This window comes from Notolepis coatsorum (genome assembly GCF_963971535.1).
Source record: "Notolepis coatsorum genome assembly, chromosome: 4".
NCBI lineage: Eukaryota > Metazoa > Chordata > Actinopteri > Aulopiformes > Paralepididae > Notolepis > Notolepis coatsorum.
Window position 1 is genome coordinate 69,373,599 of NC_140168.1, and position 116,245 is coordinate 69,489,843.

At 44.1% G+C, this 116,245-nt stretch overlaps 1 protein-coding gene across 1 annotated transcript; it reads left to right on the top strand.

Annotated features, from left to right (window-relative positions):
* The first annotated feature begins 32,689 nt into the window (after positions 1-32,689).
* LOC311227219 (sentrin-specific protease 6-like) lies at positions 32,690-100,514 on the top strand. The gene is made up of 9 exons (XM_084312785.1): positions 32,690-32,797; positions 62,382-62,834; positions 64,538-64,752; positions 65,118-65,255; positions 73,979-74,012; positions 74,361-74,549; positions 77,077-77,267; positions 93,891-93,941; positions 99,954-100,514. The coding sequence occupies exons 2-9, from the start codon at positions 62,666-62,668 to the stop codon at positions 100,149-100,151; spliced, it is 1,185 nt and encodes a 394-aa protein (XP_084168911.1). The 5' UTR covers positions 32,690-32,797; positions 62,382-62,665; the 3' UTR covers positions 100,152-100,514.
* Positions 100,515-116,245: the final 15,731 nt, after the last annotated feature.

Genomic DNA, 116,245 nt, shown 5'->3' on the forward strand with positions numbered 1-116,245 from the left:
TCTTCCATTCTCCCCTCTGCCTGTACGTTAATGCCAAGCAAGCAGTGCAAAAATGCTTCCGCATTCGTCACCGCACGCTAGTGCGGTAAAGCGCCCTTCTTTTCAGACAAATGCTACCGTGCGTGCACCGGCGGCGGCGTGCTCGCTCAGGTGCGTGCGTGCGCCGGCGTGCTCGCGCGAGGTGCCCGCGCATGCGACACGAGCGGAGCTCAATATATATAAGTCACCGCCCCTTATTCAGTATCCAACAAATAGCTCAATTGGCAAGGACACATGGCTGTGGATCCTATGGCTTGTTTGCTGGCGAGTTCGAATCCCATCGAAAATATTTTTTAACGTGATTTTTTTTTAACGTGTATTCTTTCGCCGATTAAGGTTAGGCATTGTTTCGGAGTTGGTTAAGGTTAGAACGGTTAAGTTTAGGCGCTGTTAAGGAGCTGGTTAAGGTTAGAGTTTGTCAAAGAGAATGGCAATATAATTTCTATGGTTAAGGTAAGGTTAAGGTTAGGCATTGTTTCGGAGTTGGTTAAGGTTAGAACGGTTAAGTTTAGGCGTTGTTAAGGAGCTGGTTAAGGTTAGAGTTTGTCAAAGAGAATGGCAATAGACAGCCTATTTCCGCGAAAATGAAAGGCGCATTACTGCATGCCACTACGGTAAATTTTTGCACTGCTTGCTTGGCATAAAGCTACACGCCTCCCCTCTTCTTTCTTCTTCAATGGTTTAACAAAAACAAAAACAAAACCCATCCCTAACATCACCACCATATCCAAACCTAATCTATGAGTCCCTCACTCTAACCACTATTCTACCTAACTACCTAACCTACAAACACCTTCCTACAACCACACTGTTCACTATCCCTATCAACCTCCATCTACATTATACTACATATCCCACTCTCTGACTCACGTAAATTTCAACTTTCTATCTACCTTCCAACTCTAACTCTTCCCTCAAACCCTATCATACACCCCCACATCTCTCAAAAACCCCAACACCACCCTCGCCTTATCTCCCCCTCCCCCACTCAGTATTTCCGATATCCCTAGCTCCCTAACCCCCATCTCCCTCAATTTTCCCTTCATCTCTCTCCTCTGCACTGTATAAGCCCTACACTCCAACAATACATGCCCCACTGATTCCTCCTCCTCCTCACACCCCTCACAGAGCCCACTCTGATGCTTCCCCACCAGCTTCAGGTTTTTATTAAACCCACAGTGCCCCAGCCTCAACCTCATCCACACTACTTCCTCCCTCCTATCTCTCAAACTACCCCCCTCCCGACCCCTAACACTGCGCTGGACCTGATAGAAATGACGCCCTTTTACCCCCCCCTCCCACCTCTCCTGCCACATCTGAACTGCCCTCTCCCAAATCATCCCCTTCGCCTCAGCCTTACTGACCCTAACCTGCATATCCACCGCCCCCTTCCTCAAGGCCCCCTTAGCCAACTTGTCCGCCTCCTCATTTCCCCTCACTCCTACATGCGCCGGGACCCACAAAAATCTCACCTCTTTCCCTTGTCTCACACACCTAGTCATACTCATCAACACCTCATACAGCATATCCTGCCGGCTGCTGGATCTAAAAGACCTCAAGCTAGCCAACACTGATGCTGAATCACTGCAAACCACCAGCTTCCCCACCCGAGCCTGCTCCACCCACCTCAGTGCCACCAGCACAGCCACCATCTCAACTGTGTACACACCCAGACCGTTCGTAGTCCTCCGGCTTACCGCCACTCCCCTCCCTGGGACCACCACTCCAAACCCTGACACCCCAGACTCCGGATCCTTCGACCCGTCTGTATACACAGCTGTAAAGTCCCCATACGAATCACGCAACAGTCCCTCACAAGCACTAACCACCTCCACCCTCTCCCCTGACCTCTTCACTTCCATCATCCTCCAATCCACCTCAGGCCACTCTAACAACCACGGAGCCACGGCTGGATATACCACCGAGGGGCTTATATTAAGACCCCCCACTCCAAACTCCACCGCCACTCCCTGCCCTACCCGGCCAAAATTCTCCTTCTTACCCTTCCCATTCTCCCAGCAATCCCTCAGAACCCCCTTAGTCGGGTGAGAGTCCCCATGTCCCCGCAGATTCACCCAATAATTCGCCATTAACTGTCTACGCCTAATCTCCAAGGGCATCTCCCCCATCGCCACCTGAAGAGCCGGAACTGAAGTGGTCTTAAAAGCCCCACTACAGATCCTCAATGCCCGCGCCTGAAGCACATCCAACTTCCTCAAATGCACCTGTGCCGCTGACCCATACGCTATACACCCATAATCTATCATTGCCCTAACTAACCCTACATATACTGACCTCAACGCCTCACTACTACTTCCCCAGTCCCTACCAGCCAAACACTTCATTACATTCAACACCTTATTCCCCCTTTCCCCTATCCTCCTAACATGGCCCTCCCACGTAAGATGAGAGTCAAAAACCACCCCTAGGTACTTAAATGTTGCTACCCTCTCTAGCTCCTGACCATATAACCTAAGCTTTATCCCTTCCTGCACCCTCTTCCTAGTAAAAACCATAAACTTCGTCTTTTCCATTGAAAACCTACACCCCCAATCTAACCCCCACTGCTCTACACTATCTATTGCTTCCTGAACCTTGCGTACCCCATACTCTACACTCCTCCCCCTCTTCCATAAAGCGCCATCATCCGCAAACAAAGACCTTCCAATCCCCCCCCCTACCCCCCCAAATACATCATTTATCATAACTACGTAGAGGAGTGGGCTAATCACACTCCCCTGCGGGGTTCCATTACTCACCTGGACCTGACTTGACAGCACCCCCCCCACTTTAACCTGAATCTTCCTACCCGACAAAAAACTCCTCACCCAATTAAAAACCCTCCCTCCTATCCCCAAAGAATGCAGTTTAATTAATAAGCCCTCCCTCCACATCATATCATATGCTTTCTCTATGTCAAAATATACACCTACCACTGCCTCCCTATTACACTGAGCCCTCCTAACCTCATCTTCCATCCTCAGCACAGCATCCATAGTATTTCTCCCTCTCCTAAACCCACTCTGATATCCCTCCAACACCCCTCTCCTCTCAAGCACATGCGTCAGCCTATCCGCCACCATCCTCTCCATTACCTTGCAAATATTAGATGTTAATGCAATAGGCCTATAACTTGTTGGCTGCGTCGGGTCCTTCCCTGGCTTTCTAATTGGCACCACCACAGCTTCCTTCCAAGCCCCCGGCAACTCCCCCTCCTCCCATACCCTATTGTACATACTCAACAACTCCCTCATAGCTCCCCACCCCAAATTCTGCAACATTCTATAACATACTCTATCCTTACCTGGAGTGGTAGGCTTAGCCCTTTTTATAGCCCTCACCACCTCCCCCAAGGAGAACGGCTCGTCTAACTCACCATTCCCCCCCTCCTTCCTACCCACCACCCCCGGGTGAAGACTCAACGTTCCCTCCCGCCTCCTTATCCCCTCTTCCGACAGATTTTCAAGCCCATGCACTCTAGCAAATGTCCTAACTAGCAACTCCGCCTTCTCCCCATCCAACACTGCAAACTCTTCCCCACTAACTAAAACCGGGAGTCCCCACTCTCTCCTATCACCTCCCATCTTCCTAATCATCCCCCACACTTCCCCCAACGGAGTCATCCGCCCTATCCTGCTACAGAATCCCCTCCACGCTGCCCTCTTTGCCACCTTCACCGTCCTCCTCACTATCGCCTGAGCTCTCCTATACTCATTTACATACTCCTCAGTAAGATTCCTCTTTAATACTTTGAACGCCCTATTCCTTTCCCTCACCGCCCTCTGACACTCCTCTGACCACCACGGGACCAACTTCCTCTCCCTCACTCCCCTGCTCTGGGGAATAGCTTCCTCCGCTGCCCCTATAACCACCGCAGTGATCCTTTCATTAATTGCATCAACTCCCCCCCTCAGATCAGCACACGCCATCTTCTCTTCACTACTTTTCTGAAAAATATCCCAATCTGCCTTTCCCATCACCCATCGCGGATTCCCACGTCCTGAAGCCCTCCCCACCCTACCTCCCACCACGCACCTCACAGGGTAGTGGTCACTGCCCACTGTTGAATCTGACAGTACCTCCCACTCACACCTCCCCGTCATATGGGCCGACACCAACGTCAGGTCCAGCACTGACTCATTACCTGCCACCACATTCACCCTGGTTCCCCTCCCATCATTAACACACACCAATCCCCTTTCATCCATCAACTCTTCAACCGCTTCTCCATTTGCGTCCGTATGGGACCCCCCCCATAACGTACTATGGGCATTAAAATCCCCGCACCAAATCTCCCTCCTACTGTGCTGCCCCCCGACCCCCACTAGGACCCCAGCCTCAAGCCTCTTACACGGATTATAAAAATTTACCACCACTACTCTCTCTCTCTTTTCCCACACCTCCACAACAATATACTCCAGCTCCTCCCCCACTTTCACAACCCTAAATGGAACACCTTGCCTAACGAACGTAGCACACCCCCCACCCCTACCACTACCCTCCCTATCTCTCCGCACCCCCGAATACCCACACAGCACAAAATCCAAACATGTCTTCAACCAGGTCTCCTGTATACAAATGACATCTGGCTTACCTTCCATCTCCCTCAAAAAATTTTTAAACTCCTGCCCATTGGCCAGCAAACTTCGCGCGTTCCATTGCAGCAAAACAACCATTCATCCCTTACACATTCTGAGATTCCCCCCCATAAAGCACTCTATGCACCTCCTCCCACCTCAGCCCCTCTACTCCCAAATGGCTCACTGCTGCGTTCACTACCACCTGGACCTTTGCAGTCCTAGATGTAACCCCAAAAGCCCTGTTAATCACCTCAGCTATAAAAAACACAAGCGCCTTCTTCTCCACTAATACCCTACCAACCAACTGCCTATCCACCTCTCCGACCACTACCTCCCTCGCCTCCCGCCCTCTGGCCTCTCCACCTTGTCCCCCCTCCGCCCTCACTGCCTGAGCATATGAGAGCCGACCTTCCACTCTCACCTTCTGGACATTAGTCTCCCTCCTCATGACCTCACACTCCCCAGAAGCCACATTATGCTCCCCACCACAGCTACAACACCTAGGCTTCACCTCCCTGCAATCCCCATACTCATGGTCCCCCCCACACCTCGCACACCTCCTACTTTCCCTACATCCCCGGGCCATATGGCCAAACCGCTGGCAATTAAAGCACCTCATCGCCCTCGGCACATAAGCCCTCACCGAGTAGCTCACATACCCCAAATTCACTCTTCCAGGCAGCCCCTCCCCCTCAAACTCCAGTAATACTGCCTCACTAGGCTCCTTCTTCCCATCTCTAGTCATTTGCAACCTCCTTACTCTAACTAGCGTACCTCCCTTAAGGTTCTCCTTTAATTCTTCCTCACTCAAGCCCTTCGGCACCCCGGCTATCACCCCCTTACTGCCTGCCCCTCTCCGCTCCCCCACCCTACCCACCTCCTCCACTGCACAATTCACTACCATCTTCAACTTTTTAGCCTTCTCAGCCTGCCCCTCACTTTTACACGAAACCAGCAGGTTCCCATCAGGAAGGACCCTCGCATACCCTATACTCCCCAACTGCTCTTTTAGATTATCAGACAGCACCATCGGATTCAAATCTCTCATCATTTTCTGCTCTGCATCCCCAAACCGAACTACCACCACAATTTTCCTCTCACTCCTCCCTTCACCTTCCCCCACTCTCCCTGCACTATTATTATTATTATTGCTATCTTCACTCTCCTGTACCCTAGCTCTTTTCAACCCAGCCCCTTCCTCCTCCACTAATCGGCTCGGATCATTCCTCTTCTTACTTACTCGATTTCCCCCCCCTGGCTCTATCTGCATCTCATCCCCCCATCCAACCTCACTACCTGATCCTCTCCTCCCTATACCTGCCCTATTCTGGGCAAACTCTCTGTTCATACTATTTCTCGACGGAGCCGAATTCGACTCACATCCCGCACCACGGTTCGGAGGATCTCCGCGACCTGGTATCGACATTCACCTAATTCCACTCTCAACTGGACACCTAACACAGATCAACTTAACCAAAAGAAAAGAAAAGAAAAGAAAAACCCCCAGCTCTAATACTGCAAACTTTATACTCAATTTACACTCTAGTGCTCCTGTGTAACTCAAACTAGCCGAACCCGCGAATCTCAGATTTCCCGGGGAAATTTCCAAACCCGCTCCTCTCTCTCAGTCACTGACAGCTGTCAGACTCTCCTTCCCGCTCCGGATGTGACGTCCGCCCGGATGCTCCTACTCCGCCAACTGACTGTCGGGACCCCTTGTCCGGTATACATAATAGGAAGGTGCGCCTGGCGCGCCTGTCGTAAATGATATATTCAAAGCATGAATATTACATCCTCCTTCTTTTAAAGAAAGCTTTATAAGCTATGAACAAAATTGAAATAAAGAAAGGTAGTGCAATACTCTGTAATAGTTTCTTTGTAACTGAGGGGTACAATTCCCTGACTGTATTGTTAGATATGATACTTACTACCACTACCTCTTGTACTTTAGACTCTGGCCACCCAGTACTAGGCATAAATAATTATGGTAAACACTCCCACGTAGATGAAACGATCCAACACAAATGTACCAAGTCGAAAGTCTGCGTTTAATAATAATTAATACATAGCAAAAGGTATGTAGAGCAATCACTTAATTACATTTATGATTTGAAATAGGATGCACTTTTATGGCAAATGAGTATTCGTTGGTATATCAATAGAGAACGTCCAATCTCTGGTGGCGCAGGCGGTAAATATACAACCTGGAATATTTAAGGAATAATAGCAATGATACTTTAATGATTATAGAACTGGATACACTAGGGGGGAATTCCGGTCGCTTGTAAGACAACTGGAGAAGGGGGGGGGGGTAGAGTCTGGCTGTATCCGTCTGGCCGAGGGTATCCTGGGAGAACCCACGGTTGTGAGGCTCGGTGCCTCAGCGATCCTCGATCCACAGATGAAAGCAGTTGGACTCTCTGTGGGCCGGCTTCCTCCGGTCCACAATGGAGAGACGTGAAGCGACCTCGTCGTGTAGAGCGTCTCCTCACCTGTCGTCCTCTCCGGGGGGGGGGTTTCCAACACACGGCAGTGTTGGTCTTTATCCATAGAATAATCACTGTATACAAAGCATAATCCGTGCCTGGGAAGGCGGGCTGTCGTCGGTAGAATAATCCGGTATGCAGGTCCACTCGCTCGTCGGCTCTGGGGCTCCTCGGGTGCAGCCTCACATGGGGTCGGCCACCCTGGATAAGCAGCCAGTTCTACCCGAAACGATGGGGGTACTGACTACGATAGTATTCTCACCGCACGAAGCACTACATATGAATAGACTATTATTAGCTTAATAGACTACGTCCAACTCGACGATATAGTGCCAAATATGACTATTCAAATATTAATATACACGATGTCTCAATACCGATGGTAGGCCGAACTTGGCCTTACTCCCACACGTGGCGTCGCGGGGAGGCTTTACGTCTGTCACTCTCTTGGAGGGTAAGAAACTGGACTAAAAGAAAGTCCTACTTTAGTAGCGCAGTATATATACGCACTATGAACAAATAGTACCATTAGTGGTGCGGTAGCCAGATTCCTACGCGGAACTAGGACTTGTTCGTACATGTTGAGCGGTACGTTTGAACTGGGTCTGGGGGGTATGGCAGCCTGGCACCAAGGTCTCGACCAATAGTAGAATGGAGACTATTATGGGATGTTCAGTAGGCTAGAATGGATATTCAATGCATATTGTACAAGGAATATACAAGGGATATCAGGGAATATTAGAGAATATACAAATACAATTAAATATATATATATAAATAAATATATATATTCGGTTTAATCTGGCCCTTCACAACAGCCACCCCCTGATTGGTCCCAGACCTAATCAGTTAAGCAGAGACAGATTAATCGCGTTGTCTATTTACACATAAGGGTTTGCTGTAGGGGTCAGTCAACTTCACAAAGTCATAGGGTTATAGGGTCATGGTCATCATCGATTGTGTCTGGGAGTCGGGGCAGTTCTATGAGCCTCGCCACGGGACGGGTGTAAGTGCGACCCTGGACAAGCACTTCAGCTGCTCGGACCTTGCCGTCGGCACCGGTGATCACTTTGCTTACGCGGCCGGCCGGCCACATAGCTCTGGGCAGTGATTGATCAATAATCATGACGACTGTTCCTTCTGTCAAATTGTCTCTCTCCTTTACCCACTTCTGGCGGGTCTGTAGAGACGGTAGGTAGTGCAGTAGGAAACTGCTCCAAAACTTGTCGGCTAATACTTGGCTGTACCTCCACATTCGTCGGCCGTTCGCTTCTTCAGGCCGGTACATTGTCTGGGGTAACGCGGGATCTAGCCGCCCCATCAGGAGTGTGTTGGGGGTAACTGGGTCGATATCCGCCACATCGCTGGAGACGTAGCCGAGGGGCTTAGAGTTCAATACTCCCTCAATCTCCGTGAGGACTGTCATTAGGACTTCTTCCGCCACAGTCTGGGCCCCAAGTACTGCGTACAGGGCTGTCTTTATGGAACGCACTTCCCGTTCCCAAGTACCACCGAAGTGGGGTGCGTTTGGGGGGTTGAATTGGAAGTCAATCTGTGCTGGAGCGAGGTGGGTCTTAAGTTCTGGGCCCATAGCTTGGAAGCTCTCTCTCAGCTCTCTTTCGCCGCCTTTGAAGTTTGTCCCATGATCGGACAATAGTGTAGACGGTCTTCCTTTCCGTGATGTGAATCTACGGAAGGCCATAAGGAATTAGTCTGTGCTCATGGTCGGGAGAAGCTCGATGTGTATCGCTCTGGTGGTCATGCATTTGAATACAATACCCCACCGCTTCTCGGTTCCTCTTCCTTTCTTTATGTGCAGCGGGCCAAAGCAGTCCATACCCATTGAGTGGAATGGCTTGTCACCGATTCGGAGGCGACATGGAGGAAGGTCAGCCATCCTTGGTATGCTGGGCTGCGCGCGCCACTTGCGGCAGTCTAGACATGTTCGCTGGAAGCGTCGTACCGCCTCTCTTCCTTGTAGGATCCAGTAACGACGTCTGATCTCCGCGAAGACTCTTTCTGCTCCTGCGTGATGTACATCCTCATCGTATTTCTTTATAATCAGCTCTGTGACCTTGTGTCGGCTGTTCAATACGATCGGGTATTTAATGTCATCCGGTAGATTGGGGGCTCTGCGTAGGCGACCACCCACTCTGATGAGGGTATGAGCGTCGCTCTCGGGGGCCAGATGAATTAATCTGCTGTCGGATGGGACGGGCTTTCCTCCCTGTAGACAGGCCAATTCATCGGGGAACGAGTCTCTCTGGGCTCGCTGCAGTAGAAGCAATTCTGCTTCCTCGTAGTTAGCTGCTGACATTTCAGCGGGGGACTTACACTCCGGGTGGTGCCGCAGGAATGTCCTTTGTTGTGCACTCTCTATGGTAGTGCAATCATCTATGTTGGGGTCTGCGGAGATAACAGTGCTCAATCCACAGAACATAGGTTTCTTATTCTCAGCCTCCTCTTGACTTGCTTCCCTCGGGATAGGCGTGGGCCACTCTCCTTCCGGGAGCTTTAGGAATGCTGGGCCGTCACTGTAGACATTGCGACGGGTGAGGTCATCTAGGGGCATTCCCCGGGTGATGACGTCAGCTGGGTTCTGTTTTGTATCAACGTAGCGCCACTCTGTTTCTCCGGTTAACTCTTCGGTTAAGTCTTGAATCTCGGTGACTCTGACTCCCACGAAGACTTTGTACTTGCATGAGTCCGATTTGATCCAGGCGAGTACTGTCGTGGAATCTGACCACAGGATTGTTCTAGACACCGGTATGGTGAGCTCACGTTGGATGAGCGTGGCTAGGTGCGCTCCGGCTAGGGCTGCGCAGAGCTCTAGACGTGGGATAGATTGTTGCTTGCGTGGGGCTATTCTCGAGCGGGCGAGGACAAATGCTGTGTAGATCTCTCCCCCCTCTTCTTGGGCCCGCAAGTAGGCTACTGATCCGTATGCGACCTCTGAGGCGTCACTGAAGACGTGTAAGTCCATTTTACATGTCTCTGGCCTCACCGTGGGTGGGAAGTAGCTTCGGCGCATATTAACGCCTGGGAGTGAGTGGAGCTCCATCTCCCACTCTCTCCAGGTGGATGTAAGGTGTGCGGGAATGGGGTCGTCCCAGCCCTGGTCCTTGTCCCACAATGCTCGTACAATCATTTTTGCCCTGGTGGTGTACGGTAGAATACATCCTAGCGGGTCATATTGTCGGGCGAGTGTTGTGTACACACTCCGTCTGGTGGTCGGCGCCGCCGCCGGCCTTCCCTGCTCCGTAGTCAGGGGCTTGTGTCTGTAGTGAAGCGAATCTGTTTTGAATCGCCACACCAATCCCAGGGTCATCTCCTGGGCTTCTCCCGGGATTGTAGCCATCCAGGTCTCGCTGTCCTCGGAGGAGAGGCTGCGCAGTACTTGCGGATCGCTGCTGGCCCACTGCCTGAGATCAAAGCCGCCTTTGATCAATGAGGCGCGGAGTTTAATCAGGAGAGCCTCGGCTTCTTCCTGGGTTGAAAGGCTTTGTAGACAGTTGTCTACGTAGAAGCTGTTCTTTACGCTGTGTCGGACCTCTTCGTCCGCTGCTGGGTCCTCTGCTACATGTTTCTGTAGTGCAAATGTAGCACAGCAGGGGCTGCACGTCGTTCCGAAGGGGAGGACTTCCCATTGGTAGATGGCTGGGTGCTCATCTCCTGGCTTCTCTCTCCATAGGAACCGTAACAGGGGCTTGTCCTCCTCTACTAATCTCACCTGCAGGAACATTCCTTTAATGTCCCCGCTGATGGCCACCTTTTCCTGGCGGAAGCGGAGTAGAACGCCGAGTAGGGAGGGGCCGAGTGTGGGACCGGGCAGTAACTCTGTATTCAGATTTTGGGATCCGATCTGGTAGCTGCAGTTAAATACTATGCGGTCTTTACCGTTGTGATGGACCTTGTGGTGAGGCACGTACCACGATTCAGTGGTCTGGTCAGCCTCTTTAATGTCCATCTTTGTGACGTGTCCCGCTGTGATGAGCTTCTCAATCTCAGCGCGGTATACACTCTCTTGGGCGGGGTTCTTGGCTAAGCGCCGCTCCGTGTTCAGCAGGTACCGTTCTGTGGCGTCTGTCTTGGCGTGGAAAGTAGGCATTCCTTCTCGCCGCAGGAGTGGCGTGGCGTATCTCAACACGCCGTTGACCGGGACTCTCTTGGTCCCTGTCTCGAGGAGGTGAATGGCGTAAATGTCATCTTTAGAGCGAATGTCTTTCTTTCCGTTCTTAAAGGGCATTTGTTCCAAGGTCCATAACCGCTCTACGTGTTGCAGGAGTGCGGTTTCTCCCTCTGTGACTCGGGAGTGGAGACATCTAGTGGCTGTACTTCGGTTGAGAGATTTGGCGAGCGGGCCTTGGAGAGTCCATCCCAAACGGGTCTCGACTGCTGCAGGACAGCCTCGGGGTCCGGTATGAACCCGGTCTATCGGGACAATGAGGTCTGCATGGTCGGAGCCTATCAACAGGGTCGGCATAGCATTGTCTATGAGCGGGATCGGTAACTTGCGCAGATGTGCATATTTCTCCATCAGCTTGGCGACGGGGTGTGTGTACCGCGACAGTCCTATTTCTTGGCTGGTGAAAGCGTCTGTAATCTGGTACCGTCGCTCAGGCTGGCCGCTTGCTGCGATAGAGAATGAGACATTCTCGCCCTTTATCGTCTTCAAATCTCGTCTTATTGTCCGAATTGTCATTTGGGTTTCGCTTCCCCGCAGCCCTAGCTGGGCCGCAGCGGAGGCGAGCAGAAGGGTCTTCTCTGACCCGTCATCGAGGACGGCGTAAGTGTCCAGGACTTTATTCTGGTAGCTTAGTGTCACACGCACTACTTTTAGGAGTACTCGGGCTCCACTGCTGCTGGCGGGATCGATGTACATGACGCTCGCTTTGCTGCTGGATGGTGCGGGTGAAGGGCGCCGTCTGTTACTGTCGTGAAGTATGTCCAGATGGGCTCCATCGCACTTGGTGCACCTTTTCTTTAAGCGGCATTCGGCTGCCATGTGTGAGCGCGCACAGCGAAAACAGCGCTTGTTGGACTTTATCCATTGACTTGCTTCCTCCGCGTTCAGCTTGGGGAAGGAGTCACATTGCGCTAGCCAGTGTTCTTTCTCACAGTAGGGGCACACTATCTTCCACTTCTCCGTTCTGGAGGGGGTACTGTGGCTCCTGCTGCTCGGTACTGACTCCGATTGGTGCATCACAGTCACCGATCTTCTTCCATCATTTAGTCGTCTGGTTCCTTCTCTGGAGCCAGGGGTGCTCCGTCCGAATGTATCTAGCCGTAGGCTGCTGACTTCTCTCGCCAGGAAGTCCGCCAGATCGAGGAGGTTCGGCTCGGGGCCATTCGGGTCTCGGTGGTCTCTCTGCCGCCTAAAACGCTCCTGTCGAGCGGGCGGCAGCTTCTCCAAGATCCTTTCCACATTTGAGTTGGCGTAAAGTTCATGCCTCCCCTTCTCTCTCTGCGCTCCCAACATCCCTACCAGGGACTGCACTCTGATGGACAGGTCGTCCAGTGCTCGATTGTCTATTGCTGGGGGTAAGCGGTCGATGTGTCGGATCTCCTGGATCACGTAATCCCATATGCGCCCATACCTCTGGTCCAATGCTACCAGCGCTGCTGTGTATGGGGTGGTGGAAGTCGCGTAGGCGAGCGCTATATTATGTGCGCGGGGTACCTTTAAGTGCTTCAGTAGGATGGCGTATTTATGTCGTTCATCCAATACATCCACCAACATGGTCTCCAGACACATGCGGAGTTCTGTATACTGGGCCCGGTTCTCTTGGGTGAAGTCGGGTACCATAGGCGTGCCAATGTATGACGCTGACTGTGGATACATCGGCGAGCGTTGGGGGAGAGGCCTCCTAGGCGAGTCTCCTCCCGCTCCTTGGTATGGGCTGGTACCGGCAGTGTACCATGGCCCGCTTGTCCAGGTGCTGTTCCTCGGTGCGGGTCGTGCGTCGTGCTCACCCGTGTATAGAGTCGGGGGTCTGTAGCGCAGCTCCGCGGGAGTATAGCCTGGGCTGTACCGGACCTCCTGGTCCGGTAGAGTACTGTGCTGTCGTCGGGCGTGGTTCTCCTCCTCTTCCTCTTCGTCTTCAGTTAGGTCATCCAGTGCTTGTAGTCTCTGGTTTAGCCTCTCCACAGGATATGCTGCTCCTTCCCGGTTGCTAGGTCTCGCTTGGACCGGTGGGGGGAGGTGGTCTGTGGGGGGTATAGACCTCGTCTGTTGGTCAAGTTCAGGGTTGTTTACTCGGCTAGGGGATGCCGCCCTGGAGGTGTGTCTAGACGAGTTCCTGGAGCCTCTGGCGGAGGGAGAGGGTGTTGTCCGTCTGATCAGCTGTTCTATTAGTTGCGCTTGCTGTCTGTCGCGCTCTGCGTCCCGTAGAGCACCAGCAGCTGCTCGCTGGCTGTCTGCTCGGTCTCGGGCCACATTCTCTTCCATCTGAATGCGTCTTATTTCTAGACGTATATGCTCTTCTTCGCTCCGCTGCTGGATCTGCAGTCGGTCGCGTTCAGCAGCGGCGTTCAGGCTGATGAGGAAGGCCTGCTGTAGGGTCCTCTCTGCCTCGCTGGGAGAAGGCGGGTGTATAGGGGAGCCTTCCCTCGGGGTACTCCTTGCGGAGCCTTGGAGCTCTATCTCCACGGTGCTCTCCCCGTCTTCTTCCGTGCCGAGTTCTCTCTCGGTAGCGTTGTATTCCTCCCGGGACTCGTCGGGGACTACTTCTTCAGTACTGGCGGGGTGTGAAGTCATGTCTGGTTCCCACTGGTCCCCACCGTGAGCTTGGTCAGTTACATTAGAACCCGTAGGGGCCTCTATGGTCGGGGTAGTCTGGGCGTTGGGGTTAGACATACTTTTACTTTCTAGTTTTACCGCGTTTACTGTTAGTAGAAGACTAGGTTGTTGACTGACAGCGTAAGCCTCTAAGTACTGAGGGAGCCGTCGTTCGCGCTGCGGGCGTTGGTTAGGAGGATCGTTTCGTGGAGTGTTCATCATAGGCCATATCAATATTAATAACACTATATTAATATTACACTAATTACCATCCGGCTCGAAGGACCAATTGTAACTGAGGGGTACAATTCCCTGACTGTATTGTTAGATATGATACTTACTACCACTACCTCTTGTACTTTAGACTCTGGCCACCCAGTACTAGGCATAAATAATTATGGTAAACACTCCCACGTAGATGAAACGATCCAACACAAATGTACCAAGTCGAAAGTCTGCGTTTAATAATAATTAATACATAGCAAAAGGTATGTAGAGCAATCACTTAATTACATTTATGATTTGAAATAGGATGCACTTTTATGGCAAATGAGTATTCGTTGGTATATCAATAGAGAACGTCCAATCTCTGGTGGCGCAGGCGGTAAATATACAACCTGGAATATTTAAGGAATAATAGCAATGATACTTTAATGATTATAGAACTGGATACACTAGGGGGGAATTCCGGTCGCTTGTAAGACAACTGGAGAAGCGGGGGGGGGGTAGAGTCTGGCTGTATCCGTCTGGCCGAGGGTATCCTGGGAGAACCCACGGTTGTGCGGCTCGGTGCCTCAGCGATCCTCGATCCACAGATGAAAGCAGTTGGACTCTCTGTGGGCCGGCTTCCTCCGGTCCACGATGGAGAGACGTGAAGCGACCTCGTCGTGTAGAGCGTCTCCTCACCTGTCGTCCTCTCCGGGGGGGGGGTTTCCAACACACGGCAGTGTTGGTCTTTATCCATAGAATAATCACTGTATACAAAGCATAATCCGTGCCTGGGAAGGCGGGCTGTCGTCGGTAGAATAATCCGGTATGCAGGTCCACTCGCTCGTCGGCTCTGGGGCTCCTCGGGTGCAGCCTCACATGGGGTCGGCCACCCTGGATAAGCAGCCAGTTCTACCCGAAACGATGGGGGTACTGACTACGATAGTATTCTCACCGCACGAAGCACTACATATGAATAGACTATTATTAGCTTAATAGACTACGTCCAACTCGACGATATAGTGCCAAATATGACTATTCAAATATTAATATACACGATGTCTCAATACCGATGGTAGGCCGAACTTGGCCTTACTCCCACACGTGGCGTCGCGGGGAGGCTTTACGTCTGTCACTCTCTTGGAGGGTAAGAAACTGGACTAAAAGAAAGTCCTACTTTAGTAGCGCAGTATATATACGCACTATGAACAAATAGTACCATTAGTGGTGCGGTAGCCAGATTCCTACGCGGAACTAGGACTTGTTCGTACATGTTGAGCGGTACGTTTGAACTGGGTCTGGGGGGTATGGCAGCCTGGCACCAAGGTCTCGACCAATAGTAGAATGGAGACTATTATGGGATGTTCAGTAGGCTAGAATGGATATTCAATGCATATTGTACAAGGAATATACAAGGGATATCAGGGAATATTAGAGAATATACAAATACAATTAAATATATATATATAAATAAATATATATATTCGGTTTAATCTGGCCCTTCACAACATTCTTTGTAAACAATAACAAGTGCGTTACCTGTGTCAGGACCAGGCAATGTAAACAGGTAGGATTAATATGTTAAACATAAAAGATTCATGTATCAAGGTATTACAGTTCGTATTGTGTGCCCTCTTATTCTGGAAAGTCTGCTTTAATATTTGAATACTTCAGCTGTGAAAAGGTATGTATTCATGGCTTATTTGGTCGTGTGTCTCAACACTCTTACCATATGCAGTTCTTATTTGTAGAATTAGCTTGCTAACAAAATGGGAAAATATCGACAATTAAGCAAGGTAAGTAGGTCATAGATTCAACACATATAGTAAGTCATCATTTCAGCATACATTAATATTTTGTTACATTTCACCACCCCTTTTTTTTGCTTTTTTTTTTTATTGGGGTAAATGGTGTTATAATAGGGCAGCGATCCGCCTGCACCCTGTACATTTATAGGTCTAAAATGTCCCGAGGCTTCACTGCTCGGCCGGATCTGGTGTAGTATGAAGCTGAGTTCTCTTCTGAGTCCTCTGACAGTTCAGGGTCGTTGGTCTCCGGCGGTTGATCGACGCTCTCTGGACTTGGCATACCGTCGCTGTCCTGGAAGTGTTCCTCTTTTGTGTCCCTCAGGTGCCTGCGGTTGCGGCGGTATTCGCGTCCATCTTGGGTGCGAACGTGGTATAACCGCGCAGTGTCGGCTGGTTGTATGACTACTGCTGGCCTCCAGCGTCCATGTTCTTGTAGCCTGACAGATTCACCACAATGTAGTGGGGGCAGCGGTCTAGCTGACCTGTCATAGTATTTCTTCTGGTGCTGTTGTCTCTGCACTCGCTTGTCATGTCCATCTTTGGGTCTTACTACCCCTGGCCGCAGCTGTTGGTTGGTGCTCGGGAGGGTTGAGCGTAGCCTGCGGCTCATCAACAGCTGTGCCGGCGATTTGAAGTTGTCGACTGGGGTGTTACGATATTCCAGGAGGCTTAGGTACGGGTCTCTTCCGTCTGCCTTAGCCTTGTCCATGAGTGATTTTGCCGTCTTCACAGTTCTCTCCGCTAGTCCGTTGCTTTGCGGATAGTGTGGGCTTGACGTGACGTGTGTAAACTCCCACGACTTGGCGAATGCCTCGAACTCTTTAGACTTGTATTGTGGTCCGTTGTCTGAGACTATGGTCTCTGGGACGCCATGCCTGGCACAGGCTGCCTTTAGCTTGTGGACAACAGCTGCCGATGTGGTGCTGTGAAGTCTGTCTAGTTCGAAGAATCTGCTGTAGTAGTCGACGGTCACAACATAGTCCTGGTTGTTCCAGTTAAAGAGATCTGTCCCTACAACCTGCCAGGGGCGGTCTGGGATACGATGAGGCATCATGGGCTCCTTGGTGTTTGATGGGCGGCGCTCTTGGCATATTGAGCACTTCTCCACGACTTGCTCTATATGTCTACCCATTCCAGGCCAGAACATGATGTCTCGTGCTCTCAGTTTGCATTTTTCCATTCCCATGTGGCCTGCATGGATCTTGATCAGCATCTCTCCTCTGAGGCTGGTAGGGATGACTATTTTCTCCCCTTTGAAAATTATTCCATTCGTTTTGGATAGTTCATCTCGGTGATTCCAGTATTCGGTGATGTTCTGGGGGCATTGTTTTCTTTCCTCAGGCCATCCCTCCAGGATAGCCTGGCTGAGCAGCTTTAGCTGTGTGTCATTGTCTGTTGTTTCTCTGATCTCCTGTAGCCTGTCGTCGTGTACAGGTAAGCTGTTGTATACCATGTGTACCTGAAGGTCCATCCCTTCACTGAGACCGTCGTCGTGAGAGGTGAGTGATTTCCTGGACAGCGTGTCGGCTACTGGGATGTCTTTCCCAGGGCGGTGCATGATCGTGAAGTTGTACTTGTGTAGTTGCAGTATCATCCTCTGTAACCGCGGTGGGGCTGCGGCGATCGGCTTCTTCATGATCGACTCCAGGGGCTTGTGGTCAGATTGCACCATAACATGGCGACCGTAGGCATATTGGTGGAAGCGTTTGAATCCATAAAGGACTGCGTACATCTCCTTTTCGATTTGTGCGTAGTTGACCTCGCTGTCCGTGAGTGATCTGGATGCGTAGCTAATGGGCCTTCCTTCCTGCATCAGCACAGCACCCAGACCATACTTTGATGCGTCCACTTGTAAGCTGAGCTCCTTATCTGGGTCAAAGTAGATGAGGACTGGCCCAGGTTCACTGGTAAGTATGTCTTTCATCTTTTGGAATGCAGCGTCGTGCTGCGCGTCCCACAGGAACTCGTTCAATTGTTTAAGCAGCTGTCTCATGGGTGCGTTGATCTCGGAGAGGCTCGGGGCGAACTTCGCCAGATAGTTGACCATACCTAGCACGGTCTCCAGTTCTGCACGGCTCTTTGGCGCCTCCATCTCCTTGATGGCAGCTATCTTGCCTGGGTCAGGCTTCATGCCGTCAGCTGAAAGGATGTGCCCGAAGTAGCTCACTTCGGTGGCTCCGATGGTGCACTTGTCTGCGTTGAGCCGAACGCCTCTCTCCCGTGATCTCACCAACATTGCATGTAGGTTCTTATCGTGTTCTTCTCTGGTCGCGCCATATACAAGGATGTCGTCTACTATAGCTGCTACTCCGTTCAGTCCCTCGTATGTCTCGTCGATTTTTCGTTGGAACTCGTCCTGGGCAGAAGCGAGCCCAAATGGTAATCGTAGGAATCTGTATCGTCCAAACGGTGTGTTGAACGTCGTCAGCTTCGATGATTCTGTGGAGAGCTTGATGGACCAGTATCCCGACCTTGCATCCAGTACGCTGAAATAGCGTGCGCCTGTTAGTCTGGGTGTGATGTCCTCTAGTGTCGGCAGAGGGTAGTGCGGGCGCTTGATAGCCTTGTTTAGCTCCTTAGGATCCAAACATAGTCTGAGCTTGCCTGTGCGCGGTTTCTCAACAATGACCAGTGCACTGACCCACTCCGTTGGTTCGATGACTCTAGCGATGATCTGTGTGTCTTCCATACTCTGTAGCTCCTTCTTTAGTCGGCCACGCAGGGCGATCGGTGTCCTTCTCAGTGGGCAGACTACTGGCGTGGCGTCTGGGTGACGTCTATATGGATGTGACACTCTCCTGGGAATAGTCCTATCCCTTTAAACACGTCGTGGTATTCTTCCATGATGGTCTGTTTATCTGTGTGTGCATTTACTGACAACACTAGTTTAATGAGGTCCATATTCAGGCATGCCTGTAAACCTAGAACTGGGGGTGCCTGAGTGTCTACTATGTAAAAGTCTAACAACATGCCACGCTCTTTGTATTTACACTTTAATGTGCATGTGCCCTTTACCACTAGCTTCTCTCCACCATATCCTGTCAGTCTGCATGAAGTAGGCTGTATTTTGCGTTTATCTTGTAAACTGTGATACTCTCTCAAAGGAATTACATTTACTTGTGCACCTGTGTCTAGCTTAAATTTAAGCTCTGTGCCCTGTTTTCCTACTTGTATGTCTGCGAACGCTTGTTCTGTTGCATCAAATCGTCTGTCTGTCACGGTGTCTACATACAGTTCGTCTGACTCTTCTCCTGACTCAGAGCGCATGCTAATCTCGTGTACTGACTTTTTCTGGAAACTACCGGCCCTGCAGACTTTGGCAAAGTGGTTCCATTTTCCACACTTTGTGCACTGTTTCCCCCTAGCTACACAGTTATCCCCTTCCTTGTGAGCTCTACCCCCACAGTATCCACAGTTCTTACGTGTGTCTGTGTCGCTCGCTCTGTTCGCTCTCTCTGTCCACTCTGCTCTGGGGCGATATCTCTGTGCGCTATACTTCTGTTCATGTCTGTGTACCTCGTGCACGAGCTGCTCCTGCGCGCTGCTCGTGGTGCCAGTAAAGCTCTTTATCTGTGATTGTGCTAGCTCGTGGGCTCTAGCTATATCTACCGCTTTGTCTAACGACAAGTCTGATCCAACGTTTAATAGTTTCTCTCTTACTTTTGCTGAGTGTATGCCAAACACAATGCGGTCTCTAACCATCTCATCATTGTTCACATATGCACAGTCCTTCACGAGTAGTTTCAATGCAGTGACAAATTGTTCAAATGACTCGCTAGGTTGCTGGGTTTTCTCATGGAATTTGTACCTAGCGAAAATCGTGTTCCTCCTTGGAAGTACATATGCTTCGAAATTGTCATAGTAGCTCTTCAATACCTTTGCTTCATCTGCACTGAGAGTCCATGTGTCGTGAATGTCTCTCCCTCTTTCTCCGCTCCACAGTAGCAGGTAGCTACATTTCTCGTCCTCTCCTTTCTTCTTGAGTGGGCCCGAAAACATTAGCTCTGCATGCTGCCTGAACTTCTTCCATTCTCCCGGTAAATCAGAGAATCCCAATTCATCCGTGGCGACGGGACTCTGTTGATATCCATGTTCATCCCGCTTCTGACACCATGTCGTATTCGATTTATATAGAATAATCTTCAGGACGAGGAGATTGCATTTAGATATTTATTCAAAGGTAAGTAGTCGTTAAGCATGAGTGTAACTCCATCCACGGCTGGCAGCCAACTGACTGTCAGGACCCCTTGTCCGGTATACATAATAGGAAGGTGCGCCTGGCGCGCCTGTCGTAAATGATATATTCAAAGCATGAATATTACATATATCACATTATGGGGGGTGGGGGTGGACGAGACGAGACGCGTCCACGCTTTCCGGTCCGGACCCTCACTCCCAATGGCTGATTTGGGTCACGTGACCGTCCCACCCAATGGCTGAATTGGTGTATTGCACCGTGTGGGATTGATTGATTGAAAACTTTATTAACAGATTGCAGAATGAGTACACGTGACCGTCACGCGTCTATACTTTCCGCAACGGAGTTCGGTTTCCGGGTCCACGTGACCCGTCCACCGCTGCCGCTGCCGCTCTGCTGAGTGTAGCAGGCGAACCGGACGAGACAAGTTGTTCGTGCATAGGATAATCACACACACTACTTCCGGTCCGGTCGGTTGGGCTTCAAAATAAAAGTCTAGAACTCGGGAAGAGACGGAGCGGTGGGCTTCAAAATAAAAGTCTAAAACACAGCGTTGTCCTCCACGAGTACTCTAGTACATCATGTGATCAGTCGATCTGGATTATTTTGCCTAGTTTATCCTGTGCTGGGGTCTCCGTTCCAATGGGGATAGTGTATGTTTTGGTCTTTATTTTGATTATGATTTCACTGCATTTTTTTATTTATTAGGTTTCCGGTTTATTTTCCTCACACTTTATTAACATTTTGTACTTGGTACGGCGGGGCAAGGTACATTAATAATACATGTAGGGCCTACATGTTAAAAGGATGACAAAGAGCCAGACAGAGGGCATGTGTCCAGTTTCATTTTGCTCAAACTCATTCAATCATGGATAGAAGGTCCGTTTGCTATACAGTGGTCATTGAGACAGGTTTGATGGGAGCAAGAGGAGGGGGCCTATTAAGAAACCAAATATGATTTATGATTCTGGGGTTATTAGAATCATAGGGGGGGAAACAGAGTTTTTCAATGTATATTTGGTTTATGAACATAACAACATGAGATTATGACAATCACAATGATAATCTAAAAACAGTAAACATTGTAGACATCATTATCAACATCAGAATATTGTGCACACATATTTAAGTAGTGCATTCTCAGGTGGTATGTGAAGGAAGCAGTCTAGTGGTGGGCAGCTCACTGCCAGCGAGAGAATGTTTACATTCTTAGCTAGAACATCATTCGATATAAACAAACGGGGCAGGCTGCATGGTTTCTGGTGTTGGGAGTGTAAATGCAGGAGAGAGCAGGAGGATGAGACACGGAGAAAATTAGAAAAGGGGTTTAAATTCATAATTCTTCATTTAAGTTCAAGTTTTATTAAGGTACATACAGGTACATTACAGTGAAATGCTTGGTTCTGTGTGAGCCTTCTGAGGGTGTGCTTCATGCCGTAAAAGGAAGTCCAAACACTGCGGTGCTACTGGGGGCTTGGTGCCTCTGGACAGACACACTGGGCAGTTTGACCTAGACCTAGGCGACACTAGGTCTAAAGGGACCTACTGGAATTATGTGCGCTATCATACAATAAGTAAATCGATTAATTACATATAGAAAGACAATTATTTAGTTCAAAGTTCCAAAGTTCACAATGACCTCAGCCCTTACCTAACATAATATGTACTGTGTTTTGCATTTACACGGGTCAAAGGTTTTTGGCATGGCATTCCCTAGACACGTCAGACCAATGGAGAGCTAGTTTGCATTAAGGCCAAGAGTTCCCAGAAGTTGCCAGATTTACTCGCATTCAAAGCGTGCACATGGTTGCGTTTTGGCTTGCGAGCCGCACCGAGCTGGTAAAACAACCGGTGATGCTTTTCTCTTTGTATAGTGAAGACATGCTTGTAGCGCAGAATAATGATCTCTTACTCACATTTCTTCTGAAACAGGAACACGGCGCTGCCTTCTTTAATCCATGTATAGGCTAGATGTCTTAATCCTTCAATACATTTTTGCTGTCATTTATGACATCAGCCAGCTGCCTAAAATAAAGTCCCCTCAACAGAAATGAAAAACATAAAGATGTCCTCAAGTCTAACATAATTTTGACTGCACAATGCACCCGTGTTGAGAGGGGGGGGAAACAGAGTTTTTCAATGTATATTTTGGTTCATAAACTAATATAAAGCAATATGCTCTAAAGTTTACTAAAACAGAAAGTAGCAAATTAATGGTCACATGTGAGGCAGAGACTAGGGATGAAAATGAACTGGCAAACTCCAGTACATTTATGTGGAAACTGAAAATGTTGATTAATGTGCATTGTCCCTGGTAAATTAATAGTGTCTTTTATGTTCCTGTTTATATATTAGATTGGATTCAAATGCATTGTCATTATACAGCACAAGTACAATACAGTAGGGCTCAATACACACGATGATCGAAATGTGTTTGCCTTAGCAAAGGGTGATAGAAAGAGCGGTTCAGAGGCAGTAGCCAGCAGAATGTTTAGCACACTGCCAGCGAGAGAATGTTTTGGAATTCCTTCGAAGACAAAACAAAGATAAGGGGCCACAGAGGCAGAGCGCGATGGCGGTTTTGACAGAGAGAAACGTTTTAATGGTGTGAAAGGTTATAAACAGTTGTCATGGCAGCGGCACCTAGTAACCAGAAGAGGGGAAGCCAGCTGTAATGTGTTTTGAAGACGCAGAGGTCACAGTGTAGGAGTGGTGTTTTACACTACAGAGTCTTGAAGACACGTCACCACACTGTTCCGTCCTGTTTTTGTTTTCCATGTAATAGCTGTTCCAATAGATTGTAATTATTTTTTTATAAACTCCTGTTTTGTTCTGTGTCCACCATTTTGCATTCAAGGCCTACACGAGCCATACTTTAGGCTTGAATGTAACATGGGGGCTCTAGCGTTTGAGTTTGTTTATTAGATGTTGCTTGATTTTTTGGTCCACTATGTGTTATGATTTGTTTGAGTTTGGTTATTGGTAAAACATCTAAGTACACAATACAATACACACATGTACAGATACGGTTACTGTAGCCTGCTCACTCTCTCTGTGCCACCCACACCCCCATTCACCAACTTATTTTCCCTATGTATGGGAGGGGCTGTCATCATATATCAATGTAATGTGTGCGTCTCTCTATAAGAGAAGCACTTATTTAGTCAGCCACAACAATATTAAATCTATCCTTGTACTGTATTAAACCCTGAATGGTATAAGGCTGTAGGTCACATTGTTGTGGAAACTGCTTTGTTTTCCTTAAGGGTCAGTCATAACAAGGCATTTCAGCTTTCTCTCCGGGTAGTTTTCCAGTCCCTTCCACGTCATATGCATTCCTTATCAATTGATCAATGTGAGGAATTAAATATATCTTCTATTTCTTATTTCAACTTTGGACTCAGAACAGTTATTGGCTCATATTATATTATAAATCTCCCACAACAGATTTTACCCTCTGTAATACCCTCTGTAATAGCCTTTGGCTCTAATATGTCAACAAAATGAAACTATAATTTTGAAAATGGCTTTATCCAATGTTCAGATTTCTGTCCTGGAATTATATGCAAATTAGTGCATATTTAGGTAGATCAGGCCTCATTTGCATATTTGAACATACAATTGTAATACAAAAAAAGTATTGTCTTAATATAAGTAATCAACTGGGGAAGTTTCATTGTGTTATATATTAGTTAATTTTTTACCCTGTTCACCTGCAGTATCTCCCCTTAAGTTCAATTCAGTCTGTTTTGACCTGTTCAGTACTTGCATGTTTAGTAGCTGCTAGCAACGGCGATCATCTAATTTCATGTGACCTGCAGAAATCATTATGACCTGTTTGCAGACGAGACTCTTAGAGACGTTGTTTTTTGTTGTCATGACTTAGGGAATCTGCCTGCTCGTTGGAGTTGATCGAGGTACTATAGAATGTCCTAACTTCAAGCCTGGAGTGGACCCTTTCTACCGTTTTAGTGTGTAACTGTCTATAATGTGTGGTAACGGGCAAATATTTTTTAAGCGTGGCTGAGAAAGAAAAAAAAGGAAAGAAAAGGAGATTACAGCCAGCCACTCATATCTCTCTTTTGTCTCTTCTCTCCCACGTACACCTATGTATGTACCCCTCTCCTTTGTAGTTTCTCAGGGGGGGGTCCTCCATCTCTGTGCCAAACAAATGACCGCCGGGCCCTACTGACCACTGCCCCAGTGAGAGGAAGCTGTTCCCGGAGAAGCATATACCTACCAGCCTGCTCTAGCCTGCAGCTGGCCTACTGTTCTAGCCTGCAGCTGGCCTACTGCTCTGGCCTGCAGCTGGACACGACGACGCAGCTATGAGCTACATCAGACACTGCCCAACAGCTGACCACAGCTGGGCCATCACTGGCCGAATCATTGGCCGAAGATAAAGAACTAAAGAGACAGTTCAATCCTAACTGCGATTCATCAACAGGCTTTTAACGTCGGAGGATAAGACAGTTAGCCTGTTTTCAGTTGTGAAAACGAACCAAGGACAGTGCGAGAGAACAGACCATCTGCAACGACGAGGGAACCATCGGACTGGATCGGCCCGGGGGGGTGTTTGGTGGCGGAGAGGGGGGGACCTGCCTGAGATTCAACAACTGATTAAGAGGCAAGTCTGACTCACATCACATTACATTATCTCGGAAATATTAAGTAACAATGTACTGAACTTTGTTAAAGAATGGAGATGTTTGTTTGCAAATTGTAGTTTTGTTTTGTTTTGGCTATCTCCCGGCCTCTGAGGGAATGCAGTCACGTGTTGCTGTTATTCTGTTTTCGCTAAGAGTTTTGTGAGAAGTTTTTTTGTTTTCTAATATGCTCCACGGGATTTCAGCACCCAGTGTTATATTTTGTGAGCGCAGTCTATCTTGACTTAATGTTTTGTATAAGGGAAATTATTCTTCTGCAAGATACTCTCCTGTTTTCTTTTGTGATTTCTATTTTCCAGCTTGGTGGTTAGGGGAATATGGTGCAGCTACTCCGGCCTGGACAAAACCAGAGACTGGACACTGTACCCTTGAGTCCTCCGACCACCGTCTGGGCATTTGCAAAGAGACGCTAATGATGGTTGACTGTTATGGCAACTTCTCTTTTGCACGTGAAACGGGGTCTGTGCAGAGGGCCTTTTGGTTTTTTAGATAATAAAAATAGTTTTTGCTGTGTTTAATGATGATAATATGTTTGTTGTCTTTATGAAGTGATAATTGTGATTAATAATTATCAAGAGGAGGGAACTGTCGTGGAATATATTATCATGTCATTATGGATCTGTGTTGTTTTATCATGTCATACAGCTTGACTCTCAGTATGACCAGGTTGACTGGTTAATGTGTGTATGTCTCTTTAAGAAGACTCCAAGGGACTGACATCTCCCCAGTCATAACAAAGTTGTTGTTTGCTTCCAGTTACTGAGAAACCATTTTGTTTACCTTCGTCATCATATCTGATATAATATGTTACGTCTGACAACTGTGACAACTGTGTATTTAACATATGTCTGAACAGAACTCTTGGTTATGGCCAGAGGCTACTGTGTGAACATGTGTCTTTGACTGTAAACTGAACTTTCATTGTGGCCACGGTGAAATAATAATAATAATAATAAATTCTTCTTATTGTTAAATAAACTCTTATTATTGTTAAATAAACTCTTATTATTGTTAATAAACCTTTCTATTATTAATAATGACTCAGAATGATTTGTAAACGGCTCATCGTTTATCCTTAGATATTTCCTATTACACATATTTAGACAGTAATATATTTCTCTGATGGGAAAACAGAACAGAGGTCAGATGGTCTGTTTAAGACAACCCATTTTTACTTTACAACTGAAAGTCAGTGATTGGTGGAAAAACGTCTAGGGGACGGCCTATGATGACGTCACACAGAGGTGTCTCTCTCATTGATAAAATTGGAGTGCTGAGAACACACGACACACAGAACACCCCCGACCCCAGCGGCAGGACGGCAGAACGAGAACAGACAAAGAAACTCATCGCCATAGCAACGAAGCAAAACGACAACAAAGGACATTAAAGCGGGAACTTCCTGGTTTTCAGCAGACAAAGAACTTGAGTCAGCTAGATAGATTCAACGCTGTTCTGAACATCATTGATTTGAATATAGACTCTTTTCAACAAAGACTCATGCTTGAGTTTTGTTGGATTTCAACCTTTTAGTATAGAATTACCTTGTATTTTATATGCAATAAAATGCAACCCTTCTGAAGAGAGCACCGCATCCTGCTTGATGATTCTTCCACCTCACTATTCTCCTATGGGTAACGTAACCAGCAACTTAGATCAAAACAACAGCAGAGTACTGTACTGTTAAGATAATACTATACTTCACGAGACAAGTCCATTAGATAAGACGACACTCGCGCGTCCAGGCAGTTCTGATATTACGACTGCACCCCTGCCCCTACCCACTTTGACAACCTAGGATGGCTTAGAGTAGACGACAGAGTACAGCAACTTGCAATGGGCCTGGTCTACAAGATACACTACACGACCAAGGTACCCATGTAGAGAGTGGCCCTACAGAGAGTGGTGCGCTCAGCCGAGCGTACCACGGGTATTGCACTACCTCCCCTGCAGGTTCTATACAACAAGAGGTGCAAATCCAGAGCCTGCAGAATAATGAAAGACCCTCACCACCCCAACAACAGCCTGTTCCAGCTGCTGAGGTCAGGCAGACGCCTGCGAACCCCAGCTACTAGGACAGAGAGGCTTCGGCTCAGCTTCTTCCCCCAGGCCATCAGAGCCTTGAACACTGAACACTGAGTGCCACAAAACACTGAACTCTCCACACACAAGCACACATGAGCACACACACGACACGCACGCTGTACACGCTCGCACACTAGCAGCCACTTTAACATGAGCAAGCACTTACGTTCGTCACCAACACCGGGAGACACTGGATTCGCCTGTTCGAATCCAGCTCCCGGCGTTGCTATCAGCTTGGCTGGCCTCTCACACTGATACAATTGGCTGTATCAGGGGGTGGGAAAGCTGAAGGGTGGGTCCTGGGCGTTGTGGACAGCGACCCCTACAGTTCGGTCGGGGCGCCTGCTCAGCAAGGGTTGGAACTAAGGAGAGATAGTGTGGCCTCCCACACGCTACACTCTCCCCGGTGAGAACCTGCGCGGCCAGGTTGGTCTGCCCCAGGCTGCACATGCGTCGGAGGAAAGCATGTGACAGTCTCCGGTCTCCCGGACCAACAGTAGGGGAAAGTACGCAACAACCAGGAAGGGTGGGATGGGAGAAAAATCGGGGAAAAAGGAGGGGAAGAAAGAAAAAAAAAGAAAAAAACATGAGCAAGCACACACTCATGCTGCACACGCCCACACTTATGGCCACAAAGGAAAGGTCACTTTAAAAATAGTATAGCAACAGTAACAGTGTATTGCACTACCAAAGGACCTAGCATGTCCTCCATGCTCTGTAAATAACTTATGTACAAATACTGAGATGCCCCACTATGTTACCTGTTTATTGCACAATGTTGTTTTATTGGATTCTATTATATGTTGTACTACTGTATTGCACATCGTTGCGGGCAAGACCACCCGCATTTCATTGTATACTTGTATGCCGTGACAAGACTTGACTTGTCTTGACTTGACTTGACATGTCAAAATACTTCCCAAAGGTCAGTGAATACCACGATCACAATTGATTGAATTGATTGAAAAGTTTATTAACAGATTGCAGAATGGGTACAGTACAGCTCAATACATACAATTGTTAAGGGGATGCAGACCAGAGAAAGACTTTCGTCTTGTTTACATCAGGGTCCCCCATTTTCAATTCATCATAAACTACATAAACACCAGAGGGAGCTCCACAAATCATGTTAACCCAGATTCGGCTCAAACAAGGGACTAAACACGTTTAGCAATTATGCCACATCAATGTGGAATGCCCTACCCAAAGCTGTAAAGGAATGTGAATCACTACCCACTTTCAAAAACACTCTCAATGAACACCTACGGGAGACTGCAAATCGAAACTGGCCCCTACAAATGTCCTAACCCAGTTGTACAGTAAATGACCAAGTATGGCTTTGTCAGTATTCCAATGTATGCGGGCAAATACTGCGGCATGGTCATGCTGGACCTACAAAAGGCCTTCGACACTGTCAATCACACCATTCTGATTGACAAGCTAAAAGCAATTGGTTTTGATAGTTTATCAGTGAGCTGGATACAATCCTACCTGGAGGGGAGGGAACAGATGGTGGAAGTAAACGGTACCCTATCCCCCCCCCCTCACAGTGAGCTGTGGTGTTCCACAAGGAAGCATACTAGGACCGCTACTATTCCTAATTTATGCAAATGACATGTCGTCAGCTTGTGACTGCAACTTGTTCCTGTTTGCGGACGACTCAGCCCTGCTGGTCTCTGACAAGAACAAGTTACAGGTTGAAAAGGCCCTCAGCTCGGAACTAGGCAAAATCTGCATATGGCTCGCCGACAACAAACTATCATTACACATGGGCAAAACAGAGTCCATTCTCTTCGGTTCAAATAACAAACTCAGCAAGACCGACGGCTTCTCGGTTACAGTGGGTGACAATATTATCACAAGGAAAGATGAAATTACCTACCTGGGTTCCATCCTAGAGGCTAATCTTTCCTGTGACAAAATGGCATCCAATGTAATAAAAAAAGTCAACCAACGAATGCGATTCTTGTACCGGATCTCCTCTCTGGTAAACAAGAATACCCTGAAGACTCTAGCAGGAGCACTCATTCAAGGGTACTACGACTATGCTTGCACCTCATGGTACCAAAGCACCTCAAAGGCACTAAAAACAAATTACAAACATCTCAAAACAAGCTAGTCAGACTACTACTTGACCTGACTCCTAGAACCCACCTCACCCCTGCCCACTTTGACAACCTAGGATGGCTTAGAGTAGACGACAGAGTACAGCAACTTGCAATGGGCCTGGTCTACAAGATACACTACGCGACCAAGGTACCCATGTACATGGCAAAATACTTCCCAAAGGTCAGTGAATACCACGATCACAACACCAGAGGGAGCTCCACAAATCATGTAAAACCCAGATTCGGCTCAAACAAGGGACTAAACACGTTTCGCAATTATGCCACATCAATGTGGAACGCCCTACCTAAAGCTGTAAAGGAATGTGAATCACTACCCACTTTCAAAAACACTCTCAAAAAACACCTACGTGAGACTGCAATTCGAAACTGGCCCCTACAAATGTCCTAACCTAGTTGTACAGTAAATGACCAAGTAAGGCTTTGTCAGTATTCCAATGTACAGTGTAAAATGTGTGTGTGTCCCCTACCCAACCCCCCCCCCCCCCACCTCCAATGTACAGCCCTCATCCAACCCACCCAACCCCACCCCACCCATCCAACCTCCTCCAATGTACAGTTTCTACGCCAAATGTATATACTGTAGTGATTGTTAATGGTACATAATTCACCCACGGAACTATTGTTAGGAACAAGAGTTCCGCCCGAACATTATATGAGGTGGCACTGCCTGCCACCACACACGAGTCGTTCTGCACGCAACGGAGCAGTAGCTTGTTGTATTTTGTGTATTGAATAAAAGCTGTTCGCTCTACCGAGCTACCGTCTCCGACTCCCATCTCTCGGCACTACACTGGTGACCCCGACGTTGGTCTCGCTGAAGTATCAGGGACCGAACCGAACATGGCAAACGATGCCGTTATTATTCGATTGCCGGAGTTTTGGGAGCATTCGGCGGCGGCGTGGTTCGCGCAAGCGGAGGCGCAGTTCGCCCTACGAGGGGTTGACGACGACGCCGCGCGATATTACCACGTCGTCTCGAGCCTCGGGAGCACTACAGCGGCGAGGACGGTAGGCTTCATAACAGCTCCGCCTGCGCGGAATAAATATGGGGCGTTTAAGACGCACCTACTCAGAATATTCGAGTTGTCGCCGTCTGAGCGGGCCCGACGCTTGTTGGATATACGTGGCTTGGGGGACAGCAAGCCGTCGGCGCATATGGAGATGATGCTGAACCTGCTGGGCGCCGAGCAGCCGAACTTTTTATTTAAAGAGCTGTTCCTCAGACACATGCCGCCACGGGTACAGACGGCACTAGCCAATACAAACATTGTGGATCCCCGTGCTCTGGCAGAGGAGGCAGATCGGTTCTACCTGGCCACTCGACACTTTACCCCAGGGCTAATAGCCTCGACTCGCGGTTACACGCCGCAGGGGGGAGGGGCGAGGAAGAACAGGAGCAGCGCTGCCGCAGGCCTGTGTTTTTACCACGCACGTTTCGGCGCCAGGGCGACAAGATGCCGTTCCCCTTGCACTTTCGGCATAACGCAGAAACGCAGACACCTGCGCCCAGTAGCAGCGGTGAGCGCAGGTATGTCGGACCGGCTGCTTTTCATTAGAGACACACTCTCCGGTTGCAAATTCCTCTGCGACACCGGAGCTCAGAGGAGCGTCCTGCCAGCTACGAAAGAGGACACCGCCGGCGATAATAGAGGTCCACGCCTGACGACCGCCAACGATACCCCTATCCGCACCTACGGTACAAGGACCGTGGAACTGTGTTTTGGGGGCCAGCGGTTCACGTGGGACTGCATCACGGCCGACATTTCGTTCCCACTACTGGGGGCAGATTTCCTGGGTGCACACGGTCTCCTCGTGGACATTAGACATGGCCGCCTAATAAACGCACAGACACGGGCTTCGTTGGCATGTGTCCGCGATGAGGCGACATACGGCGGCCTTCTTACAGCTTTCACCGACCACGAACCCCTCACGACGTCTGAGTCAAAGGTAGCGGAGCCATGGTCGGCACGACAACAGCTCACGTACGATTCCGAGTGCGCCGCGAGACACGTCGCCGAGAAGCCCAACGTCGTCGTCGGAGCTGTACAGCCGGACCTCGACTACGTCAACAGGGGCTCGGAACAGGCCTCCGACCACGACATCCAGGCCCTCGGGACTGCAGATTCCAGTCTACGCCGGGAGGACGTCGCGATTGGTCACTCGGGTCCGACGCTGCTGAATGACCTATCCACCGGACACCCTAGCCCACAGGCCCCTGAGGACTGGCGAAGGCTCGCCTTTGAGGTGGGGTACAACCACCACAAGGTTGAACCCGCCCACGTAGACATTTCCCAGCCCTTAGAGCTGGCCCTCTCCCCCCGCCGAGGCCGTCCGCCGCTACCCCGGGACCCGCCAACGACGGAGCCGCCGTTGGCCTCGTCGACGTCTGTGCCCCCGGGTGTCGGGGAGGACACGGGCGCTTGCGCCGCCCCTACCTCCCCGACCCTGGCTTTCCGCACTCACCGTGGCCGGTTCATGCCCCCGGGCGCCGTGGAGGGCGCAATCGCTTGCACCGCGCCCCGGGTTGTCCGCTCACGCCGCGGCCGGGTCGTGGTCTCTCCCCGCCGTGGAGATTTTGACCATGGTTGAATTCTGGGGGGGCTTGTGTAGTGATTGTTAATGGTACATAATTCACCCACGGAACTATTGTTAGGAACAAGAGTTCCGCCCGAACATTATATGAGGTGGCACTGCCTGCCACCACACACGAGTCGTTCTGCACGCAACGGAGCAGTAGCTTGTTGTATTTTGTGTATTGAATAAAAGCTGTTCGCTCTACCGAGCTACCGTCTCCGACTCCCATCTCTCGGCACTACAATACACTCCTTTTCTGGACACTTTTGTATCACAAACAGTACTGTATTTGCAAATCTGATATGTCATAAATGTATAGATGTAGCAGTACTGTCTATCTGTATGTCATGTATGTCATAATATGTTATGATGAATTGAAAATGGGGGACCCTGATGTAAACAAGACGAAAGTCTTTCTCTGGTCTGCATCCCCTTAACAATTGTATGTTTTGAGCTGTACTGTACCCATTCTGCAATCTGTTAATAAACTTTTCAATCAATCAATCAATACAGTGTCTCCCCCCCACCCACCCCCCCCCCCCCCCCCCCCCCCCCCACCTCCAATGTACAGTTCCCCCCCCCACCCACCCAACCCCACCCCACCTACCCAACCTCCTCCAATGTACAGTTTCTACGTCAAATGTATATACACTCTTTTCTGGACACTTTGTGTATCACAAACAGTACTGTATTTGCAAATCTGGTATGTCATAAATGTATAGATGTAGCAGTACTCTCTATCTGTATGTTGTGTGTATGTTATGATGAATTGAAAATGGGGGACCCTGATGTAAACAAGACGAAAGTCTTTCTCTGGTCTGCATCCCCTTAACAATTGTATGTATTGAGCTGTACTGTACTGTACCCATTCTGCAATCTGTTAATAAAAATGTCAATCAATCAATCAATCAATCAATTTTCAATAACTTAGTAGGTTTTAAGACTTTTATTTTTAAGACGCCGGACCGGAAGTGTTATTGTTGCTGCTGCTAGCGGAACACAGGCCGGACTCAACTCCACTGTGATATCTCAACAATAAGGAACATGTCTGAAACATCACTACAGTCTATACTCAGGTCGTTGGTGAACGAGCGACTATCAGCGGCTGCAGAAGACATTTTGAGTGTGTTTGGAAGAACTGTAGCAAATTACGAAGAGGAGGTTTTCAATTGTAAGAATGAAATCAACAGACAGAAGCAGTTGCTGGACACCGTTTTGCTACAAGGAACCAGGCTGCACAGATTAGGTTTGTAAACTTAACGGTTCTCTGCTATCTTCAATTTGTCTTTGTCGTCAATAACAATACTTTGTGATAAAGTCTTTATCTATTAATATAGCATAGACTGGTAGCCTACTGCGTCGTTAATGGTAAGGTTATGCATGCTTAATGTTTATACGATGTGACTGCCATGTTGAAATGACGCTTTGATCAGGGGTGCAGTGGTAATATGGGAACTGGTAACACGCCGCGCACGCGCACGTGCATGTGTACAGAACAGATTTTTTTTTTAAATAGCGAAGCTGAAAAAGGTAGCAGGATGTAGCCTTCAATATATAAAGAAATTATATTGTCAACAGATATGGTTAAAAAACAAACAATGTTTTAAATGTAATAGTAGTTACAATTTCTTTAATTGAATCAACTTAAACTAGAAAAGTAAATACAAACTAAATTAACAATGTAAGTTACATTGTTAATTTAGTTTGTATTTACTTTTAGTTTAAGTTAATTCAATTAAAGAACTTGTTTTACACACAAACACAAAAGCAAACTTAAAATAATCAGACAACTTGTGTTTACTTGAAGTTCTTTATTTTGAGAAGGGGAAAAAGTACACATCACTTAAATTTTTTCAATGTAATTTGTTTCACAACAGTGGTTTCAAAACAGTCGAGCAATGTTGTGTATGTTATGATGAATAAAAAATGGGGGACCCTGATGTAAACAAGACGAAAGTCTCTCTGGGCCCTATTCCCCGTACCTGGTTCAACTAAGTCGATCAAGAGTCCCATTATCCAGATTCAGTTAACCCGATGTTTGAAGCCGGGATTTTCCTGTTCCTCGAAGGTGGATTCAGTCTCGTTAACTCGAACCAGACTTGAGACCCAGGATAAGTGCGCGCGGCCGCTTCAGTTGAAAAGCCAGCACGTATCGATAGCAGAGATCCTGATTTTCTAACGGCATTGATTGATTAATTGATTTAAAACTTTATTAACAGATTGCAGTACGGCTCAATTGCCTCGCCGACAAGTTAAATGCGTTATCTATAGGCTAATTTTAAGTCCCTCATTACCTCAATCAATCAGATTATATTTCTTTAAACTTGCCTGCTGGCAGTAGGTTTATGGATTGAATAATCAAATGAAATCTTGCTAGCGAAAATAATTAGTTAAACTGTTATACAGAATAAGGATACGGCTCTCTTACCCATTGATTGATGTATGGTGGATCTTTTACTTATCTGCACTGTGGTGTAACGGTTTCTGCTTTTGACTTTCACGCAGACGGCCCGGGTTCGAATCCTAGTCTTTTCCTTCTTTTTGCAATGTAGGAATAATTCAATTTGGTGCACGTTGAGAGCTATATAAAGAATGACATCCTCAATGCATGTAGATTTATAATATTTTAACTTAAAACTAGGCTACTTTTGCGTATAATCATTAATATTATATTCCAAAAAATTATATTGGAAACGCGGGGTTTCGAACACCGGTCATCCGGTTGACAGGATTGAGCACTACCGCTGCGCCACTGTGCCAGGCGGGATAAATTCATTGTTTATTTAAGCATTACATCACGCGCAGGAGTGGTTTGTGACCAATAAACCATGCCTAGGGGTGGTCGTTAGGCCCGAGGCGCAGCCGAGGGTCGTTAGACCCCCCTAGGCATGGTTTATTGGTCACAAATCACGACTACAAGTGGTGTAAAGCTTTTATACAACTGCCAGATTCATCCAACCTTATTTCTATACAATAAACACACATTAATCGAAGATTTATTGAAAAAACCATCCGCCAGAAAAAGTAGTTCCCACAACTACAAAAAAGACAAGTTGCCTCCATGTGGAAGCAGCTTGAAGTGCATCCAACCAAACTAACACATCCAACTGTGTATTATTGGAATGATTGAGAGAAGTTGCCTCATGTGGAAGCAGCTTGAAGTGCATCCAACCAACTAACACATCCAACTGTGTATTATTGGAATGATTGATTGAAAATTTTATTACCAGATGCAGAATGGGTACAATACAGTACGGCTCAATACACACAATTGCTAAGGGAATGCAGACCTACTTTCCATAGAACTTCATTCTTAGATGCTTCTATATAAAGTAGGTAAAACAAATTAAAACGTTTTCTTTGCCCAATAGGAAAAAAACGTTTTCTTCGCCCTATTTTTTTATTTATTTCTTTTAGCCTAAACTTAACCAGTTGGAAACCAGGGGTACAGTAATAAAATTAGCAATCAACCAATCAATCAATTCAATAGACCATGCTCACTTAAAACAGCGCTGCTTCTCTCTCAGTCTGACTCCCCCGCTGTTGCAGACAGGAGTGTGTGTGTGTGTGTGTGTGTGTGTGTGCGTGTGTGTGTGTGTGTGTGTGTGTGTCACAGTGTGTGTGCGTGTGTGTGTGTGTGTGTGTGTGTGTGTGTGTGTGTGTGTGTGTGTTTGTGGGTACGCCAGCGTCGGACAGTGTGAGAGAGAACGCTGCAGTCAGTAGAAAGTAGGAAGGAAGAAATTTAAATCAATCAATTAATCAATCAATCAATCCGCGATTTTTCTTTTGTTCTAGATTGACTCAAGACCCATCAATTACATCATCCAACATTGTTTAAAGGACTAACACATTCCCCTTGACGGAATCGCTTCATATTTAGTCGTTATGGTGCTTTCAACATAACCATTTGTTGTCCGCGATCTTGTTTTCTCCCGGAGTGAGCCGGGGAGTGATATGTGATTCGGTTGTGGGCGGGTCCTGAGCCCAGGACCGTGGATTGTTGCCAATAAAGACGTGTAAATGGCCAATCAGAATCGAGAAATTTGCATGCCGTTGTATAACCATTAATAGACGAGAGACCCGTGCTTAGAATATCTTTTCTTTTGAATGAAGTTTTATCTCTTTATTCTCAAATGCATTAATGTGACGTCAACGGCTCATTCAATTTCTCAAATCCGTCAAACAGCGCATCTCATCAGACATTTTAATCCCAGTTACAATATCACACAAAAACCACAATCCCCGCATAGACACTTCAATTTTATGCTTGAATGAAACACAATCCCGGGCGCTCCGTTAAGCAAATCTACAGCGGAGAATATATGAAACTAATCAGAGCCAAACGGCCGATAGGTTTCATTCATTAAAAATATCCCCGCGGGATTCACATTTGCAATGCGCCGTTATTAAAATAACCACATGCAGCGTGTATCGCGACTCCGAGCGCCGTATATGACGTGCATTATTTTATTTAGGACAAAGTAAATCTATAGGCTCAATATGATTTATTATCAGCATTTAGTTCTATTATTATACATTTCAAAAGCCCCCTCTAGGAAAACGAAGCACAGAAACGTAATTCAGAATGGTATAATGCAGATCCTAGACTGTGAGAATCATTTCAGGAAGCGAGCTGTCATTTCTTTGCGGGGGCGTGGCCATGGTTCATCCGGCTAACTGAAGTTAACCCTGCTCCCGACCAGGCTCAAACTTTTTGATCTGTTGTCATGGTGATTTAGACAATCGCGCGTCGGGGAATGGGAAGGTCCGGCTTAAGTCAGACTTGACTGGAAATTATCCGGCTAACTCAGTTATCCAGGTACGGGGAACGGGGCCCTGGTCTGCAGAGAACATCAAAACACATTCCCAGCATATGAAAGACAATGACACTGTCACTAATGGCCTCTATGGATGGAATGGCATTCCATGGCAATCACAGACACAGCCCATCGTTCACACCAAACTTGAGGGGGCAGGGAATCAGGGATTCAATGTGGAACGCTCTACCCAAAGCTGTAAAGGAATGTGAATCACTATCCACTTTCAAAAACACTCAAAAAACAACTACGGGAGACTGCAATTCTAAACTGGCCCCTACAAATGTCCTAACCCAGTTGTACAGTAAATTACCAAGTATGGCTTTGTCAGTATTCCAATGTACAGTGTCCCCCCCCCCCCACCTCCAATGTACAGCCCCCCATCCATCCACCCACCCACCCAACCTCCTCCAATGTACAGTTTCTACGTCAAATGTATATACACTCTTTTTCTGGACACTTTTTGTATCACAAACAGTACTGTATTTGCAAATCTGGTACGTCATAAATGTATAGATGTAGCAGTACTGTCTATCTGTATGTTGTGTATTAGGGCTGCAACGATTAGTCGACATAATCGACGACGTCGATTATAAAAAAATCGTCGACGAGATATTGTTGCGTCGATTAGTCATTAAAAAAAAAAATTATTTCATTTTTTTTTTTTTTTTTTGTGCACTACCTATCTTTGTGAGAGTGGCTTCTCAGGTTTCCAGACAACATCATAACATGCTGATCCCATAGCAAATTTTGGACATTGAAAACATTGTTCCCCTGCAGGAGATGATGATCAGACTAGACACACAATACATTACACACGCACTCCTCTCACTCACACACAGCGATCAGAGTAAGACACACACATACACACTCCTCTCACTCACACACAGCGATCAGAGTAAGACACACACACATACACACTCCTCTCACTCACACACAGCGATCAGAGTAAGACACACACACATACACACTCCTCTCACTCACACACAGCGATCAGAGTAAGACACACACACATTCACACTCCTCTCTCTCACACACAGCGATCAGAGTAAGACACACACACATTCACACTCCTCTCACTCACACACAGCGATCAGAGTAAGACACACACACATACACAAATTACACAGTACACACCTCTCACTCACACAGCGATCAGAGTAAGACACACACACAAATTACACAGTACACACACTCCTCTCACTCACACAGCGATCAGAGTAAGACACACACACATACACACACACACGGACTCCTCTCACACACAGCAAACACAAGTTATTTAAAGTACACTTCCACTTTAATTTGTATTATTTAATTTATTTATCTTGTTATGAGTGATTGCTGTATTGTTCTTCAAATACATTTTCATTTAAAGTGGCTTAAAGATCCAAATTCAAATGTTTCATGAGTCATTATTTTAATTTGCTATGGGATCATCATGTTATGATGTTGTTGTTTGGTCCTGACAAGAGTCTCAAAGTCTGGGGTGATGGTAGACAAGCAACTCTGAGGTCATGCTCAATGTCCAATCTGTTCCTCTGCTCTGTCTTCAGCTGGACCAGAGCTGAGAAGCCACTTTCACAAAGATAGGTAATTAAAAAAAAAAAAAAAAAAAAAAATTTGTTTACATTGGTTTTCGATTAGTCGACTAATCGAAAAAATAATCGGCAGATTAGTCGACTACCAAATTAGTCATTAGTTGCAGCCCTATTGTGTATGTCATATGATGAATTGAAAATGGGGGACCCTGATGTAAACAAGACGAAAGTCTTTCTCTGGTCTGCATCCCCTTAACAATTGTATGCATGTATTGAGCTGTACTGTACTGTACCATTCTGAAATCTGTTAATAAACGTTTCAATCAATCACTTACATTATTTGTTTCATTCAGTGATGGTGGCAGGGTACTTTTTGTACAAGTGGTGGGCACCGTTTCATGGTCCTGTTGATGAATAAACAAAACAGAAACATTAGAACATATACAATTAGTCAACTGAATGCTTTGTATCTTGTTTGCTAATTCAGGTTAAAGACAGCCGATTTAACCAGCATATTAAGAGAGCAAGACTGTCTATCTGGTGTATGTTATGATGAATTAAACATGGGGGACCCTGATGTAAACAAGACGAAAGTCTTTCTCTGGTCTGCATCCCCTTAACAATTGTATGCATGTATTGAGCTGTACTGTAGGCTACTGTACCATTCTGCAATCTGTTAATAAACGTTTCAATCAATCACTTACATTATTTGTTTCATTCAGTAATGGTGGCAGCCGGCAGGGTACTTTTTGTACAAGTGGTGGGCACCGTTTCATGGTCCTGTTGATGAATAAACAAAACGGAGAACATTAGAACATATACAATTAGTCAACTGAATGCTTTGTATCTTGTTGTATGTACCCATTCTGCAATCTGTTAATACATTTTTCAATCAATAGCAAGGCAAATCATTACTGAATGATTGTATTATTATTCTTCCAATGTGATTGCGTGGCAAATACATTTCTTTGTAAGAATATATCTGCATTTTGTCAGTACAAGATTAATCAGTGATCACATTGAATTAAAACATGATTATTTCCAGTGCCACGATTATTTATTTCAAGAGAAACAAAGAGGCAAATAGCCTACCTTAGTCAATCTGGACAAATACATTAGGGCCTATAGACTAGAAAAAAAGAAAAGCTGTTTTAAATGCGGTTACTTGCCTTGTTGTGGAGTGGCAGGACAGCTGTCTCTGTCGTGGGGGGCACGGGCGTTGGAGGTCGTGCAGACGGTGCAGGTATAGCGAAACTAAGTTTGCTTTGGATAAGCTGATTCTTCTGAAGCTTTCTTCTCTTGGGGAGCGGCGGTGGCATCGTTGGTTCAGGTAACAGGTTGCGTTGCAGGTAGGAACAGAACATGATACTGTTGTCAAATGATCTGTTTATATCTGTTTGTATTTGCGGGCGGGGGCGTGGTTGAAGACGCGCTTTTGTTATGGGTGGCCGGGTACAACAAATGGATAGAGCGCATTTTTGTGTGCGTGTCTGCGCGTACACGCGAGTACACATCCGTGCGTGGTCGCGCGTACTTCTGCCTCAGTGATCATCTAGTAACACGGCGTGTAACCGCGTGTGACCACGACTGCACCACTGGCTTTGATTGATTGAAAACTTTATTAACAGATTGCAGAATGGGTACAGTACAGTACAGCTCAATACACACAATTGTTAAGGGGATGCAGACCAGAGAAAGACTTTCGTCTTGTTTACATCAGGGTCCCCCATTTTCAATTCATCATAAATGTGGCTGAGGTTGGGGGTTCATTAGCCCCTTTCGTGACTTTCGGTTTGCAAGCCTGGGGCTTTTGTGACCGCAGTCACTTGCTTTTACGCCGCGATTAGCCAGTAAAGAAACGACCAAGCGTCATCGAGGGGCGGAAGAACCAGCTTCCGACTGGGAAAAACCATTCACGTCAGCCTCCTAGTGGTAATTCCTACTAGGACATATGGGATTTTTTTATAGACCCCGATATCTCCCACTTCGCGTCACGAATTGCGGAAGTATGGATGTGGGCGTTTCATCCATAGATATATATAGAGTCAAAGCGTGAAGGCTTCCTAGTTGTAGCAACGAGATGTCCTCTGGTTCTTCCGCTTCTTCCCACGTAACGTGAACGCGGCATTAGCTGCCTGGTGCGCATGCGCTGTGCCACCAACGGCGGAGATGGACGTTTTGTGACTGCGGTCACAAAAGCCCCAGGCTTGCAAACCGAAAGTCACGAAAAGGGGCTAGGGGTTCATTACATTAGATTCAAATGTATTGTCATTATACAGCACAAGTACAGTACAACGAAACGTTTTTTTTTGTGTGTATTGTTTTTATTGACCTATAGTCCATTCATGCTGAGTGAATTTTTGGGGGAATTAACTGATGGAGAATTAATAGAAAATTAATCGAATCGAATCGTGGTCAAATGAAGAGATTTCATGATGCATTGAATCGTTGCCTGAATAATCATAATCGAAATTAATCGTTGTGAGGTCGCATTGTTACACCTCTAAACGGTACACAAAAACCATAGTTCGGTACCTCGGCTTTGAAGTCACGGTTCGGTACAGGTTTTCGGTACAGTGGGGGAAAGTTTGGCTTTCCATGTTCCACTCAGGGGTGGTGTAGTGTGCAGTAACTAATTGTAATTGTAGGGCTGTCGACGAATATTCTATATTGAAATTAAGAATCGAAAAAAATTACAGGTTATCTCTCTGTGTTGTGTGTGGGTTTAACGAACACCCGGCCCTTTGCGCAAATTATATTTTGGGAATGGGTGAACTTGGAGTTTTGAATACAATTCTGCATGCAAAAAAAAGTTCTGCACGTTTCAAGTTTCTTTAATAGTTGTCATACAGAAGTACAGAATACTTTCATACAAAATGCTTCTTACTGTTACGCTCCAGAGACTGTGCTAGACAAGATAGTATCAAATAACATAGTATAGCATGTAATTTAGAAGAAGAAAATGAGGTCACAGTGTTCGGTATAGACATATGTACAATGTTCGATGCAGAATAGACGTAACTGAGTTACCATATAATATACAATACTATGCAGTGTACTAATGTACAGTACTATATAGTGCAAAGCAGAAATGGGATGAGGTACAATTTAGGTACAATTTACAGTAAGGTGTACGAGTTGTAGTGCAATCCTTCATCAATAAATATAAAGTGTGGGGAGTGGGTGCTACAGTGTGTTTGTTTAAAGTGGGTGTGTGCTATAAAGTGTGTGGAGTGGGTGCTACAGTGTGTTTGTTTAAAGTGAGTGTGTGCGTGTGGATGTGTGTGCTATGTGCATTTGGTGGTTGTTGTTGTGTAGTGTTCATTGTTCGTTTAGCAGCCTGATGGCCTGGGGATAGAAGCTTCTTCTGAGTCTTTCTGTGCTCGCCTTGAGACTCCGGTATCGCTTGCCTGACCGCAGCAGTTCAAAGAGGCAGTTGTTCGGGTGACTGGAGTCTTTAATGATTCTCTTAGCCTTGCCCTTGCAACGCTTGTTGTAAATGTTCTGGAGGGTGGGGAGCCCCCCTCCAATTGTGCGTTCGGCTGAACGTGTCACTCTTTGTAGTCTGCTTCGGTCTTGTGCAGTGCTATTCCCAAACCAGGAGGTGATGTTGCCAGTCAAGATGCTCTCTATTGTACATGAGTAGAAGTTCTTAAGGATCTTCTGACTGACTTGGAACTTCCTTAGGCGCCTGAGGAAGTAGAGGCGTTGTTGTGCCTTCTTCACAACACTGTCAATGTGTGTGGTCCATGTCAAGTCCTCGGATATGTAGGCTCCGAGGTACTTAAAGCTGTTGACTCTCTCAACCGGTGCCCCGTCGATGCTGAGGGGGCTGTAGTCCTTGACCCCCGACCTCCTGAAGTCCACAATCATCTCCTTTGTTTTGCTGACGTTCAGGGAGAGGCTGTTTTCCTGGCACCATCCCGCCAGGACCTTGACCTCTTCCAGGTAGGCCCTCTCGTCGTTGGCAGAGATCAGGCCCACCACCACTGTGTCGTCAGCAAATTTGATGATTGTATTGCTACTCCGCTGAGCCACACAGTCGTGTGTGTACAGGGAGTAGAGGAGGGGACTCAGAACACAGCCCTGGGGGGCCCCTATGTTGAGGGTGATGGATGAGGAGGTGCAGTTGCCTGCTCTCACCACCTGGGGTCTGCCAGTCAGGAAGTCCAAGACCCACTGGCAGAGGTCATAGTTCAAGCCCAGGTCCCTGAGCTTGGCTATGAGTATGGAGGGGACTATGGTATTGAATGCCGAGCTGTAGTCGATGAATAGCATTCTCACATAGTTCCCCTGCCTCTTGTCCAGGTGTGATGCTGCTGTGTGCAGCACATGGGCTATGGCGTCCTCCGTGGACCTGTTGGGGCGGTATGCAAATTGCAGGGGGTCCATGTTGATGGGGAGGGAGGAGCAGATGTAGCCCTTTACTAGCTTCTCAAAGCACTTCATGGCTATGGAGGTGAGAGCTACAGGGCGGTAGTCGTTGAGGCAAGCAGGCTTGGATTTTTTGGGTACAGGGATAATAGTGGACTTCTTCAGGCAGGTGGGGATGACAGCCTGTTCTAAGGACAGGTTAAATATGTCAGTGAATACTGGGGCCAGTTGGTTGGCACAGACTTTTAGGACGCGGCCGGGGATGCCGTCCGGACCTGCTGCCTTCCTGATATTCACTTTTTTAAAGGTCCGCCTCACCTCATGCTCTGTTACCCTGAACACTGCGTCTCCATCAGCAGCCGACCCCCCCCCCCCCCCATTGCCGTGGCTTGTGGGCTGGTGTTGTTATTACCAGCATCAAACCTCGCATAGAAGGTATTGAGGTCATTTGCTAAGGAGATGTCACTGTTCAGTTTGAGGGAGGCGCCTTTGTAGTCTGTCATCGTTTTGAGCCCCTGCCACATAGCTCTAGAGTCAGCCTGTTCAAACTGGAGTTAAATTTTATCCTTGTAGCGTCGTTTGGCCTCTGTCACTGTCCTCCTTACGTTGTATCGCGCCACCTTGTGGTCATTCATGTTGCCTGCCACTAGGCCGTCGTTGTATGCTTTGGTGCGCGCTCTCAGAGCTTCACGGACGGATTTGTCTACCCAGGGTTTTTGATTTGGGTAAACTCTCATTTTGGTAGTGGGGATTGTTTCTTCCACCATAGTACGAACATAGTCCAGCACTGTCTCCGTGTAGACATGAATGTTATCTGTGTCGCGGAACACGCTCCAGTCTGTGCAGTCAAACGCAGCCTGTAGCGTCTCCTCTGACGTCAAATCCCATTTCTGCACCTCTCGCGAGACTACGGGAGTGCTTTTGATTCTTTGTTTGTACTTTGGTGAAAGGAAAATGGACGCGTGATCTGATTTACCAAAGCCACTAGCAGAATGAGCCTTGTATCCACCTTTGAATTGCGTGTAACAGTGATCTAGGATGTTACCGCCTCTGGTGTTACAAGTCACATGCTGATAGAAGTCAGGTAATACCTTTCTCAGATTGGCGCTATTGAAATCACCCACCACTATGATGGCGGCATTAACGTTCGCTGCCTGGAGTTTGTTTACCTCGTCGTGAAGCCTGGAGAACGCGGCACTATTGCTGGCTTGCGGTGGAATATACACTCCTACAAGGATGATCGCCGTTAACTCCCTCGGGAGGAAGAAAGGACGACACTTGATGGTTATATATTCCAGGTCTGGGCAGCAGTGGTTCGATAATTCCTTCACGTTAGCTGGATCGCTCCAATTGTTGTTAAACATGAAGGCAATACCTCCTCCACGTTGTTTGCCGGACAATGCTGATCTGTCCTTGCGGTGGATGAAGAAGTGTTCGGCCGGTTGTATGGCGTGGTCTGGGACGTCCGGCGTCAACCACGTCTCGGTGAAGCAGAGAACGTTACAGTCTCTAACGTCTCTTTGGTATTGAATCCTTGCTCGGATGTCATCCAGTTTATTGTCAATTGATTGTACATTGGCTAGCAATATACTGGGTAGTGGTGTTCGGTGTCGTCTGGATCTCAGCCTGTTACGGATCCCAGCTCTCTTCCCTCGCCGCCTGGTGATTCCTTTGTTCCTGGGATCAGGATCTGGTCCCATTGTTTTGAGAATCTCCAAAGGCCATTGCTGCGGTTCGGAAAGCTGATTCAGGGAGTAATCCAATCGGTAAGTTTCCCGTAATCCGATGTCTATAAGTGACTGACGGTCATACACATTAAATGCACCTACTGTTGGTACAGACAAAACTCTTAAAACTATAAATATTAACAAAAGTAAGCACAATCTCGACGGAGCGAACAGACAGGCGACCGGGCATAGCGGCGCCACCACTAACGTGCAGCCGTTAGTGGTTAACATACCGTTGTATAACTTGTATTTGTTCTGTACACAGCCGTACTGAACCTAAGGTCCAGTACTGAAACGGTTCGGTACGGATAAGTGTACCTTTACACCCCTAATTTTTATTGATACAATTTGTGAGACTGCTTAACGACCTGAGTGTTTATCAATACGACTATCGGTACTTTTCTATTATTTGGAGGAAAGACAGTGATTGATTCTTAACACATTGAGTGCCATGCCCCTTCCGGGAAGTGCATCTGGCCTTGCCGTCCATTAACCGCATGTAAACGCGCACCTTGTTTGTAGAGCTAAACCTATATTTTATATTATAGCTATGGGTCTAATAACGCTGTCGATTGTCAGTGAGTTGCTTCCAGTCAATGTGCAAAAAACAGATTATTTGAATGAATATAGTTTGGGTGCTTCTGAGTAATTCCAGGAAAAAGACGCGAAAACAGCTTTTTTGTGTAATTCAATAAACACGTTGTCATTTTTCGCCTGATTATCGAATCTTCCTGAAATCAACGCTAGATTATCATTATTATCCTTCCTCGTGCATACATGAAATGTGCCCTGGAGCGCGGTGCTCCCCCCCCCTCCCCTCCTGCACCCAACAGTAAAAAGCCACACACATAAAACACAGATAGCTTCAATCACGGTAGAAAAAATATCAGATCAATGCAAGATTTTATATATAGAGTCCTTACCTAGTCTCTGATGTAATGCAAAAAAGATAATCCAATTATCTGATCACCATTCCAGACAGTTATCCACAGCGATCCTGTCTCCAACGTTATTGGGCATTGCACATGAACGGGCGGGCGGGGTCAGTTGTCCAAGCCATCCCGACAAGCGCGTGTTTTGCCAGAGTGTTTAGGACCCACGCCGCAGCTTGGTAGAGAAAAGAAACACCGTTTCTAATGGAGTGCAATAGCCCTGCTGAATTATGAATGGCAATAGCGATTAAAAGAAATACTGTGAGAAAAACGTAGTTCTACGTTTCCGGCACTCAACCGTCGGGCGACAGAAACGTAGTTCTACGTGAACGGCACCCATTGTGTTAACAGAACTGCCATTGATGCTATTGCCCAATGGTGGCCAGAGTTGGTGGGGTTCTGACTCAAAGACAGTAGCTCAAGAGTGGTCGTCTGGTAATCTGAAGGTTCCCGGTTTGATTCCAGCAAATCCCGGTAGCATGTCAAAGTGTCCTTGAGCAAGACACTTAACCCCTAACTGCTCCGTCGGTGTGCGGATGTGTGCATGAATGGGTGAATGTGAGGCATAAGTTGTAAAGAGCTTTGGATAAAAGCTCTATATAAATGCAGTCCAAAGACATTTGCAACCGGGTCCATAGAGAACCAGGTCTCGATCCCCATTCCTATGACTGGAATGAGTAAATCTCAGAGATGGAAAAAGATTATCAAACACCTGTCTTGTCTTGACACTCCTTTCCTACAGAATGATATGGAGCCCCTATCTGTTCAATAATGTAACAATCACACAATAGAGGCCTTGCACAAAATGTTTGTGTTGTTCTTTTTCTTCTAAGATGGCTGCCTGTAACCATTGGCACACTTTCTGTGCAGCGGTAGGGCAGGTAAAACACTGGACAAGCATGATATTACTGTTCCACTGTGACTTGTTTACAAGATCCAGTAATAAGACACCAAAGTATTACATTTCTGTAATATCTTTCGCATATGTCAACAACGTTGTCTCTTCTGACATGGGATAAATGGGCTAAACATTCCTCAATTATGTTTCCCTGCAACTCTAAAAGTGATAGATTTTTGGACAATAAATGGTATGAAATACTTGATAATAGGGGGGGCGGAGCTAGGCGATCATGGAGTAGACGTGTTTCACGTGAGCTCCCTTCTACCGTGCGAAATATACGTTTCTCCCCATTAGTCTTTATTTTAGTTTTATTTGTTTTTTGTCTGCTTGTTGAGTCGTCGAGTTTCAACTACTGTAGTCTACTTTTTTCAACTTTCTGCGATGTCGGTGGTGGAGACCAGATCCATGAGCGCCCCAGCCAGCAAACTGCCACCGGGCCTGACCGCGCCGTCGCCCGGTATCGGTGAGATAAGCGAAACTGTGCTCTCGGTCATGACCAAGCTCCATGCAGACTTTGAGACACGCTTCGCTGAAACACAAAGAAAAGTGCTGGCGGATTTTTGTGATAACCTTCATCGAGAGATATCAGAGGAAATTAGGTTGGCGGTCGTCCCGTTGAAAGACAAGATGGAGTCGCTGCACGTTGTCTCCTCGGCTCATGCTAACGAACTAGCCACGCTAACGACAGAGGTCTCATTACAAGGCGAAAGGATGCCGGGTCTGGAGACCTCCCTGCTGGCTAGGCAGGCTGAAGTTGCCAAACTACAGTCGGTAATTGTGGAAATGCAGTCCCGGGAGAGACGCTACAACATCAGGATTGTTGGAGTACCGGAGGGCAACGAGGGAGGCCGTCTCTCTGAGACCATGCCGGAATTGCTGCAAGAAATACTGGGGAAAGATGTCCTCCCCACCCCTCCCGTATGTGAGTTGGCCTACAGAGCGGGCAGGACCAGTCCTGGCGTGAACAACGAGCCGAGGCCCATCATTGTCAAGCTGAACAGGCTTCAGCAGAGGGAACTCATCATGCGGTCGGCCCGTGCCAGAAGGGGTAATCTAAGGCTTGCCGATCACAAAGTGGCCATTTTCGAAGATTTTACGCCGGAGGTTCAAGCACAGAGAGGCGAATACAAAGTGGTCATGTCCAGGCTATGGAAACTAGGCCTGAGGCCCACGCTATTCGCTCCCGCGAAATTATCTGTGCTGGGTAAGGACGATGGTCGGCGTTCATTTTGGTCGTTGGCTAAAGCGAAGGAATATCTCGAGGCCGTCAAGGGGATAGCCGAGACTGTAGCTTGATATCTATGTCGGGTGAGTGACTTGGCATTGTGGGCCTGAATACATTGATAGGGCCGACTACTCACAAATGCTTGCTGTCATGCCCAGACATGCTAACTGTCCACTGCCCATTCAAACTAGTGGGGCTTCCCAATGACTTCTGTTACTTGCTAATGCTGTTTTTGATTGATTGATTGAAAAGTTTATTAACAGATTGCAGAATGGGTACAGTACAGTACAGCTCAATACATACAATTGTTAAGGGGATGCAGACCAGAGAAAGACTTTCGTCTTGTTTACATCAGGGTCCCCCATTTTCAATTCATCATAACATATATGACATACATGACATACAGATAGACAGTACTGCTACATCTATACATTTATGACATATCAGATTTGCAAATACAGTACTGTTTGTGATACAAAAGTGTCCAGAAAAGGAGTGTATATACATTTGGTGTAGAAACTGTACATTGGAGGAGGTTGGATGGGTGGGGTGGGGTTGGGTGGGTTGGGTGAGGGCTGTACATTGGAGGTGGGGGGGGTTGGGTAGGGGACACACACACATTTTACACTGTACATTGGAATACTGACAATGCCTTACTTGGTCATTTACTGTACAACTAGGTTAGGACATTTGTAGCGGCCAGTTTCGAATTGCAGTCTCACGTAGGTGTTTTTTGAGAGTGTTTTTGAAAGTGGGTAGTGATTCACATTCCTTTACAGCTTTGGGTAGGGCGTTCCACATTGATGTGGCATAATTGCGAAACGTGTTTAGTCCCTTGTTTGAGCCGAATCTGGGTTTTACATGATTTGTGGAGCTCCCTCTGGTGTTGTGATCGTGGTATTCACTGACCTTTGGGAAGTATTTTGACATGTACATGGGTACCTTGGTCGCGTAGTGTATCTTGTAGACCAGGCCCATTGCAAGTTGCTGTACTCTGTCGTCTACTCTAAGCCATCCTAGGTTGTCAAAGTGGGCAGGGGTGAGGTGGGTTCTAGGAGTCAGGTCAAGTAGTAGTCTGACTAGCTTGTTTTGAGATGTTTGTAGTTTGTTATTTAGTGCCTTTGAGGTGCTTTGGTACCATGAGGTGCAAGCATAGTCGTAGTACCCTTGAATGAGTGCTCCTGCTAGAGTCTTCAGGGTATTCTTGTTTACCAGAGAGGAGATCCGGTACAAGAATCGCGTTCGTTGGTTGACTTTTTTTATTACATTGGATGCCATTTTGTCACAGGAAAGATTAGCCTCTAGGATGGAACCCAGGTAGGTAATTTCATCTTTCCTTGTGATAATATTGTCACCCACTGTAACCGAGAAGCCGTCGGTCTTGCTGAGTTTGTTATTTGAACCGAAGAGAATGGACTCTGTTTTGCCCATGTGTAATGATAGTTTGTTGTCGGCGAGCCATATGCAGATTTTGCCTAGTTCCGAGGGCTTTTTCAACCTGTAACTTGTTCTTGTCAGAGACCAGCAGGGCTGAGTCATCCGCAAACAGGAACAAGTTGCAGTCACAAGCTGACGACATGACATTTGCATAAATTAGGAATAGTAGCGGTCCTCATGGTCGTACTTGTGTATCGCCTCTATGAAAGCTAGCGAGCTAGCTGAACAATGTACATAACAGACTCTAACGTGCTATCCGGATTCATCACTAGCTTACGCGCTAGCCTCGGGCTAGCTAGCGCGCTGCGTCTATCGTCTGCGTCGAGGCATTCGAGACCCGTTAATATTTACGTATTTTGGTTGTTGTTGCTGTTTAAGTGACATCGGTTTGCACAATTCATGTTTTGAGCTTTGGGCTCCAGTAGGAGAAGATCGGTTGAATATATATATATACAATATATGATAACAGGTTGTGTCAGGTATTGCTTATTACTATCCCCGGGTTAATGAAGGTGTTTAATTCTATTCTTACATAGGTTATGTCATTCCAGCCGTTGTGCCTGATCAGAGGGGCTGTTACATGTGTGCACTTTGACCATAACCCCCTTTTCTCCCTTTCTTCTTATTGTCGTTGTTTAAATTACATCTGTTTGCGCAATTTACCTGTGATCCGATCCTGCCTTAGACTATCTGCTGGTATGCTTTAATTAAATTTAGTTTTGAATGTTCCTTTATCCATTTATGCTATAACATTGCGACATTAATATGCAGACTCGGAAGTAGATGGTTTCAGGGTTGATGTTGAGTTATTATATAATAATTAGGGACGGCTATTTTTTCCATTATAGTTGTCTCATGTTAGGGCCAAGGCTCACGGTGGTTTCCGACCGATATCTTTATTGAATTTAATTTTAATTTGTGTTTATTGGACTAGTGGGGGTTTAATCAGGGGTTTATCTAGAGGGGGGTCGGAGTGGAGAGCGTCTTATTGGATCCATGACTCCAGTGGGAAATGATAGGAAGATGACCATCCTTAGTGGATGGGGCATAGGGAGGGGATTGGAGAGTGGGTATAGGAGGGTTTATAATAGGACGGGTGGGTTAGCGTTTAGAGTAGAAGGAGGGGGGGTTGTAACTGGGGTGGCATTTTTATGTGTTTTATGTACTGTTGTCTTATATGTGTGTAATTGTTCCTCCTCTGAACTCCTGGGATTGACCGTCTGGGCCCGCCTGGATCAACGCCTCTGTACTCAGCCTGGCTGCACTGGTATGTTCTCTACGCATTTAGACGAACTCGACCATGGCTAAATTGAATATTTTAATTTGGAACGCGGGGGGTCTTAGCGCCCCACACAAGCGTGCCAGTGTCCTTTGGTTATTGAAGAGAAGAAATATTGACATTGCTCTCCTTAGTGAGACGCATTTATTGGTGGGTGATGTGTCAAGGCTAGCAAATCGACTATCACGTTATCTCTCATCAGCCGATGATAAGACGAAAGGAGTCGTCATAGTTACAAGACGTAACCTTGATATCAAAGTCCTGGATGTGTGGTCGGACACGGAGGGAAGGATTACTATAGCAAAATTTGAGTTCTCTCATAGGAAGATGGCATTAATAGCATTGTATGCTCCTAACACGTTTGATTCAGCGTTCTATAATACAATCACAAAGAATATGTTGGAACTTACTGGATACGCTCTCATTGTGGGTGTCGACTTTAATGCGTGCTGGGATGCGGAGATGGATAGGTCCGGGTCCTCTGAAACAAGCGACCAAAAACGGTCCTCTAAGGCCCTCAGGATGTGGGCCCAGGACACGGGGCTCGCAGACCTATGGCGCTTATCCAATCCCACCCTCAAGGATTACTCTCACCTGTCTGCCAGACACAAAACCTTCTCTCGAATAGACTATTCATTCGCATCCCCTAATATGTTGATAGTTTTGACGTCTCATTGGTTCCCCTGGCTCTCTCGGACCACAAAGGGATTTTCCTTGTGGCAACCTTTGGCAGGCTCTCCACGAGAGCTCCCAGGTGGCGTTTTAACTCAACCTTATTAAAGAATGATGATTTCTGTTCTGAGTTCAGGAGTAAACTAGCTGAATTCTTGCAGATCAATGTTGGCACGGTCGATGACCCCAGGGTCCTATGGAACGCATTGAAAGGATTTATCAGGGGTCATGTCACACTTTTCGCCTCCAATTTGTGTAAATCCCGGTCAAAAAAACGAGGAGGACTGGAAACATTGTATGCGGACCTATACAGTGAACGACTAAACACACAACGTAAGATAGTCAAGAAGGAAATAAACTCCATACTTAAACAACAGTCTGAGTTCTTGATACATAGGACAAGGCAAAATTACTACTTTCACGGCTCCAGGCCTAGCCATCTATTGGCAATGAAAATACGCTCGAATGATCATTTCTCGGATATCCCCTCGATCAAGACGCGACAGGGTACAATCACTACTGATTTGAAAAAGATCAACGACACTTTTAAAGAGTTTTACTCACAGTTATATAGCTCAGAGGTTAATCTCGACGACTCTAAATTTGAATCGTTCATTGGCGGGCTTGAGATACCCCACATTTCTGAGGAAGAGGCTAAGGAACTGGGGAAACCGATCACTCATGGAACTAAGGGAGACGATTGCTGAAATGCAGAGGGGTAAGGCACCAGGCTGGGATGGTATTCCACCCGAGGTGTATTTAGCTTTCTGGGACCAACTGGGTCCATTGATGCTCGATATGATCAATTACGCTATCGAAGAAGGGGAGTTCTCAAGAGATGTCAACATGGCGTTGATTTCTTTACTTCTCAAGAAGGACAAAGATCCCAATGATTGTGGTAGCTATAGGCCCTTGAGTCTTCTCGGGCCGATTTAAAAGTGTTTGCCAAGGTGCTGGCCCGCCGCCTGCAGAGATTTATGACGGTATTGGTACACTGCGATCAAACTGGTTTTATCCCGGGGCGCCTGGCTGCAGATAATCTTAGGAGGCTGTTGCATGTAGTCGATAACAGTAAAGACAATACAGCTCCGTCCACTGTTCTGTCTTTGGATGCCATGAAGGCGTTTGACAGACTAGAATGGTCATACCTGTGGAAGGTACTTGAGGTCATGGGTCTTGGAAAGAATTTTATTCATATGATTAAAGTCCTGTATGCCTCGCCGTCGGCAATGATACTGACAGGCAAAAACTGTTCCACACTTTTCCCAGTCTCCAGATCTTCTAGACAGGGTTGTCCTCTGAGCCCAGGACTATTCGCGCTTTCCCTCGAACCATTGGCCCAATTTATTAGGCAATCGGAGGACATCGTCCCCATAATGATCAATAATACACCACACAAAATTGCTCTCTATGCGGATGACCTACTGATTTTTATGGATGACCCTTCCCGGTCGGCCACAAAATTATTGGGAATAATCGACGACTTTGGTAAATTGTCAGGCTTTAAGATTAACTGGAACAAATCAGCCTGCCTACCTCTTAATGAGCTGGCCAAGGCGGTGCGACTACCAGCTGATATCCCCATAGTGGAACATTTTAAATACTTAGGTATAGAGATATTCCCCACGCTGAGTCAAACTACTAAGTACAACTTCACGGGTACTTATGATAAAATACGCCAGGATCTAGACAGATGGTCGTCCCTTCCTAACTCCTTACAAGCCTGAGCTTCCATAATCAAAATGAACGTCCTGCCTAGGATACATTTTGTTAGCTCAATGCTCCCCCTGCCCCCTCCAATAGACCACTGGCGCAAGGTACAATCGATGGTATCTAAGTTTATCTGGAATAACAAACGCCCGAGAATCAAAAGAGCTACTACTCAACGTAGGAAACAAGATGGGGGGCCTCGCAATCCCAGATTTTAAGCTTTATTTCTGGTCCTTTTCACTGAGACCTCTGATGTGCTGGCTAGACCCTGTAGATGCTGTATCTTGGCGCTCCTTAGAGGCGGCGGCGTTCTCACCGCTAAGATTGCAGGATGTGGTGTACTCCACTGTCTCTATTTCGAAATGCCGGCTGAGGTATGGACCGATCATAACTCACGTGATCCAAACGTGGCGTAATGTACAGAAGTCGTGTGGGGTTAAATGCCCATGGCACCTGGACTCTCCAATTTTTAATAACCAGCAATTACTTGTTGGGCACAAGCCGGTTAATATTCCTCAATGGCAGAGGAGGGGAGTTCATACTCTGGAGGATATTTATGATAAGAACGGCCTCCGTGCGTTTCAGGACTTAAGAGAATTTTATGATCTTCCCGGCGAGTCCTTTCTTTACCTTCAACTAAGGTCAGCGCTGAGGGCGCATGGCGTGCCGTGGGCTCAAGCTTTGCAACCACACCCCTTCCTCAGGCTCATAGTGGACAGGACGACCTCCAGAGGGTTTGTCTCAGACTTTTATACGCTCTTAATTCAGTCCACGTATAAAAATGTATCATTGGATACAATCTGGCGTGTGGATATCCCGGAGTTGGACCCCGAGTTTGACGGGGATGATGTTTGGGCAAATGTGGCATTATCTTCCCGCAACCCCAATCACCAGAAAATTTATTTTAATTATATTCATAGGACCTATCTTACACCTAGGAAGCTATTTGCTATGGGACTGATAACCGACTCTCTGTGCACTTTGTGCTCTCAAAAGGCCACTGGCACTTATATGCGTATGTATGGGATTGCCCACCAGTGGCCCGCTTCTGGAGGTCAATAGCGGACAAACTTTCTGATCTGTGTGGCTTAACTATCCCATTCACAGCTGTTACGCTACTCCTGAACGATATAACAACACTACCCGCGTCCGTACAACTGAAAAGGGTTGTCCTAGCGGGCGTCACAGCGGCGAAGAAGCTAATAGCAATGAGATGGAAGGAGCCGGAGAAGCTCACAGTGATTAACTGGTCCCTAACACTGTTGGATGTGATTTATCTTGAGATATCCACGGCGCGGGTGATTGGGGTAGGGCAGGCTGGGATTGACCTGTGGTTCGCAGCAGCTGAGAAGGTCAGGACCGCCGTGTGCGGCTGAGCGGGGTTGGGGTGCTTGTTCGGGGGAGTCCGGCGGTCTCATGGGAGGGGGAGGAGGAAATGTCTTGTATGTCTTGTCTTTTGTTATGTCTTGAATTTAACTAGGGATTTATTGGGGGACAGCTATTTAGCTATTTCTTCACTATTTGGTCATTTATTAGATAGCCCCCCTTGAAACCTTGAAACCTTGGAACCTTGAAACCTTGAAATTTTGAAATTTTGAAACTTAAAATTTAAAAAGGTTGAACTCTATTTTCTTTTCTTTTTGTCTTTATAATTTATAAATGGTTATTTCTGTATTATTGTTTTTGTTATTTTCCTGTGAAGTTCTGTGTATTGTGATTGTGGTTAATGTGTTGTCTTGTTTCATGTAATTAACACTTTAACTGCCGGAAGACGTGTTTAGGCGTCCTTCCCCGCCATGCTCAAGTTGCCGAAGACGCCGTAACTCGTCTTTGATATCAATATTTCAAAAATCTGTGATCGGATTCATATTTCCCATCCGCTGGCCTGAGACCCACCAAAAAGCCCCACTGAACCCTCTAGCGCAGGGGTCAGCAACCTTTTTGACATGGAGTGCCTGTTTGAAATATAGTTGTAACTAGTGTGCCTCAACAATATTCCATGCATCGTAAAAATTCTTTCTCATAATCAGGTCTTTTTAATGATAATTTTTACATTATTACATCATTATTGTTATTATTAACACTATTATTATGATGGTTGTATCAACCCTAAATCTGAGTTGGGGGGGGGGGGGATGCAATGCAGACAAACAGCTGCATACAGTGTGACCATTTCACTCACATTTGCCCATTCATTTTTGGACACATCACACACCATTGGTGTGTGTACTGTACGTGTGCTGTCATAGCTCCACCTAAAGGCCTAATGGAGAACACCAGGATGTGAATGTGAGGTATATCGTGTAAATAAGTTTTGATTGATCGCAAGACTACACTGTAAAAAAAAATATAATAAGTTACCAGAACTTAAAAATATTGAGTTCAGTTACTGTGCATTAAGGTTTTCAGTTTTCAATCCATAATAAGTTAACAGAAAAATAAGTACACAACCACATTATTTCAACCTAATAAAACTATGTTTATTGTCATTGTTTTAAGAACACAAGTTGACTTGGTAATACTCACATTTTGAGTAAAAAAAATGGCTTTTAACATGTGCAATGTTCAATGAAATTCAGTGCAATTGCCTAGGGTTGCCTACCCCTGCTCTAGTGGTTCAAGAGCGCCATCTGGTGGCCGATCGGCGCAATCGCCTAACAGGAAGTTACTTGGACGATGTGCTGTTCTCCCATATTACTTCCGGGCACTCGGTAAAGGTCCCGGCACTCTAGCTCGTCACAATACATAGCGATCCGTTGCCAATAACTCGATAAACAACATGATTTGGACGTATATACCATTATACAACCTGGAAATGGACCGGGTATTCCAACATCCCATAATAGGAAAATGTATACTCCACGCTCAACGCCCAACGGCGCGAGGAAGATACGGTAAGATTCAGCGTTATTTTTCAATGTCTTCTATACTAACTGATCTGATGAACATGTGACCCACATTAGATGAATGGTATAACGCTGCCCACGGAATTATAAACGCCCCCTCGCCCATCCGGTCAACATCATATGACGTGTAGTAACTTCCAGAAGTCCGTCCAGTTGGATTTTTTTATATCGCGCCGATTGCTATCAAACTGTATTTGATCATCAATATAATGCATTTGGGGCTATAAATCACGTTCTGGAGAAAGCTGCAGAAAGAGATGAAAGAGTTTTGGACTTCCGGTTTAGCACAATATGTAGCGCACGCATTTGGCAACTGCTCCGCTCCCACCAACGTTAATTTCGTTAAAAACATTATTTGGACAATACCAAAAGAGAATAGACCACATCGTATGTATTGATAAGACCTTCTACTAACTATATCAAAAGACAACATGGGTAAGGATAGAGGAAAGCCGGTAAAGAAACAAGATACGGTAACTTCAGCGGCGCAGAACGAAACAAGACCAAGAAGACGCGTTCTAGCCGACGCGGGTACAGAGCAGTTGGCGACAAGCCCCGACGAGGAGAATGAAGAGGAAAATATACCGGGACCATCGACTATGGTCCCCGACAGAGAGACAATAGATGTCAACATAACAGGAGCGACAGGAACAAGCTCCGTGAGAGTTAGAGCAGCTGATCTGGATAAGATAATAGCAAACAAATCCACCGTCACCGTCACTGCACCTATATCACCAATTGAAACAAGCAGTACAACCACACCACCCGATTTCAACACACTGACTAACCTGATGAAAGAACAGATTACACACATCGAGGCGCTCAAAGCAAACGTCGATGAGCTCAAAGCACACGTCGAAGATAAATTCGATCGCATCGATGCTAAATTGGAGGAAGTCAAGAAAGCGGTCGCCGCACAGTCAGAGCGAATCACGACAGTGGAGAATTCGGTGACAGATATTACACTGGCAGTCAAAGTGATCGAAAACACCATCGACAAGGGCATGACAGAGATGGCAATTGAGATAGAAATTGTGAAAGAAGCATGCCGGAGGGAAATACAAGAGGTTAAAAATGAATCGATGGAGAGGCTACTCGAATCCCAACGCTACCACAGGCGAAATAACATCCGCATTGTAGGGCTTGATGAAGCAGTAAATTGCGAAGACGCCAACTTTCCAACAGTGCTATCAGCGATTTTGGGTAACAACCCTCCAAACACAGTGCCGAAAGTGGACCAAGTTTACAGAATCGGTCCTCGGGGGCATAGAAACAACGGGCCAAGAGTCATCATTGTTACTCTGCGGAAGACATCAATAAGAGATGACATCATCAAAATTGCTTGCATCCAACGTGGGAATCTGAAATATGGTGATAATGCAATATTTATCTACGAAGATCTAAGCAAAGACGCCATCGCTCGACGTCTACCATACAAGGAGGTGATGCAAAAAATTTTCAAATCTGGTCACAAGCCAAGGCTAGCATACCCGGCGCTGTTATCGATCGTGGGCAGTGACGGCCGCAGGTTTGGATTATACACACCTAAAGATGCTGAGGATTATTTGAATCGACATGGAGCAGATACCCCAAGGCAGGACGACAATGTCTGAAAACAGATAAGCCTCTTTCTCAGTGTATATCAGTATTAGAATGACTTTATTGTGTTCATCAAGGTAGCAGACGATATGCAGGCCGTCTATACCAATGCGTACTGTGTATAATACGATCCGTAATACATTATAATTTCAGACTCTGGTCTCCGGGGAGACAAATACATACCATTGCAAAAAGATCAATCTGGAATATTCTGGTTTTATCGCTCGAATGCCCTGGGTCTCTTAGATCATTCTGGAACATAACAACAGTCTATTGGCACTAGTATATTCTACAACCTTCTAGAATATAATGCACCATGACAACGAAGGCCTACAACTCTAACATTAAACATCCGGTGTGTATATACATAGCAGATAATCAATTGAATGAAGTTCAATCAGTCCTTAATAATACTTTAAAAATCAACCACACCTAAACGTATGAACACTACAAGGTTATTCTAACAATTTAAGTAATCACTCCACTGATGAAGTGACTGGCACATTGAAGCTCTAAAAGGCTCTGCTTTTCTATTTTATCTAATCAGTTAATTCGGTTCTAGTGGCTTCTCCGCGTTGATTATTATTCTATCTCTCATTCCTTATCTATATCTTTATTTTTTTTTCTTTTTTTTTCTCATTATTCAATTTTTTCTCTATCTTTTAACTTACATTGTTCTTTTCCATTGTTCTTCACATTAAGGTGTCAATATTTCTCTACAATCTTTTCCTTTTTCCTGACTTTCCTACATGTTAGTAGAGGGTTCAAATGAATATGTCGATGAAAGTTTATTCTCTTTTTAAATTTGTCATTTATCACAATATTTCATTACAGTAAGGGAAGGTGCAAGACCAAAAGCGACATTCTATTGCATTAGAATGAAAATGTTAGATCCTATGGCAATTAGCATAGGAAGATTAGGATTACAATGCTCAGTTTGGGCAATCCGGTGGACTAAGGGAGAGAGTCATTCGCGGAGGATGTGTTTTTGGAACACAGGCCTGTACGACTCTCTGGGCGAGGGGAAAATAGGGGATTTTTATTTGTATATATATATGTTTTTAAGCTCGGCTCTCAACGGGACCTCATTAATTGGATGTACATCTATTGTAGCTTCGCACTCCAGAAGCATTACCAAAAACTACACAAAAACATGCATAGATTATGGCTAGTTTGAATATAATGGTATGGAACACCGGTGGGATAAACAAACACAAACGCAAAAGCGTGCTCACACTGATGAAAAAAGAACATGTGGACGTGGCTCTATTAAGCGAAACGCACATTTTAGAGGAAGACATAAATACGTTAGCGGATAACATATACCATAATATTAGTCACTCTTCTTTTGGTACGAGAACTAGAGGTGTAGCCATAGTCGTCAGACGTAAATTAAATATCGAATTGAAAGGGGTATGGTCGGATGCTGAGGGGCGTATAACTATAGCTAGGATTTTACATAATAACAGGAAAATTGCGTTGGCAGCGGTATATGCCCCAAATTTGTACGAAGTAGGTTTCTTCACTTCACTAACCGGAGAAATGTTAAACCATCCCGAGTACTCATATATAATAGGTGCGGATTTTAATGCCATTTGGAATCCAAGGATGGACAAATCTTACCTTGCCTTTTCCAGCGAACAAAAAAATTCATCTAAAGCATTAAAAGATTGGTCAAAGTCTACAGGGGTAATTGATTTATGGCGTTCACTTAATCCCATGACCCGTAAGTACTCCTGTCGTTCGGCGAGACACAACACATTATCCAGAATTGATTACGTCTTTGCATCCCCGAGAATATTTGATAAATATGAAGTGGAAATGATACCCAATGCGCTATCAGATCACTGTTACTTAATCCTGGAAGCAACATTTGGTACACTATCTTCCCGGGCCCCAAGATGGCGTTTTAATACTATGCTGCTTAACAACAAGGAATTCATTACACAAATTAAAGAAGCTCTCACAGTATTCCTACGGGATAATGCAAACGCGGAGCAAGACCCCAGAATATTATGGATGTCGGTAAAGGGTATGATCAAGGATTTCACGGATAGATTTTCCTCCATATTGCGCAAAAATCAATGCACAAAACTGTCTGAAATGGAAACGCTTTACTCAACGCTTTTTAATTCTTTAAAATACAACAACTCTACTAGACTAGAAAACCAAGTTAACATTCTAAAGACAGAGATCAAAGCAATATACAGACAAAAATCGGAAATGCAAATACGCAGCACAAGACAACAGCAGTATTTCCAAGGTTCTAAACCTAGTCACCTATTAGCCATGCGATTAAGAATTAATGCAAAATTTGCAGATATAACTGCCATTAGAAAACAACAAGTACTTGTAACGGACCCCAAAATAATAAACGATACATTCAAAGAATTCTACTCCGACTTGTATAATTCAGAAACGACCTTTGATCAAAACAAATTAGACACATATCTTAATCAAATTACTCTCCCTAAACTTTCGGAGGACGACGCTAAACAGTTAGAAGCACCGATCACATTAGAAGAACTCAAGAAGGCCATATCCGGAATGAAAAACGGTAAGGCTCCGGGAAAAGACGGTATCCCATCAGAAATGTACCTTTCTTGCTGGGACATATTTGGACCCTTATTACTAAATATGATCTTATACTCAGTCAAGGAGGGGAGCTTCCATAAACACCACAATATCGCACTCATTTCAGTCCTTCTCAAAAAAGACAAAGACCCCACTGAGTGCGGTAGTTACCGACCTTTAAGCCTCCTCGGAACCGATGTCAAACTGTACTAAGATATTAGCCATCAGATTGCAAAAGCATATGACGTCTTTAGTTCATCCGGACCAAACTGGCTTCATAAGAGGTCGCCTGATCAATGATAACATAAGGCGAATACTGCACGTACTAGATGCAGACAAAGAGGACACCACACCTAAGGCGATGCTATCCCTGGATGCTATGAAAGCATTTGACAGGCTGGAATGGTCGTTTCTATGGGCAGTATTAGAAAGGATGGGGTTAGGAAAAGGATTCATTGATATGATTAAAGTACTATACAAGGACCCATCGGCCATGATTACAACAGGCACATTCATCTCCGAAATCTTTCCGGTATCACGCTCAGCCAGACAGGGTTGCCCTCTTAGTCCCGGACTATTCGATCTATCATTAGAGCCTTTAGCACAATTTATAAGACAATCCCAACACATAGAACCAATCGTAATCAAGGGCACACAACATAAAATTAGTTTATATGCGGACGACGTAATATTGTTCATGCAAAACCCCAACACCACATTGCCGCATCTACTCAAGTTGATGGAGAACTTTGGTGATTTATCGGGATTTAAAATAAATTGGCCGAAGTCGGCTTTCCTTCCTCTTAACATCCGTGCAAAAAAAGACACAACCCTCCCAGGCGCGATACCCATGGTTAAACATTTTAGATGCTTGGGTGTGGAAATATTTCCCACCATAAGACAAACGGTGAAGCACAATTACACAAAAATACAGAACAAAATCAAAGACGACCTGGACAGGTGGGCAAAACTTAAAAACTCAGTACAGGCAAGGGTATCAATAGTTAAGATGGATGTATTACCAAGAATCAATTTCATCAGCTCAATGCTACCGTTACCTCCTCCAGAGGGCTACTGGAAAAGATTACAATCCTCCACATACAAATTTATTTGGAATAACAAACCACCTTGCATAAAAAGATCCACCGCACAGAGAAATAAAGCAGACGGTGGCATGGCAGTTCCAGATTTTTTACAATATTTTAAGGCTTTCACATTAAGACCATTGAAAATATGGTTTGATCCCCAGGCTTTGGTATCTTGGAGAGAATTGGAAGAAAACATAGTAGCCCCACAGAGACTGAAAGACATAGCACACACTAAACTTTCAATCAAGCATTGTGAGCGGGAATTTGGCCCCATAATTACCCATGCAATCAGAACATGGCGGGAAACACAAAAGAAATATCCTAACCCTCAAAAATGGCATAATCACACTCCCATATTCAATAACAATGCACTCTTAATGGGAAAACGCCCTATAAGATTCCCTATATGGGAAGAGCAAGGCATACACTCATTAGGGGATATTTTTAATAACCAGGGCTTCTGTAGTTATGGCGAAATATGCACAAAGTTTAACCTCACCAAGTCCACATGGCTTTTTTACATACAGTTACGACTATGTCTGAGGTCTCACGGTGTTCCATTACTCATACCAATTGAACACCACAGATACCACAATTTTTTCTATGAAAGAGAAACATTGGGAGGTTTTGTATCAGGTTTTTATTATCAATTACTAACGTCCTCGTATGAAACCCTTCAACTAGACACTGTCTGGAGGAGGGATATACCAGACCTGGAAAATGACTTTGATTGGCAAGGAGCCTGGGCAAATGTCCGACTTACATCAAGGAACCCGGATCATCAACTAATCAATCTGAACTATATTCACAGGACATACTTGACTCCTATAAGACTGTGCAGAATGGGGCTTAAACAAGACTCCAAATGCTCCCAATGTACAAATGGGGACGAAGGAACATTTATGCACATGTATTGGGACTGCCCACCAGTTAAGGCATTCTGGAAAGATGTGTCCCAACAATTATCAAAACTCGTATCTTGGAATATACCTGTACACCCCTCGGTATTACTATTGAATGATGTTTTTGAGTTTGCAGTGAATCCACAGCTAAAGAGATTGGTTTTATCGGGTATCACAGTAGCTAAAAAGCTGATCGCATCACGCTGGTTTCAACTGGAAAAAATGTGCCGGAAAGTTTGGTTTCTTACATATCTCGATGTGATATATCAAGAAATATCTACAGCAAGAATTCTGGGTCTCAATGAATCCAAAATGTCAATGTGGGTAGAAGTGGTGGAGAGAATAAAAGCTAGCTTATAATGGTAGTGTCTGGTTAGGAGTGAGGGATAATGGAGGTACTATCCAAGGGGGGGTCCGGGAGGGGGGGGTTCGAGCTGGAGCATATGTGTGTAGGGTTTTAGAAAATAGGTATTAGGGGTATATTCTATACTAACATTTATATAATTGTAATTTCGCTGGATATACACTGTATACGGTTAAAATGTTATTATAGACTATTTTTGTTTTATCTTGTTTCTGTACTTGCATGTAATTTTAACCACCTTGACTGAAAGTTTCATTATGCATTATGTGTTGAGTACTGACTTTTAATCATTTTTGTTTTGCAATAATAAAAAAAAAAAAAAAAAAAAAAAAAAAAGAGATGAAAACATACTTATACTTGTTTAGATCATATTTTAGTATGAATATGTGAATGAAAAAGTTTAACGTTCATACACCCTGAACAATACATATAGGACATTGAATGGGCCCTAATAATGGCAATTTAGCAATCGAATTTAAAAAGTTATAGCCCTGCAAAGAAGGGGAATTTCTCCATAGACAAATAGAGCTGGCAACCTATGGTATATCATGAATTTAGCCTTAGGCAATCAAAGTGTTAATAATAAAAAAAAAATGATCAAAAAAAATTTAAATACTTGATAATAGTGTAGTTGATGCAGTAACGGGGGGGTCATGAGACAATAAAGTATTAATCCACATGACAACATGCAGGCAAATGTGTTAACCACCATCATCAGAAATGTTATCTACTGTCTAAAATCTTCAGATTAGCTATTTATATAATTTTCTCCCTCCCTTTAGACCCCCCACAGCTCCTTGTCTGTGAAGAGGAGGTTCCCCCTGAGCAGCAGGAGAGGAGGCCCAGTCTGGTTCAGGAGGAGCCAGAGCCCCTACAGATTAAAGAGGAACGGGAACTCTGGACCTGTCAGGAGGGAGAGCAGCTTCACGGTCTGGAGGAGGCTGATATCATACAGTTAACACCCACTCCTGTCCCTGTGAAGAGTGAACATGATGAAGAGAAACCTCACTCCTCATGGTTTAACCAAACCCAGACTGAGCCTGTAGCCAGCACCTCAACTGAACAGATGAAAACAGAACCTGATGGAGAGGACTATGGAGTATCAGAACCAACTAGAGATGTCCAGATCCTCTCTTCAGACTGTTCTGGAACTGATGACAGTGATGAATGGGAGGAGACTAGGGAAGGTTTAAACACAATGAAGTCAAAGAAGACTCATAAAAACAAAGGACAAGGTTTGTGCATCAGTAACAAGTTCATCCCATGAGCTGATTTTTTTAACTGTATAAATTATGGTATTCTCCAGATCTGGCTGGTTCATAATAAGAGCTCCCCAACAGTGTCAGTTTGAATATGTTGATGTGGTTAAGTTTAATGTGATCTGTCTGTATAATAATTAAGAAAGTACAATACATAAATGACTGAATAAACGTAATTAACTGTTCTATCAAGACCAATGTATGGAAAACTATGACTACAGGCCAATGCAGTGGCAATGAGGAACTCTTACTGTGGACCATTGAGATGGGGGCAACGTAACGGGAACTAGCTATATGGGTAGGTGAAAAACGGTTGCCTACATCTAAAAATGAAAGCTTTTTTGGCAGCCGTTGGGCAGAAACCGGTGAGATTAGAAAGGGCAGCAAAATTACAACAACAGCTAGCGTTACCAAAAGTTACTTCAATGAGGAAAGATAACCTGTTCAAAGCGGCACTAATGGGGTGAAAATGGAAAAGTCTCCTAAGTGGGCAGGGCCTTTACACTGGTGCAAAATTAAAAGAACACGCCAACATTTTGGTAAATTAGCTTAGTTCCTTAACACTGATATCACTGGACATGTCAAACAATCTTGTTCTGCACTTGATCTACAGGTCAGAAAAACATAAATTTTGTGTTAAAATGTTCATAACACCATCAACTTGTAAGAGTTGAACAACATAGTTTATTGTTTATAAAAAGGATCCCCATTAGCTGAACGCCTTGATGTCGAGCTAGTCTTCCTGGGGTCCAAGACAGACATACACAAACATAAACACATACATACTCGAGCAATCCATAATCCTGATAACAAAAAGATAAAATATATTTCATTGGTCATAGAATTTCTTTTAAATTCAAAGACCAGAATAAGACAATCATGTTCATTCTATTTAGACTAAAGATTATGTAGGTGGATTCTGAGTCTTCTTAAAACATGCCTTTCCACTGATGGAACGAATGTTACTTGGAAGGTTGTTCCATGACCTCACAGCCCTGTGATTGACAGTGTTTTTCAGGCTATTTGTTCTAGGTAGGGGTAGAGTCATCTCATCGTGAACATTCAGGGAGAAACTGTGATTCAAGTTGGTCATTCATAATTGTTTTGACCCTCCGTGTTATTCTGAGTGAATCAGCAAATAGACTTAGTTTCTTTAGATAAGTAATAGAGCCTGTTAAACTCTTAGCCAATCACATATTTCATATCAGACCTTTGAGCTAGAGAGAATGACGGAGAGTTAAAGGGGTATTATTTAGCCAAATTTGAACCTGAATCCATTCTGTTGTTGAGGACATAAAACGTGCAGTGTTCTGTGTCACAAGAGCTCGGCGACTTTCATGTTAAAAATCAGTAGGGCTGTCCTGAATACCCTTTTTTTTTTTTGGGCTTCAAAGCTTCTGCATATCTGTTGTGTGTGAGCCAGTGCCACTCCCACCAATAGCCACACAAGCAATGGTTCACAGAGGAGACATGCTTTGAAAACCAAAATGGCAGAAGTAACTAAATGGTCTTAAGCTTTGAAATGGTCATAGTGCTGAATTATTGTAAAGTGAAATACAGATGGGACACAAGAATATACAAACTTGTTCAAATAATTTACAATAAGATATGAGTATATGCTCCGTTGAAGAGTCCCTAGTTTAGAAGGACAATAACAAGTGACATGCTCTGTTTTCTAGTTGTCCTGTCCAGCGATGATGAGGCAGATGGCGCCAGAACAGGGAGCGTTTCCCCTCGACCTGCAGACTCGGCCCACTCCTCAGCAGCGCCCTCTTGGGGCAGAGTGGAGGCAGCGGTAAACAGCACAGGCGAATGGGAGGATATCACTTCTGAGTTCTCTGAAGACGTCGACACAAATATCCCATTAACCAGGAAACGCTGCATGGCAGTTCAGGTATGTTTGTTACGGCTAGTGGTAGCAGTGCAGAAGGCTCTAAGCCAGGGCTGCCCAAACTACGGCATGGGGGCCAAATCTTTCTCTCTGCAAGATTCTTGTTGGCCCTCCAAAGAGTTCCAGAGTGGTCTATTATGATTCAGTTTAATTATGTTTATTACAAGGCATATTACTAACAAATATTGAGGAATATAGAACTATGAATATATCTGTGAATGAAATTGTGTGTGTGTGAGAGAGATGTCTCTTATGTGTACAATGCAAACAAGGCCTGCAGGTCCAATCTAGATTACGTAGTAATGTAACATATTAAAATGTACAGAACTGCAGACAACAAGCCTCAAATGTACCTTTCTATCTTGCAGTTTGGACAAAATGTCCCCCAGCTGTTTTCAGCAATGGAAAAGAAACCAAAAGTGGCACCCAAAACGTGTGAGAGCATAATTCTGGAGTGTCGGAGCGTAAGACTTGGGTCTCTGCGCAGAATCCAGACTCCTGTCACTGTGAGTACTTTGATCTCTCTCTCTAAATAGGACTGTCATTTAATTTCTATATGTCATTGCGTTTGCCCTAATTTCCAATGACGTTGTGATACACAATTTAAAATGAACACGACAAAACGCAAAGAAGGAATAATTATTTTAGGCGACATGTTATGGAAAACAGGCTTTGCTGTGTCTTTGGATTTGGCAGTGTGAAAAGTGATTTAGGTGCTGGGGAGACATAACATACCCCTTTGAAGTTTGCAGATTAACAAACCTAAACAACATATTGATAGATATTGCCCTTTGTGACGTTACAATGAATTAGCAATGCATTTACTTTGATTAATCAATTAGCTGTGCTTTTTGGAGACAGGAACACTACCTATCTATGTACTGTACTGCCCATTGTTTTTGTTTTTAGGTTTTTTACTCTTGGATATGGGGTGGCAGGGAATTAAATGATTACATTTTCTTTGTGCTACACCCACCCAAAACGGCTTGTTCAATACAAGGGAAGAAGTGCTTGAAAATAAATAATTCTAATAATTTTGCACAAAAAAAACGTTGCAAACATATTCAAGGAACATTTACAGATAATTTTTTAAAGATAAATATGTATAATATTATAGGGGTGTAATGGTACACGTATCCGTACTGAACCGTTTCAGTACTGGACCTTTGGTTCAGTACGTGCTGTGTACCGAACAAATGCAACGGTACGTTACCACCAATGGAACACGCATGTAGAATTCTTTTTTTGCATGCGGAATTTTATTCAAAACTTCAAGTTCACCCCTTCCCAAAAAATTACTTTCGCAAAGTGACTGATGTTCGTTCAGCCCACGCACAACACTGAGAGATTACCTGTAACTTAGCATAGCCTCATAGTGTGGCGAACACACACACACACACACACACACACACACACCCTCAACGAACAATAAACACTATACAACAACCATCAAATGCACACAGCACACACATCCACACGCACACACTCACTTTAAACAAACAACACACTGCAGCACCCACTCTCCACACTTTAGATCACCTAAACACACTTTATATGATAAAGGATTTGCACTACAACTCGTACACCTTACTGTAAATTGTACCTAAATTGTACCTCATCCCATTTCTGCTTTGCACTATAAAGTATTGTATATTAGTACACTGCATAGTATATTGTATATTACTTCTATTCTGCATCGAACATTGTACATATGTCTATACTGAACACTGTGACCTCTTTTTTACTTCTAATTTACATGCTATACTATTTTATTTCATACTATCTTGTCTAGCACAGTCTCTGGAGCGTAACAGTAAGAAGCATTTTGTATAAAAGTATTCTGTACTTCTGTATGACAACTATTAAAGAAACTTGAAACTTGAAACCTCTCTCTCTCAGCGCGTGAGGATAATTGGTGCTAGATTGAGAAGGGGCTGTCTCTCCAAAATCAAATTAATGATAGTTTGCGGCATATAGATTATAGATCGGACATTCATACACGGCAACCCGCCTCCAAACAAGGTGTGATAAACATGAATTGATATATTTTCCTTGGCATGAAACAGGAAATAGTATTTACCATTAGGGACCTGCATGACGCTTCTTTCTCTATTCAATAACGTTTTACCCTGAAATAATAATAATAATGGATTGGATTTATATAGCGCTCTTTGTGACACCCCAGAGACCTCAGAGCGCTTACAGAGTCCATTATTCGTTCATATACACAGTCATACCGGTGGTGGTAAGCTACAATTGCAGCCAGAGCTGCCCTGAGGCAGACTCACGGAAGCGTGGCGAATAATCATCGCCTACGGCCCCTCCGACCACCACCAACATTCATTCACATGCATTACACATTCATACGAGGCAAGTAGGTTAAGTGTCTTGCCCAAGGACACAACGGCAGTGGGATGGACATGGGCTTGAGCGGGATTCGAACCACCAACCCTTTGATCATTGGACGACCCGCTCTACCCCTGAGCCACGCCACCCCACAATCTGAGGGATGGTGGTTGCGGTTGTTGTTGTATTCAGTTCAATGACGTCGCGTGTCTCCTATCCGTCATGCAGTGCATTCAGGCCCACGCCCACAATCTAATATATATATATATATATATTTTTTTTTAAACTTTATTTTTTAGCGTTTATCGCTTTTCTGGTCAAGCATGACCTACAGAAACAGGTTGAAATGGGATGTAGAGCAGGGGAAGACATTCTGAGAAATGACGGCGGGTCCGGGAATCGAACTCGTGTCCCCCAGATCCGTGACGAGCACGGTTTTCCCCGACGCAGAAATAGCGCCGAGATATGCGGTGAGCTACGGGAGCTCCCTATATATATTTTTTTAACAAGTGGATTATTCATTTGAACAGAATATTCATTGACAGCCCTACTTAACAGTTACTGCATCACCCCTGAGTGGAACATGGAAAGCCAAATAAATACACTTAAACTTTCCCCCACTGTACCGAAAACCTGTACCGAACCGTGATGTGTACCGTTACACCCCTAATATATTATATGTACATTTATATTTAGTCATTTAGCTGACTCTTTTATCCAAAGCGACTTACTGATTGTGTACAACAAGTGAGCAGGAGGGGTACACCTCTGGCGGCTAAGGGTAAGTGGTATTGTTTATCTAGCAATGCCGAGGTTGAGTGCTACACTCTTGAGTCCATAGTGGTATAGAACGGGGTATACTGGCATTATAATAATAATAATTTCGTAGATTTATATAGCGCCTTTCAGGGAACCCAAGGCGCCTAACAGAGGAGGGCGACAAACTAAGGGCAAGGAAATCAGCGACAGTTGGATAAAGGGGGGAAGTTGGGCAGATTCATTAATACATTTGAAGAGGTGAGAATTTAGTAGTGATTTGAAGGAGTCCAGGGATGTAGCGTACAGAGATATAGTGGTATAGACAGAGGTATAGTGGTATAGACAGCGGTATAGTGGTATAGACGGGGTATAGTGGTATAGACAAGGGTATTGTGGTATAGACAGGGGTATTGTGGTATAGACAGGGGTATTGTGGTATATACAGGGGTATTGTGGTATAGACAGGGCTATTGTGGAATAGACAAGGGTATTGTGGTATAGACAGGGGTATAGTGGTATAGACAGGGGTATAGTGGTATAGACAGGGTTATAGACAGGGGTATTATGGTATAGACGGGGGTATAGTGGTATAGACAGGAGTATTGTGGTATAAACGGGGGTATTGTGGTATAGACAGAGGTATAGTGGTATAGACGGGTATAGTGGTATAGACAGGGGTATAGTGGTATAGACAGGGATATTAGTGGTATAGACGGGGATATAGTGGTATAGACAGGGATATAGTGGTATAGACGGGGGTATAGTGGTGAGAGTCTTTTTACAGGCCGCATGTCAAATGATCCTGTCTGACTGTATACACTTGAGAACTGACCAATCACTGCTGATGGTGAAAATGATTGGTCAGCGTTGTAGCCAACGAGTGTCCTCTTCCAACAATACCCCATGTGGGGGGGGGGGGGGCGGGCGAATAGTGGAAGTAGGTGAAAGTAGACGAGCTTAAATTTGTTCTGACTGAACCTCTATGCTGGAACTTAAAAACAGGAATCTGGCAACCACTAAAGAGAAAGTTCAAACCTCTGTTACTCTATTTTATTAGCACTAAAAGTGACTATAATTTTTTGCTTTAGTCACTTCAGAATGTTACCTTTCGAAAGAGACCAGGCTCATGCATGTGCTATAAGTATAAAGCTAAGCTTTGCAAAAAAAAGTATGCAGTCCTCAACAACAAAAACAAAAATGGCCCCGTTTTGAGGTTAACTGTTGGCTATACAAAAAAATAAACAATGTCTGTTCTTTAAAGCCCCATAGTGTGTAGCTTTGTAATTAAATGAAATGCTTTTAAAGTGTTTTCCAGCTTGCTTTAAACACATCCACTCTCTTAAAGTAGAGTCTCTGTCAAAGGGCATGCTGGCCTTGTGTTGCCAAAACCATGGAGGTCTTTAATTTCAAGAGGCCAAGTTGTAGGATCAAAAATCGAAAAGTGATCACATGACTTGAGGGATTCATATCCGCTTTCAAACTTGAGAATTAGAGCTCTCAACACATCAATCTTGTCCCTGTCAGCATCAGCATGTGACACAGTCTCCTTCCTGTACTTGCCCTCACTGTCCATCAGTAGTGTCAACTGTCCAATATCAACCATGAACTCATCTTTGCATTCACCAATAGTCAGATTCTCTTGCTGGAACCTGAGGGAGGTGAACTGTAAAATGTTCCCAATATCAAGCATGTTGGCTAGGAAACAACAACTCTGTGCAGATATGTTGTAGGCTACTGTCATCACTTGTTTCTGAATGGCTGGTAACATTCTCCATATTTTCAACAGTGTCTCCTGTCTCCATGCAGACCATCTGATGTTGTGAAACTTTCCTAGTTTGACAAAAGCAATGCATTTCTCCTCGCATATCATCTTTAGTTGTGCAAGTTAATCTTTGCACCCATTTTCTGTAAGTAGAAGCTCAGCAACTTGATGATGGATTGATTAAATGACTCACAGTATGGGGCTGTTCGATCAGCTGACTTGGCACAGTTCTCCATGGTGTGGGCGGTGCATAGAATATGCACAAGGGAATCCCTGATGTCCACCATCTGATGTAATTTGGGAACGACCCCGTTGTAAATTCCAACGTTGACAGCGGCTCCGTCAGTGCATACTGAGACCAACTTCGTCTTCCTCTCCGCTAAACCACAGGCATGGAACAGTTGCACAAGTCCGTCCACAATGACCTGTGCTGTTCGATTGGCCCCCAGATGAATTAATCCAAGGAAATCTGAGCTGAATTCTCCGTTGCTGGACACAGAAACAACGTACACAATTTCCTGCTCTTGTTTTTTTGTTATATCGTCGGATCCATCGAAGAGCACACCCCAAAATGCATCTGCTTTCAGTTTTTCACTCAATTCTGAACTTATTGGGTCTCATTCACCCACGGACTAAAGAAAAAAAGATCAGATTATTTTTTTGTCCTAGCTCCACTTAAGCCATTTTCGGGCCGATTTTGGGATTCACGAACGGTCCTGTCTTTCTGTCTTAACTAAGAGTAGGATTTAGGAGCGCTGAAGAGCAGTCGTAAATCAAACATACTGGTGTGCGCCGTGTTCTTAAGGGCTTTATTTGGGAGGAATCATGGTGATTGCGTTCATGTCAACTCTACAGACTTCCTTGGAATAAAATAATCATAATAATAAATATGACAATATTTGTATGATAAACATTTTTGTTTTACATGCCTCAAGAGGCATCTTGATGTCCGAAAATAAATAAAAACACTACACCAACACTGCAAATGACAGTGGATAAATAAATAAGAACTAAAGCTAATCTTGTGGATATAGCTATAGTGGAATAGACTTTATTAATATTCCATATTTATACCATCTTGTTGCGCGCTCCTGGCCACCTGTTCAGCACACATTCACGCTGTATAGCCTAGGGCTGCACGATTTTGGGAAATAATCTAATTGCGATTATTCTGACAGATATTGCGATTTGCGATGCGATTATAACATATTTTAGATTTTTTTTACAAGAAGAATGTTGCTGCTTTCTGTAGTCGGGTCCCAACTGCAAAATTACTGTATTACCCTGTATTATACACTTTTACTATCATGTAGACTATTCTGCTTTGTGTTTACATGTGATGTATTGTATACATGCACATTTATTATGTTCTTGTGTGATGTATCGCACATTTTATTGCTGTGTGATGTATTGCAAATGTTATTGCTGTCATCGTGGCCAGGTCTACCTTGCAAAGGAGATCTTGTATCTCAATGGGACTTCCTGGTTAAATTTTTTTCTTTTTTTTTTATTTATTTATTTTTAATTGCAGGCTTGGAGATTTGATAATTGCATCATTCCAAATCGCGATTTCGATTAAAAAAATGATTAATCGTGCAGCCCTAGTATAGCCTACGTGTGTAATGAATGAACGGTAGGCTTATATTATTCTAATTACTAGTTTCATTAGGAGATAATGTATGCACTGCCCTCTAGTAGTACTTACAGTACACATCTTAGCGTGACATCTTAAGGCTGCCACAGAGTCGGGCGTACTGTGAGCGGACCGGACTCTGTCATGTCCGCAATCGTTTGAGGTTTCAGTCAAGCGTACCACCGCTTACCAATTTCCTACATTTCTCATGCCAGTTTACTACATTTAATGCAGGTCGATGTCAACCAACACGCTGAGCAGCCTTTTGTGTGACACCAGTGCGTGACGCCTCTGTGGAGTCTGGTCCGCTCACGCCCGACTCTGTGGCGGCCCGATGTCACGCTAAGATATGTACTGTACTGTACTCTACTGTACTGTAGTACAACTACAGTGACTACTATAGGGCAGTGCATTATCTGCAATCTCCTAATAAAACAAGTCATTAGAATAATATAAGCCTACTGTTCATTCATTACTATTCCACTATAGGTATAGTGTGCTGTATGATGACAATACATTTGAATCTAATCAAATTTTTATCCGTCGCAAAGCGCTTCCTTGCTACCTGTTGAATACGGGGCAATGCTGACCCTTGTTTTGCACACTGCCCTCGCATTATAATGAGCTGGAGGGGCCTGTCTGTATGCAAATGAAGCGCGTTCCCCAGTTTGTGAATGAGTGACGTACGATCATTCAGGGGTTCGCAGCTGTGATCATTTGGCAAGTTAAGACGACCTCTCCACGCGTTGGTGAATCCGGGGGTAATTGTCGTCAGCTTTCTCTTACGACCTTAAGACAATGTTGGTGAATGGGTCCATTGTCTGTGCAATGCTCATGAGAACCCCCCTTCTCGTGAATGATAAATGGTCCCGATGTTAACTCCAAGCCTGGTGAAGCGGAATATCCTCCTCATATGAACGCATAGGACGTTCATATTCGTAAAAACGTTACGCAGTGCTTGATGCTGCTCTGTCAAGCGGGCCCCTGAGTCTCTGGTCTTGGCTGTGCCTGTTACTACTTTATGGTACTCTCTGCTACTTTCATGCTTATCAAAAGCTCGATGATTGATGTTTTTAGCCCTGTATAAAAGCGCTGTTTTCATCCACCAGAGTGGGATTTTCACGGCGTGCTTTGCACCACATCTCTGTGCGGGTGTCATTCGTTTGAAGCCAGCCGACCTCCTGCAGCCACTTTTCTGAGAACACGCTTCTTTTGCGGTTCAGGTTCAGTCTGGCGTTTCTTTGGAGGTGGAGGAACACCAAAGAATGAAAGACAGAATCTAAGGGCTAAAGAGTGAAAGCAGCAACATGTCTATAAAATACAATCCAAAACTGATAAGAAAACGGCTTCAACAATATTCTTCCTACTTACCATAGAAAAGCTGGTTATGTTTCTGTACAAGAGGCAATTTCTTTGCCATAATTTACTGACAAGTCTATATTGTATTAAAATGTAAATTTCTCATCAAGCCAGATGCCAAGATCTTTATATTCTGTAACTGTCTCAATGTTAGGCATTCACAGGGGATATATGCAGATTATTGTAATCAATATGTCTGGCTCTAGTAATAAGTTAATCTTGCAGTCAAAGCACTAGAGTAAAATAGCAGCTTCTCAATGGCTAGTTGGACAGAATCAGCAATACAATACACAATAGTGTCAGCCATAAAGATGTATTTGACATCCACTTAAATATGAGACAAGTAGCAAATAATCAAATATCAACAAAGTGTTAATTAAGATAGGCACATCTCTTTCTGTTCTGATATTAAACACTTGTATAAAGTAGGGATGGGCATTTTAAAGAGAAATCCATATCGATTGATCGCATGCTATACTCGATTGATTGTGTATTACTCTAAAAGTATTTTTTTTAACCAAATTTTTTTCTTTTTTTCTTTTTTTACTTATTTTTGTTCATTCACGTATATATGTTTAAGGAAACCAACAAACAGTTATAATCTTACACATACATGTGATATATGTAAAAAAAGAAAAATCAAACATTTATAATTTCGATAATTTTTGGGGATTTTTCCTCATAGCTACGAGTAATCGATTAATCACGCCCATCCCTAGTATAAAGAAATTGTTTTTGTTTTTATTGGAATTTAGCAGGATTTGAATAGAAGTTAGTTATTAAATCTAAATAATATAATTTGCCGTTCCTTACAGATTATGTGCTGATTATTTCTAAGTGGCCTAAATGCAGACCAATTTGCTTTTCACTTCCCCGCCATATTGTTGTTTGATTCAATGTGAGGTACAGATGTGAAAGTGCCTGTTCACCTCAATGTTAAAACTTAGCTATAAAAATGCCACTTCAAGAACAGAAATCGTAAAAAAAATATACACTATTGGAATTACAAGCTGATGATCATGACTGTTTTTCACCGTCGTAGTTTTTGTGTTTTGAAATACATGGAAGTGAATTAGTAATCGGCTAATTGAAATGTGTTCATTGTGATCTACAAAAATAAAGATGGTGGCAAAGTGACTAAGGCAAATGGGATGGATCCCCATTGTGTCTACCAACAACATATTTTTTATTCTAAGCTTTTTGAGGGGTGCATGTTTATTAACGATTGATAGGAAGGTCTTTATGAAATAATGCATTCTGTGACTGCTGAAATATTGCCAACATACGATATGTTTTCTCTGAGATGTTTACAGCTGTTGTCTCTAATGGCACCCCTTAAAAAATGGTGTTCTTGCTCTCATGTCTTGCAGTTTGCCACTGATCACATCCAGCTTGAAATAGTAGGTACAGAACACAATCCATTCAATCTCTTATGTGTAAACTACAGTAGGTTTTGTTGCTGTGTTGGCTATATTAAGTGGTTCTATCCACAGTCAAATATATCAAATTTGTTTATGTTAAACAATTTGGCATTTCTGTTTTCTTGTAAATACCCATTGGTCTGGTGCATGCAACTCGCAATATTGAAAAACAATGGTGTCATTAATCAGCAGCTCTATCGGTCACTCTCTCTCCACTTGAAACAATGTGCTTTATTACAAGATAAAACCATTACCCGATGAGATTACCATGATATATAGTACCAGCAGATGGTCTTCTATCCATTCTAACACCTTGCTGTGTGTCTACCAGGCGCTGAGCACCAAGCTCTGGAGAAGGTGAGACTGCGGGCCTCGGAGCTGATTAGCTGTGAATGGTGCAACATTAGGCAGCTGCCGGTGTTGTTCTTCCAGACCACTAGGGGGGAGTGTCTTCGGCTCCGCACCCAGCTCAACATGTCTCAGGAGAGAGGTGGGCCGTGGTACGACTGTGCTGGTAACCGTGAGTACAAGGCCTCGCAGGCTCGCACCCTAGAGAACCTGTAGGCGCGTTTCTGTATCTTGTATCTTTTCTTCACTGAATTTATTTAATCCTTGTTACTTACAAGGGTTTTCTCCGACTGAAGACATTAATTCAACTAATGCTCATATGTTTTTGTTGACTTATAGAATTTTCTGCTGTAAATGTATTTTTTTTTTTATATAATTACTCAATAACTTTAATCATATTTAGAACTTCAAAATCTTTCCTCTTTTAGTCATGTTGTTCCTGTTCAGTGTCTCTTTCCTGTACCCACCACCACAGTATGAGACAGCAGACCCACCACAAATACATACAATAATAATTAACCATAAATAATTTGACAGCAGACCCACCACAGATACCCCCGTCACCACCACAGATACCCCTGTCACCACCACAGATACCCCCGTCACCACCACAGATACCCCTGTCACCACCAGAGAAAGCTCTGCCATCACCACAGATACCCGTCACCACCAGAGATACCCGTTAGCTTTCGTCTACTTTTTACTATGATGTATATTCGTATTCAGATTATCATTATTTATTTGCCATATGCAACAAGTACAATGGGATTCTTACTCCTCGTTTGCGCCACAGCATAAAGGAATAAAAAGCAACAATTAACAGAATACAAATATATATCCTGTAATTCGTAAGATAGGTCTCTGCATTGTGTTATTTGATGCTGAAGAAAAGTCACTTGAATGAAAGCTCCCTTTGAGATACGATACATTGACATGGGCTCTGGTATTCCTTGGTAACACAGGTTTATTGACATAAACGGTTACAATATCATTAAGCTGAGCAGTGGAGACTCAACTCTGAGTACCAAGATTCTCGTCTCTGTTGTGTTTACACATCCATCAGCTCCGGCACCTAAAGTCTAACACAACCTCTGATCCGAAAGGCCCCGGAACCCTGTGTTCCGACAATGCTGATAACACATAGACAACTGTGAGGCGTCTTGCAGCCGACTTGGTGAACCCAGAGATAATGATTTGCGGAAGGGTTGAAGAGGCCGCAGGCATCTTGTCCTCCAAGAGAAAACACACAAATGAATGTATAATGAATACTTAATGATCATAAGTAATTAGGCTTGCATGGTTTATAGTAGTTTTATCCTTCCAAACCCTTCATACCACCACCACAGAGATACCCCTGTCACCACCACAGATACCACTGTCACCACCACAGATACCACTGTCACCACCACAGATACCACCACCACCACCACAGATACCACCACCACAGATACCACCACCACCACCTCAGATATCCCTGTCACCACCACAGATACCCCTGTCACCACCACAGATACCCCTGTCACCACCAGAGATACTCTTAAGTAGGTATGGGAATCGAGAATCGGAATCGATTGGGAACCGGTTCCTAATTGTCCGATTCCTGGAATCGCATGGTTCTGTGACTATCGATTCCTCTTATCGATGCCATGTTTTTTCCGACAGTTGCGCATTTAAAAACAATAACGTTGGCGCCACGCATGCAGTCATAGCAGACTATTTGATTCCTTGACTAGGAAAACCTAAAGGGCTCGATATTGCGACTGTTTTGTGTGTGCAGTGAAAACTGAAAGTGCTTTGCATCCTAGTCATTCATTTACATGGTAAAGTAACGTTAGCTGCTAGCTAGCTAAATAGCCATGCTCATTGCCGAGAGAGACAGAGAGAACACTGAGCTGACCTTTATTTATACAGGTAGGCTATTGCTAATAAATTCTCTTTTGCAATAACGACCTGTTGAATGCAACTAGAGTTCAATAGATTAAATTAGTTCTCAAATATTTTTTTTTAATTTAAGTGTATAGTTAATAAATTTTTTACAGTTTTTGTATTTTTCTGACATGGGGGCTCAACAATAAATGATAAATGACAATCAGAAATGTCAAGTTGCATGTTGTTATTATAACCAGCTTAGTTCTGTTGCATTTCCAATTAATTTATGTAAATTATAAATGTAGCAGGAATCGATAAGGCAATCGAGAAAGAATCGGATCGACAAGCAGAATCGATAATGGAATCGCATCGATAAAATCTTATCAATTCCCATCCCTACTCTTAAGTAGCCGTGAGAAACACTGCTCATTCTACCTGAATTTCTTTTTAATTAATCAAGTGAAAGCATTTTAATTGACCATGACCCCAATTAACAATAGGTCATTAATGAATGAAAGCATTTCTACAGTGCTTTTCCAGTACTAGCACCACTCAAATCACTTTACACTGGAGTCACTGCAGTGAGAGCAAATTGAACCAGCAGTGCTAGTGTCGTGGCTGTGCTAGTGTCTCAAGAACCCAGAGCACTCGACTCATTAAGCTACACAGGACCACAAAGAGGGGATGTTTTTGAATAAAGAGGAATGAGTGCCTAATTATTACTTAGATTACGTGTAGATTCATACCGGGGGGGGGGGGTTGAAATAAAGAAGACAATTTATCAGTTTGCTACTTGTTGGAACAACCTGTTTTCTTCTTGGTCTCCTCAGACTATAATGAGAAGTACATTATTCTCATCTTGGAGAACGGAATGTCGACGATGTTCTCGGTCTTGGAGAGCATCCTGGTGGAGATCGGCAAAATAAACAACCTCAACCATTTCCCGGCCAAGCTTTCCTTGGACGAGACCAACATCAGACTGGTCAACTACAACAGGGCCACCAATAAGAGGGACGAAAAGGTGGGATTTTCACATACTGTAGAGAGATCTAAGATCTATTACATTTACATTCACATTTAGTCATTTAGCTGATGCTTTTATCCAAAGCGAGTAAGCGACATACAAGTTCTGCACAACAAGTCAGCAGGAAGGGTACAACTCTGGCAGCAAAGGGTAAGTAACATTGTTTGTCAAACAGTGTCGCACTTGAGTGCATATTAGCATAGTAGGTAGTAATATAGGCATGGTAGATTCCTTAGTTGCATACTAGTGAAAGACAGTACATGGTTAGTTTTCTTTTTTTTTTAAACTTAAATTTTTATTTAACACTTATGGACATACAACATAACATTTATATTGACATCCATAACATAACGACATACATAATGGGTACTTTCATGAAATTAAAATTAAACGCATCATAAAACAACACTGTTCAACAGACCTAAATATTAAGGAACAAAAATCATAAAATGATTGTCATACCCAACATAAATAATAATAGAAAAAAACTAACTAAAGCAAAGGTGTGTGACACGGGTTCAGAGACCCCCCTTGAGCTTCTTTCCTCCTTTATCCTTCGCCCTCTTGTGTTGTATTTGGTTCCTCCTCTGTGATGTCGTTTTCGTTCCCCTTGTAATCCTCCCACTTTCCCCATCTTTCTCCAAATTTCTCTTCCTGTAACCTCAGCATGTGTGTTTTTTTTTTGGATCAAATTTTTTATTATTATTCACACGAAACAAGACAACACATTAACCACAATCACAATACATAGAACTTCACAAGAAAATAACAAAAACAATAATAATAATACAGACTAACAATTATACAGACAAGAGAAAAGAAAACAGAGTTCAACCTTCTAAATTTTAATTCCAAGGGGTACTATCTAATAAATGGTCTTTCCCAGTGTTCAGCCCCGATTCCCGGCCGTGTGACCCTATATTAATAAAACGTACCTCTCCAATCCACCACAAGGACCATTTTTTGAGAACACGACCCGAAAACAGAGCAATGAACCTTCATGAAAAAACAAAAACCTGTAGAGGTGTTCCATAGACTCACAGAGACCGTGTAAAAGTGGCCAAACAGTGAAGAAATAGTTAAATAGCTGCCCCCCCATAATATCCCCAGCTAAACTCAAGATGACAAGACAAAAGACAAGACAGACAAAAACATTTCCTCCTCCCCCTCCCAAGAGACCGCCGGACTCACCCGAACACGCACCCCAACCCCGCTCAGCCGCACACTGCGGTCTTTACCTTCTCAGCTGCTGCGAACCACAGGTCAATTCCAGCCTGCCCCACCCCAATCACCCGGGCTGTGGATATCTCAAGATAAATCACATCCAATAGAGTTAGGGACCAGTTAATCATTGTAAGCTTCTCAGGCTCCTTCCATCTCATTGCTATTAGCTTCTTCGCTGCTGTGACGCCCGCTAGGACAACCCTTTTCAGTTGTACGGACGCGGGTAGTGTCGTTATATCGTTCAGGAGTAGCGTAACAGCTGTGAATGGGATAGTTAAGCCACACAGATCTGAAAGTTTGTCCGTTATTGACCTCCAGAAGCGGGCCACTGGTGGGCAATCCCAATACATATGCATATAAGTGCCAGTGGCCTTTTGAGAGCACAGAGTGCACCGAGAGTCGGTTATCAGTCCCATAGCAAATAGCTTCCTAGGTGTAAGATAGGTCCTATGAATATAATTAAAATTAATTTGCTGGTGATTGGCGTTGCGGGAAGATAATGCCACATTTGCCCAAACATCATCCCAGTCAAACTCGGGGTCCAACTCCGGGATATCCACACGCCAGATTGTATCCAATGATACATTTTTATACGTGGATTGAATTAAGAGCGTATAAAAGTCGGAGACAAACCCTCTGGATGTCGTCCTGTCCACTATGAGCCTGAGGAAGGGGTGTGGGTGCAAGGCTTGAGCCCACGGTACGCCATGCGCCCTCAGTGCTGACCTTAGTTGAAGGTAAAGAAAGAAGGACTCGCCGGGAAGATCATAAAATTCTCTTAAGTCCTGAAACGCACGGAGGCCGTTCTTATCATAAATATCCTCCAGAGTATGCACTCCCCTCCTTTGCCATTGAGGAATATTAACCGGCTTGTGTCCAACAAGTAATTGCTGGTTATTAAAAATTGGAGAGTCCAGGTGCCAAGGGCATTTAACCCCACACGACCTCTGTACATTACGCCACGTTTGGATCACGTGAGTTATGATCGGTCCATACCTCAGCCGGCATTTCGAAATAGAGACAGTGGAGTACACTACATCCTGCAATCTTAGCGGAGATACCGCCGCCGCTTCTAAGGAGCGCCACGATACAGCCTCTACAGGGTCTAGCCAGCACATCAGAGGTCTCAGTGAAAAGGACCAGAAATAAAGTTTAAAATCAGGGATTGCGAGGCCCCCATCTTGTTTTCTACGTTGAGTAGTAGCTCTTTTGATTCTCGGGCGTTTGTTATTCCAGACAAACTTAGATACCATCGATTGTACCTTGCGCCAGTGGTCTATTGGAGGGGGCAGGGGGAGCATTGAGCTAATAAAATTTATCCTAGGCAGGATGTTCATTTTGATTATGGAAGCCCGGGCTTGTAAGGAGTTAGGAAGGGACGACCACCTGTCTAGATCCTGGCGTATTTTATCATAAGTACCCGTGAAGTTGTACTTAGTAGTTTGGTTCAGCGTGGGGAATATCTCTATGCCCAAGTATTTAAAATGTTCTACTATGGGGATATCAGCTGGTAGTCGTACCGCCTTGGCCAGTTCATTAAGAGGTAGGCAGGCTGATTTGTTCCAGTTAATCTTAAAACCTGACAATTTACCAAAGTCGTCGATTATCCTCAATAATTTTGTGGCCGACCGGGAGGGGTCGTCCATGAAAATCAGCAGGTCATCCGCATAGAGAGCAATTTTGTGTGGGGTATTGTTGACCATTATGGGGACGATGTCCTCCGATTGCCTAATAAATTGGGCCAAAGGTTCGAGGGAAAGCGCGAACAGTCCCGGGCTCAGAGGGCAACCCTGTCTAGAAGATCTGGAGACTGGAAAGAGTGTGGAACAGTTTTTGCCTGTCAGTATCATCGCAGACGGCGAGGCATACAGGACTTTAACCATATGAATAAAACTCTTTCCAAGACCCATGACCTCAAGTACCTTCCACAGGTATGACCACTCAAGTCTGTCAAACGCCTTCATGGCATCCAAAGACAGAACTGTGGATGGAGTTGTATTGTCTTTACTGTTATCGATTACATGCAACAGCCTCCTAAGATTATCTGCAGCCAGACGCCCCGGGATAAAACCAGTTTGATCGCAGTGTACCAATACAGACATAAATCTCTGCAGGCGACGGGCCAGCACCTTGGCAAACACCTTTAAATCGGCCCCGAGAAGACTCAAGGGTCTATAGCTACCACAATCATTGGGATCTTTGTCCTTCTTGAGAAGTAAAGAAATCAACGCCATATTGACATCTCTTGAGAACTCCCCTTGTTCGATAGCGTAATTGATCATATCGAGCATCAATGGACCCAGTTGGTCCCAGAAAGCTAAATACACTTCGGGTGGAATACCATCCCAGCCTGGTGCCTTACCCCTCTGCATTTCAACAATCGTCTCCCTCAATTCTACGAGAGTAATCGGTCTCCCCAGTTCCTTGGCCTCTTCCTCAGAAATGTGGGGTATCTCAAGCCCGCCAATGAACGATTCAAATTTAGAGTCATCCAGATTACCCTCTGAGCTATATAACTGTGAGTAAAACTCTTTAAAAGTGTCATTGATCTTTTTCGAATCAGTAGTGACTGCACCCTGGCTCGTCCTAATCGAGGGGATATCCGAGAAACGATCATTTGAGCGTATTTTCATTGCCAATAGATGGCTAGGTCTGGAGCCGTGAAAATAGTAATTTTGTCTTGTCCTATGTATCAAGAACTCAGACTGTTGTTTAAGTATGGATTTTATTTCTTTTTTGACTATCTTACGTTGTGTGTTTAGTCGTTCATTATAGTCAGTTTGCAAGGATGCGTATAGGTCCGCATATAATGATTCCAGTCCTTCTAGCTTTTTTGACCGGGATTTTCGCAAATTGGAGGCAAATAGTGTGACATGACCCCTGATGAATCCTTTCAATGCGTTCCACAGGACCCTAGGGTCTTCTACTGTGCCAACGTTGATCTGCAAAAATTCAGCTAGTTTACTCCTGAACTCAGAACAGAAGTCATCGTTCTTTAGCAAGGTCGAATTAAAACGCCATCTGGGAGCTCTTACGGAGAGCCTGCCAAAGGTTGCCGTAAGGAAAATCCCCTTGTGGTCTGAGAGAGCCAAGGGAACCAATGAGACATCGAAACTATCAAACATATTAGGGGACGCGAATGCATAGTCAATTCGAGAGAAGCTTTTGTGTCTGGCTGACAGGTGAGAGTAATCTTTGAGGGTGGGGTTGCATAAGCGCCAAAGGTCTGTGAGCCCTGTGTCTTTGGCCCACATCCTAAGGGCCTTAGAAGCCCGTTTTTGGTCGCTCGTTTCAGAGGGCCCGGACCTATCCATCTCCGCATCCCAGCACGCATTAAAATCGCCACCCACAATGAGAGCGTATCCATTAAGTTCCAACATATTCTTCGTGATTGTATTATAGAACGCTGAATCAAATGTGTTAGGAGCATACAATGCTATTATAGCCATCTTCCTATGCAAGAATTCAACTTTTGCTATAGTAATCCTTCCCTCCGTGTCCGACCATACATCCAAGATTTTGATATCAAGGTTACGTCTTGTAACTATGACTACTCCTTTCGTCTTATCATCGGCTGAGGATGAGGAGATAACGTGATATTGCCGATTTGCCAGTCTTGACACGTCACCTACCAATAAATGCGTTTCACTAAGGAGAGCAAGGTCAATATTTCTCCTCTTCAATAAGCCCTCCTGCGTTCCAAATTAAAATATTCAATTTAGCCATGGTCGAGCTTGTATAAATGCGTGGAGAACATACCAGTGCAGCCAGGCTGAGTACAGTGGTGCTGATCCCGGCGGGCCCGGACGGTCAATCCCAGGAGTTCAGAGGAGGAACGATTACACACATATAAGACAACAGTACATAAAACACATAAAAATACCACCCCAGTTACAACCCCCCCTCCTTCTACTCTAAACCCTATCCCACCCGTCCTATTATAAGGCCCCCTATACCCACTCTCCAATCCCCACCCTATGCCCCATCCCCTGAGGATGGTCATCTTCTTATCACTTCCCACTAGAGACATGGATCAATAAGACGCTCCCCACTCCAACCCCCCTCTAGATAAACCCCTGAGTAAACCCCCACTAGTCCAATAAACACAAATAATAATAAAAATAAAATTCAATAAAGATATCGGTCGAAACCCACCTGAGCACTGGCCCCAACATGAGATAACCATAATGGTAAAAATAGCCATTATTAAATAATAACTCCACATCAACCTGCAGCCATCTATTTCCGAATCTGCGCCTCAACGTCGCATTGTTAAGGCCCAAAAGGGTATAGGAAAATTCAAAACGAAATTAAATTAAAGCATCCCAGCCGATAGTCTAAGGCAGGATCGAGTCACAGGTTAATTGTGCAAAATTGTGTGAACAGTGTCAATTAAACCATGACAAAAAAAGGAAGGGAAAAAAAAGGGTTATGGTCAAAGTGCACCCCTTTAGCTGTCCCTCTGATCAGGCACAACGGCTGAAATGACATAACCTATGTAAGAATAGAATTAAACACATTCATTAATTAATCCGGGGATGGTAATAGGCAACACCTGACACCACCTGTTATCATACATTGTTTCAATAAAGATATCGGTCGGAGCAGTTAGTCCAAGGTAGGATCGAATCACAGTTAAATTGCTCATTCAAATGCCATTAAAACAGCGACAATAATTATTATATAATTACTCAGCATCAACCCTGTAACCATCTACCTTGGAGTCTGCATATTAATGTCGCAACGTTATAGCATAAGTGGCTCACGGAAAATTCAAAACAAAATTAAGGCGAATCAGCAGTTAGTCCAAGGTAGAATCGGATCACATTTAAATCGCGCATACAGATGACATAAAAACAGCGACAATAGGAAAGAAAAAGAAAGGAAAAGAGGGTAATGGCTAGAGTGCAAGCCATATAACCATATAGCCATGAAGTGCAAGCCATACCCGACCCAACCTGTTATCATATATTGTATATGCATATTCAACCGACCTTGGCATCTACTTTGGATCCCAAAGCTCAAAACAACCTGGATATAAAAATAAAAGCATACCAGAAGTTAGTTAGGGATTCGGTCACTCTTGAATTGTGCAAACCAATGTCCCTTTGAACAGTAACAGCAACCAAAATACGTAACCATTAACGGGTCTCGAATGTCTCAGCGCAGACTATAGACGAAGCCCGCTGGCTGGCTAGCCCGAGGCTAGCGCGTAAGCTAGTGATGAATCCGGATAGCACGTTAGCCTATTATGTACATTGTTCAGCTAGCTCGTTAGCTTCCAAAGAGGCGATACACAAGTACGACCATGAGGTCAGCTTTAGCAAGTAACAGAAGTCATTGGGAAGCCCCACTAGTTGGATGGGCAGAGGACAGTTAGCATGTCTGGGCATGACAGCAAGTGTTTGTGAATAGTCGACCTAATCAATGTATATAGGCCCAAACCGCCAAGTCACTCACCCTCCATAGATATCAAGCAACAGACTCGGGTGTCTCCGCGAGATATTCCTTCGCTTTAGCCAACGACCAAAACAAACGCTGACCACCGACCTTCTCCAACACAGATAATTTCGCGGGAGCGAATAACGTGGGCCTCAGGCCTAGTTTACATAGCTTAGTCAGGACCACCTTGTATTCGGCTCTCTGTGCTTGAACCTCTGGTGTAAAGTCTTCGAAAATGGCCACTTTGTGATCGCCAAGCCTCAGATTACCCCTTCTGGTACGAGCCGACCGCATGATGAGTTCCCTCTGCTGGAGTCTGTTCAGCTTGACTATGATGGGCCTCGGCTCTTTGTTCACGCCGGGAGAAAACCTGCCCGCTCTGTAGGCCGATTCACAAATAGGAGGCATAGGGAGGACGTCCGTCCCTAGTATCTTCTGCAGCAGTTCGGGCACGGTCTCAGAGAGACGGCCTTCACCGCTGGTCTCCGGTACTCCAACAATCCTGACGTTGTGGCGTCTATCCCGGGACTGCATCTCCTCCATTGCCGACTGTAGTTTGTTGACTTCAGCCTGCCTAGCCAGCAGGGCGGATTCAAGACCCGCCATCTTCTCACACTGTGATGATACCTCCGTCGTTAGCATGGCTAGTTCGTTAGCATTAGCCGATGAGGCAGCGTGAATCGTCTCCATCTTGTCTGTCAGCGGGACTACCGCCAGCCGTATTTCTTCTGATATCTCACGACGGAGGCTGATACAGAAATCCGCCAACACTTTCTTCTGTGCTTCAGCGATGCGTGTCTCAGAGTCTGCGTGTAGCTTGGTCATGACCAAGAGCACAGCTTCGCTTAACTCCCCGACAGCGGGAGACGGTGCGGCCAGGCTCGGCGGTGCCGGCTTGCTGGTTGTGGCGCCTGGTTTCATGGCTCTGGTTTCCACCCCCGCCATCGTAGAAAGTCGAAAAAAGTCGATGAATGTATACTAAACACGACGACCTAGCAAACAGATAAAAAACAAATAAAAATAAAATAAAGACTAATGGGGAGAAACGTATATTCAGCACGGTAGAAGGGAGCTCATGTGAAACACGTCTACTCCATGATCGCTCAGCTCCGCCCCCCCACCTCAGCATGTGTGTTATCCTCTCTATCCTGTATCTCCTCTACTATTCCTACCCATTGTGCTATTGTCGGTGGGTCTTCTTTGTACCACAGTCTTGTTATTGCTTTTCTGGCCGCTATCAACATTATCTTTATTAAATATTTGTCCCCCCCCTTGTATTCCCTCGTGTGTCAGGTCCCCTAAGTAAAGCACCAGTCCCGTTTGTGGTAACCCGTATCCTAATATTCTGATCATTGCCTCCCCTATCTCCTCCCAATACCCCTTCAGCTTCTGACATCCCCAGAATATGTGCGTGTGATTTGCCCCCTCCTTCCCACACATCCTCCAGCATGCTCTTTGTGTTGGTGCATATTTTCCCTTCAGCTCTGGGGTTATAAAGAATCTGATTATGTTTTTCCATCCAAACTCTTTCCATATCCTCGATCCTGTTGTTGAATGTTGCACCTCGCATATGTTCCCCCATTCCTTCCCTGTTATTTCTATCTCTAGTTCTCTCTCCCATTTCTCCCTTATGTAATCGGTCGTGTGTCCCTTGCTGTTCATTATAGCCCGGTATATTGCTGATATTACTCTTCCTTGCCCCCCTTCGTATGTCCTTACTATCATCTTGATTATTCCATTCTGTTCTTTGTCTTTGGCCCCCCTTATTTCTTTGTTGTAGTAGTCTCTAACCTGTAGATATCTGAAGTGGTCCCTGTTTTCTAGTCCAAATTTCTCCTTTAATTTTTGTAGTGTCTGCATTTCCCCCTTCTCTATCATTTTGCATATCGCTGTTGCCCCCCCCCCCCCCTCTCCCACCTTCTGAATCCATGGTCTAACCTCCCTGGTTTGAATCTCTTGTCATGTGCTACCCATCTCAGAACCCCTGACTGCTTCTCCAATTTGTGTGTTTTTACTACTCTGTTCCATATGGTTAAGGTGCATTTGGTGATTGGATCTAATAGTCCCTCTTTTTCTTTAAATAGTTCCCTATCTCCCACCAGAGCTTGTACCTTGTATCCCTCCTCTTCTTTTTCAATGTCTTTCCATCTTGCCTCATATCTGTCGTTACACCAGCACGTCACTGCTCTCAGTTGTGCTGCATAGTAATAATCTTGTAGGCTGGGTACTGCCATCCCTCCCTCTTCCTTTGGTAGTTGTAGTGTTTTATATCTGACCCGTGGTCTTCTCCCCGCCCATATGAACCTCGATATCAGTCTGTCCCACTCCCTGAATTGATTCTGTGGTATTTGTATCGGTAGTGACTGGAATAGGTACAGTAACCTTGATAGTATGTTCATTTTAATGACCTCTATTCTTGAATCGAAGTCCAAGGGCATTACTGTCCATCTCTCTAAGTCTCTCTTGATGTTCTGATTTATCTGTGTATAGTTCGCCTCAAACAGTTTCCCCACCCCTCTCGTGATGTTCACCCCTAAGTATTTAATCTTGTCCATGTCCCATCTTATCCCGTACTGTTCCCTAATTTCCGTTGTTGGGGTATAGTTCCATGCTAAGGTCTGTGTCTTTGTCACGTTTAGTTTGTATCCTGAGTAGTGGCCATATTCCTTCAGTAGATCCATCAGTGCCGGGAAGCTCTTGTCTGGTTGCCTCATGTATACTATCACGTCGTCCGCAAATAGGCCTAGTTTATATTCCGTTCCCTTTATCCTTACTCCCTTAATGTCCTCGGTCTGTCTGATCAGTTGTGCCAGTGGTTCTATGAAAACGGCGAAGAGCGTTGGTGAGAGACAACATCCCTGTCTGGTAGCCCTCTCTAATCTGATTCTATCCGTCAGGCTGCCATTCACCTTAACCCTCGCTGTCAGTTCTTGATATAGCGCCTTGATCATCTTCATCGCCCTCCCGTTCAGTCCGAACCTCATCAATGTTTTATATAAAAATGTCCAGCTCACACTGTCGAATGCTTTTTCTGCATCTAGGCTAATCAGTACCGCGCTACCACCTTGTTTTTGTATCTCCTCTACTATGTGTAATGTCTTTCTCATGTTGTCCTGTGTCTGTCTCCCTTTAATAAATCCAGTTTGATCTTCATCTATAATGTCTGGCATAAACGTCTCAAATCTCTTTGATATTATCGATGTATACATCTTGTAATCCACGTTGAGTATGGACACAGGTCTGAAACTACTACATAATTCTCTATCCTTCCCTTCCTTCGGTATCGTGGTGATTATGGCTTCCTTCCACAAGGGGGGCATTTTGCCCTCTTCCATCGTGTGTCTGAACGCCGCCCCTAACATGGGTGCTAATTCCGTTAGAATTCCGATGGGAATCCGTTGCTCCCCGGAGATTTGTTGTTTTTAGCTCTACTAATTGCCTCTTCCAGTTCTCGTTCCGTAATTATTTTATTTAATTCTTCATTCTGTTCATTCCCTATCGATGGTAACTCTAGCTTCTCCAGATATGCTTCTATTTCCTCTTCTCCCGCTGCTTTTGGCTGTGTGTATAGTTTCTCATAGTATTCTCTAAATGTCCTCTCTATTTCAGCTGGGTCTCTCAATATTTCATTAGTCTTTGTATCCCTTATTGTGTGTATCGTGTTCAACTTCTGTTGCGTCCTAATTCTCCTAGCCAACAGTCTGGTCGCTTTTGGTACCCCTTCATAGTACGTTTGTTTCATGAACCTCGCTTTCTTTTCTATTTCCGTCAATAATTCCCTATTTATCCTGGCCTTTACTTCTTTGATTTCTCCGAGCATTTCCTGTTCTTTTGATATCTGGTGTCTCCCCTCAAGCTTCTTCAGCTTCCCTATCGTGATATATCTCCGTTCTGGCCTTCTTCAGCATTGCTGTCTTCTCCATCAATTTCCCCCTTATCACCACCTTCAGTGTGTCCCATAGAATGTTCGGATCTACCGCCCGTTGTCATTTTCTTCCTTATACCTGGCTATCTCCTCCTTGATCTGACTCACCACCCCCTTGTTATTTAATATTCCTACATTTAGTCTCCAGTAGTGTTGTCAAAAATATCGAAGTATCGATACATATCGATACTGAATATTTAAAACTGCTTCAATACTCATTTCCCGAAGTACCGATACTTTCTGCAGTATCGGTACCAGCTGGCTTGCTCCCGCAAGTTGTTGACAGACAGACGCGCTGCCAGAGCCTTGCCCTTCCGCCTCCTCCTCCTCCTCGCTCAGAGCAACAGACTGCAACAGCCTCCTCCCCCTCACAGCCGGGCAGCGCAGCCCTGTCTTCAGTTTGTGAACAACGCTATTATTAGCTAACGTTAGCTGTCGTTCCTCCGTTAGCTTAATGCTAGCTAGCTGGCCACCTATTACTTCATGGAAACGGAGTAACGTCAAGCCGAGCGTTTCCAACGTTCGGTCGAGCGGAGCCGTGAAAATGTAACGTTAATAAATGCTCCGAGCATAGCTCCGGAGATCTCTCTCTCTCTCTCTCTCTCTCTCTCTCTCTCTCTCTCTCTCTCTCTCTCTCTCTCTCTCTCTAAGATAAACAAAGGGTTTTAAAAGTGTATTTATCTTCTCGTATAGTACCAGAGAGAAGCTGAGGAGAATCAACTAGCAACAAAAGCAAAATTTGTAAAAAAAAAATAATAATAATAATATTTGGTATTGAAAGTATCGATACTTTTCAAGGTATCGTATCGAAGTCGAAATTCCAGTATCGTGACAACACTAGTCTCCAGATCGTGTTCCTCCGTCTCCCTTCTAGATCTACTGTCAGATATATGGCACTGTGATCCGATATGTCCGCTACTCCTATTCTGCTCTCCCGTACCCTGTAACTGTCGTCATCAAAAAGTAGTCTATTCTTGCATATGTCACGTGCGGGTGTGAGTAATGTGTGTATTCCCTGTCCATGGCGTGCATCCCCCTCCAAACATCTGTAATTCCCATTTCCGTCATCTGAATATTCATATATCTACTGATTGGTGCCCGTCCTTTTCTAGTACTCGTGGTGTCTAGGTCGTGATTCAGTACTACATTAAAATCTCCCGCGCATATCAATATCCCTTCTAGTTCCATCACTATCATATCAAAAATGGTCTCATATAAATCCCTCTCACTCTCTGGGGGTGCATAAACATTCACTAACGTAATCATTTGACCCTCCATTTTTCCCTTCACCAGAACACACCTTCCCTCCTTGTCTCTTACTTCCTTGATCAATTCAAATTTGACTGTTTTTGATTAACGTGATTACTCCTCTCCTCAGGTTCCGTTTAAAGGAACTATAGTATGCATTTTCATATCCAAATCTCTTCAGTTTCTCATGATCCTGTGCTACCAAATGTGTCTCCTGCTGAAAAATCACTTCCATCTCACTTTTTTTACACTTCAACATCACTTTGCCCCTCTTTATCGTATTATTCATTCCATTAACGTTTAACGACATCATTTTTATACCTTTAACACTTTGGTTGCCTTGGGTTAAATTCATGATATACCATAGGTTGCCGGCTCTATTTGTCTATGGAGAAGTACCCCTTCTTTGCATGGCTATAACTTTTTAAATTCTATTGCTACATTGCCATTATTAGGGCCCATTCAAAGTCCTATATGTATTGTTCATTGTGTAGCAACGTTAAACTTTTTCATTCACATATTCATAGTAAAGTATGGTCTAATGTATAAGTATGTTTTCATCTCTTTCTGCAGCTTTCTCCAGAACGTGATCTATAGCCCCAAATGCATTATATTGATGATGCAATACAGTTTTATGGCAATCAGCGCGATATAAAAAATTCCAACTAGACTTACTTCTAGAAGTTACTACACGTCATCTGATGTTGACCGGATGGGCTAGGGGGCGTTTATAATTCCGTGGGCAGCGTTATACCAATCATCTAATGTGGGTCAAATGTTGATAATAGCAGTTAGTATCGAAGACGGTAACGTTACACGCTGAAACTCACCCCAGTCTCCGCGCGCCGTTGGGCGATCATCGTAGAGTAGAAGTCTTATCATTATGGGATGTAAATTTACCCGGTCCATCTCCAGCTTGTATAATGGTATATACGTCCAAATCATGTTGTTTATCGAGTTATTGGCAATCGATCACTGTGTAGCGTGACGAGCCAGAGTCCCGGGACCTATAGCGAGTGCCCGGAAGTACTACGGACGTCTAGCACAACCTCTATGGCACATCCTGTCAAGCGATTGCGCCGATCGGCCACCAGATGGCGCTCCTGAACCGCCAGAGAGCTCAGTGGGTCCTGCTGGTGGATCTCAGGCCAGCGGAGGGGACATATGAATCCGATCGCAGATTTTTGAAATATTGATATAAGGACGCTGTACAGCGTCCTCCGGCAACTTGAGCATGGCCAGCAATGACGTCTAAACACGTTTCATGGCAGTCAAAGTGTTAACCATTGTCATCTTTCTTCTTCTTTCGTCTGTCAGTCCCCCCCATGTCACATTCATTCCCCCCTCCGGTTGTAGCCTCCGCTCTCTTCACCGAATACATATAATGATTAACATAAATAAAAAACATAAACTTTACATAAAGTGCTCCCAAGGCGTTCGGGGGGTCCCTGTGTCCCCCCCTGTCCCCTGCTGGTGGGTGAGGAGTAATTGCTCTCCTAGTGAGAGGCCTCCTCCTGACGGCTTGGGGGTTTGAAACCTTTACCCCCAACCGCTCGTCATATTTGTCCAGCCTTCTTACTGTTTTTATTGCTGTCGAGCTCCTGGTCAAAAGCGCTCTGTCCTTCATTCTGATAAAAGACCCCCATTTCCTAGGTCCCTCTCAATGTGGCTCATATGTTCCAATGTCCCTCCTTCCTCCCAAACCTGTGTGTGGTGTCTTCTGTGTACCCCTTTTTACTTTCTTTTCCTCCCCTCTATTTTCTATGTGATGTCCATTTATCCCCTTAATCCCTTCCAACTGTGTTACTCGCAGCGTGTGTCTATGTATTTGTTTCATTATGTTCTGTGTTCCGTCTATCATACCTAATTATATTTCCATTTATTTCCTCCATCAGCATGTGTATTATGTGTCCATGTATACGTTATGTTCGTTCCTATATCCTGCCTCTACCTGGGAATGTGTGTTTATGTATATGTTATTTCAGTTTCTATATTTTGTCTCTTTGGATAGTTTTTTCAATCTCTTGTGCGTGTACTCATCCGTTCGTCTCCTCCCGCCTCCTCTCCCCTCCTTCTCCGTCTCTGGCCTCCTCGTCCGCAGGGGTGTAAAGTACTTGAGTAATTGTACTTCGTTACAATACTTAAGTACTGTTTTGGGGGATTTGTACTTTACTCGAGTATTATTAGGTTTGTATACTTTGTACTTTTACTCCATTACATTTCAGAGAAAAAAAACATACTTTTTACTCCTTACACCATTTTTATTGTTTATCTGGCCGAACTAACGTTAACGTTATTAATCCTGCGACCACAGGTAAACAGCCAATAAAATCCCCATCAATGGAAAATGAACCTGCCCATACCCATGCTGATTGGTCCTTGTGCAACACTAGAATGCGGGGATCTTTGATTAAACACCTGCTATCAGAAGAATAGACAGTCAGATCCGCATTATGCTGTGGTTAATATTGTGATATTATTCAGGGTACTCCAGTATTCTGTCTTTAATATTGTGATATTATTCAGGGTACTCCAGTATTCTGTCTTTAATATTGTGATATTATTCAGGGTACTCCAGTATTTTGCCTTTAATATTGTGATATTATTCAGGATAATCCAGTATGCTGTGGTTAATATTGTGATATTATTCATGCTGTGATGTGAATGCCGTGCATGTTAGTTTACCTTCAATGGAGAAGTGCATTCAATAATTTTAATGCAAAAAAAGTGTCCTCTGTTCTTTCATTTCAGCATTGTCTATCGCAGAACACATTCCATTGTGGGCAGAGTGTATGCTTGGTTTCATTCCAGCCTTGCCTAAACACCAGCTGATGATTTCACTAATTGGCTCACCTCTTCAACTAACTCACCTGGTGCTGGGGCGGTCAGGTGGCGTAGCGGAGATTGTGCTCGTCACCAATGCAAGAGGCTGCGGTCTCGACTCCCGGAGAGTCCGCATTGCCTTGGCTCGGGCTGATCGCTATACTAACTCGTTTGGCTGAGTTAGGGGGAGGGGAGCCGTGGGTGGGTCCTGGGCGTTGTGGACAGCGACCCCTACAGTTCGGTCGAGGCGCCTGCTCAGCAAAGGTAGGATCTGGTGAGAGGTAGTGCGGCCTCCCACACGTTACACTCTCCCAGTGAGAATCTGCGCGGCCAGGCTGGCTGCCGGCTGGCTGCACATGCGTCGGAGGAAAGCATGTGACAGTCTCCGGCCTCTCGTACCAACAGTAGGGGAAAGTGCGCAACAACCAGGAAGGGGGTTGGGAATTGGCATAACGACTAACAGTGGGATGGGAGAAAAATCGGGAAAAAGAAGGAGGGGGAAAAAGATAATAAAAAAAAAAGAAAAAGAAAAACTGACCTGGTGCAATGTAGGCCTATAGTTAAAATGAAAACTTGGCCCACGATGGATTGAGTTTGAGACCCCTGGTGTATCCCTTTTAAAAAAAAATTACTTTTACTTTTTAGTACTTAAGTACATTTAAAAGTTGTACTTTTTTACTTTTACTCAAGTGTGTTTTTAGCCAGATACTTTGACTTTTACTTGAGTCAGATTTTGAGACGGTACCCATACTTTCACTTAAGTATAATTTCTGGGTACTTTTTACACCCTTCGTCCGTCTCCGCCTTCGGTCTGTCACATCTCACCTCGGCCTTCTCCTCTCTCCTCCCTCCTCTCCCGGGTTTCGATCTCCTACTCTGGTCCATCTGCGTGCTTTCTCCCATCTCTGCTGCAGGCTCAGCGTCTGGCCCTCCTGTCCCCTTCCTTCTCCGTCCTCCGCCATCTGCATCCCCCGTCGTCTCATCTCCTCCGCGCCGTCGCGTACGTCACCGTCCCTTCCTTCCAGTGAATCCTTAGCGAGGTCATGGGTGATTGGAATTTCATTCCGTTTTCTTTCAGAATTCTCTTCAGTCCCGCGTAGGACCTGCGTGTTATTGCTACCGTTGTCGAGTAATCGTGATCAAACGACAGTCTTTTCCCCTCGATTTCTATCTTCTTGGTCCACGCGGTTCTGAGTATCAATTCCTTAATCTCAAATCTCAGAAAGTTAATAATCACCGTTCTCGGAGGTCTGTCCGGTTTCGGTCTCGGAGCCAACGCCCTGTGGGCCCTCTGTATCTCCATTTTTTCCAGTCCCGTCTCCTCCAGTTGTTCCTTGATAAGCTTTTCCACATATTGGATCACCGATTCCCCTTCGACTCCTTCTTTCAATCCCCATATTCTGATGTTATTTCTCCGTGACCTCCCCTCCATGTCCAATATCTTTGTCTCCATCTGTTCTTGTTTTTTAATCGCACACGTTATTACCTCGTGTATCTGTGTTCCATTCCTCCGCTTGCGCCGTTCTAGTCTGTAACTCGGTCACGTTTCTGTCCTGTTCCGCCATCTTCTCATCCACCCTTTTGAGTTCTGTATTCATTTCACCTCTGAAGTCCTCCTGTTCCTTCCTCAATTCCTCCCGTAACTTCCCAATATCGTTCCTTATCGTGTCCGTGTTCAGTTTTATCGTCGCTGTTATGGTCTCCAATATCCCGGCCTGCATGACCACGGTCCATCCTGGCATTCCCGTGTCTGCCTCAGCGGGACCTCCCCCTTCTTCCGCCTGTCCCTTCTCGGCTTCGCTTCGGGGGCTCTGTTTCTTCAAATTCTCCTCTTCTCGTGTGTTCTCCATTTCTCTTTCCTTCACAATCGTTATCTTTTCCTTACTTCTCGTGTGCATCTTTTATTTTTAATCACTTTTCGGGTCTCTATTTATCAGTTTTTTCGCTCATTTGACCAGGAGCTCCACCGCACGTGTGTTACCCATCTGCTCTCATACCGGAAGTCCATGGTTAGTATTATTATTATTTTTTTAATATTCACTTCAGGTATTGGTTGAAGAAGTGTGTTTTTAGTCGATGACATAAGATTGGGTGGGTTTCAGCTATCCTGACTGTGGTGGGAAGTTCCTTCCACCATTGTGGAGCAAGGACAAAGAATAGCCGGCTTCTCTTTGATGCCCCCCCCCCCCCCCCCCCCCGGAGCTGGGATTGGAGTGTGTCTGAGGAGGCCAGAAGATTCAGTGCGTAGGGGTCTTGAGGGTGTGTAGTTATACAGGAGCTGTTCCCTTCGCTATGGTATGCCAGGTCAAGGACCTTGAAGTGGATTCATGCTGTGATGGGAAGCCAGTGCAGCTTTCTAAGAAGTGGGGTAACATGGGCTGACTTTGGTAGGTTGGAGATCGGGCGGGCCGCTGTGTTCTGTATGAGTTGAAGTGGCTTGGTGGCGGTAGTTAAATTGTAGGCAGAGACATGACTTGATTGCAGGAGGAGTTGAGTGGCTTCTTTTGTCAGGAAGGGGCGGATCCTTCTGACATTGCTCAGGAAGAATCTGCAGGTTCTGGTTGTTGTGGCGATGTGAGCGGAGAAGTTAAGCCGGTCTTCAAGGACTACACCTAGGTTCTTGGCGGTCAGGGACAAAGCCACGGCTACATCCTCCACTGTGAGAGAGGTCGGTCAGCGGGGAGGATTTGGAGGGCAGGTGAAGTAACTCTGTTTGCTTAGGTTCAGTTTGAGGTGGTTGGTCGTCATCCAGGCGGAAATGTCGGAGAGGCAGGCCAATATCTGCTCAGAGACTTGGATTTCTGAGGGCGTAAAGGAGAGGAAGAGTTGAGTGTCATCAGCATAGCAGTGATATGAGAAAGCATGAGATGTGATAATGTTACCCAGAGATTTGGTGTAGAGAGAGAAGAGGAGGGGTCCAAGGACCGAACCCTGGGGGATACCCGTCTGTAGGGGGAGGGGGGCTGACAGGGTCCCTCCAGGGTACCTATGATACTTGATAGGAGCAGTTGTCAGGGTAGGATGACAGCCATGCCAGCGCCGAGCCTACAACTCCTTCGTGCGAGGAGTGCAGAGTGAAAAGCCTCTGTGACCGATATGAGTACCGTCTCAGTGGAGTGACCAGCCCTGAAGCCTGACTGATTAGGGTCCAGGAGGTCGTTCTTAAATAGTTAGCTGGTTGGATACAGCACGTTCAAGTGATTTAGAGGGGAAGGAGAGAAGAGAGACAAGGCGATAATTATCTATGACAGTGGGGTTCAGGGTTGGTTTTTTGATGAGCAGTGCTACTCTAACTTGTTTTAGGGAGGTGGTAACCACCAACCTCTAAAAAGAGGTTATGATAGGTAGTGATGTCACAAGTGAGGCGTGTCTTTTTATACTTCCTCTCGGGTCTGTCGTTCTTCTCTCACTCCATCTGACAAGCCATGGTCTGGGTGTGGAATGGTGAGCTTCTTGGCAAGGGGACAGAGCTTGTTGAAGGAGGCTGAGAGGGCTGAAAGTAGAGTGGAGTTTGCCATATCTGGGGGGAGAGCAGAGAAAGTCTCACTCAAAGGTAGAGCGGATAGGATGTCAAAGGAGAGGGTGGAGGGTGACAATGAGCTTAGGTTGCGTCTGAATTAGACAGTTTGAGTTTGAGTGGGTGGTTTGAGGTTTAGCATAAGAGTGGTCTGATAACTGGAGGGGAGTTACCATGGTGTTAATTATGCTGGAGTCACAGGAGAATATAAGATCCAGGGAGCTGCCAGCTTTGTGGGTGGGAGGCATGAACATGGGAGTCGGGTCAAAGGATTGTAGGAAAGAGACCACTGTCAGGCAGGTTGAAGTCACCCATTAGTAGAAGGTGGGTGCCATCTTCTGGGAAGGAGCTTAGAAGCATGTCCAGCTTGTCTGTGAAGTGTTCAAGGGGACCTGGAGGGCGATAGAGAATAACAATGGTGAGATTGAATGGACTAGAGACAGATACCGCATGATATTTGAGAGAGATATCTGATATCTATCCCCAGGCCATCAGGTCGCTCAACGAACAATAACACTATGCAACAACCATCAAATGCACTCACAACACACACATCCACACGCACACACTCACTTTAAACAAACAACACACTGCAGCACCCACTCTCCACACTTTAGAACACCTAAACACACTTTATATTTATTGATAAAGGATTTGCACTACAACCCATACCTCAGTACACCTTACTGTAAATTGTACCTAAATTGTACCTCATCCCATTTCTGCTTTGCACTATATAGTATTGTATATTAGTATTGCATAGTATATTGTATATTGTATGGTAACTCGGTTACTTCTATTCTGCATCGAACATTGTACATATGTATATACTGAACACTGTCTACGTACGTGACTTCTATTTTTACTTCTATTTTTACATGCTATACTATTTTATTTCATACTTATCTCTTGTCTAGCACAGTCTCTGGAGCGTAACAGAAAGAAGCATTTTGTATAAAAGTATTCTGTACTTCTGTATGACAACTATTAAAGAAACTTGAAACTTGAGAGGAGAGGGTCAGAGCAGGTCGTGATATTAAGCTTGTAGTCCATGAGGGAGAGGTCAGAAGACTAGTGCCTCCACCACACCTGGAAGGTTGTGGTGTGTGAGTGAAGGTGTCTGCTGTAGATGAAGCTGCAGGCGTCATTGAGTTATCTGCCGTTATCCAGGTCTCACTAAGAGCCAGAAGCTGGAGGTTTTGACTATAGGCATAGGCAGTGATGAAGTCAGATTTCCTGACAATTCCATAAGCCTCAACATACGGTGACGGGTATATTTGTGGCCGTAGGCCGGTAGCGGAGGTTGGCAGGGTTGCTTCCAAACTGGCCTGAAGTTGGTCTGGAGGAGGAGAGGGTAGGGATGGGTAGGAAGCACATTGTTGAGGGGGATGGAGCTCTGGGCTATCGGCTCTACACCCTCTGAATCCAACCATGGTTATTATCCAAGGAATCCAACCATTATTGGTATTATTAATAATATGAATGTATTTTTGTATATATCATCATCATCATCATCATTTATTTATTCATACATGGAATTACCACAGTCCAACAGTACATATTAATATAATTCACCAAATTCCATGGCTGAAAGGAACAGGAAGAAGAAAAATTCTTATATATACCTGCCCCATATACACATATACAACACACCGATAGACTTATTGTGTAAAACCAAACAGAGGGATGCTCGATATTGGCTTTTTTACCGATACCGATGTACCGATATTGTCCAACTCTTAATTTCCGATACCGATATCAACCATACCGATATATGCAGTCCCCCCCCCCCCCCCCCCAAAAATTTATAATTTCAGGTAATTAACATTACATATCTCTTGTTGTGGAATTAACACAACATTATGCATACTTTTGACAATAAATAAAATCTGAATTTGTTCTTACTTGCTTGCCTGGGTAAATAAAGGTTATAGAAATGTAAAAAAAAAAAACGATACCAATATTTTCCGATATCACATTTTAATGCCGATACCGGCCGATAATATCGGACATACCCATTTTGCTAAAATAGAAACATCAACACAACTAAATTAAATCAACATAAATAAACCCATTTTGTGTATCCATCAGTCAAACTACATATTTAGGTTCATTAATTTATACACACACACACACACACACGCACACACACACACACACGTATCTATACATTTATATAATGTTTTATTCTATATTATACTTTATATACTATATAATTTATATTTTATTATAATATAACTAAATCATACTATTTATACTACACCATATTGGTATACAGTATTATACAATATTTTAATATATTATTATTCTATGTTACGCTCCTATATACTATATTACGAACAACCTCTGTATATTTGCTGGTAATACTCTGCATTTTGCTCTAAACAAAACTAATAAAGTCTGTATTTCAGCTAACTCTTTAAGTTTCAATAGTCTGGATTTAATAAATAATTTGTTGCTATGTTCTCTTGAATCTACATTGTGAACTATTCTTACTGTTCTCTTCTGTAATATAAATAATAATGATTAATTATTTATAATAATTATATCTATCCATCCCAACTATTTTTACCTTAAACAACTCCCTGCCTGTTCTGGCCTTTCCTTCACTATGATGCCCCTTAAAAAAGGGTCCACTACCCCACATGTTTTGTACTAGGGTTCAAGTTTCAAGTTTCTTTAATAGTTGTCATACAGAAGTACAGAATACTTTTATACAAAATGCTTCTTACTGTTGCGCTCCAGAGACTGTGCAAGACAAGCTAAGTATGAAATAAAATAACATAGTAAAATTAGAAGTAAAAAAAATGAGGTCAGTGTTCAGTTTAGACATATGTACAATGTTCGATGCAGAATAGACGTAGTTACCATACAATATACAATACTGTGCAGTGTACTAATATACAATACTATATAGTGCAAGGCAGAAATGGAGAAATGGGACGAGGTGCAATTTAGGTACAATTCACAGTAGGTGTACGAGTTGTAGTGCAAATCCTTTATCAATAAATATAAAGTGTAAGTGTGTTTGTGTGATCTAAAGTGTGGAGAGTGGGTGCTGCAGTGTGTTGTTTGTTTGAGTGAGTGTGTGCGTGTGGGTGTGTGTGCTGTGTGCATTTGATGGTTGTTGCATAGTGATTATTGTTCGTTTAGCGATTATTGTTCGTTTAGCAGCCTGATGGCCTGGGGATAGAAGCTTCTTCTGAGTCTTTCTGTGCTCGCCTTAAGACTCCGGTATCGCTTGCCTGACCGCAGCAGTTCAAAGAGGCAGTTGTTCGGGTGGCTCGAGTCCTTAATAATTCTCTTAGCCTTCCCCTTGCACCGCTTGTTGTAAATGTTCTGGAGGGTGGGAAGCCCCCCTCCAATTGTGCGTTCGGCTGAACGTGTCACTCTTTGTAGTCTGCTACGGTCTTGTGCAGTGCTATTCCCAAACCAGGAGGTGATGTTGCCGGTCAGGATGCTCTCTATTGTACATGAGTAGAAGTTCCTAAGGATCTTCTGACTGACTTGGAACTTCCTTAGGCGCCTGAGGAAGTAGAGGCGTTGTCGTGCCTTCTTCACAACACTGTCAATGTGTGTGGTCCATGTCAAGTCCTCGGATATGTGGGCTCCGAGGTACTTGAAACTGTTCACTCTCTCAACCGGTGCCCCGTCGATGCTGAGGGGGCTGTAGTCCTTGACCCCGACCTCCTGAAGTCCACAATCATCTCTTTTGTTTCGCTGACGTTCAGGGAGAGGCAGTTCTCCTGACACCACTGTGACAGGTTCTCTACCTCTTCCAGGTAGGCCCTTTCGTCGTTGGCTGAGATCAGGCCCACCACTACTGTGTCATCAGCAAATTTGATGATGGTGTTGTTGTTCCGCTGTGCTACGCAGTCATGTGTGTACAGGGAGTAGAGGAGGGGGCTCAGAACACAGCCCTGGGGGGCCCCTATGTTGAGCGTGATGGATGAGGAGGTGCAGGGAAAAAATGTGGGGGAAAAAATCGATACGTAGTGGTATCGCGATACTTTGCGTGGCGATACTGTATCGATACAGGGACGCCAAGTATGGATATTTAATTATTCATAAAAAATAAAAATGTATAAGGAAGTTGCATTGTTTATTTCAATACCTGTAATAGTACAGTAGTCCACACACATGTGCATTCAGTTAAGTTGGAATATGACTGTAATACAAACAGTTCAGTTTGTCAGGTACATGCAACACAGATTACAGTGTTTACATCTGTCTGCTTGAGAAAATACCATGTTCTGTAATAAAAATTATTGAAGTGAGATGAACAGACTGAACTTTATTTTATTAGATAAAACATGTTGACAGTTTTACTTTGCAGTTAAAAAAATTTATTTAATAAAAAAATATATCGCAATATTCGCGATATATCGAGTAGGCTCAAGTATCGCGATAGTATCGTATCGCGAGGTCTCTGGCGATTCCCACCCCTATTTTGTACCATAGGTATAAATGTTCTTTTCTCATCAACACCTCTCTGTCTCTACAGGATAAGGCAACGCTAACCAGTGTCACCCAAGGCACACTAGTCTCCCCAGTCAGCAAGGTCACGCAGGTCAACCCCACTACCCAGCCGGTATTGACACGGATGGCCATCCTCCAGCAGGCTAGCACGCTCTTTGATGATGAAGATCAGGACATGTCAGAGCTCTACCCCACATTCTCTGGACAAGTTGGTTATCTCTGACGGAATTCTTTAAGCTGGGACCTGGGTCAAATCAAACATTATATAGTGCTGATTTAAGGGTTTAGCTAGTTTAAGGTTGGGGTTTATCTAGTTTAAGGTTATGGTTTAGCTAGTTTAATGTTAGGGTTTAGCTACTTTAAGGTTTAGCTACTTTAAGTTTAGGGTTTAGCTAGTTTAAGGTTTAGCTAGTTTAAGGTTAGGGTTTAAAAGATACATAGTTTTGGGGCGTCTTTGTTGTTTCTTTTCCCTAAAATAATTGTAATTGTTGAGACAATTTCTTTATTGTTTACTATAGCTCTGTTTTTTTATTATTAAAATGTTTTCCCCCTTTTTTGGCTTTACTTCCTCTGGCACATAGGACCTTGTGAAGCTTGTTGCATCAGTGATTGACCAATTAATGTCAAGAGCCATTTACCCAAATAAAAAAGACAACATTATTTTTATGAAAGTTTTAAATGATTGGCAGTGTTTGACTACATGTAATTATAGGCAGAGTTTAAAGGATAATATTTTTTTCATTTTTTTTCATTCTTCAGTCATGAATTCATACGAGAACTGTTGTTCAGTATACTTTTCCACTATAGATATTTGGCAGCCATTTTGTGGCGATTCATAACAGTTCCCAGTGTATCTGAAGATGTACCTCAACACCTTGTTCAAACTACATCTGATGAAGAATACATGCTGAACCTCAAAGCCACAAAACAACACTCAAAGTGCCATTTCCAGACTGTATTGGACACAAGTCTACTGGCTTAATGTAGCATGAAACATATATCCACAGACTTCCACTGTCTGATTTCTATGTACATTTAAACAAGTATGTACAGTATATACTGATCTTGAACAGTTTTCCTATGACACATATTACAGGCTATGGGTACTGAGTATCATGCAAAAGAGCATATGTATCGATAGACGGGGTTATGTGAATGAAGTGATTATGGACATTGATGGGACGGAAGTGGAACTTTGTACAAGCCCTTTGGGGTTCGTTCCCTCCTAGCACTGTTTTTAAATAATGTGTTAAATAAATAAACTAAACTCTGAATGCAGATCAAACCCTGTTAAATAGTCGGTGTTCACGTAGATCTACGGTTTTGTCATCCGATCGTTGAGTGCCGGAAACGTAGATCTACATTTCTGTCACGGTATTTCTTTTATTATCTATACCTATTCATAATTCAGCGAGACACCTTTTGCATACTGTTCTGAGTGTGTCTAAGCTGGCAGACGGTATTATACCGCCCTCTTAACGCCTTCGGCCAGTAATGCACCCGGTTCGAAATGGGTTCATTTATTTTCTATACCGAGCTGCGGCGTGGGGGCGGGTCCTAAACACTCCGGCAAAACACACGCTTATAGGGATGGCTTGGACAACTGACCCCGCCCGCCCGTTGAAGAGCAATGCCCAATATTAACGTCAGAGGGACGATCGCTGTGGATAACTGGAATGGCGATGAGATTATTGGATTCTTTTTTTTCCATTACTTCAGAGACCAGGTAAGGACACCATATATGAAAGCTTGCGTTGATCTGATATTTATTTCTACTGCGATTGAAATAGGGGGGGGGGGGGGGGCGTGCACCACAAAGGATAATAGTGATGATCTAGCGTTGATTTCAGGAAGGTCCGATAATCGGGCGAAAAATTACCACGTGTTTATTGAATTACACAAAAACACTGTTTTTGTGTCTTTTCCCTGGAATTGCTCAGAAGTGGCCGGACAATCTATCTCACTTCCTGTTCCTGTTGGTAGACTACCACATGTGCTCCTGATACTGATACTTTTAAAGTGCTTTTAAATTGTTTTATCTCAACTCAAGAATTTCAAGTTTTTTAAATATCCACTCTGAGACTCTATATTTTATGAGAAACCAAGTGGAAAGTGGTGGATGATCTTCATACTTTGAGATTTTTGGTGGATACTATCTCGGCCTGCTGTATCTGCTGAAGCCTAAGGATTTCCTAGCAGAGAATCTCAGCACACCATGCCACCCAAGAAGGACCCAAGTGGTGGAGAGGAGTTGGTGTCGCTCTCACATGTACGGGATCTAATGAGTCAACAAAGAGATTTGTTTATGCAACTTCTGCAGCAGCAGGAAAGCAATTTCAAGACTGTTGTGGAATTACTTGTGAACAATGTGAACACTCGGATTGACCAATTGACCAAGGAGACACAGGATCTGAGAAGCAGCCTGCAATTCTCCCAGAAGGACATTGATGATCTAACAAAGAAAAATGAGAAAATTAAGTCAGAGAGTACTACTGCTTGTGCTGAAACCAAAACAATGCAGGAGACCTTGACAAAGATGACTGAGAAAGCGGACTACTTGGAGGGTCAAACAAGAAAGAATAACCTTGTTGTGGATGGCATTCCTGAGACCCAGAGTGAAAGCTGGAAGGAGACTGAGGACAAAGTCAGGTGTGTGATCGATGAGAAACTTCACCTGGACAGTAGTCAGATTGTGATTGAACGCGCACATAGGATTGGCAATCCATCTGGATATTCTGGAAAGAGACCTAGGCCTATTGTGATCAAATTCCTCAGATACAAAGATAAAATGGCTATTCTGGCAAATGCTAAGGAGCTGAAAGGCACCAACATCTATGTGAATGAGGACTACACTGAAGCTGTCAGGCACAAACGTAGGGAACTCATTCCAGCCATGAAAGCTGCCAGAGAACGAGGCGACATAGCCTACATCCGACATGACAAGCTTATTGTCCATCCCCCTTCCCAAAGGCTAGGAGCAGGAGATAGAGACTAGCTCTCTGGTTTCCTTAACTTCAGCTCATTACAGACTGTGTGATGATATGCATATTCTTCCCTTATCAAAGGGTCTTGTTATGGCCCATTTGAATGTCTGCAGTATCAGAAATAAGGTACATGAACTTAACTATCTGATTGCAGAAAACACCATTCATATTTTGGCCATATCGGAGACCCATCTAGATGCTACTGTTTTTGACACAGAGGTGGCCATTGATGGCTATAATATATTTAGAAGGGACAGGAATAAACATGGGGGTGGCATAGCATTATATATCAGAAATCACTTTCCGACAACACTGTGCTCTGAGTTCATGTCAGATAGTTTAGAATTTCTGTGGGTCAAAGTGCATCTTCCTCATCTAAAGCCGGTGCTGATCGGCTGCTGCTATAGACCTCCCGGGTCTGATGTGCAATACCTTAATGACTTATGTGTGTTAATTGACAGAGTTACAGATGTGAATGGTGATATTTTTTTACTTGGGGATATGAACATAGACTGGTTTGCGAATCAATGTCCAATGAAACAAAAGATTGTATCATTAATCGATGCTTGTAATCTGTCTCAGATGATCTCTCAACCAACCAGAGTCTTCACTAACAGTGCTGGCCATACTTCTGCCACTTGCATAGACCATATTTACACAAATGTTCCTGAATGCTGCATTAAACCGGTTTCTCGATCTGTGGGCTTTAGTGACCATAATATTATAGCAATTACCAGGAAAACTAAAATTCCTAAATGCAAGGTCAATATAAAACATAAAAGGATGTTCAAGAAATTCATTCCTGACAGTTTTTTGGCAGATGTTGGTGATATTGACTGGGCTGATGTGTATACTGCTGAGGAGCCTGAGGCCTCCTTAAATATCTTTATGGAACGCTTCATGAAGATTGTTGATAAGCATGCCCCTATGAGGAAGTGTATTGTAAAGGTTAGACCAGCTCCATGGCTGAATGAGACTCTAAAGAGCCTCATGAAGGAAAGAGATGAAGCCAAATCTACATTAGTAATGTCTGGATTAGTGGAGGACAGGTTAATGTACTGTCAACTGAGAAACCAGGTTACAAAACTGAATAGATCAATGAAAAAAGAATATTACATGCAAAGAATAAATGCTGTAAAGCAAGATAGTAAAGAGCTTTGGAAAACCCTTAATGAAATAATGGGGAGAAGGACAACTGGTGGGGTTTCCTTTGTGGAATCAGAAGGCACGTTTCTGACAAAACCATCTGATATAGCAAATTATTTTAATGATTTCTTCATAAATAAGGTCTATGCACTAAGGCAGAAGATGGACAATACTGATTATGATTATCTAAAGCTCATAAAAAAGAATGTGATGTTAGACAAGAGTTGCACTTTTAAGTTTAATTGTGTAGATGAGCGGGAAGTAAGGAAGATGTTGAAGTCCCTTCCTGAACATAGCTCAGTAGGTACTGACATGCTAGATAGTAAGGTACTTGGCCTGGCAGCTGACTATGTTTATGGTCCGATATGTCATATATTAAATGCATGCTTAATGAAAGGTGTTTATCCCACTGTCTGGAAAGATGGTAAAATTATTCCCTTACCTAAAGATGGCAGACTAGCACTCACTGGGAAGAACAGTAGACCTATCGCTATTCTCCCAGTTCTCAGTAAACTGATGGAGAGAATAGTCCACTCACAAATACAGGATTACTTTGACTGTAATGGCTTGAACACAAGTTTTCAACATGCTTACAAACCTAATCATTCTACTTGTTCTGCCCTTACAGTAATGACAGATGACTGGCTCAAGGAAATTGATAACTCAAAGATGACTGGTGCAGTATTACTTGATTTTAGTGCTGCATTCGATGTCATAGACCATGATCTGCTCATCGGTAAACTAGAATGCTATGGGTTTTGTCCAACAGCCATCATATTTATGAAGAGTTATCTCACAAGTAGGACACAAAGGGTTTATTACACTGGCAGCTGGTCTCACTCTAAGGTCTTAGACTGCGGGGTCCCGCAAGGGAGCTGCCTTGGACCACTCCTATACGCCATCTTCACAAACGACTTACCATCAGTTCTGTGTAAAGCAACTGTACAAATGTATGCTGATGATTCCACATTGTACTATGCTGCAAAAACTGTCAGTGAACTGGACAATGTTTTATCAGCTGAGTTAAATATGGTGTTTGATTGGATAAAACGGAATAAGTTGGTACTAAACATCTCAAAAACCAAATCAATTATCTTGGGTTCGAGTCATAAATTGTCATCAATACCAAAAATGAGTTTGAACGTGTCTGATGAACCCATAGAACAGGTAAATAAAGTAAAATTACTGGGCATAATAATTGATAGCCAGCTGTCATGGGCAGAACACATTGATACCATAGTGAAGAAGATGGGGAGTGGTATCTCCATGGTGAGGAAATGTCTTTCTTATGTCCCTACATATATTGTGGGACAGGTGGCGAAATCTTTAATTTTATGTCACCTAGATTATTGTGCACCAGTATGGTCCTCTGCATCCAAAGGTCAACTAAAGAAATTGCAAACTGCCCAGAACAGAGCTGCAAGGGTAGTTTTACATTGTTCCATGAGAACAAACACCATCACTATGCACCGGCAACTCTCATGGTTAACGGTAGAGAATAGGCTGGTTTTCAACACAGTTAAATTTTTCAGGAACACTGTCTTTTCGTCTCAACCTGTTTTCTTATACAAACAAATTGTCAGATGCAGTCAGGTTCATTCTTATTTTACTAGGTCAGCTGATGATGGACAGATTATGTTACCACGTCCAAAATCAAATGCTTTAAAGAGGACTGTTGTTTATCGTGCCATCAATCATTGGAATAACTGCCCACTGAACATAAGTAAATTGAATAGTAAAGTGTCTTTCAAATACCACCTGAGAATGCACTACTTAAATATGTGAGCAAAATATTCTGATGTTGATAATGATGTCTACAATGTTTTACTGTTTTTAGACAATGTTACAATGTTTTTAGATAATGATGTCTACAATGTTTTACTGTTTTTAGACAATGTTACAATGTTTTTAGATAATGATGTCTACAATGTTTTACTGTTTTTAGATTATCATTGTTAATTGTGATTGTCATATGTATCTTATGTTGTTATGTTTTGTGTTTTGTGTTGTCTTTCTATGTGGACCCCAGGAAGACTAGCTCGCCACTTAGGTGACAGCTAATGGGGATCCTTTTTAAACAATAAACAATAAACAACAATATGTTCATATTCAAAACAGTATCAAACGGAAATGTACAGATGAAAAAAGAATCTGTTTTTTGCACGTTGACCAAAGAAGTAGCTCAATGAGACTCGACGGCGTTATTAGACCCATAGCGATACTATAAAATATAGGTTTAGTTCTACAAACTACAACTACGTTTACATGGGGTTAATGGGCGGCACGGAAGTGGTCACTTCCCGGAAGGGGCGTGGCACTCGATGTGTTAAAAGTATGTGCATTGCAGTTTGTGGGGTATCACTGGAATGTTCTGGATGTGAGTATAAAATTAAGCAAAAATATCAATCAATTTAAAGGTAGCTATAAACAAGTACTTATGGACACATATAAGAGAGAGGAGCTTGAGCACTAATAGATATTTGGATATATAAAAACTACTTTTATTTTATTTTTCATTATTTGTTATATTTTTTATTAAATTATAATGTAAAATATTGTAAGGAAGGGGCAGGGCTTGATACCGTTAAGTTGTTTTACTTCCCCCTGTTCCTTCTCGAACACTTATTGTATGGAAATAGTCTTTGACTATTTACCTTTTTGTGTTTCTATGTTCGAGACAAATAAAAATCAAATCAAAACAGTAACAGAGGGCTGGGCAGTCCAATGCAGCTTTTTTGCGTTTGCATTGCCTAACAACCCTTTTTGCATTTGCAAGAGACAAGTTCATGGCTGGAATGGCCTGCATCTGGTAAGCATGTCCAGAAGGGTTCATAGTACCCCTCGGATGTCTTTGACCATCCCCATTCACACAGTGATTGATTGATTGATTGATTGAAAACTTTATTAACATTGCAGAATGGGTACAATACAGTACAGCTCAATATGTCAATATTTCAATCAATCAATGGGCCACATGTGGAATGCCCTACCCAAAGCTGTAAAGGAATGTGAATCACTACCCACTTTCAAAACCACTCTCAAAGAGGCACCTACGGGAGACTGCAATTCGAAACTGGCCCCTGTAAATGTACAGTAAATGTCCTAACCCAATAATACACGAGACCCTCTTCTTGGGACCAAGTAAGGTTTCGTCGATATTCCAATGTACAGTTTTGCTTGTACAGTTTCCCCCACCCTGCCTACCCAACCCCCCCCACCCAACCACCTCCAATGTACAGTTACCCCCCAACCCTACCCAACCTCCTCCAATGTACAGTTTCTACGTCAAATGTATATACTCTCTTTTTTAGACTCTTTGTATCACAAACAGTACTGTATTTGTAAATCTGCTATGTCATAAATGTAACAGTACTGTCTATCTGTATGTCATATATGTTATGATGAATTGAAAATGGGGGACCCTGATGTAAACAAGATGAAAGTCTTTCTCTGGTCTGCATCCCCTTAACAATTGTGTGTATTGAGCTGTACTGTATTGTACCCATTCTGCAATCTGTTAATAATAGGGATGTCCGATATTATCGGCCGATATCGGCAGTAAAATGTGATATCGGAAAATATCTGTATCTGTTTAAATTTTTTTCTTTTTTTTTTATTATTTTTTAAAAATACACATAAACATGACAACATAAAATTAGATATACAAGCATTAATTAACAGTACACCTCCAATTTAAATCATTTGAATAAATGTATTATACAAGAAATATACCTAATACTTGCTATCAATACCCTACATACATGCTCTCGCTCGCCACGCTCGCTCGCCACGGACCCCCACTTGGATAATCCAGCCATTATCATTCGCTCCTTTCCAGGCACTACAATTCATATGCTAGCTTTTATTCTCTCCACCACTTCTAACCACATTGCAATTTTGGATTCACTGACACCTAGAATCCTTGCTGTAGATATTTCTAGATAAATCACATCGAGATATGTAAGAATCCAAACCTTCCTACAAATTTTTTCCGGTTGAAACCATCGTGATGCTATCAGCTTTTTAGCCGCTGTGATACCTGATAAAACGAATCTCTTTAGCTGTATAGGGACTGCAAACTCAAAGACATCATTCAACAGCAATACAGAGGGGTGTACAGGTATATCTAGAATTAAAAAAATTGATAATTGCTGGGACACTTCTTTCCAGAATATCTTAACTGGTGAGCAGTCCCAGTACATGTGCATAAATGTACCCTCATCCCCATTTGTACACAAGGTGCATCTGGAGTCCCATTCTGTTCAATCTTATAGGAGTCAGGTATGTCCTATGAATAAAGTTAAGATTTATTTGTTGATGGTCCGGGTTACGTGACGCAAGTCGAACGTTTGCCCAGGCATCTTGCCAATCAAAATGTATTTCCAGGTCTGGTATATCCCTCCTCCAGACTGAGTCTAGGGGGAGGGTTTCATACGAGGACGTTAGTAATTGATGATACAAATCTGATACAAAACCTCTCGATGTCTCTCTTTCATAGAAGAATTTGTGGTATCTGTGGTGTTCAATTGGTATCCTTAATGGGACTCCATGAGCCTTCAAACATACCAATAACTGTGCGTAAAAATAATATGTGGATCTGGTGAGATTAAATTTATGTATTTCTTCATATCTACAGAAGCCCCATTTGTTGAAAACATCTCCTAATGTGTGTATGCCCTGCTTTTCCCATTTAGGTTATCTTATAGGTAGTTTTCCAATCAGAAGTGCATTGTTATTGAATATGGGAGTATGACTATGCCATTTCTGTGGGTTAGAATTTTTTTTTTGTTTCACGCCATATCCGGATCGCATGAGTAATAATGGGGCCAAATTTCAATTCGCATTGCTTAATTGATAATTTGGTGTATACTATGTCCTGCAGTCTATGTGGAGCTACTATATTTACTTCTAAATTTCTCCAGGATACTGATGCTTGGGAATCAAACCAGGTTGTCAGTGGTCTTAAAGTGTAAGTAAGTAAGTTGCCTTAAAATACTGTAGTGGTAAAAATCTGGAAATGCCATACCTCCATCGGCTTTGTTTCTCTGTGCGGTGGATCTTTTTATACGTGGTGGTTTGTTATTCCAAATAAATTTGTATGCGGTAGAGTGTAGTTTTTTTCCAGTAACCATCTGGAGGGGGTAACGGTAGCATTGAGCTAATGAAGTTGATTCTAGGTAGGGCATCCATCTTAACTATTGATACCCGTGCCTGAACTGAGTTTTTAAGTTTTGACCACCTTTCAAAGTCGTATTTGATCTTATTTTGGATTTTTATGTAATTGTACTTCACCGTTTGGCTTATAGTAGGGAATACTTCAACTCCCAAACATCTAAAGTGTTTAACCATTGGTATTTCTTCTGGAAGGAGTATATTTTTGCAGGTGCATTAAGTGGAAGGAAAGCCGACTTTGGCCAATTTATCCTAAATCCCGATAGACTGCCAAAGTCATCAATCAACTTGAGAAGATGAGGCATTGCGGTGTTAGGGTTTTGCATGAACAGTATTACGTCGTCCGCATATAAACTAATTTTATGTTGTGTGCCCTTGATTGCGATTGGTTCTATGAATTGGGATTGTCTTATGTATTGTGCTAAAGGCTCTAAAGATAAATCGAATAGTCCGGGACTAAGAGGGCAACCCTGTCTAGAAGAGCGTGATACCGGAAAGATTCCGGAGGTGATTATACCTGTTGTAATCATGGCCGATGGGTCTTTGTATAATACTTTAATCATATCAATGAATCCTTTTCCTAACCCCATCCTTTCTAATACTGCCCATAGATAAGACCATTCCAACCTATCAAAAGCTTTCATCGCATCCAGGGACAGCATCGCCTTAGGTGTGGTGTCATCCTTGCTGGCATCTAGTACGTGTAGTAATCGTCTTATATTATCCGTGGTCAAGCGGCCTCTTATGAAGCCAGTCTGGTCCGGATGAACTAAAGACGTCATATGCTTTTGGAGTCTGATGGCTAATACCTTAGAATACAGCTTGATATCGGTTCCGAGGAGGCTTAAGGGTCTGTAACTACCGCAATCGGTGGGGTCCTTGTCTTTTTTAAGGAGGACTGTTATGAGTTCAATATTGTCGTTCTTATGGAAGTTCCCCTCCTTGATTGAGTATAAAATCATATTAATAATAGGGGTCCAATTACGTCCCAACATGAGAGGTACATTTCTGGTGGGATACCGTCTCTTCCAGGAGCCCTACCACTTTGCATTTCAGATATGGCCTGCCTAAGTTCATCTAGTGTGATGGGTGTCTCTAACTGTTTAGCGTCATCCTCTGATAGTTTGGGGAGGTTAATTTGATTAAGATATGTGTCCATTTTGTTTTGATCAAAGGTTGTTTCTGATTTATACAAGTTGGAGTAGAACTCTGAATGTCTCGTTGATTTTTTTAGGGTCTGTAACAAGTCCTTGTTAATCGATTAAAGTTGTGCTTTAATGGAATTTATATCTGCAAATTTTGCGTTGACTCTTAATCGCATAGCTAGTAGGTGACTTGGTTTAGAACCCTGAGAGTAGTGCTGTTGTCTTGTGCTACGTATTTGTACTTCTGATTGTTGTTTATAAATGGCGTTAGTCTCTTTTTTTAGCCATTTTTTCTTTTTACATTTCTATAACCTTTATTTACCCAGGCAAGCAAGTAAGAACAAATTCTGATTTTATTTATTGTCAAAAGTATGCATAATGTTGTGTTAATTCCACAACAAGAGATATGTAATGTTAATTACCTGAAATTATTCAGTTTTTTGGGGGGGGGAAACCCTGCATATATCGGTATCAGTTGATATCGGTATCGGGAATTAAGAGTTGGACAATATCGGTATATCGGTATCGGTAAAAAAGCCAATATCGAGCATCCCTAGTTAATAAAGTTTTCAATCAATCAATCACATGTAGCAACATGCGACTATCAGCTTCCTTCTGTGGAGTAACTGAAGACAGATCTGGGAGTGGTGGCTTGCTGAGGACTTCCACATCATCTGTGACAACAAGCTGTTTGTCTTCCTGCATAAACCTTTTGAGCAGAGCATCTGAGAGTAAGGAGAATAACTCAGTCTACCGTCAACTCGGTTTAAAACAGTTTAAAATAAAATAGTCAAATGGTTTTCCAGAGGTACAGAAATGAAGAAGGGGTTTGATAACAGGCAGTATGTATGTGTACTGTACAATATGTGCATATGTAGTTGTATATATATATAAAATGGCTAGAGAAACTATACAGGGTAACCTACAGATTTGGCAAATATTAATAAGGTATTAAAAGAAAATTGTTAACTAAGTAAATTTTTTCAATATAAGTATGAATTAGTAAAGTTAATATAGTATGATCTGATGATGAGTAAAAGGGGGTGGGATTAAATAAGTATGCTTCTTCCCACTCATTTTCAAATATGTAAATTACCAAAAAAAAGAAAATAAATTCAGATTGACTTTTGTGTTTTTTTGTTTTTTTAAATTCTCTATATACATTTATTATTTGAACGGCTTAAGGCTATATCTGTACTTTATGTTTGTTGTTGTTGCATATTTGAAATAAACTTCAATAAAATAAAATACAAAAAAGTTGTGCCAGTTCCTGAGAATGGCTGCAGTGCCACTGCCTACCTGCACCCCATTCCCAGGCGTTGCACTTGTTTGCACCTTTCAAAGACTCACTTTGAAGTTTTCTGTTCAGATATGGAATGAAGATCACACTGGCGTACTCTTCAAAAGTCTTTACAGAAATTGGTTTAAGCATCTGGATAATTAATGGCTGCCCCATCTACAATGGGGCAGCCATTGTAGATCTCCTGTAGATCTCCTGGCTGGAGTGATGCAAGGGGACACCCTTGCCCTCTTCCTTTTCGTCATAGTCCTCGACTGCGCTCAGGAAGGCCATCAATTTCATTTCAACCTTTATTTAAAATCGTAAGCATCTGAGGTTTCCCTCATTTACAGAAACGACGATTGTACAGTACATAATAAAAACAATATTCACAGAAATGTAAACACCAGAGTAAAACAAATTAAAACGTTTAAAAATAATTTTAAAATATCAACTAAAACAGTTACAGGTAGTCACACAATGGTCTGAAATCATACATTTAAACATTCCAAGGGAAGGGAGAACCTCCAATTTTAGCGTGAGTTGAAGGACATTCCATGAGTTAGAGGCATCAAAGGAAAAGGCTGACTTCCCTAGCTCAGAACAAATCTGAGGAACCCTAAGAACCATCCAGTCATTCGAGAGCAGGAACTTGATCTCACAATAACCCCAAGGAGATCGAGACGACACCCCGCCATAGTCCTAACAGACCTTGACTACGCGGACGACATCAGCCTGCTCTCTGACCAGGTGGAGCAGGCACAGGAACTCCTGTGCAGAGTGGAGACGGAGTGCGCCAAGGTTGGCCTTAGGCTAAATGCCAAGAAAACCGAGGTCATAATGTATAACATCCTCCCGGATCATCCACCTCTAAGGACAACAGGAGGCTCTGCTCTAAAGGAAGTCAGTGATTTCAAGTACCTGGGCTCGTGGGTCAACTCGTCCGAGCAAGACCTTAAAGTGAGGAAGGCACTTGCGTGGAGGGCTCTGAACGGCATGACCAGTGTGTGGAAATCCAACCTCCCCCGTCAAATCAAGCTCAACTTCTTTCATGCAACAGTTGAGTCTGTCCTTTTGTATGGCAGTGAATGCTGGACCTTGAAGCCCACCCTGCAGAAGTCCTTGGATGGGTGCTACACCAGAATGATGCGTGTGGTGCTCAACATCAACAGGGATGAGTATGTCACTAATGCAAACTTGTATGGGGGGTGCTAAAGGTGAGCGATAAAGTGGCAGTCAGGAGAATGAGGCTGGCAGGTCACTGCCAGAGACACCATGAGATGCCAACCAGCAAACTTGTACTGTGGGAACCAACACACAGGCATCGATCACGAGGACGTCCCACGTTAACCTATGTGGACGTACTCAGGAGAGATGTGGGAACAGAAAGCACCGGCGAGCTAGCCAGATGCATGGAGGATCGGGATGACTGGAAGCACCGATGGAGGGCCCGTCCGAGGACGACCTAGATAGATAGATCTACAATAGTGCAGGTAACCTTGGGGCCATCAGAGTATGGACTATGAACGTCTTCCAGGCATGCAAGAAGATCCCTCTTCTGCACAAGGTGGAGGCCTCCACCATCAGACAGTGCTGGGGGACAGGGCTAGTTCTCGTGTTGAAAGAACTCATCAAGGTCTTCAGCTCTGGTCTGACAAGCAATGTACAACCTTGAAAGGGCACCATGTCTTGTTTGAGGGAGATCAGTTACTGCTTGTCTTCCTCACAGTTGAAGTACAGATGCTGTCTCCTCATCTTGCCTGGTTTCATCTATGTAAAGAGCCAGTTCAGCAAATACAATGTCGGAGGCTGATGCTGTCTGTCCCTTGCCATTATCCTTTTGAGTGTAACCTGTCTGGCACGATTATACAGACCTTGTAGCAGGGGCGTCCATTTGGTATGGCAAGGTATGGCACTCGCCATTCCTTGGCAAATAAAAATGTAATTTTTATTTAATTTTTTTACAATTTTTTTATGTTGATTTAGAATTCGAATGTCAACATTATGAACGAAGCTTCGAACTATTCGGTACAGCCCTAGCATGTTTTGATATTGTCAATTATCTCACTTTTACTAGGTGACTTTTGCTGTGACTAACTGAAATATGCCCCAAAAAAAAGGAAAATGGACATAGGGATGTTTTTTAATCAAAGGGTAGCAGAGACGAGTGAAACAGGGACACAGGTAAGGTCTGGCTTAGTGATTATAATAGTGCAGTTCAGCATTCAGTAACCCATACTTTTTGTGAATGTGTTTTTGATACTACATTCTGTTGAACACACACCTCAAAACCGTACCTAAGGAAAATTGGCTCAATTGCAAGAAAAGTAATAGACTGTTATGATATTACATTCTGCATAATTCGTATGCAAAATATTGTGGTTCCCTGCTTTAGTCTGTTGACGCATTTCTATACTAAACATTTTTGTGTAGTCCATATAACTGAATTGTATAGAAACGACTCACCAAAAGTGACTATTGCACAACTGATTTGACAAAAAAAATCCACCAAGGGGGGGGTAACCCCCCTTCAACCACCCACCCCCCTCCTCGCCATACCTTCCCTTTTTGTGAAAGGACGCCACTGCCTTGTTGGTATCTGGGGTGATACTTTGCTTCGAGGGCCACCATGTCCCCAATAAGTCACCCTATTATTTCTGTGTCTTGAGCAAGGGTAGCAGCAGTGCAGACCCGTTTGTCCACTTCTAGTGTTTGAACTTTACAAAATTATTCACAACCAGCAGGCTCTCTACAGAAGAAGCAGGTGTCTTGTATAATTTCTGAAGTACTTGGTGATTGGGACCATGTGCACTTGCACTCTGTCTGTGGGTCAGGACTTTCACTGTCTGTTCCTGGTGCTCGCTTTTGTGCTCTTTGGAACTTGGTTGCATTATACTTGAGCCTATGTTTTATGGTATTGAGCTTTGTTTGCAACCATGTGTGAATGTTGAAGGGAGCTGGCCAAGGTCTTTGAACTGGATCAAATGCTTTGCAAGTGATCTGTACCCACTACCCGTGTCTGGTCGTTTGGACTGCAACAGACATGGTAATGCCTATTCTTGACATATAACACAGAGCTTCCAGTCAGTCTTATCTTTGTTTTTTGACATTTTTTCTTGCAGTAAAGATTGAAGGGGTCTACACATTTATGTATGAGATACAACTAGGTTCGGATGTGAAAAACAACCTAAACCTAGCCAGATCGTTCATCCAGTGCCATTTAATTCCTGTGCAATCTGATCTGTAAAGCCCCATTACCCTTGACTCGACTCTCTTGCACTGGCACATCCTGTCAATTCAGGTGCAGCTATCTAACTCTAAATATTAACTAGATGTGAGGCTAACATTAGATAGCATTTAGGAAACTAAACTACTGTACTAAATTATCAAGCAAGCAGACAAAGAAAGCAAAGCATTAAAGCAGTGTGTTTAGCTGACACTGACATCCACCCGTATTACATTTTCTGTACATAGCCTCAATAAATTATTCTTCATTTTGCAGACTTGTGAGTTTATTGGACTTTGCTGTTATTATATTTGGAATTACAATTACAGTAATCGATGCAACTGTATTGCAGTTATAATTCTAATACTATTCATGCAAAACAAATTTGGGTTTGTACCAGAGGCCATTCGACTGGTGAATGGCCACAGTACAAGGAAAGATCAGTTTACTAACGTGCACCCTTTGACCCCTTGATTTGAATATTTTTGACGGAAGTGCACTTTGTATACCGACCGAATCTATTTATCTACTGGACTGACAGATCAACAATGTAGGGATCCCGTTTAGTCTTGAATGTATAGAAATACAGCTGTTTGTCATATCATGCCTTAAATTGCCCCTTGCGGGACTACGTTTTTTTTTAATTGAATTGAATGGTCGCCATCTTGAAAAATGTGTTATCCACATGACCATTCATAAGAACTATATATTGTTGATAAATTAAACAAATTATGTTCTTAATATCATTACATATACATTCCTGATCAGAAAAAGGTTGGCACTGGCGACTAACGGCAGCCATTTGGAAAATTGGTTGCCATGGGTGCCATATTTAAAATTCATGATGTCTCCATATCCAAATATTTTTGGAATGCCTTTAGCTACATGTGTACCACATGTCATGCTTCTATCACAAAATGCACAATTCAACTGATTTTGTTTTTTACTATAGGCGTTTAACCGCTTGGCTACATTTGATAATAGTCTCCGCCCTGTTGTTTTCACAGCCAATTAATTATAACTGGAATCCACCAATCAATAAAGAATAAGAACAGCCCATACTAATCCAACACCAATCACCTTTGATGGGCAAGAATATAGCATGTGGGGGTGGCCTAGTGGTTAAACCATGTATATTAGGATTTATTTTGCAAAGCAGATCATGGGTTCACGTCCCTGCTCAGCACTTATTAGTTGGACAAAGCTGAAGCAGGTCGGCTTGCATTAAAATATATCACAGCATTCGGAAAGACGCAAGTAGAGCTGTCTGACTTCAGCCAATTGTTGATGACTTCATAACCACCCATACTAGACAAAAGTGCCATTACTTTTTGTTTAGTATGGGTGGTCTCTCCGAATGATGTG

What these genes read in the sequence shown, in the direction of transcription:
- LOC311227219 (XM_084312785.1), top strand. Translation starts at nt 62,666, where the DNA reads ATGAAAACAGAACCTGATGGAGAGGACTATGGAGTATCAGAACCAACT. An exon ending in CCAATAAGAGGGACGAAAAG is followed by an intron (nt 77,268 to 93,890) that starts GTGGGATTTTCA and finishes TCATTTGACCAG; the next exon opens with GAGCTCCACCGCACGTGTGT. An exon ending in TCTCATACCGGAAGTCCATG is followed by an intron (nt 93,942 to 99,953) that starts GTTAGTATTATT and finishes CTGTCTCTACAG; the next exon opens with GATAAGGCAACGCTAACCAG.